Source organism: Balearica regulorum, chromosome 1 (assembly GCF_011004875.1).
Source record: "Balearica regulorum gibbericeps isolate bBalReg1 chromosome 1, bBalReg1.pri, whole genome shotgun sequence".
In the NCBI taxonomy this organism is placed as follows: domain Eukaryota; kingdom Metazoa; phylum Chordata; class Aves; order Gruiformes; family Gruidae; genus Balearica; species Balearica regulorum.
The window spans coordinates 24,765,441-24,891,701 of record NC_046184.1 but is presented as its reverse complement, the minus strand read 5'-3'; the positions used below and the strand labels follow the sequence as shown (position 1 = coordinate 24,891,701).

General features: G+C 40.6%; 3 protein-coding genes and 2 long non-coding RNA genes across 5 annotated transcripts in view; 4 read left to right on the top strand and 1 right to left on the bottom strand.

Moving 5' to 3' along the window:
* Nucleotides 1-1,659: 1,659 nt before the first annotated feature.
* On the top strand, nucleotides 1,660-7,738 carry LOC142600039 (uncharacterized). The gene is made up of 4 exons (XR_012833505.1): nucleotides 1,660-1,836; nucleotides 3,986-4,163; nucleotides 5,854-6,138; nucleotides 7,524-7,738. It is a non-coding gene; the product is annotated as an uncharacterized LOC142600039 (long non-coding RNA).
* A 1,537-nt stretch (nucleotides 7,739-9,275) lies between these two features.
* Nucleotides 9,276-15,789, top strand: LMOD2 (leiomodin 2). The gene is made up of 3 exons (XM_010301956.2): nucleotides 9,276-9,664; nucleotides 13,664-15,007; nucleotides 15,360-15,789. The coding sequence occupies exons 1-3, from the start codon at nucleotides 9,392-9,394 to the stop codon at nucleotides 15,384-15,386; spliced, it is 1,644 nt and encodes a 547-aa protein (XP_010300258.2). The 5' UTR covers nucleotides 9,276-9,391; the 3' UTR covers nucleotides 15,387-15,789.
* A 19,328-nt stretch (nucleotides 15,790-35,117) lies between these two features.
* On the bottom strand, nucleotides 35,118-88,754 carry WASL (WASP like actin nucleation promoting factor). The gene is made up of 11 exons (XM_075743071.1): nucleotides 88,108-88,754; nucleotides 61,657-61,791; nucleotides 60,390-60,476; nucleotides 59,755-59,851; nucleotides 54,770-54,793; nucleotides 48,004-48,172; nucleotides 44,698-44,740; nucleotides 44,140-44,293; nucleotides 40,406-40,926; nucleotides 39,198-39,306; nucleotides 35,118-37,813 (listed from the first exon to the last, which is right to left on the bottom strand). Exons 1-11 carry the CDS (start codon nucleotides 88,225-88,227, stop codon nucleotides 37,752-37,754), a joined length of 1,521 nt encoding a protein of 506 aa, XP_075599186.1. The 5' UTR covers nucleotides 88,228-88,754; the 3' UTR covers nucleotides 35,118-37,751.
* Nucleotides 88,755-92,851: 4,097 nt separating this feature from the next.
* On the top strand, nucleotides 92,852-100,859 carry LOC142600166 (uncharacterized). Its single transcript, XR_012833622.1, has 3 exons — nucleotides 92,852-93,615; nucleotides 93,852-94,051; nucleotides 99,933-100,859. It is a non-coding gene; the product is annotated as an uncharacterized LOC142600166 (long non-coding RNA).
* Nucleotides 100,860-123,560: 22,701 nt separating this feature from the next.
* Nucleotides 123,561-126,261, top strand: part of LOC104636540 (hyaluronidase-1) — a 9,586-nt gene continuing 6,885 nt past the window's right edge. Inside the window, exon 1 of the mRNA XM_010303724.2 lies at nucleotides 123,561-124,478. Coding sequence (XP_010302026.2) covers nucleotides 123,561-124,478 — 918 coding nt within the window. The remainder of the gene's footprint in view (nucleotides 124,479-126,261) is intronic.

Below are 126,261 nucleotides of genomic sequence, written 5' to 3'. Positions count from 1 at the left end.
AAATATCATTAGATAAGCTGAAAAGACATGATAGTATTGTGTTTATCTTTTAAACAATATCTCTGGGCCCTTTTTGTAGTTTGGTAGCCTGTTAGAGAAGGTGGCCCAATCCTGTTTTAAAGCTTTTCTGTCCTTCAACATTGGAGATGTTTATTGAAGACTTTTGTCTCCCCTGGTTGCTAAAGGAAGTACAACATTCTGAGAAAGCATCTTTAATGCTTTCAAGTCATCTGTGAACTGCATGGAGGTGGAAGGGGCAAGACTTTATTTTAAATGGAATATAAAGCAAAATAGATACAGAAAGGGAGCTGTTTACCCCATGTCATGCTTATGGTACAGCTAGGAATTGGGCACAAGTCTTTCGACTCTCATGTTTTGCAGCCAGACCACTGAGTACCACTTCTATGAAGTTGAGTACATGCTGGTGGGACCAAGAAACGTAACTGGTCCAGGACTGGTGATTGTGTGAAACGAGGTGAAGGCAGCAGCTCCAGCTGAAAGATGAAATTGGTAGGGAAAAACTACTCCTTTTTTTTTTTTTTTTTTTTTTTTCCCCCTGCTTGGACTATGATTGAACCCTTGCAATGCTGGGATTTAATTTTCTCTGCTATTTGGGTGTGACTTGTGTGGTGTTCCACCGCAACCCAATTCCATGGCATGCCCACCCCATGGAAGATGTTGGCTAGAAGTAATTAAATGCCCTGGCATTGATTCAGGCATGCTCTGGGGTAGAGACTCCTCTCAGTTTGAGGACAATGTTTGAAAGCAGAGGTATCATTTGGTCTCTGTTTCTCATAAAATCTGACACAAGCAGCTGCACCAGACTGGTGAGCTCTCTAAGGAGCCAGACATTCAACAGTGGTTACGTCAGCCTTTGCAGCACCAGCGAGATGGACTTTGTAGCTGTAAATGTTTTCATAGCTTGGTGAAACCATAGCCATGAGTTCTCTATATGACCAGCTATTTTCTGTAGGACTATAATGTCGTGTGCCTCCCATAAGACTTCCATGCACTGGCTGCCATTTGACTTGGGAGCTGGCGTGGCAGATCCTTGTTCTGAGTATGGAGGGAGAGCAATTTTACAGTGCAGTCGGTGTTTTGGCTCGAGCTCTTTGTGCCTGAGCTGCCCTTTCTCAGGCTATTGCTCATAGTACAGGAGTCATGCATGGAAAAAACACAGTCACAAAGCTCTTTTGTGTCTACCTTGGGATAGGGCAATGGGATTTTTTTCTGACCCTTACTTGAGGTAGAAAGAGGTTTCTAAAATACCCAACTGTTTATGGTTTGTGTGGAGAAAAGTGGCATAAATTCATGATCACTTATCTCTGTAGAACAGATCTTGTCTCTTTTGCTTTTCCATCGCTCCCTTTAATATGCACCTTATCAACAGTCTCTTGCCCTCACCTCTGTGTGTTCTGTGTAGCCAGCTTTGCCTCCCTGGTGTATGCTGCCTGCTGAATCAGTCCTTTTAAAGCCTCCCCCCTCCCTTTTTTTTTTCCTGTGAGTCTTAGGACAGATAGATCTCTGCTCAGGAAAATGGTATCAAGAAAAGTAATTCCAGCCAAAGTGATTTTTCGGCCTTAATGGCCCTATTCTGGCCTGTTCTCTCCCTGACCTTTCCACTGGAAAGTGTTTGTTTAGGCTGCAGTAATTTAATTAAAACTGGCACCTTGCCACCCAAGGTGTCTATCCTTCAGAGGCCTTTTCTATACCCTGCAGATAATGACCTTGATTCAAAAAATACACCGTCTCAAAATGCATGGAGTAGTCTTCAAAGAAATCCATCCCGATTCTTTACCAGCACAAATGCTGGATAAATCAGAAAGAAGTACATGGGTAAGTGTGCCAAATTACTGTGTAAATATTTAAAGGTATATATTGCAATGGGAAATTCAATGCTGAAATGCTCTCTTAAGTGTCAATCACACCAGCAAAGGAGGTACTTAAATCAGGAGAAATAGTCCCTGAGGAACTTGTGGTTCACGGTTGTTCTGAAAAGCTGTAAAAATATATTAGTAAATTTTTAGTAGTCATAAGGCTGATATAACAGTGTAGCTCTGGTGACATGTACAATATATTTACATTTCATTTCCAAAATTCACATTTTCATTAGAACTCTCTACATTTGATCGGGCAAAGTTGATCAAATGTCTTTTTTTTGCGTATTATGTACATGGTAGACATGGTGACCAGAAGTCCCATCATCATTAATATGGACTATTTAAAAACCAGGCATAAATAAAGACAATAAACTAGAGAATTTACTTAGTACTGCTGCTTGTATTTAATTCCCTGTGAATCACATCAGTTGTTTATATTGCTGGGATCTGCTTTTTAAAAAAATCTTCATAAACACACAATGTTTACAAAAAAAAGTGACAAAAAACAAGGAAATGCTAAATATAGAAGTAGGTGCCTATGGTGCGCTCCGTGTATAAAGAAATAGAGCAAATTTTTTATCTGAATGGCAAACTGTAGGTTTGGCAAAGCCACATGGGAGCATCTGGGACTAAGGCATTCAACGAAGGATTAAGTCCATGCACTTTTTATAATCACTTATAATTTAGTAACTACCTGACCTGGACATCCAAATATGGTATATTTGCAAATATCACCACAAATAATATAATGCTTACGTTGGCAGATGTTACCTATTTTATCATGCTTTTTTGGGAAAGAACAGGCTAACTACAGATGCCTAAAGAGCATCCCATTCAAACTGTGCATCCAAACCCCACATTTTTTGTGCACACAGCAGTTCCTCTGCTACTTTCTTTGCAATACAGTGGCCCCTACTTCCTGTCCAAACCTGTTGAGCAATATCACGATGTAATTCCAAACAGCTGCTGTGGTCACCCTATGTCTGTACATCAGTAGCGAGTGAAATGATTTCTATATATAGTTTGTAAATCTGTTGGCAATGTTTGTAAAGCACACTGAAATTCTTCCTGAGGGATAAGAGCAGCTATATGAAAGCAAGAGCATTAAGATCATTGTGTACAAAGCAGTTTATTTTTTTGGTGTAGCAAAAAATGACACCGAGGAAATGGCCAGTCTGCAGAGATGTGGAGAAGCACTTGCTTTGAGCAAAACCCTGGCAGGAATAGTTTGTGCTGTCAAAGATAAGCAGGTTCATCTCACGCTATTATTACAGAACATGACACTGTACTGACACAAGATGATTAAAAAGTATTGGATGTGGAGGAAGGAAAGAAAACTGGGAATGACATTTATTCAGTAAAATTTATTTGTTCCCCTCGCCTTGCCTATTTTAGTGTGATTCAGGTAGGCAAAAGGGGCAATAAACCCTGAGTCTGCTGCACCCTTGGCACCCAGCTACATGCCTCACTGTATAAACAGTAGACCTTCAGGATCCATGCACAAAGGACACTGGGTGCCTGTGCAATGTGGGAAGTGAGTTTCTTTTAATTAAAAGTTGAGGAATTTGGTAGTCCAGAAGTGTTCTTACTTGTACCCAGATGAATTTTTCCCCCCATGCTTCCCTGCAGCCAGGTCAACCTCTTGACTCCCAAGACACATGCTTATGCTCTTCCCAGCAGCAGCACTATCAGACCCTATTCACTTCTTCACTCTTCTTCATAAACAAGGCAACCCAAACACCCCCACCATCAAAATACATGAGATTAGTGGTTGCCCCACAGCTTGTGGGTATATAGTGTTGTATATAGACTTCTGGTTATGTCCCCAGCAGCTGTTGGGAATGCTGTTTTCAAAACAAATCTGAGCAATAAGGCAGCCCATGTGCACATGTTTTTGAGTGAAAGCTGATCACTGTTTGTGATGGGTCCGAGTTGTTAAGCTACAATCTGGACCTGGAATCTGCCCTCCTGGTAACCTGGGGTGTGCTGCAGGGGATCAGTGGGAAAAATTCATCTTTGAGTTAGGATGCTGAGTCTGATTCCCAAGCAAAGACTGTTTTTGGATCAGGGTCATCTTTAAACTTATCCACTTTTTGTTTCCCCAGCATGGATGAAGGGAAATAACATTTTCTCCTGTGTGACTCCCTATTTACGGCATCACCAGGAGAGATGGACAGGACAACAGAATCATCTGGCATAGCGAAAAGCAGCTGAAAAATTGTTCCTTCAAATGCCTCCAGTGCATGCTTTATCCCATTTGCTCTGCTGATACCACTGTTAAATGTAGGTGATGACATATCCTTTTCAGGAACAGTATGGTGTCCACAATTTTCACAAGTTACGCTAGTCTCCCGGGGGAAAGAGCTACAGCTTGTCCCATCAGTCTACCTCATGGTCCTGTTTAGATGCCAGATTGCTGATCCTTTGCCTCTTCAGGCCGATTTGGACCCTACATTCAACCTGGGCCTGTAGAAGCAGCATACTGAAATTGACACACGAATAGGTAGATAGATAGATAGAGAGATAGACAGACAGATATATAAATATATATATAGTAATTATAGATATAATAAGTATATGCACTATATATATTTATTACATTTATAATTATATATAGTAATTATATATGTATTTTGTGTGTATATATATAATTATAGAGGTGGGAGGGGGAAGGCAGGCAGTGAGGAGCATGGAGGCAGGAGAGGGGATGTGTGAGGAGGGCAGGGAAGGATAGGTCAGGGAACAGGCTGTGGAGGCAGGTGAGGACAGCGAGGGGCTGTGCAGGGCCAGGGATGGAGAAGGCAGCGCAGCAGCAAGGAGGCAGGAAAGGGGATGGGGGAGGGCTCAGGGGCTGGCACCTGGGGGTCTGCATGAGGGGGTGGCGAGAGGGAACGAGCTGGTTGAGGAGCAAGGGGTGCAAAAGCAGCGGCAGAAGAGCAGTGAGAGCGATGGGGAAAGCCCAGCCGTGCTGTGGTGCATTGTTTTTAATGTGCTCTATGGCAATTGGACCTGTTCCTGCAGCGTGGGACTGCAGCGCGGTACGAGCCAATGCATCTGTCTGACAGGCTGTCCTCAGGAGCTGTGACTGAAATAGCAGCTGTCCTGGGGCTGGCCGTGTCCCGCGCCTGAGGACAAGGTTGTGCAGCCCTCTCTTTGCTTGCCTGTAGTTTTCCCTGCACTCACCTGAGTGGCAGCAAAATTTAAACTGTGGGCTTTGCCCAGCTGGGGGGTGAGTACCACTCCTTGAGTGTTGCTCATGTCCTTTCAGCAATTGGGCCAGCGTGCCCAAAGTCTGGAAACATGTGAGAAGCAGAGCAAAGTTTCCTAGGCTGCTGCTTGAAATAGTTGATTGCTTGGAAATGAAAAAAGGACATATAAGCACTTAGAAGGGTTTCTTCCTTTAAAAGTGAGAAAATAGATCACCCGCGTTAGGACAGATTGAAAGTCTTGTCTGCAACCTAGCTGCCGCGGCCTGGGCTCCATTCAGCTTGAAGCCGGGAACCTGGGTGGCAGGTACCTACAACGGCAGAGTGGATCCTGCTCCTCTAAAGTGGCCGCTCCCAGCTCTTATTTTCTCTCAGCCCAGGTCCTGAAAGGAACAAACCTTTTAATAATTCTGTCAATCGAGTGATGAGTTTTTCATGGCCTATATGTGAGATGGTTTATTCCCTGCATACAGGATTTCAGCAGGGTGTTAGGAAAGTGAGTTTGGGTTTTCTGTTAGGAGGCGGAGAAGCCCTTTGGAGGATTCATCCCGAACAGTGGTCAGTGCAGCCAGTATAAGCCTGCCCTCACCTACGAGACCTACGGCTCACACTCTGCTCTCCTGCTTCCTGTGATGGAAAGCAGTTAACTGTGCCACCTCACCAGCACAAGGACTCTTCCTAAACAGTTTATAATGGTGTGATCAAGCACCTCACCTGGGATGTATAACAGGATGCTCAAACTGCAATTTTTTGGTTGTTTTTTGCAGAAATCCAAACATGTATAATGCCTGAGAAATGGCACTCCGGAATGAGAACAAAAGGTTTCAGGCAGGAATGCTAATAACAGGAAAACACAGTCACTTCCGTCTTTGCAGCAGAGTTCCTCTCGGAAGCTGGGACCTGTGATCTGAACTGTCGAAGCAGTGGGCAGCTTCAGCAGTGCCTGGTGCCCATAGGACCTGAGCCCTGACCAGCTGGGGTGCCACATAATGCCAAATGCCCTGAAAAAGGGAATCCTGAACTCCAAAATACTAGTTACTTTCAGTCTTAAGGTCTCTGTACTTCCATTCTTCCTCCTCACAAAGGCAGTAACACCTTCATGTCTTCTGAAAGGGCCGCTGGACAAATAGAGCTGTTGGTAGTCATGATATGCTGAAGAACAGGGGCGAAACAAAATGCTGAAAGGCTGTTTATTAAATGTGCGTAATCTCTCCTGTACACTCAACAAGAGTAAAGGTCCTGGGGACTCATGGGTCTAGGCTCAAAGTGTATGATTACAGAATTATGGAACTAAGAACTGTGTTTCAGTGCTCATCAGCAGGCAAGGACAAATATTATCCCCACGTTTTCTGACCTGTGAGTACTTAGCTTTACAGTTTTAACATCCTTTTTGTGTGAGTAATTTGCCATGTGCTACAGCCTTATTAGCTTCATTAAAATTGTTCTAGAAAGTGTTCATGGGTCTTCACCCTTGGCCATCTCCATATAAAGGATAGGTCCTAAATTACCATGAGTGACATGGACAGGATTAAGAAAGGCCCCAAACTTCTCATAACCTCACCTAACTGTGCCAAATTGCCCTGCTTCAGGGGAGACATTTACAATAAAATACCTTGTCCATCTTTAGTAACATTAAATTCTCTTATGTCATGGCTAGAATGGACATCACTGATATTTTATATATAGAAAAACATCACCACTGGCCTGGTGTTGTATCATGCCTCAGCAAGGAGTACCACAGAAGGTAATATTCATGTTGCTGCCAAGGACTGGACTAAATCTTCCTTTGGAATATTATTTTAAAAGTGTGTAATGTGTGTTGCTTTTTGAAGTTCCTTTGAGTTTGGAGAATCTGAATTATACATAGAAAACTTTAAATAGACAATTCAGGTATCTGTATGTTTGTACTTTGTATTATGGACTGTCAGCCCAGGAAAATTCAGACATCTACAAATTTTGTTGTATCTGAGGAAAAAAGGAAAAGCAGAAAGCTCAGAATTTTCTCAGAAACAGTATATTTGAATAGATTTCATTTTTAACAGCATCTTTTTGCTCTTAATATTGTACATATCAATGTTGTTCATGTCAACACTGTACTAATAAAATATAGCGCATTTCTAAAAGCACTTCAGTTTCAATGAGTATTTTCCAACAGAAACTCTGTCCACTGTGAATTTTCTAATGAACTCCATCTAAAAATATTTGCAAGAAAATGTAGTCTGCAAAAATGCACATGAGAAAGAGAATTTTATTGTGCTGCTTCTTTGGCTAACTCCAATGATAACAAAGTGAAACATTGTCCTAGACACACTGAAGAAAGAAAATTGCTTGGAGTTCTGTTATATACATTTAATTAATGCCAACGTCAGCATTCGCAATGCAAAGTTAAAAGAAAAAAGGTATTTATTATTTTTTCCTGTTGTTTCACATTTTACAGAATTTGGCCTAAGCATCATTTCTGCAAGTGCAGCTGAAATAGTGAACAAACTTTTATTGACCCACTGTCTTGTCTAGACACAGGTAACCCATCACAGTATCTTATACCGTGAAGGTAATGCTCTGAACTCCATAAGCCGAACTGGTTTGCATCTTCCTCCTTTTTATTTTATGCAAACATTTGGTCAATGTAAATGACTTGCAAATATTTATTTTATTTTATTTTAAGATGCACAATATTCTTTAGTCTGCTTTATTAATGTATTTCCTGTGGTAGGGAAGACTAAGCTTGTAAGCTTTCATCCCCCTTCTTGAGCAAGCTAAACTGCATGAAATTCATATAGAAAAATGATGAAAGGAAAAATGTAATTTCTTTATTAAATCTGTTTATTAAAATCATGCTCAATCTCCTCTCTCCATTGCCAATAAAGCAATATGCATAATAATAAAACTAAATGAGCAATTTGGCTAAACATCATATATCAGTTCAGGTGTCCAATCCATACTAATCAAAAAGAGATTACGTTGGATGAGAACAATACTTCAAATTATTTTCACTTACATTTCCATTAAATACTGACTTGACTACCTAAAATTAAACCCACCATGTGTTATCTTTAATAAGGTTTATATATGTTGTTACAGATGTGTTCCTACTTTCCTGTACCAAAACCAACCTTTTCTTTGTCTTTCTCTCTTCCTCTCCCCCTCTCTCTCTCACAACATAGGTCTGCAGATACTTCTGGCCTGCATGTTTCAGAAAACGTTGCTAGTTCACCATCATCGATAGCTAACAGAGAAAAGAAAAACCCAGTGTGAAGTTTAACCTTTCATTCTGTAGTTTCTTACATTGGAAGATACTTGTCTGAAAAATAATATCAGAATAAAATATTGTTTATTAGCGGACATGATAATGTAGATATACATTTAAAATTAAGAATTGAAGGGCACTCTTCAGCTGCACATCAGTCATTAATGACGATAGCCATTAGCTAAAATAGCCACTAGAGGCCTGCCTTCATTTGCTAGGGGCTGTCAGAAGTGATGAAGATGGAGTCCTGCTGCCTACCCAGGGCTGGTTCCCCCGAAAGCTCTGGGGGACTCTGCATGAAAAAAAATCTCCGTGTGAAAAAAAATCTCACAGGAGCTCCAAATGGACATGTCGAGCTCATTCTCCCTGCAATCATCCTTGGAAAAAAAAAGGGGAATTAATAAATAATCCAGTTGTGTGATTTGTTACAGGCAAGGCGTGACATTGCGGGAACAGTGCTCCCCGTGGGCCTCAGCATGCTGACCTCCTACCCTGGGGCTGCCTTCCCACTGATCGCAAGCTCCTGCAAACACCTTGGCATGAAAACAGCACGGTTCCACTAGAAAACCGTGAAAATGAGAGGAAGTCCGCTGAACAACGGTGAGGGTGTTTTATTTCCAGCCCCTGTGGCAGCTAAGGATTAAATGGGCTTTCATTGTTCTTTCCCTACTGCCGTTTGGACATGAGGTCGGTGTAAATGTGCCCAGGGTTTTATTTGCTGCTGCCCCCCCGCCTGCAAGGCTGGTATTCTCCCGCTGGCCGCCTGCTCTAAATATGGCCATGGCCAGTGTGTCAATAATCCCCCTCTTTAAGGGACCTGCAAACACTAGTGTTGGGACATTCTTGCTGTTCAGATGTCTAGCTGACGTCTGATGCTTAAAACGGAGCATGCTTTCATCCCTTCGTGCATTGTCGTAAGCCCCCGATGATTACTCTTAAAAGGGTGCCTCTGCTACGCAGGGAAGCAGTTGCTGACCAAACGAGACACAGCTTGCTTGCTTCAGCCTTCTTGAATGCCTAGTAACTTCAAGTTTATTCCAGCCTGACGAACCGGGACCATGTCTACCTTTGGCTACAGAAGAGAGCTCAGTAAATATGAAGACATTGATGAAGACGAGCTCCTCGCTTCTCTTACTGAAGAGGAGCTGAAAGAGCTGGAGCGGGAGCTGGAGGACATAGAGCCCGACCGTAACCTTCCAGTCGGACAACGACAGAAGAGCCTGACGGAGAAAACACCAACGGGGACTTTCAGCAGGGAAGCGCTGATGGCCTATTGGGAGAGGGAGACCAGGAAACTCTTAGAAAAAGAGAGATTGGGTGCATGTGACAAGGTAAGACACTGAGGCATTTGCTGTTTCCTAGAAATATTTGGGCTTCGTCTTCCCTGACATAATCTTGCTCAAGTTTTTCATTTTCTTTCAGTCTCTTGTAGCATTTTTAAGAACATTGTTAGCCATACTTCTGTGTCTGCTAAAGTGCTGCGTGTTCGCTCAGGGAAGTTTTGCTCTCTGGAGGTACCTTAAAAGTTTAGTTGAGAACAGAAGAAAATCCTGTAAAAACTATACTGTTAGTGATTAAAATAGGAATACATTTTAATAACATTGCATGTTAGAAATTATTGCCAGGTAGCGATATGGACTTTTGATTTTGTTTAAAAGCTAAAAAATTGACTTTTCCTTTCCTTTAAAAAAAAAAAAAATCAGTATTGATTGTTGAGAAGCACGTCAGGAAGATAATTTTGAATATATGTTTTGTCAGAAGTCGAGTAAGCAGACGCCAGGCTTCATGCTTGCTGGAAGGAAGCTGCATTGCAGTCAGCAGCTTATGTTGCTTTGTTCCTGCTGAGGATCCGTGGCACCACTCCGGAGTCTTCTGGGAACTGTTGTCAGAGGGTAGCTGTAAGTTATTTAGAAGTGGCCTGGGGCAGAGTGAGCAGCCAAACCATTTATCTGTATTCCCCGAAAAAGCAACCAATAGTGTTTGTTAGGCAATTCATCCCCTGGAATAAACAAAATTTAAGATAAAAGCTGGTCCCTGAACTGCAAATGAGCAGTACAGCTGGGCAGGACTGAAAGACTCAGTCCTAGCAGGCGATAAACTCTCTCAGTCTAAGCTAATGTCTGTGTTGGCATCCCCCAGGCCCTTGCTAAAACAATTTCTGAGACTGAGCTCCATTGAAAAGTAACTTCTATTTTTCATGCTGGTTCCATGTAATTTCAAAGCAAAGTGACGACTTAGGGATGTAAGTAGCTTTTTATTTTTAAACACTACTTCATATCAAGCTCCAACTCTCCCTAAAAGGACAAGTTTTCCCATGTTTAAGTAGCAAATAATACAGAAGAGGTAAAGACAGTGAAACTGGGCTCAGAACTTCTAACAGCCTTGATTCAGGAGCTCGGTTCATTTGCAAGGCAGTAACTGCAATTTGTACATTAGATAAAATAATGTCTTTAAGAAAAAAATTCCTGGATTAAATTAGCCTGCAATAATAATATCCAGGATTTCTTTACACTTAAGTGTTCTCTCCTCCTCATGAACGGTGGTGTGATGTCTTTGCAGGCAAGCACACAGACCACTAGCTGTCATCAGACCATTAGTATCAGCTTGCAGATGTTGACTTCACTCCCTGTTTGTCAAGTCCTAGGGAGGCAATGGCAAGATTAATGTTTATTTCCAGCTAAGCCTGGAACTTGAAACCTGGACAGTTCCAAAAAACCCTCCGAACAGGTCTAGTTTGGCATCTTATATAATGGCAGGATTTTATTTTTTTTTTCTTTTTCCATGTCTATACAGCATTAACAGTGGGTACTGGCTAAAAAAAGTGCTAGCAAAAGCCTCTATACTTTTTGATCTGAGAAGAAACTTCCGAAATGCATCCATAAATATGAAAATGTTGACACGCTGATGTAGAGGGCACAAAGGCTCTCTCCACTGAAGGCAGTAAGAAAGCTCCATGTGAGTTTCTTGAAAGCAATTTTCTTCGTTCCCTCCACTATCTGAAAGTTAGACAGCTTATCTAAGATGGTTATTTGTGCTCCTTCTGTAGTTCGTGGTGAGAGATCAGCCCCTCCAGAAGGCAAACATCCTGCAGATAGCCTTTTCGAATGAGTGACATGCCCTCCAAATATACTTATCTCTCTGCATTGACTATCTTAGTCCTAACTTTTCATCGAGGTACTACCACAAAGTGAGAGGACTCCCTGCAGGCCGCCTGCAGCAGTCCTGTACTGAAATGCTGCCACAATAACAAAGCATGACTCTATGGATCTACAAAGAGAAGAGCACTCGATTTCAAAATTATCGTGCAGATTGTTATGACACCAAACGATGTATGTGACAGGAAACTAAATTCCCCTTTTGACGGTTGGACTTGATGATCTTAGAGGTCTTTTCCAACCTTAATGATTCCATGATTCTATGATTCTATGATTTTGACCCCAGAAATGCCACTCACAAAAACATCAAGTTGTTGGGTTTTTTTTAATTAATCTGGTGTCATCAAGCATATTAGGGGCACCAACTTCTGCTCATCTGCAGCTGTGTTGTAGGCTGTAGCATATATTTCTAAACAGATAAAAGCATAGCCATGAAGATGAGTTCCTGGATATCTGGTGTTTGCAGCTTTTAAAAGTCTGCATATTATGTATAGAAGCTACAGATATAAATCTTAGTCGCATAACAAACCTGGCTTAAACACAGCCCTATTTCTACATGTAGCATGGCATCTCTCAGTGTGAGGGGCTTCCCGCACGTGATCCACAGGAGAAGCAATGGGGCTGGACCATGCAAGCCCTCCATGTGCAGGGCAACGGGGCCGGACCCTGCAAGTTCTCCAGGTGCTGAACACTCAGGAACAACTGGGTGGAACAGCTCGATGTCCTGTTTCATTAGAGTCACGTTTCTGCAAACATTAGTTACTGTCTGTTTTGCATGCGTCCCAACGCAGAAATCTGCTTAAGATTGTGAAACAGTACTGTGCAATCTGTCATTACTATTATTTTAACCTTTCCTTGCATTTCTAGAGCCAGATAATTAAGGAAACCTAAAGCTGCACAGGTTTTCTAAAATAGGCTGTCATGCTAGTAACACTTTCATTTTTCAGAAGCACAAAACAGAATCAGTGTGTCTCTGCAGAGCGCACTCACTTTATAAAAGACTAAAATATGAACATTGCTAAAGTAGTGCATACAGCACAATTACATTTCATCCAATATTTTATCAATATCTACAAATGTAAATAAAAAGATATACACTATGACTTGTCCAGTCAACAAAACAGGTCATGGGAGAACTTTTTAGGCAAGAGGTTTGAGGTTGGTTATGGCGTGTGGGTTCAGTCATGACCCATACAACACTGCCGTGCTTCTGGAGTCCTCCAGGCAAAGGGTGAGACCCCCCTGGGGTGCAGACCTTTTACTGCTCCTGCACAGAGAATTGTCCTCTGCCACCACAACTGCTGAGGGCACTAGGCGGAGCTGTGAGAAGTAGATCCAACTTTGCCATTTTGGTGCCCACCAAACACACTGAAATAACCTTGAGGTTTAGAAAAACAGTCAGTTTACTCTGTAGGCCCCCAGTTATAACGAGTTACAGTGTGGCAACTGACCTGTGACAGCTGTTGGTGAGCAGTCTTAGCTCTTGGCAAACATTTGGGGATTATTGACTTGTGATTACTTGTTACCGGTGGGAATGTGTCCCAATCTTTTCTTCACAAATACCTTCTAAGTGTGTATAGCCCGTACAATGCATCCAGAGTCTTTTCAACATGAATCCTATAATTCATGTCAATATGCATGTTTACATGTGCAAACACTATTTGTGTTCTAAATCCTGACAGTCTTTAGCCTTTTTAGATGTACTAACACATGCAAGGGAGTCTGAGCATTGACACAGGTGTCTAATCCTTATGAAATCAAGAAACTTGTTGCTCATAGGTATGTCCATTCTGAAACTGATGTCTTGTGTTTCTGCTGGCAAGGATCGAAATAACATCATCCCCTTGTGGACATGCCAACACATAGAAAGCATGAAATATGGCCATGTTGCAATATCTCATATCAAATTTTCTCCTGGCAAAAATCATTGACGTCAGTAAAACTGTTCCAATTTATGCTAAGTATTTATCTTCTAAAGAAAATGTAAGAAATACTGTTAAAAAGGTGTTAGGTGCTGAAACATTGTTGATTCTCCTAACTGTCTCTGTTTCTGGGGATTTATTTTTAGCTTTCAATATTATCTTACATAGTTATAATATAATTGGTTTTGTGCAAAAAGGCAGTAGCTACATTACTGAAATCATGTTTAACACCCACACCTACATTCCTATTCAGGACTCTGAGCAAGAAGAAGACAATTCAGAAGATATTCAGGAAGAATATTTCACAGAAAGCAATAGTGAAGTGTCTGAGGAGGCATATACTGAAGAAGATGAAGAGGAAGAAGAAGAGGAGGAGGAAGATGAAGACGACAGTGATGATGACGATGAGGATGAGGAAAAGCAAAATGCTGCAGCTGGTGAGCGACCTGAGGATGGCAGGAGTTCTGACCACATCAGACGCAAAAAGTGTAATGGCGCAAAGGACAATGAAAACTTACTCAATGGCCATGAGGGAAAAGACACTGATAATCTAAGCTTAAAAAGCAGTGCCATCCACCCTTGTGGAAATCCAACAGTTATTGAGGATGCTTTGGAAAAAGTTAGGAACAATGATCCTGACACCACAGAGGTCAATCTGAACAACATTGAAAACATCACTTCACAGATGCTTATACAATTTTCTCAAGCCCTGAGGGACAACACAGTGGTTAAGTCATTCAGCTTGGCTAATACGCATGCTGATGACAACGTTGCAATAGCTATTGCTGGTATGTTAAAGGTAAATCAGCATATAACTAGTCTGAATATTGAGTCAAATTTTATCACAGGCAAAGGAGTGCTGGCCATCATGAGAGCTTTGCAGAACAACAAGGTTCTAACAGAACTGCGGTTCCACAATCAAAGGCACATCATGGGCAGCCAGGTGGAAATGGACATAGTTAAACTGTTGAAGGAGAACACCACTCTGGTCAAGCTTGGATACCACTTTGACCTTGCTGGCCCAAGAATGAGCATGACAAGTATCCTGACAAGAAATATGGATAAACAAAGGCAAAAGCGTATGCAGGAGCAGCGGCAGCAAGAGTCTGGTTGTGATGGAGCCATCAATCCAAAGAACAAAGTCTTGCAGAAGGGGACACCTCGATCCTCCCCTTATGTGTCACCTAAGAGCTCACCTTGGTCCTCACCAAAGCTCCCTAAGAAAGCACCTCCAGTGAAAAGTCAGCCGCCAGCTCCTGCACCCCCACCTCCTCCTCCACCCCCACCACCTCCTCCTCCTCCTCCCCCAGTTATTCCAGAGAAGAAGGCACCAACCAGGAATATAGCTGAAGTCATCAAACAGCAAGAAAGCTCAAAAAAAGCATTACAGAATGGACAGAAAAAGAAAAAAGGCAAAAAAAGCAAAAAACATGAGAACAGCATCTTGAAAGAAATTAAAGATTCTCTAAAATCAGTCTCAGACAGAAAATCAGAGGAAGGTTCACGACCCTCCACCCGTCCCTCCACCCCACAAAGGTCTCTCCATGACAACCTTATGGAAGCAATTCGGGCAAGCAGCATAAAGCAATTAAGGCGGGTAAGTAAGAGATCATATTTCAGTAACTGATTGTGGCTCAGATATCGCATAAGCTCAATTAATTTTAGTGCATATATATTTTTAATAATAAAAAAATATTAGAAATATGAGCATAAGAAAACATTTGTGGGAAGGCTTTCCTCTGATTAGGCTTTTCTCAGCACACTGATTTCTACTCGACTGTGGTTTTGACAGAAAGTGGGGTACTTTCCCAGGTTCAGGCTTGTTACAGGAGATGCTGTGTAGCACAGGGATCTTGGGAATGTGTCTGCAGCTCCGGTAGGAATTTTGCCATCCAGTCTGTACAGCAAATGTAATGAACACCATCCCCACCCCTCCCCCCCTTTCGTAGGTGGAGGTACCAGAAGCCCTTCGGTGAAAGCCTGGACAACAGAAGAAGCAGAGAGCTGCAGTGGTCAAGAAAAGGCTACTCATCCATTCACTGGTGGTAAAATAGACTGTGTAGCAAGCTGCCTCCAAAGTACACTCTTAGATTCAAACCATTTCTCTTTTATTTCAAAGAAATAAACCCGCTAAATGCGACACAATGCTTTAAGGATACATTTGCCTTGTAATCTGTAAATATGGAAATAATTTTCTTTTTTATTTAATGAGATTTCTATTCAGAAATTGCTGCTTATTTAGATATTCTTTTCAATATCTGATTGCACATCACTGGACAAGTTCTTCACATTGAGATGTAATAGTTTACCAGCCTGTGGTTTCTTCTTTTTTTTTTTTTCCATGAATTTACAATAAATGTGGTTTGAAGCTTTCAAGCAGACACATAGTTCTGGGTTTCTGTGAGTGAAAACCTACCAGATCTTTGCGTCAAGTTCATGAGCATTAGGGAAGTCTCCTGGGAAAGAATCTGAGATCTTTCTCAGCTGCACCCATCAGGCCTGCTTGGAGGATAGTACCTGAGCCCATAAGTTAGTGCAGTTTCATACTGACATGGGAAAAAATCGTTGATAAGGCTATATACAAGGAAGATTAAGCTGTGGACTGTATCAGGTCACGGGTGTTGCGTACCAGGTCCTAAACCTTGATCTAACAAAATGAGAAGTGGGTGATGAATAGAGCTACAGTTCATGTTGACTTAAAGATTAAAAATTAATGTGGATATTTGAAGGATGCAGCAGAATTATTCAATGGAGATCCACTCAGTACAAGTGCACGTAGCTGTATCTAGGCAGAACTAACCCCAGTGCAGACATTCAGTCAGACACAGAAACTTGAAGAACGGTATAGCATTCAGGTGGAAAAAGACTTTCATATGATATCAGCTGAACAACAAGTGAGGTGTGAACTGTAAATATGATATGGCGGAAGCAGAGCCAGTATCATTTGGAGATGCACGGCTGGAGGTATCACATCACAGGCATGTAGTACTAGACATACCCCTCTGTCAGATTAATTATGGTTCTGGGTGTTTCAGCTAGTGTGAAGGTAGTGATAACATGAGGAAAATTGAGCAGTGACCAAAATGTTGAAAGGCAAGAGGAGATATGTGTTTAGAAGCACTACTAGATATTAATTAGTTTGCTCATTTCAACGATAAATAACAGAATTAGTATTTCTTTTACATAAAACCACATCAAAGAGAAGTAATTACTTAAGGTTACCCGACATTGCAGTAGTGCTGGAAAAAATACAGGTAAGCTTGTATCTAGAAATATTAATGAGACAGATTTCCCCAGAAAGAGGAACAAATTACTGGAGGGAAGTGAAGCATAGTGGAGAGGGGATCGATTAGTGAATTGTCAGGAATGTTATGGCAAGAAAACCTTGAAAATATCCTTTTGCTTTTGTATTTATTGACTAGAACCTACCAAAAGAAATTTATAACTGAAACACTTTCCAACATTTTTCCTCTTGCCTCAGGATCACAACTCATGAGTATTTCTAGACCCAGTATCAGAGGAAATATGGTACGTACAATTAAGTCTTTAGCTGCCTTTATAATTGCATAGGCTCCCATGGCTAAAAAATCAACCTATGGTCACTCTCCCAAATGGAAAATGGAGCTTGGGATCTTCTGAGGATGGAAGCAATGCTGGAATGCAGACCACAGGAGGAGACCTGCGACCCCAGACCTTGTCCTCAGCAGCTTTGTGAAGGATGAGAAACAGTGAAATGTTTAATCAAATGCCAGAAGCAGCTAAGCAGTTGCAAGGGAGAATGAAAGATAGGGAGGGAACTCAGGGAAAGCACCATGGAGAGGATTTGGAGGAAGATAAAAAAATGTTTAAAAAAAACAAACCCAAACCTTTAAGGAAAGAGGGAGAGTGAGGAAACTATCTGTATGGGAGGTGAAAACTGATACAGGAAAAAAAATGATACAGAAGAAAATGAATACTGAAAAGTGGGAGAAGAGAGGAGAGGAGAGGAGAGGAGAGGAGAGGAGAGGAGAGGAGAGGAGAGGAGAGGAGAGGAGAGGAGAGGAGAGGAGAGGAGAGGAGAGGAGAGGAGAGGAGAGGAGAGGAGAGGAGAGGAGAGGAGAGAGGAGAGAGAAGAGAAAAAAAGAGAGAAGAGAAGAGAAGAAAAGAATGCAGAAGAAGATGAAAACCTAGAAAAAGGAAAAAAGGAAGGTAAGATTAGTCTTTCAGGTTGGTAAGAGCTGCTGGAGTTACTCTTTTGGAGAAGGGGAGGACGATGTGCACAGCCTGGAGCTGCTGACTGCAGTTGCTGACAAGTGGCTTATCGGTCCTCTCTGGCGTTGCAGCCCGCTCTGATGATGGAGATTAGTATTTCAGCTAAAATGTGAAGTCACGGAAGCGGCGGCTGCGTGTGGTTATTTAAGGTTCTGCAGTACACTCCCTCATAAAGTGTCAGCCCTGCACCTTAGCCAAAGTCTAATCTTGGTAATTACCTTCTGCCTACATAAATTTTGCAGCAGTTTCCCTTGGAGGCGTTTCAAAGCCTATCTGTTATTTGCAGAGTTGCAAGGCAGAGCCCCTGAAAATACCTTGTTAACGTGCTGATGCCCTGCTGAAGGGAAAGGCAGCCCCCTTCCCTTCTCGGGTGGGTGTCAGCCCTGCTGCCCACAGTGCCAAGCTCCCTCCAGGATGCTTCCAGTGAGCAATCTGCTTTCCTTTCAAATAGGCAAGCGAGCACTGTATGACAAGCATATGAAACCGCTCTGGGAGGTAGTGTGCTGCCTTCCTGGACTTGAAGATGGTTTAGCACGAGCCAGGAGGTACCAAGCCACTCAACATGTCCTGGGAAAAAACACTCCCACAACTGGGCATTTCCCTTGAAAGGTCCTGCCTGTAAGCTTGGTTCACTTTCCATACCCTTCCCCTGAGCCACAGGGAGGCAAATCATCTCTGAAGGCCTGACTGCCTCTTGTTTCCCCTGCAAGGAAGGTGTCCTCTGGGTCCAGTCCTGTGCCTCCATCAGGGCTGGATGCGGTGCCTGCACAAGGGAGCCCCAGGATGTTCCTCGTCTGGACTCATAGGGCTCCCTGCAGCAGGTGGCCACCCACTTTCTGTCAAAGACCAGTCAGAGAAACAGACACACCGAAATCTGTCAAAATGAATTCCTCAGCAAGAGAACAGCTGCAAAGGATAACCAGGTGCTTGCTGTCATTAAAGAGGTAAAAGGACAGGAGGACAATGGGTTATAACGTCTTTAGGAACAACCTGTATGTCCTTAGAACATTATTTATTCCCTCATGAGTTGCAAAAATGACCAGCCCTTTGAAAAGCAGAAATACTGTAGCTTCCCAAGGAAGAAAAAAAGCAAAACCTGCCCCCCCTCTTTACACTGAACCAAATGTCTCCCATGAGTGTTCCCCCCAAATTTGGGCTGGAAGGCAGGGGAGGGCTGGTCCTACTGCGCAGACCACACAAGCATCACACTATGGTTGAGGCTGACATGGGTCCTCCTGTGTGCCGCTGTGGTGCTCCTGCCACGGTGATCTGCCACCCAGCTGTACCAGGCAATGGCTGCAGTCTTGTGCAGTGGTCAGAGGCCATGCCACCCTGCGAAGTCCCCTCCTCTGGAAAGTCCGACAAGGAGGTGCTGCCTCCACTGCAGCTTTGTGCTTTGGCCCTTCCCCATGACATGTAGCCGTGTGAGCATCCGTGCCGTGTAACATGGTGTGAAAGGGCTGACCTACCGAAGCACCAGAAGTATCAGAGCTTGACTATTACCTGTAATTCACGTATTTGGCCCTTTAGTTTGTACTTCATCACCCAGTGAAGTGTCTGAGCTTATAGAAAGAAAAGTAGCTTGTAAAAGTCCAAGAGATATTATTTCCATGTCTTCTGAAAGTTCCCTGCCCCCTGCCAAGTCCTCCATTGGAAGTTCTGGACAGAGACCCATGTTGCTCTGCAGCTGGGGAATTTGGCAGGGGTTAGAGGTGTTGGTCCAACACCCTGCTCCAGCCGTCTCCCCTGGCTCCACAGAGGTGCTCCTTCCCACCAAACAGGGCAAGTCGCCATTGCGGCTCCTTCCAGGCAAAGCTACATCCATTGCTGGCGGCCGACTCTGTGCTGCACACAGTGGGGAAGCCAGAGGAGCTGGTGCAGCACAGTTCCATCATGGTGTGGTGGGAGGATGGACATCCTGGGGCTGGTGAGGCTGCGAGGCAGAGGGGAGCAGGGGGTTATGGCCAGCACAACACAGGCACAACCCTCCCAGCACAGAAGAGAAGCTGTGAGTATTTGAGACTTCCATGCTGCCACTCATATGGTTTCCTCAGAAATTCATCAGATATATGAAAATAATGAAACAGAGCAGCTCCACAGCCAAAATAGAGAGGACTTGTCTGTAGACTGTTTAGAGAGTGACACCTTAAAGTGAGGGGAGTACCTGCAGTCCCCAGATGTAAGGGGAGAGGTAGCTCCAAGAACTATTCTGGGGTGCAGGCCCAAGTGAAACAGCATCTGTACAATCCTGGTAGCTAACAGCCAGGAAGAAATGTTTTTAATTGGAAGAGGGGCAGATAATTGGGGAACTGGAGAGCTGTCCTACGAGAGAGATGAGAACAGGTGGTAGGATCAGTCTAGCCAAACAAAGGCTCAAAAGGATTTCAGCTCACATCTATAAATACTGCAAAGGGGAAAGAGCTACAGAACACTGTTAGCAGTGGAAAAAAAAAGAGACGTAAACTGTGCATGACTGCATTTGAATCCAAAATTAGAAGACATTTCCTAACTCTTAGAACAAGAAAGTTCTTGGAACAGCATTCCCATTGAAAAGGAATGGGCAAATTCACCAAATTACTGTTAAAATAATTCAAGAAGATCATGAAAAGGATAGTATGGTATGATGCTTTCAGCAGCAGGAGCCTGAAACTGGTAACACAGAAGCTGCTGCCATTGTTATTTTAATCCTCTCAGATGTGATAACTCCACAGGATCTGCAAGCCAGAATAGTATTGAAAGTTGTAAAAATCTCCTACAATTTACAGTAAGATGCTTTATTTTCAAATCCATGCAAGTCAGATGTAACTTTAGAAACAGGCTATCACATGGAAGCCAAAGTCTTCTACTAGGTGCTGGATTAATACCATCTATGCTTGATACCGAGAGCAACCAAATACTTAAAAGAGGGAACAGAATTTGGTTCACATATTGATAAGCCCAGTATATACAATGTTTTGGTCTGACAGATGTCCATTTCCAAAACCCTGCACTTAAGACAGAATTAATTTTTAGATTCCTTTCTGAAAAGTTACATCTAAAGTTTGACTCGCCAGTTCAATGACTTCACTTTGAACATTAAGTTCTTAAATGGGATAGTGACAACGGTGCCTTACATGCTAGGAGAAAACCTGCAAATGAGAGACAAAGCCTTGCTCAGAAATTAAATTGTGTGCCTGTATCCCTGAGAAGATGCTCTTTAGAAGCAGTGAAGGAGTGGCTGCTTTTATAGAAGCAACGTGAGATATTTTTCTTTTCAGATGTGCAAAACATCAGCCCACTAACAGGGCTCCAAGTTAGGCACTTGTAAATGAAGTTTCTGAATGGGACTGTGATTTTTGAAGTATTTTGATCATTTTATTTTATCAGACAATTAATTCTCTTGATTTTGGAACTACAGAGGACTCAGTTTAATAGCTGCTACCCAGAAAAGAGCTTCGTCATCTGAGGGGAGGCATCTCAACATCCCACTTCTCAGCTGGGACTTGGGCTTCCCAGTCCTCAGCCTCACCCCGAGGTGCCAAGACCAAGCACCGCAAAGGAGGATTACGGACATGGGGTGCCTCACAGCTCGGGTAGGCAAAGTGAAGGTATGAATCTGGACAACGCAAGTGGGCTGCTGGGAAGGGTTAGCTGCGGCGGGGCAGCTCCCAGCATGGACCGACAGTTTCCCTGTGGTCCGAGCTGCTCCCCAGCTTGCCAGGGCTGTCCTGCGAGGGAAGCGTGGGCTGGACGTCCGTCACAGCTTTGGGTCTGCAGGGTGGACACAGCCTCGTGCTGAAATTGGGAGGTGAAAGAGCAAACTGCAGGTAGCATACAACAGTTGAGGGGCTTATTTTCTTTTTGTGAAGGTGCTGGAAAAATAGGGCAATCATCACCAACTGGCTGTGGGGTAGCTGGCATGTTATCAGACCCAGGTGTAACTGTTTCATGTGAAAAGGATGGATCAGTCAAGAGAAAAATGGAAATACGGAAAAAATCTGCCTTTGTTGAAAGCAGAACAGCAGCCTGCCTGACAGGTATATTTATTTCTATCATCTGTAACGTTTGACTTTTTTCAGCTTCAAGTGAATATGAATTTTAAAAAGCTTTTTTAAGGGCAAAAAGGAATTATTTTCTACAGACCTCTAACATGGGGAAAGGGGCTTCTCTTTAAAAAAATTGTCATAGAGAAAATTCTCTGTGAGTTTCTGGTAAAAGCGAGAACATGTATCCCAGAGTGAAGGCTGGGCGTTATGTCCTGGGCTGTGCTTCTGCTACTTCTGTACTCTTGGGCAAATGGCTTAATTTCTTGTGCCTCTGCTTTGCCTTTGAGCTGTCAGTACTGATTTGCCTCACAGTACTGCAAGCCTACATTCACATAGACTCAAATGTGCTCCGAGATCTTCAAATATCAAGAGCTATTAAATGCTTTATTTTTACTTTTATTTTTATTTTTTAAATTTATTTTTACTTTATTTAAGCTATCAGGAATGTTTTGACTGGGTGAAGAGCTGAGTGAATGTGCTGAGTGTCAGTGTGCTTCTAAGCAGTAAAAGAAGCACAGCCCATGACCCAGTGCAGGAAATTTTATAAATGCAGACAAAGCAAGCCACGAGGACAGGAATATTAAGGCTGACTTGGCTGTGCAACAATGCCATCAGAAGGAAGACATGCCAGGTCTGTCATTTAGTCACCTAAGAAACAAATATATAAGGAACTGAAAGGACAGTCAGACATTCTTATGCATTGCGAGGACGATAAATTGGGGCCATGTCCCAAGAGAGGCCTAGGAGATAATTCCACAAGACTAACCAAGTACAACCTCTATCCATCAGACTATTTTTCTTGTGCAGGACATACCAGAAGTTTCAATTTCATGGGTAAGATTCGTCCTTTCTGCACCCCGTTATGCCTCTCTGCTGAGAGCTTTAGGTCAATTCACCCGTAAAGGGCTAAATATTTCCTGGGCTTTTCTTTCCAGGGCTTTTTCTGAGAAACATTTGGAGCCATAGCTTTATTTTTTTTCATTAACACACTCATGAATGTTATTGCAGGCTGTCAATGAGCTACAGTTGAAGCAGTGAATTTCACAGCCCCCCAAGGAAGTGTTTATGTGTATGCAGAGTGGGGTCACTCCTTTTGCTCGGTCTCACTACTTTTTAAATCAGCGATATGAGTGCCTGTTGCTGCATTTCACAAACAAGTTGGAAGGCAACAGTGCTCATGCTTCGTGTGGTCTCACTTCCGACCGACTCCAGAGGTTCGTTTCCCTCTTCACCTTCCTTCTGCCCTGACCACGGCAGGTTAGTCTTGATGGTGTAGGGCAGGCAGGTACAGGCAAACACTGCCTGTATTGTGAGCTGGTGAGACAGGCACCAACACCAGCCCAGGTGGTGTGCGGCTGCACAGGCAGCACTCCGACTATGCAAATATTCCTGCTTTTCGTCCCGGTTTATTGCGCTGGTTTGGGTGTGTCACTAGCTCCTGCTACATGCCTTGATGTCTCATGCCAGTCATGAGCTAAACTTTTCAGTCTCTGCTATAGTTTAGAGTGACCAAAAATACTCTGAGATGCAATCACTCCAAACATTCTAATTGCTGGATTTTAGGTGCAACACCAGTCGGAGCGGCTCCAGGACAATTTTGCAGCTCTGGATGAGCCCTGCTGCCCCTTTTCACGCCTGCCTGTCTGTGCATTGCTGCCCTTTCTCTCTCACACCAAACCTGCAATCAGTCAGCTTGGGGAGGTAAACCAGCCTACAAAAAAAGAAAAGAAAAAGAAACCGAATTAAACAAAAAGGAAGACTTCTGCTGGCTTGGTTCCCCAGACCCTCACTGCAGTTTCAGTGCTGTGTTGCTGGTGCAGGGGAGGTGGTGGGAACCTCTGGCCAGGAACACAGGGAGGACAAGGCTGGGCAGTGTGGATTTTGCTTGGCTTAAACTGTTCCGGATCCATACCCTAAGCTCTTTGTGACAACAGAACCGTGGATGTTGACAGCCCGGCACAGCTGAGCAGCTGGCATCACCCCACCGAGCCACTGGCTGCCGCTGTCAAATTCCCACTGAGACGAATCCCACAGGTCACATGGAGAACTGGGCTCACAGCTGGGTGTCAGACAATCCTGAGCTCTAATCCCGCTCTGCCAGCTCCGTGCTATGAGACATGATGTGCTTCAAGGGCATCGAGCAAGTTGAGTCAGCTTCCTGTCTCTGTAGAGCATAAGAATTATTTAGAGAAACTGCTTCCAGAGTGACCTTTGCTCCAAGACAAGATCAAACATAATTAAACCGGTCTTTAAAAATACATAATAGATCGAGCTCCTAGCCTCCCTAAACAACCATCCACTGGAAAGTCTTCCTTAGTCCTTTGTCATCTTCTCAGGTGGAAAGTACACCCATTACTTTTTGTATCAACCACGCTGGACATGGAGGACCATTCACATTGGATAGCTGCTATTTGGCTACCTCACAGTGGTAATGTGTGGCCTGTTTAACATCTTTGTCGGCGACATGGACAGTGGGATCAAGTGCACCCTCAGCAAGTTTGCCAATGACACCAAGCTGTGTGATGTGGTCAACACGCTGGAGGGAAGGGATGCCATCCAGAGGGACCTTGACAGGCTGGAGAGGTGGGCCCGTGCGAACCGCATGAAGTTCAACAAGGCCAAGTGCAAGGTCCTGCACGTGGGTCGGCGCAATCCCAAGCACGACTATAGGCTGGGCGAGGAATGGATTGAGAGCAGCCCTGAGGAGAAGGACTTGGGGGTATTGATTGATGAGAAGCTCCACATGAGCCGGCAGTGTGCGCTTGCAGCCCAGAAAGCCAACCGTGTCCTGGGCTGCATCAAAAGAGGCGTGACCAGCAGGTCAAGGGAGGTGATCCTGCCCCTCTACTCCGCTCTTGTGAGACCCCACCTGGAGTACTGTGTCCAGCTCTGGGGGCCCCAGTACAGGAGAGACCTGGAGCTGTTGGAGCGAGTCCAGAGGAGGGCCACGAAGCTGATCAGAGGGCTGGAGCACCTCTCCTGTGAGGACAGGCTGAGAGGGTGGTGAGGCACTGGAACAGGTTGCCCAGAGAGGTTGTGGATGCCCCCTCCCTGGAAGTGTTCGAGGCCAGGTTGGATGAGGCTTTGGGCAATATGTGGTCTAGTGGAGGGTGTCCCTGCCCATGGCAGGGGGGTTGGAACTAGATGATCTTTAAGGTCCCTTCCAACCCAAACCATTCCATGATTCTATGATCTGTGAGTGACTGTATACCATGTTAATACTACAAAATACTGTATCTCATTCTACCCCTTGGTTAAATGCAGGGTGACCAGATCTATTAAATGCTAAGGGTACTGGGTCTTCTGATGGTCATCCATTTGAAAGCTAATAGCCCATAGCTCATTAAACAAGTTAGCTGGCTGTATCCCACCAAGAGTATGATTGATTCTGAAGCAGTCAACTCTTTCCCCTCCAGTCTGCTGCTGTGAACCTCCTCAGCTATATTTCCCACCAGAAGAGACATGGTGGTAAGTAACTGGGAATTTTGGGTCATTATCACATTTGGGGATCTGCATGACCCAAGATTGCTCTCCCATCACTTGCCTTGCCTGTCAGTTTTCTGATACTGTCCCGTCACAGCACTGACACTGGTAGTGCCACCTGGGGCAAAGTGCTAACAGGGTCATGGGTGCAGAGGTGGCTTTTTCATCAGGAAAGGGCCAATTCTTCACTTCCAGGGTGGAATTTCTGGTCAGAGTGAGAGAACCAGCCTGACCCTCCAGATCTCGAGTGCTGCTGCTGTGGTGGGACTCACATGCCGGAGACTGCTCCAAATGAAGATGTGAACTTCATTCTATCATATTTCAGTGAATGTTTAAACGCCTTATTTCCAAATCAGCCTCTTTCTGAGTTTATAAATATTTACGCCCCCCTCTCCAAGTGGAGCAGTGGCCTCAAGGGAATTTCAGTTTGACTGTAGCTTTGTTTATAGGTTATTTCCTTATTTGGAATTCAAGGTTAATGCGTCTCTTGGGCAGATTCAGGATGTCTCTCTCACTTTTCATGAAGAAGTCTGGAGGGTTCATTTCTTCCTGGAACAAATGGTGAAACTGTTTAGTTCTTCAACAAGCCAAGGGATGGAAAGCCTCCACAAGGCCATTCAGTCCTCTCATTGGAGCTGGGAGAGCTGCAATGATCTCCGTGCAAAGGAGAAAGAAGATTCAAATGTGTCCACCTTGTTCCAGTCTTTCTGCCGGCAAGAGATGCTGCCTGCTGCCCTCAGGCCTCCAGGGCCATTGCTGGCATTTAAAAGCAAGCAATGGACTTGGGTATGTTATTTCTGACACGGAACACCATACTTTAAAAGCAGCACATCTGATTTAATTGAAACTGGCTGGGAATGACCTGAAGGCAGATCAGGGGTTGCATAATTTATTACATTCAGCTTTTAAGTGAAATTAGGGATTTAGTCTGGAAATGCTGTTGAAGCTGTAGCTCTATTCTGATCTCCTGCCTCTTAAAACAGATATTCTATAATGCTTCATAATGCAAACACTGAGCTAACCAGTGGCAGAATTTCCTGCACAGTCTCAGCACAGCTGCTTGTGAACAGGACTCCAACTGCAGTACATGGGGGAAGGCTGCATAAAAAATACAAGAGGAACTAAGGATGCTATATCCTTTTATTTGCCTTTCCACCAAATGGCGTGTGAGGGATCGCCTTGCTGTGAGACAGAGGTGGGTGCTGTGCTGCCGGTGATCAGACTTCTCACTTGAAGGGCTGCCTCACCAGCTTGGTCTCCACGCTGCACGGCACCGAGAAAGGTTCAACTATGATCAGTTTTTCTTTTTTCTTCCCATGTCTTTTCTCATTCCTTGAATTACCACTTTCAAAATTATGGAGGAAGCAGGCCCCATCACTTCTATTTCCTCCTGCCACCCCCTCCCTTCATTTCAGCCTTTTGCATAGGAGAGACTTGATTTTTTCCATGCTTGCTTTGTGACATTTGTCTGTCTAATAACTCTCTCAGAGACATACTCTGTGTGATCCAGGTGTTATCAGCTTGGGCTCAGGGTGCTCTCACCAATGTCAATCCTTTCCTTATGCATCTCTGTGCCCGGCTCCACATTGTCATGTCAAAAGACACCCTGCAACTTTTTCTTTCCCCTTTAATCCTCATCTGCCATTGCTCAGGTCGTGGGAGATACAAGTACATGAGGTAAGGAAAAGCCAAGCCTAAACCATGAACACAGTCAGAATCAAACCTCCATCAGACTGCTTTTTCCTTCCCACTGGCTCTCAACCAGAACAAAGAGTAAGACAGACAGCTTTTCATCTTATGTCTCACTGCCAATGAAGAAAGTACTTCCTAGCAGACATCACACAGGCTTTTAAATCCCTGAATGTGTTTGTTTCAGGTAGAGGGTCTTGTCCTGGTAGTTGGAAGTCTGATAAACATAAATGAGAGGTTTCTCCAGTGGATAAAGAAAGATAAAACTGAAACTTCCACTATGAATCTAAATATATGTTGTTCAACATTATTTTTTCTAAACAAACAAAAAAAATCCACAAAGCATTCTTAATATAGATTTGCTGCTTCTCTGTATTCTAAAAATACCTTTTACAGATTTTATTGGCAAGCAGCTACATAATCACCTGAACCATGTATAAAATGTGTAATTACAACTTGAAGGTTTATTCTGGTATTAAAAACTCTCTAGCAGAATAATTTGATAAATATAATGCAGTATGCAGAATCAGACTGATTTCTCTTTCTTCTCCCCTACCAGAGGGGTATGTATGTCCTTTATGCAGCTCCAGCCTCTGGAGAGCCAAACCCCTGTGACAAAGGCCAAATGTTTTGTTTGCAGCTTGCAAGAATTGCCAAAACTGTAATAAGAACTTGTGAATCTCTTGATATATTTTCGTACAGCCTGATGCCTTTCTGTGTAATGGGGCACTGCCTCAGATGATAGCCTAACAAATCCCTTCTCAAGCCTGTAATTCCTGTCTTTGTTCCTGCTCCATGAGTTCTGCCAAACCCTCACGTGCCCTAGAGAGAAGTCTGGGGCCTTTGATTGTACATACTGTGCAGATTGCTTCAGATGCTCCCATCTCCAGCACAACCTTAGGTTTTGTACATCAGCTGCCTTCTTCTCCAAGATAGCATACGTGTAAGAGGAAATGGCGATGAAATGCAGAGATACCCATACCCTGTGTCCCCAGCAGGTAGCTGTGGTACAAGAGAGCTGCTCAATGAATGTAATAAAACCCAACCCTGTAGGGAGTCACTCTCTGCAAACTAGTATCTCTGTTCCTCACCACACCTGTGGCTGAAGTATCACACCAATTGGACACACATTCTTCTCTGAGACTGAGACTATTGCTCGCTAAGTACTGCCGTACCACTGCCTTTGCTGTTGCAGAGCTCCCATCCCGTCTATTTCTAGAATATCGCAACAGTTTGACTGATTGAGTCCATACTGCGACTTCACTCCAGTCTAGTAGTTCTAAATACGGCTTGGTGGAAAGATTTCATGACCGGATAAAATGTAATGCTGCTGGAAATGAGGAGCAATGAGTAGAGCATGTACCTTTATCAAAAACTTCTGCAAAAGCCTTGGTGAAATGAGCCTTCCCCATTTGCAACTTCAGGAGTAACATTTTATTGCCTGAACCCTTTAGGGAACCTCTTCTAGTCTGATCTGGTTAGCGTTAGGAAAATGCTTAGAGGTCCTGAACAAAACACTGGCACATGCATGAAGAGAATAACCAATATTTAAACTGAATGAAAAAACTTTGGGATTAGTATGTCTATGAGCTTCCATTTAGCAAGACCTTCAGAAGTTGCCTTGGGCAGAAACATTTTGCCAGTTGCAGTCAAATTAGCAACACGAAAGACAAAGTTTTTGTTTCTTTTTTCCTTCTTTAATGCTGCAAAAGAGATGCTGCTAAATTAGAACCCGAATGTCTTCATAGTAATAAACCAGGAGGTCAGATTTAAAGAGCTACATTTGCACTTGTGTTTCTTGGAAGACCTCTCTGTCTCTAAGTTGATATTGCAGCTGTTCGCTGAAAACTGTGTAGAAAGTTTAATAAAATCTTAGTTGGGATCTTAAACTATATGGCGAGTCTAACAGTTTTAAGTAAGCATGGATCACATTGTTCAGCTGAAATAGCTGACATATTTTTACCCTGTGGCTGTAGTATTTATTGAGTGCAAATAGTAAAAAAGAAATTTAATAGAGGAATGATTTCAGCTGTGTCCAGTCACAATTTCTCCTAATGTCCCGTGATGATCTGAGAGGCTGGGGGATACGGAGTGTGACTGTCATCCCGCAGCAAAAATATTATCACACACTCCAAAGCTATTGGCTGCCTTTCCTCAAATAAAGTCAGGACTTTAACGTGCACCCTGATGGAAACAGGATGGCCCTTTTCAAACCCAGATGATAGAGATAGACGAGGCAGTAAGATGAAACCAGCCCGAGCCAGCACGCACAGAGCTGCAGTAAATCCAAGCCATAAACAGAATGCCTCCTGTACTTCAAATCTTCCAGGGGCCCTGAGCTTTCTGAAAGCGTGGCAGCAGCACTGCTGCACCCTTTGGTATTGCAGACCCGCAGGGATTCAGAAGAGGCACCGATTCCCCTGATTTTCTAATGACTTACACCCACGAAACTCACGTTCTTTACATCTTTAGGGAGAAACGTGTGACCGTTCGTGGCCAATCAGCGAGGCAGTCTGATACATTAAATAGGCAGAGCTGGGTGGCCATACGATAGGGCCATACGTAGCTGCTGCCACTCATATAAACGCTGCCTCTGACAATCATGCACTCGGGCTCGGGTGGCTCGCCCTGGCGAGGACGCCTTGTTCAGGATCAGTTAAGCTTATGACATCATCAATCACAGCGAAGTGCTCCCGGTGGGAGCTGTTGTGAGAGGGTGAGCTGCAAACCTGGCTTGTAAACCAGGGGATTAGCAACTGCTCTGTAGCTTTAAGTCCCAAAACTCACGTCTTTCACATGGTTTATTAAAATTAAACCCATGGGGAACTGCATGCTGTGGCTGAGTTTCCAGTGTTCTGCTCACACAGGAGATATTAAATTCAAAAGCACAGTTTAAAGCAACACTAGAGTATGATACACAGATAATCAAACTGCTCAGATTAACCCTGGTTTACAGACACAATTCAGGTGGGTTTTGTTTTTCTTTTTGAGAGCGTAAAAATGTCTGCTGATTCTGAAAAACAGGCCTAGTAGAAATAAAGAAGTCTTACCTAATGTTTTTGTTCTGAGAATTGAGATAACTAAATTTTAACAAGTAAAATGGCATTTAAAAATATTTTAAATGTCACATGTCTGGACTGCAGTACCATGGTCTATATGTGTTTATATGTGTTACTTTTGATATGATACCACCTTTACACGCATGGGCAACAGAAACACAGGGCAGGCTGGGGTGAGATCTGGTTTCAGGGAAGACCCCTACATTCAAGGGTCTGAAGTATAGACGCCTACCTCCTCAGTGGACGTCTACACTCTCATTGCAGCCAGTGGAGATAAACAGTCTGAAGAGTGACTGAGTTGGACAAATGTAGGAGCCTACTTTGGGATGTATCCCACCCTGATTTCTCAGTAACACATCATCTGTTTCTGAGAGACAACGTGGCTAAATCTCTTGAATGCTGAGCCATGGGGCTTCTGTAGGCACTGCTGAGCTACCCCATGCAGACAGTCCTCCCTGATGGCCGCCACTCTTTGGAGTCACCTCCAAAAGAGCACCAAGAGATAACCTGCTTGAGGTTAGATAAAATGCTTCTGCCACACACAGCAGCAGCTTCATCCAGGGCACTGTCCTCCTGCTAACAACCTGAATGAGTTTATGGCAAAGGGTGGGTAAGATGGCAAATGTTCAGATAGTTTGACTTTCTACTGTCTTCTGGAAGGCACTAGTTCTATCTGTGCAGAGAGGGAACATCTGAAGAATGGCAGAAGGTAAGAGGCTTAGTGCTAAAAATGGCTTGGGGAAGGACATAAGGCAGCGTATGATCTAGTTTTATTGGAAAGTCAGGAACCACAAAGATCTGTAATGATCTTATACTGTATCACACTTCCGGAGGATTTCAGGACCAACAGAAAGGCTGTTCTGACAGTGAAAACACAAGGAACATGACTAACAACTTCAGCTACCGCAGCATTTGATTTCAGTCAGGGGGTTGCAGCTACAGCCTTTTAGGACAGAGAGATACGTTACGTCTGCGGGTTACACAGTGACAATTCATTTCTACTTGGTAGAATACAGTCTCACTAAATCCTCTGCACTGCAGCATAGCTGAAGGTAGCTCGGTTAGTCAGCTGGCATCCACAGCATGAGGTACAAGGATTGCTGCTCCAAACTCATTCCAAATCCAGGTATCATCTCTTGACTGGATGGGCAGCTTGACTGAGGAGGCAGATTCCTCACATAAAATAGCGGAATGATGATGATCATCCTGACAGGCTGCTGCCCGAGGTCCACATGGTTTCCTGAGGTCCATAGCCTAGAGAGTCAGCACACACGATGAACCAGGCAATGTGCCCAGCAGCAAAGAAAGATTCCAGTATTTTTTTGTTTTCTATGCCAGCAGTGATCTTTGTTGGGTTGGCTCCTTGAAGAATGCATCTTGGATTACAGCTATCCTTTGACCAACCACCCATCTCTCACGTTGCTCGTTACAGCAATCAGTGCAAAGCTTTCTCTATTGGTCATTTAATATCTCTGCATATTCTCCAGCTAGATATGTAGATAAGACCATTTTTTCCCCAAAGAGGAATCCACATCAGGACAACTTCTGCTCACTTTGAAATGGCTCATGTTACAGAATAGCTGCACGCGGCAGGCTGCTGAAGGTATAGGCAATTGTGCTAACTGTATTATTATGATGAGGTTTGGAGAGCTGTCCAGGAATAAGATGTTGGTAGTGAAGACCAGAATGGCCAAGAGTAGTGAGGGTCGAGATGCGATAATGTATCTGTGAGAAAGAGACCCTTCAGTTATCTGGGTAGGACATTAGTTCAGCAGAAGTCAGAAGAGTATCCCAGCTCCTTAAGGCCAGCATGGAGAATGTTAGAGCACAAAAGGGACCTTTAAACATTACAGAATGATTTCATACAGTTTTTCTTTTCTTCATCTTGCTTTACTGCACTCTATTGGTCCTTCTGCAGACTTGTAATCTGATTTATTTATTTTTTTAAGGTCTCTGAACACTCTTGGTATGTATTTACCTCTATTTTGGCCACAAAAACCCCTACTAGGGCCGTGCCTTCTTCCCAGGCATCTTGCTGGCTGAGGTCTTAAATTTTGTTGGTAACTTTCCTTTTTTCCTGAGAAGAATTCTGCTTTATGTGATAGCCTGCATTAGAATTAGGGTAATTCATAAGGAATATACAGTAGGTTTTTAAGAACTATTTTCTCCATAAGGAGTAACCCACATGTGATGGGTTGCCTGGCTGAGGAGCAGATTAGCAACGTAATGTGCCATATTCAAATACTTTTCTAAGAGCACAGAGTCTGCGGGGAGACCTGCCAAGAAAATCAGTACCTCCATCTCCAAACCACAGTATGCCATTCAGAGAGAAGTTTTGGAAAAGTCATCTAGAAATACTTCTAAGATGTATTATTTCTGTTTGGCAAATTGGAGACATGGTGAAGAAACGAAAAGCTCCAGGTACCATCCTGCTATGCCATCCAAGAATTATGTTGACTTGCATATGAAAAGGGCAGCACAGGACCCAGACAGGAGCCGGATGGGATGCTGAGAACTAATTGACAGCATCGCCATTTCAAAAACAAACCCAAAAGCAGCATCACAGTCTCTGTCTTCCCTGTCACCCGCTCTTGGCACCAACTTTGATAGGAAAAGCTTACTATTTGTTTTGTACTGGATAACCCAGTACTAGAATTGTAAAAAATGTAAAGCGCAGGCCTGAGCAATGTTTACCAGAACCGAGAGCAGGGGGGCTCGCTTGCTCTCCGGAACTAATGCTCCTCTTACCTGTCTTGGGGACAGCAGGTCAGTTTTAGTCATATATGCTCTAAGGATTACGTACTAAAGCTACTACTGGTGAAAACTTAATTCTTGATGTAGGGCCTTGAAAGAGAATACTACTAGCTAGCAGATTTCTGCTTTAGGCACTTGCCTGTCACGCTTACACACATTACCCTCAGACGACTAGCCACAGAAAATGTGTTTTATGTTAACTGGGTCTAGACCGCTTTTTCCCTTTCATTTTGAATTTAAAAATAAAGACAGATTCTCTGCTGACAGTTGAACGGGCATAACCCTGACAAAGGGCCATACGCTGAGGATCATTTCTTCCCTTGATGATGAAATGAGCACTGTTTTGGTCCAAAAGACTGTTCTAACCAGAAAAATTCTATAGTAGCATCTAGAAAAGAAAAAAAAAGGGGGGGGGAATGCAGGTTTCTCACCAGTCTGTCAGTCTGTGTACTTTGTATCGTGAGCATTTGGGAAAGCCCCATCTACAACAAAGGGCTCCAAAATCCAGCTCAACTGCTCCAGCAGTTGCCTGTCCTTTGGCATCAACATCCAGAAGAGCCAATTCCCAATTTCACGTGCCTACCGATGTAATTTAAGCAAACCCTTTGTGTCTGATATACGATACAAACATTATTATATTTCTTAAGCTTTAAACTCCAGATTGTATTGTGTCCCCCAGCTGGCACACACAAAAATATAATGCAAGTTATGGCTGTTTTCAAACTTGTTCTGTTTTTTAAAACTCCTCTGAAGTTTCTTCCTCAGAAAACCTTACACCCCCTCATCTAATCATCATGTAATAAGTTTAAAATTCATACTGCTTGAGTAACAAAGCTCAGAAAAGATGATTAAGCTTCAGGGAGGGGAAAAAACACACGCATGAAGTAACGGCTCAAGAATTTAACTCCAAAAAGACTCCAAAAACTCTTTAAAGCACTAGCAAAAACGCCTTTGTTTGCCAGTACTAATAGATAAAAACCACAATAAATATAAAATATCAAGCTTCACAATTTCAGGGGCGTCTTAAACTGTTTATAGATGGGGAAGTCCTGCAGGTATTACCCAAAACTACATTGAATATCCGATAAACTACTATTTTACCTCATTTTAGCAGGTTACTCCACAAATACCCTAAAACTCATCAGGAAATGAAATTTCAGAAAACAACTCATTATTTATATTTTAATATTGATGCAATGTTTCTACTTCTCAACATGTATCTGCATTAATTTCAAATCTGTGATTTAAAAAAACTAATGGTTTATTTTTTCAAGCACAAAATAGATGTGCCACAGCACTTCAGTGATTAAAAAGAAAGTCTCTTCTGTAACTGTCTAAACATCCTCCAACTTCCAAACACAACCTTAGAGAGAAGTGTCAGGCTTAAACACGGGGATTAAACCTCCACAGCTCACATTCTAGTCCGTACTAGTCTTCTCCTCCTCCTTCTTACTCACAAGAAAACTCCAGGCAGTAAATGAATACAAAGCCCCAGGAGCCCTCACTGCAGTGCTAGAGGGTAACACTGGTCCTTTGAGAGACAGTGGTTTAGTATCTTCTAAGCTTCCCTAAACCATTTTCACATTTCTATAAATAAAGCTGCTTATCACTGTACTTAAGCTTCAGGAACTTTAATTAGACCAGGAATTCCTCTAATGATTAGATAAAGGCTGTGGCAATGGATTGGTAACAGCCTTAAACAAAAACAAAAGGATCTCTCCTCCTCTTTCTTCTTTACATGCATCTTACTTGGGAAAGTAACCAGTGTCAAACAAAAAAATTGCCAGAAAAGCCTCCTTTCGAATGCTTTAAGCTTCTGTTAACTAAGTGGAGAGGAAATGATATACCTCAGCACACCCTGTAAGTAACAATTCCAACTTTGCCTTGCACTTGGGGCCTAAAAAAAATCATAGAAGTACTAAACTTCAAAAGAAAGTGTACACCAGATAAAAATTTGAAGTGCTAGACTCTTCAGCTGCTTTAGAGAGGAAAGCAGACTTCTGAAGCGTCCCGAGCTCAAACATTACAAGAAGACAAAGATTTACATCTGTAAAAGCCTTGTACATTACAGCATTCATCAACAAGAGTTAACTATTTAGTACTCCTTCCAGAGGGTTTATTGACGAAGCCGTATGTGTTTGACCTTGAACTGTTGCTGGATTATTGCACTCGCCTGCAGCAGTAGCTGTTTCCAGAGAAGCTGCTGAGCAGCGGTGAGATCTGCCAGGAGGACAGGGTGTCACATACTTGCTCATTGTGTTTACTCACTACCACAATCCAACTTTCCAGAGACAAGAAAACTACCGTGACTTGACAGTGGCTATTTACTGCTTTGTGAACTTGGCTAGGCGATCAAAGTTACTTTTAAAACGTGTAATCCATATGCAGATCTATTTTAAAAGCTGCACCACAATTAGCACTTAAGAACCACACAGTTTTACGCTAGTTGGGTCAAATTAATTTTATTATGCTCCATGATGAATTGCCACCAGTGCAACATCCTATTCACTGTACATTTCAAAAATTCACATACTAAAAATTTCAGTTTGATAAATGGAAAACTGAATGATTGAGAAGTTCTTACGGATTTCATACGTACAAGTGGCTAGCTGATATTGTCTATGCACATAGAGTGTTGAGATACAAAAGCCTCATGCTAGTTCGTTAATTGCTAAGGCTATCTGGACAGTCATTTAACCAGAATATATAAGAGAGGCCTTCATTACAATGTTTAGCAACAATGCACCAGTATCATGAAATGCTATCTTCTGCTCATAGTGCAAGTGGCAGAGTGCCGAAGCATGCAGTTATGACTAACTTAACTGCTGTTGCAGTCTTTATGCCTGAAATTTATCATGTACAAACACTACTTTAAAGTAAATATTAACCTGGACACCACAGAATGTGAGTGTACTTTCTGTATGAAGAAAAAGAAATAGAAAAACCCAAAGCTTTCTTCGGCCAGTATCTACAAATCAAGGTTTTATTCAATAAGGTAACTTCAGAGCTCCCAAAACCTGGAATAGAAGTATGATTAATGAACTGTGATGCTTAATTATTAACTATATTACAGAAATTCCAATTCTGGGAACATAACAGCTAAACATATCTAGTAAGTAGCATGTTAGGAAAACCTTTAGGCCTCATCTGCTTAATTTTAAAATGCCCTATATGCAGTAAAAAATAAGGGAGCAGTGCCAGAAGTTATATGAAAGCCATACAAATATTGTCCTTATACACAAGTTCTTAACTCCACTGCCATTAGCTACCCCAGGCTGCACTACACTTGATCCAATGCTCAAGCCGTTACAGCAGCAAAGCTAGGAGGAAGTGTTTCTAGCAGCAGAGGGCAATGAGAAAGTTATGTGCTTAAATTACTCTTGGAAGGAAGTTAGCATCCTCTGAATAATTTAACTACAACCTTACCTCTCCCACTACTTTTCAGCAACTTTCCTTTCTTCTCATATGACTAAATTAATTCGCTAAAGACTAGGTTATAACTGGGTTAGAAATCCAAGCCGTATCATGCAGGTCCAGCCTGTCAAGATCAGGTCAACACTGGGTTTCAGTCAATACAATTCCGATAACTTAAATTTAGTTTGATAGCTTGACTACAGTCAAAGACCCAGGACACTACGCATTAACTACGCTCCAAATATGACTGACTTAACTAAACATTCCGTGTCAGATAATGTGGTTTTTGAAAAGATTTTCTACCTGAAAGTTACAGTAAGTACAGTAATTAATGCTGCAGATAGTAAGTACCCACATAGCATAGATTAGTATTTTGTAATAGGCAGATATGCCAATGTTTACTGCACTACAAAGTACAACTTATATAAATGTGCAAGCTGTGAAATGAGAATCCCATTTTCCGTCCACTTATTCAAATATTATTCTTGTGAATCGGGCTCTTGATCTTCATCACGACCCTCGGTCTTAAAGCCAACATATGAAAGCAGAATATTGCCATAAAGTTCAGTAATTATTCAAAGTGTATATTCTGAGTTAATGGCTTTCCAACTTTATGGATGTAGGATTGGTGTTTCAGCATTTCTTGTGTACCATAACGCAAAGACTGCAAAGTAATACCACTTATGTTTACTTTATTAGTACACCAGTGTCCTACAAATTTTAAAAAGTACTTAAACATTATTGAAGCAAGCATTAAACGCAGCCCTTCAGCCTGAAAACACATAAAATTGATTTTAAAAATAAATCAAACTGTAGCAATTGCCAGCCTCCAGTATAGCCCCCAGTAATTTACACTTCTTCATTCCGAAAGTAAGAGCTGGGAAGGAGGGAGAAAAAAAAAAAACAAACCCCAAAAGAAAGAAGACTGAACTTGTCTGCATCAAAGATGCCTTTACCACTATTACAATGTAAAGCCATCCTGTTTAACTTCAGATAGAGAGTTCCCTAACCGAAGGATTTAATTACTATTGCTGTTCAATAGCAGTCAGTATTGCTACCGTTAGGGCAAGGTAATCTTCACAACTAGCTGTGCATTTCTGTAGTGATTTTGTTTTATGTAAAGCATACTGCTAAGATTTGAACTGCAATGTTGTGATGTATTTGAAACCATGCAATAGTATAAACCAGCCTCAACATTCATGTAGCGTTGCATTTGAAATGAAGGGGCTAAATAAACTAAGAGCTGCATCACTTAAAGAACATAGTGCTATACTAGGTTTTAATAAGAAAATTTAGATACAGAAAAAGTAGGGTATGAAAATAGTGTTTTCCTTCTTGCATTATAACTAAATTACATTAAGGTTTTTGTCAGTCTCACATATTACATTTAAACTCCCTTATTGATGGAATGGAAAGTATTCACATGTACATGATCATCCAGGTGTAAACTTGCACACATTAACAGGGAGTAGCTTTGTAGAGGATTATGACAAACCTTTACAGATTAAATGAGGTATTGCACAGATTAATAAAAAAGCAAAAGGCAACAAAAATATACAGCAAATTGGTAGAACATTTACATGATAATTTTACAGAATCCGTAGACAGAAAGTAGTGTTTAGTATATCATTCACCTTAAAAAATATATATATATAATAATATATGATCAATCATCCCATTCGTCATCATCCTCAAAGTCTTCTTCATCGTCTTCATCCTCGTCTTCATCTGTAAGACAAAAAAACCAAGTCACTTGCATGCACCAAATTAACATGACAAAAGTGTTATTGATTTCTCCCTCAACTTTCTGAAAACAGAACAATCAGTTCAAGGAGGTCATGACAATACATTTGGTAATACTCTATTTTAAGATTTCTAGACAGGACATTTGGTTTAGACAGATACTGGCTGAAAGTTAAATCTCATTTGTTTCCTTTCTCACTCCTTTCCCCCCGTAGGAAATATGTATCTTGTTTTCTGCTATGCGAAAAAGAATCACAAGCTCTCATTTAACACTTACTACTTATTACTCTTTCTTAGAGAATATGAGAGTGGCCAGCTTGTTCCAGATTGGGTTTTAAACTTCAAGGGCAGATTAATTTCTGAAATGTAAGAACTGCTTTCCCAGTTTTACTACATAATGCGATTTCTGTTTACTGTACAAGCAGATAAAAAAAATAAATTGTGATCTAAAGTCTGCTGTGGTTACTGGAATATTCTCAGCTGTGTAATGCACATTAACTTCAACATCAATGATTGTTGTTAACTTCATTCAGCCTTCCACTATTTTTATATGTATCATAATTGAAAAATTGTAGTCTGTTAAACTACTTATTTGTTAGGCAAGGGCATTTCCTTCCCTAAGGAAGCGCTGTATTTAGCATTCTTCTGGTATTTAAAGTACCAATATTGGAGATGACTACATAGGGCACCAAATCAAACTATATTATATATCAAACTTAGTCAAACGGTCTGCAGAATGCAAGTCTGGTTCTGGTATCAAGGCAAGGTCGGGAAGAAAAACATATCAGAGCCTAAACAAAAGAGATGTAACCAAACAGCTGCACTGCAGCTACTGAACTGCATTTATTATAAGCTGGTATTTGAGAAATGCAAATCCTCTTGCAGCCTTATTTTTTCCAAGCACTGAAGTGTGAGAAGTTGATTCAGTATTAGTATGGGACTAGTCAAGTAACACCAGTTATCTGACTATTACCCAGCAGGTGGCATCCAAAGCACACTGGATGAGTCTTTGCAAGAGCTCTGGCTTCTAGAAATAAAGTATTAAAAACCTTCTTTCCAAAATATTTTTGACAACTTCTTTCACTGGAAATCTAGTGGATAAAAATAAGTCAGTCATAAAAAAAAAAAAAGCAAAAAAAAAAAAGCTATTTATAAGAATATTAAGCTTGATTAGCAAATTTTAATTCAGTATTACTCCAAACTCCTATACACCAGAAATTCAAAGTAGCATGAAGTAACCATTCAACTCATCACGAGGGGTCTGCCTAGAGCATTCTGTATTGGACTATATGCTGAAATCCATGCTTTTTTCCAACAATAACTCTTGAAAACCTGACACCATCAGGTCAGAAAAATTTCATAGACTCACCTGAAGAATGAATGGCTTTGCTCCTTTTCTGCATAACTTCCATTAATGCACCCACAATTCCTGAGGTGGGTGCAGGTGTAGGTGGTGCACTCTCCTGACCATCAGATACCTTGGAAAAAGGATACAATGGAAAGATGCAATTAGCAAAATAGAACCTGTGTAATGCGAGACAAACTTCCTGTTTAATGAGTTTATTTTCAGCCAGAAGGAAGAGTGAAACTGCAGTTTGTTTCTTTACCTCAAGCTGAGTTTTTATAAATAAAAAGTCAACCTTCTCTCTTTTGCCATGTAATACAACTGCATTAGCCTATACTCAAGATTAAATATTTTAGCTCTGACATCATGAAGTGAGTGCTCAGCTAAAGGAAAGCTTCTTAGTATGTGTGGCTGCTGAATTATTATTTGTTTTATCCTTGGTGTATACTGTCAAATATCTTTTCTTGTTTGCCTTTAACCAAGTCTTCTTTGGGTTGATAATCTCTTCGGAAAGTAGTAGACTTTGATACTGCATATCTGTAATGGCAAATAAATATTGACATGCCCTCGCACTGTTTACATCGAAACCTCAAGTGCAGAGGAGAGGCAAAAAAAAAAAAAAAAAAAGTGCTACAATGAATTATTTTGAAGATATTCAGTAACATCAAGAAGAAATAATAATAGTGATAGCCTGAGCTGCAGCAGGAACAGCAGAGGCATCGCTCATGGGCAGCACTTTTCCAGACACAGGCAGCCACCTTCTTACAAGCCTCAATGTTTGCTGAGCACAGGTCCATTTTAAGATGGGGGGGGGGTGTGGAAATAAAAAAATCTAGTGTTGCCTTCCACTGCCATTACCACTGAACTCATCCCCTTCAGTTGTTTAGACTATTTCACTGAAGTATTCAGGAGAACAGCAATCTTTCATAGTTCTTGCAAAAGTGCTTTACAGCCACAATACTGTGGTATCATCATTGTAGTATTTATGCTTAAAGCTTTACTGAAAAGCGAGAAATGAGTTTGAAACAAGGATAATTTCATGTACCAATACTCATCTATAACAAATACGTGTTCTAAGCATTTTCTCAGTAGTACCGTTTAAAGCATCAGTTCAAAAACTCTAGACGTTATGATCCAGCCTGAAACAGAGCCACAAGTTACTGTTCACAGTGCAATACTGCAGCCATTTGCAAGTCCCAAGGGGACACAGGTGAGAAACAGCTTTTACTCACTGATTTCAGCTGTATACCCTGTCGTATCTGGTCTAACAGTGCATCTCTTCCTGAGCAGGACACTGGTCGACTGTTCTGTTCTACTTTCTTTAACTGAGCTCCTTCTCTGATTTGATCCAAGAGTGCTGCTTTGTTTCCTGCAGGAACTGGGAGCTGGTGATCAACCTCTGAAGGAAGGCCTGGTGGTGGAGGAGGACCAGGAGGGGGTGGTGGAGGAGGAGGTGGTGGAGGAACAGATGACCCACTTGCCGGCGGTGGCGGCGGTGGAGGAGGGCCGGATGGTGCAGATGATGAATGCACTGGTGGTGGTGGAGGATACATCCTGTTTGGAGGAGGTGGGGGCACTGTGGCACCAGGTCTAGATGGAGGTGGGGGCGGAGGTGCTGCTGTGGGAGCTCTTGAAGGAGGTGGAGGTGGTGCCCCTCGGCCCCTAGCAGGGGGAGGAGGAGGGCCCGAGCTATGGGGAGGTGGTGGTGGAGGTGGAGGGGGTCCTCCCCTGCACGGTGGTGGTGGAGGTGGAGCTGAAATGAAACAAAACAATTTCAGTTACATGCTACTCGGTACCCCTAAGTCTTTCAGAGACTACCAGAAAAAAGGCTTTGCCTTGCCTTTTGCAAGGATCTCTGTGCCTGTGCAAATTTTACCAAATCTAGATTAAGTTAAATATAGCTGAAGATAAGTTATGCTTATATGAATGCAAACCAAGCTGAATATAGCCCCTGTGTCTGTTGTGTATTTTGTAAAAGAATCAACACTGCAGGAAGCAAGTGCAATACATAAAAAGACTAAAGTCACAAAACAAGCTTGGCCATTAATTTTGGTTTGGTCCTGTGGCAGTAATTTTCTTCATAATCCAAGTGTATCTTAAGTTAGTGTTTCAATTTCTCACGACAAAATGCAGAAAAATTCTGAAAGAATCATCTGAAATTTTGTTGAGCTAGGACAGAAGGCAAGAGAAGGAGGTTTTAGAAAATACACTTAAAGTGAAATACAGAATTCCCACTTTATAATCTATCCATTATTTTATTAAGGAATTACAGAGACAAATATTTTTTGAAGCATCATCTTCTAGCAACAAAAAAGTACTAATGCATTACGATGCAACATAAACTGACTCTTAGTCTCTTTTACTGAAAATTAGTTCCAACAATATCTTTATGGAAGGGACGGTAGAAAGGAAACAACTTCAGGGCTACCTCAATGCACAGGATCAGTTCTATATGAAGTGACCTTGAAATGTGCTTGCTCTGTTAATGGCATTTTAAATAGCACAGTTTCATTTCCTCTGCCATTAAGCATCTAATGGCTTATGGTACTTTAAGTTGTGTGATTGTTGCACGTAACTACTTAATAATCCAGGTGCCATCATACAACTAGAGAAAATTCACATTTGATTTCATATGCTTTGATAATGAAAAGGGTATTACACTCAAGAAGATACTTCTTTACCTCTTCTATTATCTCCTTCCTGTTACTGAGAAAGTAGCTGGCTGTGCTGGAAAAGAGGGGACATCCCTAAAAAAACCCCGCGATTTTGAAGAAATCGCCTCCTTCCCTGCTCATGCTAGAGTAACATACCCCTGTGTTTTACATGTTATGTTCTTAAGTTCCACAAATTGCTCTGTTTTTTATTCCATCCCTTCAAGAGAACAACATGGGGACAATCTCCTCTCAAACTTCATATATTTTGCAAGAGACATACTGCCAATACTCTTGATTAAAAAAAAAAAAAAAAAAAAATCGCACCAATTTTTGGCTAATATGACTGTAGTTTCCTTTTCGGCCACTGGAGGCCAGTATTTTCAAATATAACTTACTCAGCAAGCACTACATTCAGTTTTTTTGTATTACTGAAAAGATATAGAACATGGTCATGCTCCAGAGCGTGTAGATTTTGAACACAAGGTCTAAGTTATCCTGTGGGGAAAGGTTTTGTCTGCATCGTATATAGAGAGATATACCACACCCAATCTTTGGAAATAGTTTAGGAGTTTTTATAAGGCTTGATTTCACTCTGCTGGAGTGAAATGAGGGAGGAGGAGCAAGCAGGGAGCTCCATTACCTCATCCTCTCTCCCTTCCCCCCCGCCCCCAAACAGATGGTACAAGCAAAGCAAGAAGATAATTTCATTTTTTATAAATGCACATTAATCTGAACATGGCTATTAACAAAAAAAATGTATGTCAAATCTTCTATTGATGGTATTCTCACTAAAAAACCCCAACCAACAGTACCAAAAATAAGGGAAGGGCAGGAAAAACAAGCAAGTAATTTCTATCTGAGCAGAGCAACATGTCTGCAATTCTCATCAGCATCCTAGCAGGGTAAATACATAAGCACAGAAATTCTTGCAACAAAACACAGAAAAATGTGTTTCGGTTGAGAAAGAGCACTTCAAACAGCAGTCAAGCCTACACAAATAACATAAGTTCAGATAAACCTACTGAAATACTGGAATATTTTATCTACCGCTATCAAACAGTGCAGAGGTAGATTATTATCATGCATGTTAAAGATGAGGCAGCTTTTCTTTCAATTGTATACATGCAAGTGGTCGCAACTTGAAGTTAACCCGTATGTAATAGAAAAATAGGCATTTTTAAAGTATTTTAAGCTAGTCATAAGACTAAGCCAAGTCTTCTCAATCCAATTTTATGGTCAGCAGTCTGGGATCAACAACTCTGTAAACATTTAAACAGAGTTAAGATTACGTAAAGAAACTGACAGATTTCTGAGGAAAAAAAATAACTGAAATTTTGCTTGCAATTTAACTATGGAGTTTGACTATAATTTTCAGTATTGCAGTCAAACAGATGTGGACTAAGGTTTCTCATCTAGGAAAGAAATCACACAGCAGCATGAATACTTTGAAGCATATGCTTAGATGCCAGCTCAAATACATACCGCTCCACCGTGGGGGACCTAAGGAATAAATGTAACAAGTCACTGTACCCTGAATCTCTATCTCTCCAGTCACTCGAACATTTTACTCGCTAGTTTCAAACTGCTGTAATTTCAATGGCATTTATATCCTATTTCTCTTGAGAAGTGTTCCAGGCAAATTTTGGAAGTTTGACATTGGTAGTCTAATTTTCAGACTGACTTGCTATGTTCCACTAGATAATGCATCAGTGAGATGGCATTTAAAGGTTAGGCAGGAAATGGCTTATTTGAGAATTTGTTCACAGCAGAACCTTGCTCAAAATTAGTACTTTTTAAATTAAAAAAACCCCTTTTTTTCTTTTTTGAATATTAATATAAAATTTGGAGGCCTCTAGCTGTTGCAAGGCTCATTACACAGTGATGCCAGGGTAAACAGGCACCACACATACACCTGTCAGACGTGCTACTACTACTACTATTGACAACAGCAATATTGCTTCTAAGTTTTTAACTTATTTACAAGATTTAGATTACAAAATAAATATGCAACATACACAGTCTGAAAAATCTATATGGAATATACTGCATAGCTTTACAGTCAGACTAAGCATTACTGGAAATTACTTAACTGACATTAGGTAAGATCCTTAATCATTAGGGAACTCTCACAGGTCAAGCATGAAATATTTTTACATAGCGTATGGTATACAGAAACTTTATGAAATCCAGTGCAACTGTGGTGACATGAAGTCCAGAGAATCAAAAATCACTCATCATCAACAGCTTCTACTCTAATCCTTAAGGCAAAAACTGCCCTGCTAATTTTTACATGGCAATAAAAGGAATCCTACCTTGTCTGCGTAGTTCATTTTTAACAGCTTCCACACCTCCTGTTTTTTCAATGAAATCATATATGACCTTTGAGGTTTCTTTGTCTTTTAGTTGAGCTTCTGAAATTCCACACATATCAAACAGGTTTTTCAGTTCTGGGTCTAAGTTGTTCACCTGCAAGTCAGATATGTTAGGTTTAAGTAGCTTGAAATAGAAGAATTTTTTAAAATTATCATTTGTATTGGGAAAAACCCCCACAAACTACATGGTTAAAAGGAACAGCAAAGCCAAAGACATGTCTCTGGGTTGACTTTTCAATCAGAAAGGACTATTTTAGGGGAGGTATGTACCCTGCACAAAACCTTAAGTTATGCATGTTTTCCCATCAATCCCAGATCTCTCCTACTCCCTTCTACTCCAGCATCTCTCTCTTTTTGAATCATATTATAAAAATCACAATTTGTAACTATTTTGATGTACAGTTAAGTTTATTTAATGCCAATCTTCACAACTTACATTAAAAAGCCTCTAAAGTTTTTAATTATTCAGTGTCTTGAATAACTTATTAAATTACTTACATCAAAACCTGTGTTTGGATCCCAACCAACATGTCCAATGTGTCTAAAAAAGCAGAAAAGTTAATTTAATCAGCATAAAAAGTACCTTGTTAACTAAAATAATAGGACACCAAGATAACTAGAGATTACTGTCAGGTATATAAGACCCTAAGCAATTCTAACTTCTCAGTGCCCCACTTGAGAACGGAATAGTAAAGCTTCCTTTACTCTCCCTTTTTGTCTTGTGTCAAAAGACCAAGCAGAGAAGTTATTTTCCTCCATTAGGTTACAATCTGTGGCAAAACGTGAAGGCTCCACACCTCCCTGTGGTGCATACGGATGGTGATGGAAGGACTGCACAGAGATCAAGAGAGGAGTTTGGCCTTTACATAGTAACTGGACTTCAAGCTACTGCCAAGGTCTTGACTATCATACAGCTGGAAAACCTCCACCTCCCCACCATCGCTGTTTGTTCTCTCATCACCTTTCTCCTATTCACTTCTTTCAAAGAAAAGTCAGGACTGTTTTCAGCTGCCATCTTCCTAGGCTTCTAGTAGCCCTCACACGTAGCTACTAAAGTATTATTTTTAGTTGATTATAGCATCACATAAAAGCCAGAAGAGTTCGTGCCCTTCAAGCTACTTCATGCAACTGCTGTTGACTATAGAAGACAGAATCATCACATTACCAGCACTCCACATTCTGGATTTCTTTTTGCCAATGGCCAGTTCTAGAAACACAACCAGTCTTCAGGAAATCCAATTCAGAATTTTAAAAATACCAGGTGAGCCATTAGTAACCAACATGATCTAGACTAAGCTTGTCAAATTACAAGGACTGTTTCGCTGTCATACAGTGCCTAGTGCAACAGACCTTGTATTCTTGCTTGGGTCTGTTAGTACCACCAACAGCATAAGTATTCTTAATGAGATTACTGAAGCTCAATGATCGATTTTGGTCTTGGTATAACTATGATTAGTTAACTGCTTAGTTTGAAGGGCAAGCAGCAAAAAATCTGGTCTAAAAATTACATTATGCCACAGAAAAGGAAAAAAGGGAAGCCCCCTGTTTTGCCTAAATACTTAAATGCCTTTTACTACCAAAAGATAGGATGATTTATTGGTTACAGAATTCTGGATGTTAAGCTACAGCTTGCTTCACATAAATTAGACACACATTTCCTAAAACATAGTCCCATAACCAATTGTAATGTATTAACTGGCATATGGAAGTTGACAGAAATTTACCAGCAAATACAATCTTACCCATATATCTCTGCATATCTGTGCAATTCATGGTGCCCTTTTAAGAGGTTGTGGGCATACAATTCAGAGCTTAGTGTACTTAATTGATATTATTAAAGTTTATAGGGAGTAGTGATAGGGTTATTTCTCATTTATTTTTCATCCTTCAGAGTAAAATAAGTTACTTGTACACATTGACTGTAACACATTGTTTTCAGAGGTCTTTTTCAATGAAAATGCAGACTTACCAGGTAACTGCAACTCTTATGTTACTTAAAAGAATGTATACAGCAAGAAGTTATATTAATGTCAAGTATAGTTTGATTTTTTTTTTCTCAGAACACTGAAAGACCACATCTTTCTAACAGGAGGCATTTAAAAATTCTGTCTACTGATTGCAACCTTGATCTGGCATAAACAGTGACAGTGCTGGTCTTCCCCAGTATCACTGCACAAGTTACACACAAGTTGCCCTACTGGCACATTTGCCTAACAATGCCAAACACCAGTTCCCATATGTTTGTACAAAACCAGCAATTAAAGTATCTTACACAGTAAGATGACACTTCACTGCACTCTACAGAAAAGCATACTGGACCTTAAGCTGAACAAAATAGACTTTCAATCTTCTTTTGCAAAGCTTCATCACTTACAATTTAACATTACATTTAAAGATATGGGAACATATCTTTAATGAACTTCATTAAATATTTTATCATCTTATTCTCAGCTTCACTAGGTCTCCTTTAGTATTTTATGAGCGCACATAGTGTTTTGCAACAGTCAGAACCTGACAGACATTATAAACAAAGTCTCAAATTCATTTTATATCTGCACAACCTCTTCTACAAATTCCAATTTGAGGTAACACTAATGCAAATCATTATTTGCAATTTTGTCCGCATATGTCGAAATCTGCATCAGGAGAGCTACAACAGTGACCAGCTACCAATCACTATTCAATTTTCTTTCTTTCAGTTTTCATTCTTTTCTGCATTTTTCAAGTGACACGAATAGATGCAGCACTTCACTGATACTCAGATCAGAAAGAACGTGGTTTACGTCTGAACTGTCTACGCACAGTCTGGTTAGGGAAGCATTTTAGCCCGTCTCCTTTTACTTTCTGACCACTATCCCATTCTACAGAGCACTCTCTCAAAATGCTGTGCAGTAACATTCTGTAACTGGTAATACCAGCATCACTTTTATCGAGTTTTATTCTGGGAAGGCAGTCAGTGGGAGTGATACAAAATAATGGTTCAAAAGAACAAGACGTTCACTTGGCATGTAAACCTCACACTGGTTTTCTAGTACTTCACAGAAACTTATCCTTCCAGTAACTAACTCAAGCTCTTTAAATTCCTGTTACTTTAGCAAACAAAGTAGACTTATTTTAAAAGGCAGAAGATTAAAATATCAAATTATAGTTCAGGAAAACAATAGTTAACTTAGTGAACTGACCAAATACAAGCTTCAGTAAAGTGAAGCTTAAAATGATACATCGTAACTATTCTATAAGGTTGAAGACACATAAGAAACAATATCAGAAAAAACCCAACCTATTCCTAAAAAGCGTGTACATGCACACTGTCCTTTTGTCATAAGATACAGGTACTAGCCCACATTCCAGAATAAGTAAGCTTGTAAACAGAAAGTCAGAGATAAAGCTATGGCTATGTCGTTTCTGCTGTTATGACAAGGCAGGACCACATGTATTTTGTATGATGAAGCACAGCTCAGCAGGCACAGCTGTAAGAACAGCACTGTTACAGAGTTGACCACTGAGGTTGAATCGGAGTCTGTGCTGAATTGACCACTTTAAAAAGACATTTTTATGCAGCTAAATTGTTTCTAAAGTATTTTAGGATAGCAAGTTGTTTCTTGTTTACAGTAAACTCCTCACCTGTGTATAAACTAACTTGCTTTTACACCCCACAGCATTACAACTAGCATTCACTGTAGTTCAGGTTAAACACAATAGCCACACATTTAAGTCTTGAGGATTTGCAAAAATTTGACACACAACACCCCCCCCACCCCCCCAAAAAAAAGCAGCCCAACCCAAACCCAAACAAATTCTTACTGGAAATTAGATGGTGTTCCAATATCTGCCTTTGTCAATCTTCTTTTTTTAGTTTTTCCTTTCTTCTTTTCTTTGGTATATGAAATATTGTTGACTTGTGGAGTATAAAATCTGTTAGTTGTAATTTCTGGGTTTTTGATATCAACAGTTGCCATTGGTAGATTTGGGCCTGTGAAGGTAAAGTATGGGATTTTTATTACTGTGTTTCAAAAAAGCCATATTTAACCTACAAACCTTTTCGAGTGTCAAAATACTTGTTCTGTAGCCCTAGTTTTCCATGCCACATGCATCCGGCTGGGTTCAGAAACAAACTAAGTTATTTGCTGAAGAAAAAAGCAAAACAAGACATATTGCTAGAGCAGAGCAATGGCAGAAAAAAATTTCTAAACTAGAATTTGATTTTTACAAATTTGGCCAAGAAAGTAATTCTAAACTCAAGAGCTTTCATGTGCACAGAACACATGGAAAGAGACACATTAAGGTACAGCACAGCTACAATCCTAGACAGGATTAAAGAAGTGAGTGCCATAAACAGTAACCCCAGCGCACCATTACCTTGTCAGCACAGTAAATTGATCTTAAAGGCAAGGGAATCTTCGCTTAATAAGCCCCAAGAGGGACCACTTTCTGCCATCACACACAGAACTAGAGTATCACAAGAACTTCAGATGGCTGCTCTGGACACACTATTGTCTTCAAATGTATGATTTTGCATTTCTTAATCTTTGACAGGTTTGTGAAACAAATTAAAGTCCCAGATAAGAAACAAAGCATGAAGAGCAGTGACAGTGAAAATAGCACCAGAAATAGAAATTAAACACTCAAATCATTAATGATGTTCTCAAACCTTGTTCTTCATTATAAACAATTCCAGATTACTACTCTCATTATTTAAAATGCATCTGAATTACACTCCTGCCAATTTCAGCATTTTAGTATTATATTACTTGGGCAATACTAGCAAATACACCTAGTACGTTTACCACTCAGGTTTTTTAGTTTTGACAGAAGATAACCCTTGACATAAGTGACAGTAGTATTTAAATATTAAGAGGCAGTTTATGCATTTTTCATACACACGCACGTAGATGTGTATTTTTAAAGAAACCCGTGAAAAGGGTAAGTAATCTCATTCTTCCAAAACTGAAACTAAGCAGTCAATTTAAGACCAGTTTGGCCAGAAATAGTTTGAAAAGCATCCTCCACTGAGTTACTACCCAATGGCTAGCAAATCAATTAAAACAAGACTCATGCATCCAGTCTTACTGGGCAGATGATAAATAAAAACGTCTAGTTAAACATTGATAAATCTGAACCTTATTTTGACATTATTTTTTCATAACTGCATTTTGTATGGGTAATTCAAAGATCTCCTAAGCATTCTGAAAGCACCAACAAGCCTTAGGTTTCACAGTCCAAAGTCTAAATCATAAAGGAGAAGGAGACAATACAATAGATAACACAGCTGACATTTGGAGTTCAACACCTCAGTGGGAAGCACCTAGTACTGGCCAGACAAGAAACAAGAACAGAAACACAACACTGGGCTAGACAAAACACATCTAAAAATCACATGACAACACCTATGTTCCTGTAGGAGTCTTAAAGGACAAGATTTAAAACTGCAGGAAGAAATTCTAAAATGTTTTCTGCTAAGCAGAAATGCTTTGATCTAGAAATGTTATGACCTAGACAGCTGTCCTTTGAGAATCCCAAAACCACAAACTGACCACATACAACCAAGCAAAACAATGTGTACTGTTAAAGTCACACTTGAAGTTAACATTAATTCACTAATTGCCAAATATTATCACCTCAAAACTGAGCAAGTGGAGTTAAGTAAATCTTCAGGATTAGTTGAAAGTTACAGTCTTAATTTCATTAGACTAAAAACAAAAAATACTGTAGGTGTTAATTTTCGCTTTAATCACCTACTATACTTTCTCACCATTACAGTGATATTTGTAGTTTCAAAAACTATACTGAGGTTCAAAAAGAAACACGTACCTTAGCACATCTAGGAAATTCTTGATAGTCTTCTCACAGTTCCTAACAGTCTTTGAAATTACACCTTTTTGCATGTAAAATCCTAAAGTAACCATATATGGTTTTAACCATGCAAAGCAGTAGCCATTTGCAAATTGCAGTTTTATTCAGATGAGCTGAAATGAATGACTAATAGCCTGATACTAATAATATTCATACTAGAGATCACAGCAGACTCTAAAGATGAAAATTTTTCTTACCGTCAGGTTTAGACCTTAGATGTCCACGAGGGATAAAAGAACCTTGGAAAGAACTGTACTCTTCTAGAACTGCCATATTTATATCCAGTAAAATTCTTCCCATCATAAGACATGCACCTTCCCCATCAGGTGTAGATAACTCAATAAATGAAGACGAGAGAGGCACATAGAGCTCATCATTAGGAAGTACCTGACAGTACAGTGGCCTTAAGCATCCACTGTTATCAGTATCTGTAACATCTTCAGAAGGAGCTCCAGAAAATGTAGTACAGAACATTTTGAAATGTTAATTCTATGAAATTCTTTGTATTTTATTTAGAACCTCTCCAGGCATCTGTCTCAGACTACAGACAGCCCTACAATACATGCAAACTGCTCTAGTTAACATCTGAAACAAAATTCTGCCACATGATTCTTAAAGATTCCCTCAAAACCTAATTCTCTGACAAATCCTTACTTCATCCAGAACTTCACTAAGAGGTCAGTTCAACCACAATAACTCGTCTTTATTTGCATAAAGAGACCTAGCTATTACAAATGAGTGGAACATAAATACCAGGAAATTACAGACTAATACATTTTACATAACTGTTAATGCCAATTTGATTTTAATCCTGCAATTCTACAAAAAAAAAAAAATCTTTAATCCGTGCCATTGAAAACGTCATACAAAAGAGACAGAGTGCTTTTTCCATGCAGCTTCAACGTATGCAGAAAATCCAGACAAACAAGCCCCACTAAAAATTCCCCACAGTATTTCAAGCATGGATCATGTGAGTACAGAAATGTGACTGCTCTTGTTTTTCAGTTTTAAAGGTAATTATGCACTGATACCCAATAGAAAAAAGCAGGTGTTCCTTCCCCCCGCCCCAGCAGAATTTCACTGCATATGGAAAGTAAAACAAGAACTAGCTAATCCTACAATAGGTTGTATATTATTAAAAAAAAAAAAAAAACAACAAAACAAACCCAAACATCTGCTCTAGCCTGAATTCCAAATACTGAAATGCCAAGTCTGTACAGCGCATAACCACCCCAGGCTATTACCTGTACCCTGACCATGTCTCACCTGTGACTACAGAGGGCATGACCCCACTTAACTCTTTGTCAGCAGAGAAGCCAGGCATTATATAATTTGACAGAATCAGAAAAGAAAAATGGACAGGTTGTGAAAGAGTACATGGATGTCCCAGAGAAATGGTTTATTAAAAAGCAGAGATGCTCAGAACTTTGACTAGCAATTATAAAACTTGAATCACTGGGCATAAACCTATGTCTTTCACAGAATATTCAGGATAAAGGCATAGGACCAATGAATGCAAGTTTAGTATGTGAGTGTTTTTCTCAAAAACGTGGTTGCCTGAGGTCTTACAGGATGGATTACGGAGACTATTTTAAGTACAAAAGTTTTTGCAAGCTTAGTTTTTGCAGGTTTAGTTTTCTTAAATCTTATCCCAATCACAGATAGCAAACTAGACAAACAAATTTTTTGTGTTACTGTTGGTAACATTTACAGTAGAGACGAAGGCTAAATTTTTTGTGGTAGGTGGCACTACACAATCACCATTGCTGTTTTTCTTCCCCTCTGCGCTGCAGATACTGCTATCAGGGATGCACTGTTTAGTGAACAAAACCAAATGTTGCTCAAGAGGCAGAACAGTTACAACCTCCTGAAAGCTCAGAAAAGCTGGTATGATTGTTTCAAAACTAAACAATCCAGTCCCAGCTGAAGGAATCGATACTAAAAATGCCTGGCCTAAACTGATGATTGTCTGAACTTCCTCAAAACTTAATGTTTATGAAAAAAAAAATAATTTTTCTGAGAAGTATTCCATATAGAGGGGGGTGGGGGGTTATTTGGATATATGACATCAGTAGTTCCCATAATTCAGGATTAGTTACGGATTACATATTTTGGTGACCTACTGAGATGCTTGGATGCCTCAGGTAGCACAAATTTAAGACTACCTCCTCAGGCCATGAGGGGACCTCAGTTGACTATACCATTGGCTCAAGCAGCAAACTAACATACAGTGATAGGACCTGTGATCTGGATCACCAACAGAAATACCACAGGAGAAATCACTTTGTAACTTCAGTGTGAATCTAGAGCTACAGAGACTCCAAACTTGATGTGCATTTTTCACTTGATTTTAGAATAGACGATACAAAAATTTTGGATCAAATTGATACATAGTTTTAACTCCTTCCATCAATTTAATGACAGGGGCTCCTGAGAAATCTGTATCTTCATGCTAGTCAGATGTATTCCTGAGAGGCAAATAGATTCAAATAATCCTTCATGCACCAAAAAAAAAAAAAGTAATATTGACAAACAAAGAATCACAGAATCATAGAATGGTTAGGGTTGGAAGGGACCTTAAAGATCATCTAGTTCCAACCCCCCTGCCATGGGCAGGGACACCCTCCACTAGACCACGTTGCCCAAAGCCTCATCCAACGTGGCCTCGAACACTTCCAGGGATGGGGCATCTACAGCTTCTCTGGGCAACCTGTTCCAGTGCCTCACCACCCTCACAGTAAAGAATTTCTTTCTAACATCTCATCTAAATCTCCCCTCCTTCAGCTTGAACCCATTACCCCTTGTCCTGTCACTACAATCCCTGATAAACAGTCCCTCACCATCTTTCCTGTAGGCCCCTTCAGGTACTGGTAGGCCGCAATTAGATCTCCCTGGAGCCTTCTTTTCTCCAGGCTGAACAACCCCAACTCTCTCAGCCTGTCCTCATAGGAGAGGTGCTCCAGCCCTCTGATCAGCTTCGTGGCCCTCCTCTGGACTCGCTCCAACAGCTCCAGGTCTCTCCTGTACTGGGGCCCCCAGAGCTGGACACAGTACTCCAGGTGGGGTCTCACCAGAGCGGAGTAGAGGGGCAGGATCACCTCCCTTGACCTGCTGGTCACACTTCTTTTGATGCAGCCCAGGACACGGTTGGCTTTCTGGGCTGCAAGCGCACACTGCTGGCTCATGTGGAGCTTCTCATCAATCAATACCCCCAAGTCCTTCTCCTCAGGGCTCCTCTCAATCCATTCTCCGCCCGGCCTATAGTCGTGCTTGGGATTGCGCCGACCCACGTGCAGGACCTTGCACTTGGCCTTGTTGAACTTCATGCGGTTCGCATGGGCCCACCTCTCCAGCCTGTCAAGGTCCCTCTGGATGGCATCCCTTCCCTCCAGTGTGTTGACCACATCACACAGCTTGGTGTCATTGGCAAACTTGCTGAGGGTGCACTCGATCCCACTGTCCACGTTGCCGACAAAGATGTTAAACATTGCTGGTCCCAGTACCGACCCCTGAGGAACACCACTCGTCACTGTTCTCCCTCCACTTGGACATTGAGCCATTGACCACAACTCTTTGAGTGCGACCATCCAGCCAATTCCTTATCCACCGCGTGGTCCATCCATCGAATCCATGTCTCTCTAATTTAGAAACAAGGATATTGTGCGGGACAGTGCCAAATGCCTTCCACAACATATGAGATATGATCAAAAGGCTATGCTACATAGTTAGCTGGAAACACTGAAATCTAAATTTTATGGATGCTTTATGAAATCTGTCATCATTATGCCTGCCTTTAGACAAATAGGCTAACTTTTAATTTCAGCATTCATTTCTGTATAGTGATCCTATATATACATATTCTGAAGACCAAGCAGTAAATGCAAGGTACAAAGTTTTCTTCCCAGTTTAAGCTGAAGGGCCTCTGTCGTATTTGCAACAAAACACTCCTCCAAAAACATTCTTTAGGAATGCCAGCTAAGCCACAAATCTTTCAAGCTACAACTAAACAAATACCAAAGAACAGAAACAAAACAAATATACTGGTCTCCAGCATAAGAGTTTACTGCTTTTGCCACCGCATGCATATCTGTTGTGGTTTAACCTGGCAGGCAGCTAAAACAACTGCACAGCCATTTGCTCATGCCACCCCCCGCAGTGGGATGGGGGAGAGAACCAAAAAGAAAGGGAGGGGGAAGTTAAAACTCATGGGTTGAGATAAAGACCGTTTAATAGGACAGAAAAGGATGATGATGATAAATATACAAAACAAGTGATGCACAGCACAATTGCTCACCACCTGAAACCAATGTTCAGCTAGTTCTCAAGCCAAAATGCCTCCTGGACAACTCCCCCAGTTGTATATGGAGCCTGATGTCATATGGTATAGAACATCCCTTTGGCCAGTTTGGGTCAGCTGTCCTGGCTGTGTCCCCTCCCAGCTTTTTGTGCACCCCCACCTTCTTGTTGGCAGGGCAGTGTGAGAAGCTGAAAAGTCCCTGACTGCTTGGCAACAACTAAAACGTCAGTGTGTTATCAACATTATTCTCATCCTAAATCCAAACCACAGCACTATAGCAGCTGCTAGGAGGAAAATTAACTCTATCCCTGCCAAAACCTGGACACTATCCTGAGCAAGTCCAAAACAAAGCTATGCATAAACAGTAAATGACAGTAGTAGGAAAAAATAAAATGCAGTGATTCATGCAAAAAAGCTTACCATTTGGTGGGTCTCGTCTTTTTTCTGTTGAAAAAGAAAAGGAGCTATTTATTCATAGGTATCACAGGAAAAATTCATTCTAAATTTTCAGTTCTACTGAAGCTTTCAGTGACCTTGAACATAAACTTAAGAATCTATCAATATCCTTAAAGCCTACTTGCAGTTGAAACAAAGCATTACAGAACAATAAAAACTAAATCTGAGACAATAAGCACTGATTTCGAGTGAGCAAATCAAGCAGGAGTAGGAAAGAGCTATTGAGTTGGTTTCAGACATTTTGACTCCAAAGTAAGGTGAAATATTCACAAAGCAGCTGTTTTGGTACAACCTATCAAATCAAGATTTTTGAAGCATTATAGTTTCTGATTTCCTCTGAATTATACTGTTCCTTCATTCTTATTTGAAATATAATTAGCACTTTCATACAGTATTGTTCTCCCTCAGAACCTAAAATATATTATAATTATTTTTGGTTTTATACAAAGAAAATAGGACACAGAGGGGCAAGACACTTGACCTATGTTATCCAACAGGTAAATGAATAATAAGGAACAGAACTAGAATCTCCTTAGTACTAATCTGATATTCTATTCACAACAGCAAACTGTTTCACAGAGCATGAAGAATTTGGCTTGATGATTTCAAATGTAGTTGTAAACATTTCACACCTCAGTGCTCTCAGGCTATAATAATAAATTTTCCTTTAAAAGGGATTTCCTTCACTTATTATTAATCCCTATCCACCACAAATAACATTTACCTACCCTGCAACCGTCCTTCAAAACCCCCAGTATACAGTTACACTATTTGTGTACCTACACACACTCTTAACAGTTTTGGATTTAGCAGTACCCATATGGGCAAGCAGTTTGTCAGCTCACCACACCAAAAAACACAGCTCTAAGGCAGGCTGTGCATTGCTCCCTTTCAGATCTGGAGTATATGAAATCTAACAGGGACTCCTCAAGAGTTTTGTATTAAGAATTTCTAACAGACATTTCATTTTTCAGAGAGTCCCAGAAAACCTGCTAACTTACTATATTTTTCCAGACACAAACATAAGGGGAAGGGAGAAGGCGCCTCCACAAAGGGTGCTGACCTTATCCTAGCAATATTTTTTAAAAATCTACAATTTTAAGTGTGCAAGGCAAGTCAGCCTCATATCAGTCAGCTGATCTTCAGGTAGGAATAAAGAACCTGTCAAGGTCAACACACCTTCAGAGGAAGGGGACCAAAACCCCTTGAGAATCAACTTTTGCTTCTAAAGACAGACAGTTGCCTATTAGCTCACAGCAGGTTACTTTTAGACAGAGGAGGAGAACCTCTGCAAGGGTGCCTCAGCAAAAGGTATCAGGGCTGACGGGAAAGAAAAAAAAAAAAAAAAAAAAAGCTTTTTGCTGAAATACTATGCTTTCTTTTCCTAGAATATTCAGTTTAAGAAACCACTGATGTACTGCCAAAAAAAAAAACAACCCCAAACAAACCAAAAAACAACCCCAAACTCAAACTCAACTTTTGGAACTTAATTAAGAGTTTTATTCAACAACTCAGAGACAGTAAAGGAGAGTGCAGGACTGAATGCAAGTCGTTTGGCACAGGACAGGAAGCTGGCAAAAGCAGGACGTATTGATAGGAAGTGTTAAGTGGCCTTGGGCCAAATCATGGGAATCCATTACAGTTTTCATTAGAAGAAAGAGTTCAAGAGAAAAGATAGTAGAAAACAAAGTAAGACATTTTAAACATTTCCTGTAATTTTTGCTGGGTATATAGAAGATTAATTTGTGGCCCAAAGATACCAGATCTGTTTTTCTGTGGTTCCCACTGCTGACTAGAAAATACGAACTCCTGTTCTGAAGTAGAGATGAGCTGACTGGAGAGTGGCAGATTTCTCCTTTTTTGACAATGGAGATGCCTACTGATCCAAACCAGACCAACTTCACCAGCTGCCTATGTCCAAAAAACACAGCTCCCTTCCATAAGTATTCCTGGAAACCAGAATGTTCTCTGCTGAGACTTGAATCCCATGCAAGCCAAGCACTTCAAGAGATGTCCTTATCTCCCAGACAGCAAAAGCAAAAGCTGTGACCACAGAAGAAAAAAAAAAAAAAAAAAAAAAAAAAAAAAAAAAAAAAAAGCTGTCTGTATTAAGTACCCAGCTTGAAGCTTATGAACTGTGTTAGGAAGAGCATCAGGAGCTAAAAGCTTGTGGAGGACAAAGGCAGCTTCACAGAGAGGGCTAACAGAGCTCCCACCCATGAGCCACGAGCGGTCCATAAAAATTAGTCAAGAAGCCTCCTAGTTCAGAAAGGCAGTTCAGAACACGGCTCTGTTCTACAAGTCTCTGGTGACCTTGTAAGGCTGAGTGCTCAGCATGTGGAGAAGACACGTGTGTGTACACACATTAACATTTCTGAGGCAAGATAATAAAAACAAAAACTAATGGTACCCACGTGCAAGAATACCCAAAGTGAGAATGCATTACACTGGCACACACTGAGGAGAGAAACACTGTGTTCACCCTGCTTACCAGGGGAACTATCTGGGATTGGTTTAAGGTGTAAATGGAGAGATTATTTAAGTAAATCTACCAGAGAAATTAACTAATTATTGTAATTTCTTCCTAACATAAGGTTAAGAATTTAATTGACTTTAAAAAAAAAAATAATCAGAATTTAGCTAGATGAAAACCAGTGTGATATAAAAAGATTATGAAGACATATCAATAGTTCTTTCTCTGCCTTTCTCCTTCATTCTGTTCTCTATTAGATATTTTGTACATTTGCAAGCTTTTGTACTTTCTCTATTTGGAACCAAAAACTTTCACCTCTCTGGAACTCCAGATGCACTTACTCAGGAGTTGTCTGTATGCTGGAGTACATTTCATGCTGAATGAGGAAGAGCAGAATACTGTTGCCTCTTCTTGCAGCCATTAGACAATATTTTGTGTACTAGTCTCGACACCAAGAACATAGTTTTGTGAGCCAGAACTGCTGTTCTTGCTACCTTCCAACAACATAAGCTTTCCATAAGACTCCTGGAAAAGACTCCTAGCAAGCCCTGAATGGTGTAACAGCTGCTAAGTGATCACATGGAGCACTCAATTCAGCTGAAAGCATGTCAGGTGGCATTGCTATGAAATGAAACATACTTTGGAAGGCATGGGAGTAAAAAATCCCATTAAAACAGAAAACCATCAAAACTACCAGACTATTACGTTTGTATTTGAGAAGTTAAGATGCGTTAGAATACACAGTTTATATATACATTGTAAATAATACACAACTTTGACATATGACATTAATTTATACATATAGATATATATGTTATATAAGCATTTTTATATATATAAAAATAAACACCAACGGCATATCAGCTTTGACTTGGGCAAGTGCAAAGCCTGTTACTTTAGAAGCACAATTAGATACAGTCACATCAATGACAAATACAGAACTCCATCTGGTGGCTTGACTAAGGAATCTCATTATTGTTTTCAATTCTTGTTTTGCAGGTCTTAACAACAAAAAAACTTGGGAGATTTTTGTTTTGTTTTAAATTAAAGTTATCTTCAAGTTGTGGTTGGGGTGGGGGAGTTGTTTGTTTGTTAAAAGACAATGTATGGAATAAGCTCATCCTACAACATAAGTTTGAGCACAAACCCCAAGATATTACTCAAAGAGTAACAAGAAAAAATTGTGTGGTCCTGTGGAAAAAAACCCAAAGATCTCTATGTGGAAGGACATCCTGTTCACAGGATGTTTGACTGAACCACTATTTTCAAAGTTTGCCATGGCCAATAATGCAAACATATTTCCTCCCAAGTCATGTCTGTGCATTGCAGCATGGTGATTTAGGCACATAGAGTGAAACTTCAGAAACAAGAGATGCAAGCTGATACAAGATTATTTTCACACAAGTATGAGAAACATTATTAATGGCACTTCTTCTCATGAAACCCTACGATCTTATTCTAATTCTGAGTAGAGGGAATCTTAAAGAAACCATTTAAGCTTCTGCAACAAATGTTCTGCATCTGAGTCACCATCCCTCAATGAAATCCAAGGAAATACATATAGAACATGCAGGTTCTTAAGAATACTTGAAAGGATGGCACTCCAAGATGAGTGCTTCCTCCCTTTACATTAGTCTACACTGCACTGCTAGTGCAATTCGATTTCAGAATGGACTACAAAAACCCATCCTGTAGCTTGAACACAAATCCACACTACGGCTTACAGGAACCCTGAGCACATCCATGCGTTCCCAGTCTATGTTTTATATCACCTTATTCTTCATGGACATATGGCTGTCAGATAGGCAAGTTGTTTATGGGCTCCCTGGAAAAGGACCAAGACAAGATCTGTAGGAAGCCTGAGCTCCCTTTAAAACACTGACCGTGTTCATAAAGCATCTTGCAGCTGTGCTTCAGACTGTCCTGTGCTAAGGACAGTATAGGCACATTATGTCTTCTGTTCTTGGCCTCCGTCAAGATCACTAGTTTTGAATAAAAGATATTTCTCTACTAAACGCGGGACCAATGCCAAAAATTCATTCACATGAACTACTGAACATACCAGATGGTAAAATCTTTGTTACAACCCACTTGGGCTGAATTTAAACAAATCAGTTATAAACAGCCTAGAGCTAAAAGAGGGTTTAGTCAAATGTGAAAACAGCTTACAGAAAGATTTCTAGTTTTCCCACTGACAGCTTACCATTTTTGCTTTGTCCTGATCTATATTTTCAAACGCCACAACCTTGGAGTCTTAGCTTACAAGGAAACTTACAGCAAGGAGCATCAAGTTAAGTTATTCCAGAAAAATATTTTTGCACAATAGAGAAAAGTAGTACACTTTAATAACACAATTACTCCTAAATATTAATATAGCAGTAGTACCTCGAGTAGCTTTCAGACATAGAAGTAGCTTCCTGCCTCCCCCCAAAACAACATAAACAAGCCTGAATTTAAGATTAATTTGAATATTTACCAGATTTTCTCTGCCGTCGTCCAAGTAAATCTGTTACTGTTTTGCGGAATAGTTTAGCTTCTTCTTCATTAGCAAAATTAAGACCAACTTGACATGTCTGAAAAACATTAATATTCCCCCACCCATGACTAAGAAAATGTTTCAATGGCTTTCTTAAATGTCTTCTTACACCTTCTGAAGGTATAATCAGAAAAAAATCATCACTGCTGATTTGGAACCAAGACTTAGTGAAACATTCTATCTTAGGAATGTCTGTCTACTAATCAAGTTTCTAGAGATCATGGCTAACAAATTTGAGAAAAATCTTGAAATCAAAGGGGAGAGAGGAAAATTTGTGTTTAAGAACATATGATACTTCACAAACATCATCTGTAAGTCAAAATGGAATTTCATTAAAGGGGGTTGAAAATTAACAACTGCATTTTAGGCTTCTGTCCTATGGATTAGGCTTTCTAGTTGAGATACAAAAAAAATCCTTTTATAAATAAGCTTAAAAAGCTTCAAGGTACACAGGAAATATTGTACTTTTATAAATAATTTACAGAATAAAAATAAAAACCTCAGTTATAGTAAAAGAAGCTACTGTTCAAATAAAAGACATTTTAAAATAGGTATTCAAAGATGTTGAGACTCACATCTCCAGCAAAGGTATGAAAATATCCTCTAGGACTATTATATACAAAGTTATTGTACAGCTCCTGCTCCCACAGTAATTTCCCATCCTGAAAAGAAAAAAAAAAAAAAAAACCTTAAATGAATTGCAGAGTTTAACATCTTTCACCATAGAACCCAGTAAGACTTGGAAGCTGCATGGTGTTAAGCATCTACTTTGCTTTTAAGCCAACGAATGAGCTCAATCAAAATCAAAATACACTGGAACTTGTGGAAGAGCTGTGGAAGACTATTCCATGAGGTCACTGTGTTCTGTTCAAATTCCTGGACATTTTCAAAAAACATCCTTCAAATTCTACAATCCTGCAATAGTGATACTGGGAGCGGTAATAGTGACCAGTGACAGGAAGACAGTGATAACAGCAATAGACACTTCCAGTCTTCTGTTATTATCTCAGGCTTGACTTGGAAACAGTTAAAGGGAACAAAAATCTCACCTTTTTAAGAAGCTTTATATAGTGAAATGACATTATATTTCAGCACCCAAGGAACAGGTTTCTAAGTCTAATAGTCAAGTGATCAAATCACAAATGCAAGTGCCAACTGGCAATCCTGAACAAATCTGAGAGACTTCAAGCACTGAATGCTGAAGATAATGAGCTGCTCCTGGCTGTAGAGATAATGGAAAGCTTTCCAAAGTCTCAAAGTCAGCAGGACTTACGCTTCTCAGTACAATTTTTGTTACGAAAACACATCCTGGACACTTCACCCCTTAGTTCCTACTAGCACAAAGATCTTCAGTATGACTGTATATATTGTGGAGGGAAAATAACCCAACTTATTTGTCCTGCAGTTGTCACATGCACTAACACACTAATCAAAAACATTGTTTCCACCTGTACAGAAGACAGCACCTATTAATATCATCCAAACACTAGTGACACCCACTAGAATTTTGACAGCTACCCACATCAGTGACACTATATTAACTTTCAGTAGTTTGACTCATCAGGTCTGTAGAGGACAGCTTCTGCGAGGTCTAAGAAAATGGTATCTGATATTTATTTGCTCCATAAAAGCTGACATCTGTGAAATAATTTAAATTTAGAATACCTGAGAAAGTTGCACTTGCTTATTAATAAGCACTGTAATTGCACCGCTTAAAGCACAATCATTTACTTGAGAATTTCTGTGAGTTTGTAGCTACGACAACCTATACTCATTCAATTCAAAATGGAGAACGAATACAATCAAGTTTAAAGAGTCTGAAAAAGAAAAAAAGATGCTTACCTTAATGTCAAATATTCTGATAAAATACGACCTCTGAGGATTGTCCTTTACAAGGCAAGCTACACCACAGCATTTCTTTGACCACATGGCATTGCGATCTGCTGCATATATTTGAACAACTGCTGAAGACATCGTCTAAAAAAAAAAAAGTTTATTATTTTTAAAGGTAAAAATCTCAAATTCTACATTTCATCTTTTATCAAAGCATCTTTTGATTTTGTTCCTTGTGCTAGGCAGCAACTTTGATGATTTCCCAGGTGATAACACAGTAAAGTTCAAATGACCCCAAATCACTTCCACGCTTCAGATTTTTCACTTCTATGCAAGATTTAGATAGCTCAAGAACCCAACTGAACTTTTTGTTCTTGCTCATAAAAATCAGCAGAGACTTTGCCTGTAAGAGACAGACCAGTAACTACGGAGGTCACACAGAGAAGCCCAACTGTGCAACTAAATTTCTTTCTGTTCCGTACTTCAAACTGGATAGAAATGCAATACTCAGGCTAGAACTGTAAATTACACTGTGCCTGGAAACAGTCCCGGGTACTGGAATGCAACTGTCTACATGGTCTCTGGCATGATTTTAGCCTATGCCAACTAGCGAACTCCTAAAATTCTTGGGCATGGCTTGAGAATTCGCATGAGCTAGGCTCGTTCCCAGTTGGCAACTTGAAATAGTCCTATTTTCAAATTGAGAGAATGTACTAACAGATGAAGATTATTCCACATCAGATTGCTTCAGTCACTGGGAACATTCCTCAGCATATTTTCTAGTATATATGTGTCCTAGCTTAAGAGTTCAATGAGGGAAGGAAAATTGGAGCCTTTGAAGAATATTTATTTAGCAGTGAAGTCGTAAGGACATAAAGCTTAAAGGCTCTGTAATGGGACAGACCAGAGGCTATCTAGCTCGGGATCTACTCTCCAACAGCACCAGATGCCCAGGTAAGAATGCAAGAATACACCGTTACACTATGGGAGTATATCCTCAACAACTGATAGGTTGGAGTTCAAAGCTCCCCTAAGCCAACATACCTGTTTTACAGCACAGGTTGGGTTTTTCCTTTGTGAGTTTATCTAATTACTTTTCAGATCCATGTGAACTTCTGGGCACCACAGCACTGGGCAGGATTGTATTTCACAGTTCACTTATGCACTCTGTGAATAGCTACTTTTATCTAAAAGTTTGCCACCTGCTAGTTTCAGTTGACTGTCCCTCCTTGTTCTTACACTAAGAGACAGTGTTACTGGTTTCATAGTTGCCTCTCTATGCTGCACATGCTTTTATAGGTATTTGTCACACCACTTTGCCCTGTAAGTTCTCTACTGTTTAGGAAATGATACTTTAAGTCATTCTTGTACCAAGAAAAAAAAAATTCTACACTTAACTAGCCTTGTCACTCTCATATGGCTCTTACCTTGTCCTACTACATCCTCCCTTAGGGATGAGACTAATGCTGTACGAATGCAGTTTGCTAGCCTTTTGAACATAGCATCACAATAATAGTGCTTTCTGGTTTCTTCTCTATTTCTTTCCCTGTAAGTCAAAGAGTTTTATTTCCTTTTTCACTATGGAACATTAAGCAGATATTTTCATGGATCTGTTATAGTTCCAAGACCCTTCTGGACGGATCGTACCTAGTCTGAGTAATGGGCTCCATATTAGGTTTTCCCTACCTGCTCTACAAGCATTACTTTGCCTTCATCAACACTGACTACTTGCTAAAACAGTTGACATCTAGAATGCAGGCATGCCTTGTTGCATTATAAGAATACCTACTAAACATCAATAACTCCCACGTCACATGTTTAAACTGGTTTAAAATAACCAAAAGAATAACCTAAGTTTCATGGGATTCTTTTTTAATTAAAAAAACCTTCCAATTTTGTTAAAATAGAGTCAAAGTAATATAGCCAGACTGCCAGCTAGTCCTTGGGGAAGCTTTATAACCTTTGCCCCAGAACTGTGACGTAACTTTCACAAGTCAAGATATAACTCTGTTCCTCTTTGCAACCACATCTTCAGAACTTGTCTGACTGACAGCTTTCTGGTAATCTACAGAAAAAGTTAAAGCATGACTGACTGATGGAAAGGAAGCTTTGCAGTTGCCTCTTCAAATGCTCTACAGCTAAGTTTAGAGTAAAACTTCTCTCCCTATAACCTATAGAGTAATAGGAATAATTTAATCATAACTGGACTTGTCAGATAAGTAAGAAGTGACCTGTGAATCAGCCATACTACCTCAACGAAACAGTTAGCTGACATTAAGTTACAAGTACAAGAGATGCCACTTCCCCTTTACGTTCCAGCAGGCGAAGACTTAATTTTTAGCATAACTGGCCAGATTTTATTCAAAACTTCTGCTAACAGCCTTTTGTCTCATTTCTCCAATATTACCTCCTTGTTAAACCGATAATCTTGTAGACACAAGACAACAAAAAGGAGCACAAGCGGACCGTTCTACAGTTGTAACAAAAGCATCACATTCAACCACAGCAACCCTCCCACTGTCCATGCAAGAAGCCTCCTCAACCCTCCAAAACAAGACTGGCTCCACTAATGTCTCCCCAATAGGACTACCCACAGAAATTGGTGGTCTTGGCAGGAATTATGCAACTTAAATTCAAGCCACAGAAGACAGCGATGTGCGTCAAGAAAGGGCTTCCTATGCATCGCTTCCTATTGTATCTAGCAGCAAAACCACCAACTGGATTATCTGAGTCAACCAGTAACTGTCATAACTCAAGGATGATTGCGTATAGAACCCTGAACCAGCACCTACCCCGTGTGTAGACAACAATATTACACAAAAGCAGCGTGTCCTCATTCTGCATAATCATAATATAATTAATGTACACTTGGATACCCTATGAGTAGAGCTTAATTTACAAGTTCGAGAACAATTTCACTGAATCTAAAGTAGGTGTGCTTTTGAGGCCTACCAAGCTTTGAGTTCCATTCCATTTTAACTAATTCATTAGCATTGTGCAAATTCCTAGTGTTGACAGCCTGCAATGAGGCTTTCACATGCCTTTCAAATTCCACCATTACACCACTATAATTCTTTTTTAATAGAAGGACCACACAGGAAAAAAATACAAGGTGTATTTTTGTGGGAAGGACAATGAAATCCAATTCCTTTTATTTCAGCCACTGTTCATTTTCGTCATGCAGAGCGGCGGTGCCATGCTTTATGCTACTCAGGCTCTGGAAGACAGGTGGCAAAAATATTTAATCATCCACAGCCTTTGGACATGTACAAACTTATCAGCAAAATTTAAAATGTGAGAAAATATATGAACCATAAACTTCATCTACTGCTATTCATTCTGAATCCTAGCCACATAAATTCAATTAAAAATAATTCAACTTTAATTGCAGCATCTGAGAACATTTACGCAAATATCATAATTTGAGTATTCTACTGCATTTTCTGAATGAGCATTCGCTTTGTCTATTCTGAAGCCAATTAGTATACCCAGCTCAGTTTCTCACAGCATTCTTGAAGAGAATGTTGCATTTAAAAACTATATGTAAATATTTCTTCACAAGAGGTCATGCCATCGATTTTTCAGATAGAATTAAACAGGACTGCCATTAAATACCCAACATCAATAGTGCATTTTTTCTGAGATATAGTAAGTTGATTTGCTACTTAATACCTAAAGTTATTACTGTATTTTCAGAAGGAGGATTTTGAAGTTAGCACTACTGCTTTGCTTAACAGTTTTGGTGAGGACCTTGTTCTTTTTATATATCTCTGTATTTGGAAAAGGTGCACAGGGGAAAGGAATAAGGTAACCCACCAAAAACTGATGAGCCATGGAGATGAGAATCAACCCCCCTCAGTTGCCTTTTTTTTTTTCCCCCAGAAAACCTCCGGCTGGAGGACAGAGGACATGCCATTGATTCCAGGGATGATGCTGCTGCTGAGCTATGAAGCAGTAAGTCTGGTGGTGTCAGCTGTACGCTGGCTGCCTCGCTGGCAGAGCTGGTCTCATCCTGGGACACACACATACTGCAGGATCTGTGGTATCAACAAAAGGCTCATGAAAACACCTTCTGCCTGCAAAAGGTAGCCACAACTAGTCATCGCACATTTGTAGAATGTGATCACAGCAGCCACTGGTAGTTTCCAATTGGGCAGCAGATAGCTGTGTATTTTGATCAGCTTCTGGTGTGAACATCTGCTGCAGTAGCCTGTCAAGTTAATAACTTGCTGTAACTCAGTGTTTCTAAAAAACAGTAAAGCAAGCCAACAGAGACTGTGGCACACCTCATTACAAGAAAGAGCCATCACACTAGATTGCTTATGGTTGACATGGATTGTGAAAAGCTAAGAAATACAGGAAACTACAGACATCAAAACATAGTGGATCAAAAGTCACAACAGAGCAGTAGCAAGATTAAGGCTGTAAGAGGATGTTCAGCCACCTCAGTATACACCAGAACAGAAAGCATTTCAAGACCCATTGGGATGGTTTTGTGTAGTGTTTACGTACAGCTGACAACTGCTTGTGGTGCAAAGATCAAAGACTCATAAAATTATTTGGGTTGGATGTGAACTCTGCAAGTCTTCCAGTCCAACCTCCTGCCCACAGCGAGGGTAATTAAAAGCCTGGAGTTCCAGTTGCTCAAGGTCCCATCCAGTTAAGTTTAAAGGCTGTGAATCACCTCTGGGGAACCTGTTCCAGTGCTTAATCACTCCCATTTCAGTGCTTGTAAAAATGCAACTAAGTTTAACGTATTCTTCTAATGGTTTAATATTGTTATGGGTTACATGTTGACAGTACTACTGAAGACACAGTAGCAGTGATTTTTCAATCTTTTTCCAATTTTAAGAGTCACATTTTTCCAATAAAGGTGCAGAACCCTGCATACATACATAATTTAATCACACATGACAGGTTGGCTTTTCTTAGTTATCCTTCCCAGCCTCTGGAAGTATCTTACAAATAAAACTGGGGAAAAAAAAAGACCTTGCCCTGTAATGTAAGAATACAAGTAGTAACAGTTGTTTCCAAGCAGAGTAACCTCTTGAAAGAAAACAGGCTGATACACTGCCTGCAGGTTCTTCAGGAAATCAGTCTTTTCCTTAAAGTAAGCATGGGGAAAAATTGTCCTGATCAATACTACAGCTGGTGAGAAGGTACCTGTGGCAGGTACTTTTTAAGACCTATGGTGAAAAACCCTATTATGGCTAAGCCAACATGCTGAAGCCTGACCAGGTGATGCCGGGTGCTCCTGGGTCACTCATTTCTTCTTTGATACAAGACCAGGAAGATAGCCCACAGTTTGCTTCTAAGTTGACTGTTCAAGAATAAAGGGCTGTTGCTATTCATTGACATTAAAACAGCGGTAAGTCTTCCTTAGACAGCAGGGTTCAGGAACAGAGGCATGCTAATGTCAAGTACCACTTCACTGTGAAGTTTCGTGAGGTGTAACGCTAATCTTGACCACAACAAGGACAGAAAGCTTCAGTACCAAGGCAATCTCGAATAGCCTAGCATTTATTCGAGTCATGGAAGAAGATACGGAAACTTATTAAGATTCATGAATGCAAAAGACAAGAAGCAAAACTGAGAATACAGGGTAGCTAACCCTGTAAGATATTAAGAATAATCCACAGAAAAATCAGACAATTATTCAGAACTCAGTGCCTGACATTTCTTTCTCTAGATCACAAGTATTCTGCACAAAAAAAATCCCAGATGTAGCACTGACCAATCAAGCAGAAATATTGCTTGAAATCTTAGTTTATCTCAAAAAAAAGCTTATGTTTATGCAATTATGCATTTAAGTGTTGATACTCTTATAAATTTGTGTTATTCAAAGCAAACAAAATTGGAGTTCGACAGGGATAGTAACCTTCCTATTGTTCCACTATTACCTTACCTTCAGTGTCATAAATACATGGAGCTTCCAAAAACATTTCTGCAATGCTCAACACAGCTATACATTTTCTCTCATCACTCTTAACACAGAAACATAAACAAAACCTGCTGCAGAGACCAGGCGCTGGAACCTTCTCCCCTTTTCAAGGGAAGGCCTTCAGTGGCCTACGCAACCGAGCTCTGCTGTCTCCTTCTGGCAGTTTGATTTCCCTTCTGCACAGTGGTCCCGTTTCAAGAGAAAATGTAGCTATTTTCTTGGCACTGAGGATGTCTCCTGCCATGTGGGAACAGTGTGTTCCCTTCCTGCAAGGAAGGGCTGATCGTTCACCCTGGAGGTGGGTTTTCTCATCACCACGCAATCCTACAGAAAGCACGCGCTGCAATCTCCTCCAACCGTGCTTTTAAATGAACTGAATAAGCCTGCCACTATTCAGATGATCCCTAACTAATGAGGCCACATAAACAACATGCAAGTAAGCTTTCCTAACAACATCCACATTATAAGTGGCAGAGGCATTCGCTAGAGTACACCAAAGTACTTCCTAGCACTTTCAGAGAAACTTAGCCAACTTGAGTTTAATTAGATTCAGAATCCTACAATATTTATTAGCATATAGAGTAGGCAATCCAACCCTCTTAACTGTGGGTGTCTAGTATGATGGTTTAGGCGCAATTCAGGCATAACAGCAAGAAATATGAACACAAATCAACACTTTGACTAAATTTTAAAGGTCTCTAAGTATTCACAACTGTCAACTTGTAATTAATTACTTTCGGAGTTTTAGACAGGAAGGGACGGAGATACCAAGAAACAGCACAAGGAGACAGAAAAGACTAGTGACGCTAAAGGCAGACTGCTTTTGCTTCCTGCTGACACCTTCATCTGAAGGACTACAAGGATTATAGCCCCAGACAACAGCAGAATAAGTACAATAGATGCATTTGACTGTCTTTTTAGCTTTTTTCCCCTTAAAAACAGTGGATGTGGCTATTTATGGTTACTGCACTTGTAAAAAAAAAAAGTGTGATGATACTGTCTTGATAGTACACACACACTTTTCTATAGATAAAAATACCTTTCAAGAGCTCCACAGTATTTTGCTACAAAATTAGATTTTAGTAAATTAGATTTTGCAACCCTCAGATTGGCTTATAAGTTACACCTTTGCACCAGGTTGCCTCCAGGATCTTCACAAATGAGTGCAACATGTGACAGTGTTTGTCCACTAACGATTTGGATAATTTATTTGCAATTTGGGTAAACTCTGATTAGTTCAATTTTTAAAGCTATTATAGCTGTTAAAAGGTACATTTGTCAAATTACTAAAAATCTTATCTTTAAAGACAACTGTCTATTGCAAAAAAGTTATCTTCAGATGCTACAGACAAGGTTTTAAACTAGTTTCCCATAGAAAGAAGAAATAAAGAACTTCAGAAGTTTGCTGGCAGATTTCAACAAGTTAAGCAGCTGGAAACAATCTTCTAATTTTAATGCCATTTAAAGGACATTATTTTCAGAAGACAGACCAATTGCTCCACAGACAGTTAACCTAAAGTAAAATTTCACATTATGTGAAAGAATTGACATAAGAGAGCCTTTTATAGATACCCAATCACATGAGAAAAGCTTTATTTGGTGCAAGTTGAAAAATTACTCAACTGAAGACACTGAGGCCTCACCTGTTCTCCTGTTTGTGAAATTATTTGCTACAATCATCAATGCTGTTCAATTTTAAGCTTAAAGCTTGCTTTTAATTCCTAATTTCCCATGATTGCACACTGATTTAAAAATGCACTACGCATAAATGCTAAGAAATTAATGAGTTTTTCCAACTATACATAAAGTTAGGCTATGCTAAAAATAAAGCCATGGCATAAGAGATGCTGCCTTTTTCTTATTTGAAGGGAGAAGGAAGAGAGGAAGTTCTTCTGAAATAGCAAAAAGCCACTTTGGGTATTTCCTATCATTTCTGGAACATAAATATCTCAACCTAAGTTAAAAGACAGTTCTACACAACACACAACTCAAAACATTTAAGGAATCAAGGGACCAAAACTAATTATAAAAAAAAAAAATTGTTAATACCCAAGAACAGATTCCCTGCCTTGTGTGCTGATCAGCACACAAGTCAGCTGCAATGTCCTCACTGAAGATCTTTTACTGATGTGGAGAAGGTACCAGTGAAGGAAGTGACATTACAGCAAAAAAAGGATGAAACAAGGGACTGCTGTTTAACAAATCTAAACTCTAAGAGTGCTCGTCCAGACTTAAGTCTGCAGTTGTCTAGCAAAGCGATCCTTCACTCCTAATCCTTTGTCAGCCAGTTACAGAGACCTCACATTTTTCCGTCTTTAGATACAAGTTAATTTACATTTCCAGTACCTCCCAGAACGCCCAGTTCAGCCAGAGCTGGCCAATTCCTTTTCAAACACTCATTGCTCAACTGTGGATCACAGAAGAACAACAATTAAGATGTGGGTAAACAGCATAGCATACAAAACCAAATCAAACAGCACATGATTAAGAGACATGCTTTTATCAGACACAGAATAAATATATTTTTAAATCCTGCAACCTCAGTTCAGACAACACATACGAGACTTCAGCCTTCCAGAGATATGGCATAACCATAACCACAAGCACGCTCCAGATTATGATATTCCAAGCTATCTCACCTTAACAGATCATTTACCAGATGACATACACAACCTGGGGGTTTCAATGATGAACCAGCTGAGCACCGTCACTTCCTGTTTACCTGCACAGCATCCTTAGTAGCTTACTCAGCTGCTTAACACTGCTGAAATCTTGGCTGGCCAGAAAGCAGCAGACACATGACAAAACACAATTATTTGTGTTCTGTTGTTAAAGTTATGCATTTAGTTATATTCAGAACAACAAAGTGCGCTACGCACAGGCCAGCCACAAATTTCTCACTGTCCTACTGCCAGGGAGCAAAAATTCTCACTACAGAAGACAGACATTTTGTTTTGCAGTTTCACTCCCACCCTTTGCCTCCCAAGACACTCAGAATTAAGGCATAGAATGCTGTTCTTTTTCAAGGTCAGGGAATTTTTAGATGAAATGTTTAAGTCTACCTTTTGATTCTGAACCATTTTAAATTAATCAAGACTCCCAAGACTAGGATGATCCTTATACAAATACAGCACTGTACACATATGTAGATTAACTGTTTCTCAAAACTATGTTTCATGGTCATCCACAGAAATTGCAGATCAGTGTTTCAAGCCATACAGCTTCAAGGCAAGAATCATAAGTTTCATGCAACCCATGGGATAAAATTGGAGCTCGAATCTGTTTTGTCCTGCTCCACTGCCTATTCACCTATAAGGGAAACCAGCTCCTTTGACTCAACATTCCCTTCTACCAGCAACCCATTACCTTCACGCACTAAGGTCCTCTTTCTTCAGCCTTCACCAACCATTCCACTTGCTATGCAATATCATTTTTCTAGACGCTACATACTAGATCCCTATTTAATGCAGGTTCTTATAAGCAGATCCTCACACCCACTTTGAACATGTGAGAGTGCTTTGAGAAAATATGTTAGAATTCAGACCCTTATCATCCATAAAAACCAGAACAGGCTTGTTGAGGTGGTTTTTTTGTTTGGTTGGGGTTTTTTTTAAAAGAGTTAGACCCACTGTAGTTCTTCAAAGACCCACTTAATGGTCTATATCATCACATTCACAAGTAAAAATCTTCAAAACAACATTTAAATTTATTAAAGAAAGGATGTGAAGCATAAGCCTCAGGAATTCCTGATTTATCCTGTCTCTGGAACACTCATTAAATGAGCACTTGAAAATGCTGTTTAGCATCTACTGGTACTCCCAGGTCTAGATGTAACAAAATAAAAATTAAAAAAATGAATAGATGCTTTGCAGAGCTGAGGTTTAGGTGAACTTTTATAATCTTTACACTTGAGGACAGAAAATAATAAGGAACTTTGACTTCAGATACTTGAAGAACACTGAAATAAAACAGCTTAAATTGTTTTAAAAGAAAAAACTCTTTTATAAGAACACATTACTTATGCCAACATAGAACAAAGAACCCCCTTCAAAATTAACAAATTTGAGAAAAGACTATTAAAAGTAAAACCTCTTTGAATAATAGCCAGCAACTGGTCTCGCAATCATGTATAAAACTTGTGTCCTGTTCCGTAAAGCAGACTCAATCCACTTACATAAAAGTACTTAGAGATGCAACCCCCCTCACACTTGCACTGTACCACAACTCAACATGTTTAATTCCTCCTTCAGCCGCTCATGTTTGAACAGAACACTTATGATAATTCAAGTCAGATATAAAGAAACTCATAACTGTACTTTTTTTTTTTTAATATACTACCAACTGAGTCTGCTATTAATAAAGTTATTCCCAGTTTTCAGTCTTAAAAAGTAGATATACTATGGGGAAAAAAATAGTATGAAGATGTAGTAGTTATATGATCCCTGGCCATATTCAAAGCTCATTCCAGGGATACAATGCTAAAAGCTCTTTCGGAATAGAGGACGTACCTAATAGTGAAAGCATCAGCTGAATGTTTGGAGGACTGCTATTTTTCATTTAGCTCTGGCAGTAGCCTGTTGCATGATGTTTGCATTTCTCCCCTGTACCTCAGTTTACTCATCTGTAATATGGAGATATGGACCTCTACCTCTGTAAAGTGCCTTGAGACCTACTGATGAAGAAAAAAAAGTATTATACTACCACAAACAGAAATCCATTATTTTTGGGGGGGTGTACAGGGTGTCTCTCCATTAACCTTTGCTATTAGCAGAGAAGATAAGACAGTTTAATTTCCTCATTACTAGTGTTAATTTTCTCCCCAATGCATGATCATTAATTAATACCCGATAACCTCGTCACTGTTGACTGTTTTAGATAAGGATATGGAGAAATTCTTTTACCTTGAGGGATGCCCCTTGAGTAAAGCGACTTCTTTTTAAGTCGAAAGCACTGCATTTACCAATGCACTGTGGAGGCCAAAACCCACTTAAATTCACCTGTGTGTAAACAAACTTTAGTACTGTAGAATCAGTGTCACAGAATGATGGTCTTATGTGGCCAATTCTATGCAAATCTCGGGCTTAAGGTAAGTCACCTATTTCCATTTCAGAGAAACCACAGCTGTAAATTCTTTGTAACAAACTTACTAATGCTTCTGTGAGAATACTTGTTACGCAGTATATTGAACACTTGATTCTTAAGATGGAAGAATAAACAGCACAAGGCACATGACTCAAAATTAATGGCGAAAGAAAAAATATTTTTATGAAACAAAAGTAATTTCCCACCTATCTGGCAATTCTCAGTGGTCTCTTCCATGATAACCCTAAGCAACAAAGTCCATTGAAGTCTTACTACATAAGGATTGAGAAAATCATGAAACCACACACCAAAAAACCAAAAAAAACCCCCAACCCAAACTAAAACAAACCCTGATGTCAGCAATACCAGAGGAACAAGATAATCACCTGACAAAAGCAGTTTTGAAAACTAGGCACACTATCCTAGTTCCAACACTGCCCTTCAATAAGGGCAATAATCATGCCACACATCTAGGTTTTGTTATGAAGGGTTAAGGCTACATAATAAAAAGTGCCAGAGAGATTTTAGTTTAGCTTTTGGCATTACTACTCATGACTTAGAAAATGCATTATGAGTTTGCCCTCAGTGACATCCTATAGCATGGGCTCTGCAGCTCAAGATTTGTGTTTAAATTCTCAGGCCAGCTATTACAAATCTTCAATTTCTACTATGCAAGAAAAGCTCCTCTGTACAATTTGTGTTTCTGTTACACTCTCCCCTTAAGGGTATCCAAATTAATAGTACAAAGGTAATATTTGAGTGTAGTTTATTCATGAAAAAAAATAATAAGGAAAGGAATTGCTGAGTTTGCAATACTCAATTTTCAAGGCAAAAAAATAAATGAATACAACTGACCTCTGCCAAGCTAAGTTCAGATGAAGAACAATTTTGAAACTCAGATATTAACAACGAAATTGTCAATTTCCTTTCTGAGCTTACTACCCACTACCCAAAAATAAATGCACAGAGGGCTGCTGAATGGGAAAGCTCCTTCCCTGAAGCCAAAATTCTTCCTCTGTAACTCCATGAGGTGTCAGAACGTCACTTAGCATGAGGTCGCCTGTCTGCTGGGCACAACCAGAATCACAAAACCTAAAAGATTCTACTCATTTACAGTTAATGATGAAGTGTTTATTTATACAACAAAAACATTGTAGAAAGAGGGCAGCAGGACATATTCTTCCTCTGAACTCAACACTTTGGTGTTCATGACCAGTCACCAGTTTAAATCACACAATACTTATTTTTTCCTTCAGTGCAGAGCTGGTAGTACAACTTCACATAGTGGTTCTAATGAGCAACCATAGGCAGAACTGAGGAATGGGGCAGTGATGTTGTTCTCCATTATTTATTCTTAAATATTCCTATGTTTGGACCGGTCAGAACAAAAGCCTCCCCACCAAAAAAAAAAAAGAAAAAAGAAAGAAAAAATATTATAATCAGCTTTCCAGTGCTGTTGTGTTCCTGTTCATAACTTGTGAACATTTTCAATAGCAATAATAAATACACTACATGAAAAGTTAAAAGTATGTACTAGCCTGAATTTAGAGACAATGTAAAAATTATTTCACTCTACTTACAAGAGTACTGAAGTAGCACTAGATCTTGTGTGAGAAACAAAGCTTACAATAAAGAAAATCAATATTTATTAGATCAATACAAGAGTTTAGAATCCATAAAGTCACAGCAATATAACTTTAACACGAACACAGTATCTTAAGATATTTTAAAAACTCTTAGGACAGAAAGTATTTGTTTCAAAGAACATTCAGAAGAAACATTAGGTCTGAAACTGACCTTTACTCTCTTTGGTGAATATTGTCTGAATTAATGAAATACCACAAGTTGAGCCAAAGTAATAACTGTAATGAAAAAGATATTAAGATAGCTTTGCTTTTGATCCCAGTGAAAATGAAATACTGAAAACAATCAATCTGTATTGCACTGGCAGTCCAATCAGCCAGTATCATTACCCTAGTCAAGCATCAGATTTGAAGCAATACATGCTTCAGTTTCTGAACTATTTTTCTGCAAGTCTCCGAATCTGTTCTGGAGCTGACAATGAGGCTAACATGGCTCAATGTCACTGGTTCTTGCTGCTTAGGAAAGCTGGCAACAGCCTTACTGTCAGGTCAAGTGTTTGTCACTTTTCTGAAAGCCTCCACTTAAGCAATGAGAAGTTACAGTGCTTTTATGACAGTATAAAGACAGCAGGTATATCGTTACACCACACTAACATAATAATAAATGTTCATTAATACTGGTTGTAACCATTAAACAGGAAAAAAATGTTATTATAGAACCATAATATAGTTTGGGTATGTCATTAATAATGACGTACTGATTATTTTTTTCAGATGTGTAACTTAAGCCCCAATGACTGAAAGAAGGTACCCCTTGTCAAAATAGATTCTGGGTTTCCAGTTTTTGTACGGATATTCCCTTCCTTTGTATCAACCAACTACACCAACTGCTCTGAGCACCTGAACAGCCTCAATCTGTAAGCACAGAAACAGAAAGCTCTTGATGTTGAGTATATGAAAGACAATATCAGTCCCAGGAGTATAGAGTTTAGAGAAAACAAGCTGATTACTCCATTAAGACAGAGTTCAAGAAAAATGACACTCTACTCAAAAGACTGAATATGAGTCTAGAAATTCCAGTCTCCTGGAAGAAATAATCACAGGAGTGGGACCTACATAATAGTAATGCATTAATAGGTTGCTAGAGGTTCAGCATGGTAAATGCTTTGAACATCAGGTTGAAGTCTGTATAACTGGGTCCTCAAAAGATCTAGGAATTGAATTGTTTGCCAGAAACTTCAACATTGTGATACAAACACTGATGATCTTCCTGCAGGAAGATAGATGGTGATGGGAGTGTGCCAGTAACACAGATAGACTTTGAGCAAGTCTGGGGGAAAAAAAAAAAAAAATATCTTGACTTCTTGGTAGTTCAGAATCCACTCCTGGGAACACGGACTATTTACAGAAGATGAAGCAGATTTACAGAATAAATTGAAAGGCTAGCCAACTTCACTGATGAAAGTGTTCCATAGAACATTTGTTATTCACAAGTGCATCCTTCAGAAGGCCTCTGCCATCCACCATGTGATGTGCAATAAGATACAGAACTTGCCCAGTTTTGTTAGCTGATGTGGAACTAAGATCTCTAAATCTGCCAAACCCCACATAAAAGCTTCAGTTCTGCAACAAACACTACAGTCCTCTGAAGAATCCCGGAGTCAAAGAAATGACATGTCAGTCACCTCACTTCAGGACCAGGTTACTCTGACAAACCAGGGCACCACATTGCACTTCAACAAAGCACCCAAAGCACCTGAAGTGAAAAACCAGCCTTGATGATGCCTGGCAGACATCCTTATTTATGGCTGGTTTGTTTATTTGGAATAAGCCAACTATGTAACACCTTTTACTAATTCAGACTTGCATCATAGTGATATTGTCTCTATGTGGTGACCTTGGAGAAGTTATTTCCAGTGATACGCATATTGGTACTGCATCATTTCATTGCTAGAGCAATTATCACTGCCAGAATTGACATGCAAGTCACCATCCTGAAATTAAGACTAAAAGCACTTCACTTCTAAATCCATGATGGATTGTCCTCTCCCTTCTATTCTGAAGCAAAGGCTACCTGCTGTGAGAGAACTGCTTGTACAGCACCAAGCATGTCCAGGGATCCAGCTCCTGCCAGTGCCAACTTACAGAAGCAGACATTGGGAAAAAATATGGCTTGAGGGGGAAGAGGAGACCACAGGACACTGGGCGGGGGGGAAGATAAAATAAAAACTTCAGGTAAGCATCTACAAAACTGAGGAATTTAAACACTAACAGATCTAGTGGATGCGGAAGACAGAACTGAAAAGGTTCCTGAGCTCACACCTTTACATCCTAGACAGAATCAATGATTAAGGTGAGACACCAGAACAGAGTGCATATGTGATGATTAAACTATCATGAATTACACTATTTCACGCCCTAGAATTGTGTCTGGAGCTTGAGTGGAAAACAAAGCGTTACATCTGAACTGTCAGAAAACTGCTTAAATGCTCCAAAATGCAGCTGCAGGGAAGATTCCAAGATACCTCAGCACATCCCTGGAGTTTCTGAAGATGCACAGAATTTTTCTTAAATCACTTACAAACTACTCATTAGAATCGAAAGCTCTAGACAGGAATTAATTTTCTTGGTAGGCCAGCACTCTGTAATCAAGAAGTATAGTAAGTGAAACGCAGCAGCCCTTAAGGTCACCCCTGCTGTACCTAATGCAGTCTGTAGAGCTATGGCTACAAGTTAGCCAGATCTCCTTACCAGAAGGCAAAATATTTTTTTTTCCCCTCCTGAAATCAGAGAAGAGGATCAGGAACCTTTTGATCCTGTGTTCACAATATGTCAGATGCACTCGATAATTTGTCCACTGCAGTAGGTTGTTACATGCACAGACACACTTTTGTCTGCTGGAAACTTCTAGTCACCTGCATTTTCTCAGGTTTCCAAAGGCAATTTCTAGGAGCAGAGAAGATTGAATTTTATTGCTGGCAGGAAAACCAAGTTTGACTCTGGCTTGATGTCAAAGAGGACAGTTATGAGAACAGCAGCAGAGCTGACCCTTATTCTGTGATGCACATGCTACTGACAACGCTAGAACAGATACCTCACTTCCATCTCTCCATCCCCAGCGCTACAGTTGCTTTTTGTCTCCTGGTAGCTTTCGCTGGTTGCACAAATATTAGTAACTAGGACCAGGGGCACTTTCTGGATCCGATGGCAAGTGGTACAGCAGAATGCACATCTGCACAGAGAAACTCTCCCTCTCCTCCCAGCACAACACAAATTGAGTAAGGCTGGCCCTACCCATACTGTGTATTAGGACCTGTGTTGACACCATTCTATTCCCAAAACCATGCTCACTAATTTGGGCAAGTACTAGCTAGCATTACCCAAACCTGTGCCAGGAAGTGTGCCAACAAATTAAACACTATAGACAGTCACAAAACAGCACCTGAGTTCATGCTACTGCCCTTCTTAGCATAAATATGTTAGCACAGCTGGCTGACAAACCAGAGGTGAGAGAAATGACAAGATGCATCCTTCTGCCACTAGGCTTCAATGTACCCTGGGTGGGTATCTCACATTTTGAGACTGTCGGTTCTGGTTATCAGGGACAGAAAGGTATGGTCCAGACAGGTATGGCCAGTGTGAGGGATGGACACCCTGGTTACACAGTGTGAAACCTGGAACAGCAGCAGGAACACTTTTTGTCATCTAAGCAACCCTCATCTAAACAGTATGAACAGAGGGCAGAAGAACAGACAGAATTCGTTGTTTACAAGCAGCAAAGGCCAGAGATGTTCAAAGAGACTGTTAAGAAAAAGTCTCAATGAAGAACTGAAGCACTGAGAGAAAGACCTCCTAAATGACTAAAAAGATGAAGTGAAGACCATGACATGAAATAAGATCTACATCTCCTGGAGAAACACTTAGCACCAAACCCATCTTCACTCATCCTATCAAACAAAACTGTAATGCAAGTAGGTGTGTTGCATGTTGTACACACTTGAACTAAGGCAAGGAAGGGCATGCTCTGTGCAGAGATACAGATGCAGTAACAGTCACTCAAGTATATAAATATTGATACCTAAGTATCATATGGCACATCTCTCAAAGACAAAACTAAAATAATTTTTTTTTAAATAGATAAGTGGTTTGTTGAATCACTACCGAATGCAAACAGCATTTTCTGTTGCAATAACACTTTAAAACCTTGAATAGTTTTAAAGTTCCAGCTACACAAACTGAGAACAGCGCTAACAGTGCTGTATAACACTTAGAGGCCAACGTTGTTAACAAAGGTCAAAATGACACCACCTATTGTATGGCTACAAAGTACTGGTTGATATAAAATTGCAAAATTAAGTCCCAAACCTGTATTTTTTGAAACTGTTGATTGTCAAGTTACTAAAAATATAAACACTAATAATTCTGTGTGCCCAATTATAAAATGAATTTCATAGCTGAGATACTCTTAGCTACAGACTAAAGGCAAATACAGAAAACACAGCTCTGCATTTTAATTATTAGAAACTACTGCTTCCTTCTTTGTAAACACAAGGGGAAGCTTTTGCTGTGATATTGCACAGAACACATACCACTACAGGATGTTCATAGTTTTCTTCCTCTTTTCAGTTAACCACAAAAATCAAGCACAGTTTTGCAGAGAGAAGCCTATTTGGATGCCTTTCTGTATATTTAGTGTCATAAGCCAAGTGATGTTTCTATTTGCTCTGGCTGACTGAGGGGGAGTAAAGGGAAAAAAAAAAGTCTACTTGCAAAGAATGACCACATCTTAGCTGTGCTCAGAGTGAGCTGTCACATGGCTAGAGGAGCAGGAAATAACTTGCCTTTCACTCAAAGCAGGACTAAGCAATTCTGTGGTTTCAAATCCGAGTCTGCAGAGTTGCTGAAGCTGTATCTTCCAGTATACAGTTTCTTAATATAGCAGCTTATGAACTGGAGAGTCTGGTCCTCCCTGGAGAAGCAGCAGTGGAGGGTAGAGCAGCGCAAGAAGCCTGAGGAATATCATACTCTGGTTTTTGCTTCCCCCTCTCCTACTAACCAAGAGTTCTCTTTTCTGTAGCAACATTAACAATGACTGTGGGCCAGTGAAGATGAAATAGGAGAGGAATGTCTAATGGCCATATCTCAGGCTGAAGTGCTCTCTATGTATGCAGCGGCAAACAGCTGGCTGACATAGACTGTCTTCTCTCCTCATCTCTTTCCTCATGCAATGCTCTGTTGAGTTAGAAGAATACAAGCCATGTCTATCCCAGCACTGGGTATGGGTACGACTACGTGTTTGATGAGACACAAAGTTTATCAGCAAGAACAAAGCACTTGTAGAACTGAGAAGTATGGGGATAAGGGAGCGAAGGAAAGAATGGTGAGGAGGAAAGACTTCTACCTGGAGATCTTTGTGCAGATTATGGATGCAGCGGCTGAAGGGAGAAAGGAAAATCCTGGAAGCACTTGAGGTAAAGGAGGAAGAGGAAATAAGGGGAGGAAACCCTTTTGCTGGCACAGAAGGACAGAAAATTTGTTTAAAAAAGAGCATGTGTGGTAAGAGAGTGCAAGGAGACCCTGGTGAAAGCTGAGACACCAGATTCAGAGGACACAGGTCACTGTGCAGGACTTTAAAGCAAATCAGCATTATGGGGCTTACAAAAGAAGTAGTGGTTAAATTGATTCCTAAAATGTCATTACCAACTTTACAGTAATCTGCTGTAAAAAAATCTTAAAGCTTTATTTTCTACATAGAAACTAAGATTCTTTTAAAGTCAACAAATTGCTACTTCTGTTATAAAATGTACTAAGAAGATTGCGAAACATGTTTTACTTTCTTTATCCCTAACATAGAAATATATTAATACAACAAATTAATACTCATTTATTTTCTTATCCACAAACCACATCCAGATAAATAAATCTCTTGGCTGTCACCTTGAGGGGGGAGAAAGCATTTACAATTTAGTGCCAAATTCCCATATTTGAATATTCTTGTTGTTCTTCAGCTTAGACAGTAAGACAAGTACTAGGCCTAGTTACTTAATACTCAGAGAATGTTATTTAGGAATCCATATTTTAACTTAATCTTTCTTGTAAATAATCTCACCAAGTGTGGTTAATTTTCAGGAAAACCATCATCAATAACACTTGAAGTAAATGCATTTTTTAAAAGTGTTTGCAATCGTAGAGGCAAGAGCTATCTTTCCATAATTAAAGAGTTCAAATAACGAAATACAGTTTTCTTAGCTTTTCAAAGAGGAGAAAGCCACATTTTCTTTCATTAGGTTGATGTTTCTCAAGTTGCAGGCACAGTACCCTCACAAACAAAATATGCCTGGTGAGCACAGATATGCTTCCATATAACTATACCACTCTGATGCTGTCTAGTGGTGAATTAACAACAGGACATGATAAAGGCAAAATAACACATTCACTTTGAAGGGAAACGAGAAGAATGCAGGGGAATTCTGAATTACACATAAAGTTCTGAAGGGGAAAATGATGCATGAAACCATCTTACAGAAATGGAAACACTTACAACCTTGATTAGCAAGCCTTAACGTGACCTTTCAGCTTTAAGCTAGACACACTGGAGAACTGGAAAACGCACTGTTTCTCAGAAAACTTAAAAAAGCTGCCTTAGAGTGAGGACTTTAAGGATAGCCAAATAAACAGTACAGGGAAAACAGTCTCACCAAGGTGGGGATGCATGTATGAAAGTAAGTGCCTAAGGTGAGCTGCAATCTGTAGATCTGACAGTATGTCATGGAGCTCCGCAGTAACAGTTTCCTTGCCAGCAATGACCTTCTCCACAGAACATTAAGTCCACAGGAACTGAGTAATTCATTTAATGAACTTCTTCCAGAATCATACTCCTAACACAGGCATTCCAATTTGAGATGCCTTAAGTGTCATTCACCACATAAACACAAAAAAGTGTCAGGAAAATCATCTACCTTTAACTCACAGGTAGTTGAAAATACACTGCTGAATTTGAAGAATTAAGCAAGTTACCAGCTTTCTAAGAAAGCGTCCCTGTGATCGTTTGCATTACATCTCTTTTCCACTTGGCCCTTCTAGTACACCGCTCCTGTCACATGAAGATTACAACACACTTCAGGATCTTCAAATTTAGCTGCAACTATCCCTGAAGATAACTGCACACCTACTGTGCCCGTTTTATTGGTGATCCAGGCATAAACAACATGTCTGGAAGCCACAGAAGTTAGCGTGGCAGCTTTGTTTCTCAAGGTATTTGCTTGGGTACACTATCTTGTACAGCATCTGAGTCATGGCCTGGTAGAGTGGTCTGTTTAAAACCACCCAGGAAGATACACTTCTAGTTCCACTAAATCCACTTTGTGTGATTTACTGTTACAAATAAAACAAACTGGCCAATAAAAAAATCCCTCTGTGCCCAAGTGACACATAATACCAACAGTTCTTGAACAAATTGTACCCTAATCTACCAATAAGCAACTCTGTCTAGTGCCTATGACACATTTTTGTTACTTCCTATGTTTTATTATCTCGGTATTAGGTCATGAAACCTTAAGCCTCCTGCACTATACCAAGTTTTATTTCTGTACTACAAAGATTCCTCAAGAGACGAGCCTATGAAACGTGCTTACTGGAAGAGAGGACACCATAAATCTTACCACACTGCTTTAAGTGAACAGCAAACTTTTTCTGATGAACTGAGTACTTAAAAGCTCACCAAATCCCATCTCCACTGCAGACAGCTCTGCCTATAAAAGGTCAATGAAAGAATCCAACCTTTTGTTGCATTGGTTAATGAACTACTGCAAAGTTCCTAGATAACACTCACTCATCATATATGAACCACTTCAATGCTTCCCTCCATTCATTCCAGCACTGAGCTAGGGGCTGCCAGTGGCAATTGCTGCCATCGCTGGCACCTGCAGCCACTACTTACCAATGTTAGTAGTAAACAAGTTCTTAATTCCAGCACTACTAGAGACACTAACAGTAGAGCAATAAAGCTCATAAGCAGCTCTACAGAAAAGACAGGAAAGGTGGGTTTTTTTCAGGCAGGAGCACCAGAACTCCACCAAGAGATTTGAGTTCTAAAGTTATTACATTCTCCATTATCATCTTTTTACCCTGAAATAGCATGGTATAAGATGGATCTTATACACTCTACTTGCTACAACCTGGGCTTATACTAAACCCTTGAGAACCCCAGAAGAAACATTCACAGAGGAAACATTCTAGTGATAAGAGATTCAAATCAATATTTATCATCAGATAATGCAGAGAAATCACATTAATTCTTCAGTGAAGGAAGAACGAAGTAGAGTCTTTCCATGTACATATTTGCATGAAACAGCAGACTATCTTCTAACAAGAAACTACCTCTTCCTTAGGTGTTCTCCTAAACAAGTGGTATCTGGACATCTTGGTGGAAATCTTGTAGTCAAAACATGATTGTTCATCTAAATCCTACATTAAACCTGTGCTCTTCTAAATTACTCCACCTCATTCTTAGCCATGAAGAACTGGTAAGCTACAACACAATAGACTGTGACTACAAATTGTTTTCATCCTGTTGCGTCTGTACACTGCAGATTCCAGAGCACATTATCAGGAGCATGAGCGGTATACTTGACCATCTGATTAACCACAGAGATGCTATGAGACTTCCGGCACTTTGCTACCTCCAAAACAGATCTACAAAGTAGCTCAGAAGAAAAGGCAAGAGCACTGAAGCCTTAATAGATTGAGGGACTTGTTCCAGGCCTGTATTACTAGATCACCTGCTCTTTAACAACACCGAGGACTTCATAACAGAGATATACAGTGACTGAAATTTGTAGTAGGATGCACTCTGCACGTCAAGACACATTTATATGTCTAGCACATGAGCTACAAGCATGGTCAGGAGAGATTTAACCACTACAGTTAGTGAAGCAAAGACAGAAATTCAGCTGATAATTGTTTGTTTCTATCTTAAGGTAAGCTGAATAGGAGATTTAGATAACAGCCAGTGATGTCTACTGACAATGATGGGATTTTAACGTCTAAATTTCTGTCTTTTACTCCTGAACCAAATCCCACACTTTGTGAATTGATGCTTTGTCTCAAATACATACAGCTATGAGATGCAATACCTTGTAGAGCGTTCACACATGGTCTCAAAACATTTCTCATCCATGGGTAAATAATCTGTTTACAGCATAGTTCACTACTTCAGCTTAACAGCAAGCTGTGAGGAAAACAAGCATGAGGAACACTTTATGATAAGAAACCCTACTCTAGATACAGGGAGGCAGTTTGAGGATGATGGCTCAGCCACTTGATCTGAAGAGTCTGATCTGACCTGTTCATGTGAACATCAGTTTTGTCAGCACCGGTTTGGTTCAGAGAAACTGTGAAAAAACAGTGTAATTCCCTCTAGAAGGGAAGATTATTGCGGACAAGTTCTTAAAGGAAGTGACTCCAGTGGATACTAGCGAGGCATCCAAAGATGTTACATGTCTTTTGATAGAACAGGACAGACCTCAAAAGAAATCCAGTCATAACCCTTAATATTCTTCTGTTCCACAAGACCGTATACTTTACACTTTGTCTTCACCCTCTGCATCTCATTTAAAGACACATGCAAAGATGAGATAGCCACCACTGAACTGACTCAGTTCTTGCTATCTGTTCAAGAGATAACTCCTTTACAAACTACAATCTCAACCTTTTTTCAACGTACAGCCTGCAGTATAAACTCAAACTGAAGTCCCAACACTTCTCAGCCACATTAAGTTGCCCATTACTCAGACCTGTAGTCCACCTTCAAGTCTTAGTTCATGCTGTTTTCATACGCACAAGTAATCTTACAAGTCCTTTCTTGATAAAGCCTTTAATTCTTATCAATTAAGAGTTATAACTGCCATTCACATTTTTATTTTGTTTTACCTTAACTATTACTGTAATTTGTCCTTTGGCTCTGAAATACAATCTTATTCTGGTCACATGCACTTTAAAAGCAGCCAAAACAGTTTTCTTAGTTTACTGCTGTGTCACTTCTCCTTTTGCATTCTTTCCCAGTTCCTGTTTACCATATCAACCATGGCAAGACCTTACAAATAACAATCTAGTCCTAGCCTTACTCATTACACCTTATGCAAGTGTTGAGTCCCATTTCTAAGCACAGTATAAAACATCCATACTCCATTGCCTACTTCTAATGTTATCAAGTACACTTGTCATTTTCTTTCCTAAGGCCTTTCACACATACACAATTATTTCTACAGAATAAACCAGTTTTTCATCAGTGACATTACTGACCAATATTAATCATGCAAATTATAAAAGTGCCTTCTTTATTAAAAATTATTAGTGGGACACCTAGCATTTGCTTTTCCTTACAGAACTCATTCTTATTCATTAGGACAAAATTAACATGACCGATTTATAACTAAGCAGACTTAGCAAAAGCTTCCAAGTTTGGCATACGGATGAAAATATTTCATTAATATGCACAAAAGTAATCTCATAGCTCACCTTAGCATGTTTAGATAGACTTCTATTTCTACATTATGATAAAAACGTTACTGAAAAATTTCTGCAGAGACTAAATTTTACACCTGACCTAGATAACAAGTGTCATATACCTGAATGAAAATTAGTTACATGTCTAAGCAACAATGAAAGTCCTAAAAGGCTACCTTATGCTGGATACATACTGCAAGCAGTTCTACATTTGGATTCATATTTCAACCAAATTAACTACAGCTGCAGCTTTGACTATTAGCCAGTGGCTTTGTTTTGAAAACCTCATCTGTAATGGGCAAAGGTATTTTAATTGCTTATAGATTCAGATAAGCATTTTACAGCTCAGCAAGTGGCGGGGGAGGAGGAGGAGGAAGGGAGTAAAAAAAAAAAAAAATCAGTAACCTTCTGTATGTACATTCGCCTACTGGTCAATGAGATTCCCAAAGTATCAGCCTCAGCAACACACACAGCATGATGCTTCTTCACCACTTCCCCCACTCCCAGGTAATTTTTGTGTTTACCAGTCATCATTACTTAAGATGCCATTGAAATGACATCAGTATTGGAGTTCATAGGTTGCAAGTACTCAATCAATATTAAGTTACTTGATAAATTCCTTTGCCTTTACATTAAACAAAAATCGAGTAGTTGAGTCCTCAATGTTATTTCAAAGTAGCTGCCTCGTTATCAGTCAAAAACAGAGTCAAAAGAAAGATTGTTGAAATAAATCAGGTCCAGAGCGCCTCATGCTTTCTTAACCAAGCCCCTCAGGACTGATACCAGCACTATGCCTTCCATAAGAGCACTAGAAATTATTACTACAAAAAGAGCATTTACGATCATAATGTCTCGACTGCTCCTCTAGCATTTATTTCACTAGTGATCTAAACACAAGGTGAAGTCAAACATAACGTAAAGTTATGTCGATATGGCAGATGCACATCACATCCAGTAGCACATCCACGCCGCACATTGACAGAAACACCACCTGTAGCAGCCAGGCAGCACAGACGATTCAGCTGATGGGAAAGCAAGCTTGTAGCATCCTATGAAACTGACAAGATTTTCCTTTCTTAAAAAGTAGCATTTACAGTCTCAAGTTTCACTAATGAATAATTCAAACCAGAATATTAAGAGATCAAGTATCACGTACATTACAGCAAAAAGGCATTTATCAGCATAGGATGCCAACGCTGAGTCAGGCTAGAAGGTCAAAAGCATCAGGAGTACTATCGGGCTCTGACAGACAGACATTGTGGATTCAAGTTAGTCAGCTGAAGCTGTTACCATCTCCGGGTGCCCATTCCACTTCTCTGATAGACGCTGCCCTCCAAGGGACAGAGATGTTCAATCTGTTCATGAATTAGTTTCTGAATTGTCACCATTTTTGGCCCATGCCACAGTAAGCCAAAAAAGCCTGGTTAAATATCTCTACAGCTTCAACATTCAAGTCCTCAAGATTGAGCAGAGACCCTCAATTATAATAAGATGAGCCTATGCTTAACCTAGAGAGCATATAGGGCTGGGGGAAAAGAATGGGCCACAATTAGAAGAACCTCAATTGGAAAATCATCTGAGATTTGGTAAAAACCACTAGAATGCGTAGTTTCAAGAAAAATACCAAACAAGTCATGTCTACGAAACTATCAACCTGTCACGAATCGCATGACTTCAGATACTGTGAAGATATTTGCCTCCAAAGTCTGTTTTCAACACATTATTCACGCAGAAAAGTTGAGAACTTGAGTAGGTGAGTGTTACATCTGAGCGTAACAAAAATCAAGTGTGTTCACTTGACAAGAAAATCCAAGTTGTAGGAAAACAAACTAGAAATCAACTTACACAAATTCATGCACTATTTTTTAACTTTAGAGAAAAGTTTGGGGATTTTTTTGCAAAAGAGATAAACATATGAAATGTGTGCCTGAAAGTAGTTCAATTAATTGAAAGTGTTTTCTAAAAATTTATTACTTTTCAAAAAACATGCTTTATGGTGTGGCTTTCTGATCTATTTAACTTAGTTACTGCGACAGCATCTTATTTAACCCATCCAATGTAAATATCACTTACTTCCTGTTACTACATCTTGTGCTTTCCTTGCAAGTCAGTTTCATCAACAACACCATTTCAAAGTCCAACAAGTTATGCGGAACCATTATGACTGCACAGATATCCTGCTTTAAATCATAATTTTAAGTTCATGAAATATTCCTCATAGCATTACAGCAAAATGCACAGCACCTAACATTAGTATGCTAGGTGCTGGACAAAAAGCATCAGAAGACAGCCAGGTAAGTTAATTTTCAATGGCTTCCAAATGGTAATTTTTTTTACAAAAAAGAAGCTTATTTTTTTCAAAAATACATTTTTTGTAAAAGCTGCTTCTTTTCTAAAGAAAGTGGTTAACTTTTGAAGCCTTCAAGTAGATCTTTAATACCGATAAATACAGTTTTATATTAACATGCAATAAGGTCTTCTGAAAGCAAACTTGCTGATATACCCAGTAACACATTTACTACAAGGCTTTTTCTTTTAACTATGATGTTGCCTTGTATATATATGCACGCATAAACAGAAAAATATGCACTATTTGAGTCACATTTGAGTATCCGAACCTGTTGTTTAGGCTAGAAAAAGTTCAGACCAAATCCAAGGCAGGCCTAGCACTGATACGAGCCTTCCTACAACTTCATCAACATTGCTTTGTTGTACTGCAGGTGCACTTGGGGCTCGTCCCAGCCTCGTCGAGCAATTGAAGTTTTTTCCCCTTGCTCCGCGGCTGCTCCCTCGCTGTCCAGTTCCCCCCGCTGAGCACGGGTCAGCTGCAGGGCAGGGGTGAGCCCCACCGGCCGTCCCCCGGGAGCTCAATGCCGATGGACCGGGGAGCGCGGAAGGACGGAGCCCGTACCGGCGCTCCAGGCGGTCTCGGAGCCGCCCCGGTGCGCACAGCTCCAGCCGGAGCCGGCACGGCGGAGGGGGCGAGGCCAGGCCCGGTGCTCAGGGTAGGCAGCCCCGCCACCCGCGGTGCGGGCCGCAGCTGTGGCCATTCATTGCCCCCACCACTCCCGCTCCGCTCCCACCGCCCGGGGTACTGAGGGCGAGGCGGGCAGGGAGAGAGGCCTGCGGAGGCCGTCCCTTCCCGGGCGTCGAGACGGGGCAGCGGAGCTGGCCGGGCCGGCTGAAACTTCCGCAGCCCTCAACTTCCCGGCACCCCAGCCGGCCCGTCCTCACACGCCTCTTGCCTGCCCCGGGCCCTCCGCGCCCGGGGTGGGGACGAGCTCGGGGTCCCCGGCCCGGGAGCGCCCGCGGGCCGCCCCCTCCGCGCCGCCGCGGGCTGAGACTCACCACGCATTTCTTGCCGAGGAAGCTGAAAAGGCTCTCGTTCTCCTGCGGGGTGAGCAGCAGGGAACCCACATTGGTGACCCGCCGCGGCTGCGGGGGCTGCTGCTGCGGGTTGCCGCTCATGGCCGGGGCCGGCCCGGCGCTCCCCTCGCCGCCCTGCGACCGTTGGCGCCCGCGGCCCCCTCCTCCTCCTCCGCTGCCGCCGCGGCCTCACAGCAGCCGCATCGCGGAGCCTCCCTCTCGGGGCCGGGGAAGGAGGGAGGTGGAGAGGGGCGGCGGGGCCTCGGCCAGCTACCGGCAGCCCGCGAAGGGGACGCCGGGCAAGGGAACAGCCACGCCGGTGCCGCTCCGCGCCGGCGGCCGATCGCGCCCGCCCCTCCGAGAGGCGCTAAACTTCCAACTCCAGCCCGGCTCTGGCGGCCGCACAATCCAACATGGCAGCGGGGACGGGCGAGACCACAGAGCACTGCAGGCGGAGGGGAGGCCGGCGAGCGCGCTGCCGCCGCGACCATGCGCCGTGCGGGGAAGGGGGGGGAGGGCACCGCCTTCCGCTCCCGCCCCGCCGGGCCGCGCCTCAGCAGCCCGATGGTGAGCGCCGCTGCCCGCGGTCTCCCCCGCGGTACCTGCCAGGCCGGCCTGGCGGCTGCTGGGTGGAGACAGAGAGCAGGGGAGGAGGAGGAGGAGCAGGAGGAAGAAGATGGAGCGGTCGCCGCCGTCCTCGTCCCCCGCCTGCCCCGGCTAAGGCCCGACAGGATGCCGCCGCACGGCGGCGACCGGCGCGGCGCTGCCCCGGAGGCCGTGGGAGCTGCCGGGGCAGGGCGTGAGGCGGATCGCGGCCGGGAGCGCCGCTGGGTGCTGCGGGCGAGGGGCCGTGAGCCGTGCCGGCCCGGGGCGCGGGGAGGCCGGGTCCCTGGGGGAAGTCACCCGGAGCGCCAAGAGGTCCCGAAATCCGTTAAACGGCAGCGTTGCCTGAATGCAGCCCGTCACCGAGGGAGCGCGCGGGGTGCCCAGGCCTCACGCAGGGCTCCGGGGACGAGGAAACCAGAGTGTGTTGGAAGCCCTTACATTTTTAGTGAAACCTGATTTAATTTGTAACTCAAAAATGTTTTCACCTTTTGTGACAGAAAAGAAAATGTTTCTTTTCTCATGGTTTGCTATAGAAATTACCAAGTCGGTTGTATTACTCCCCGCCGCATTGCGTGGGGTGGGAAGTTCGTGCAGTCCTGGCAGTGTGCAGGGAGGCAGGAGCGGGGGTGTCAGCCATCATGCTGCCTAACGTAGGCTGCTGCACTTTCAGGTGAAATACCTAGAAATAGTAGGAGGTACTTCAGGCTCTCCGGGGATCGGCTGCTGAGGAGAAATCATGTCTACAATCAGCAGCCTTTGTCAGCTAGATTTCTCTTCCCCCTGCTTCTCTCCATGTGACAGCAACTAGCTGGGTTGGAGGTTGAAGACCTTTCAAAGCCTGAAGATCCAGAGCACAGCTGCCTTATGCCCAGCCTGGCTTTCAGCTGCACGAAAGAAGTACTCGTGCTTCTTGTGCACAAAGGTGAAAACCAGATGTCAAAGTGAGCACTTTACTAGTTTTCTCAGTGTTTTCAGGTGAAGAATGTGTTTGCTTCACATCCTCTGTCCATCTGGAAGGTGCTAAAGCAATCCCTCCCATGGTGATTTACTTTGTATTGTAGGAAAGAACTGAAGAAGCATAGAAGGAAAGAAACTAGAGAAGCACAGGAGGAAAACCCCTAAGCACAAGTCTTTGTACAAAGCTGTACTGACTTCATACCTTCCAAAAGATCAGGCAGGAACAGATGGCAACCCCTTCTGCTCTGCATATAGGCCCTTTTCCTTGTACTTAGGAGCCTGTAACTGTGACCAAAAGTGTAAGGAAGGGAGAATATGGTGGAAAATCCCAAGCTTCCGGTGTAAAAAAAAAAAAAATAATAAATGCACATAAAGGACTCCTCAATCTGCAAATCTCACAGAAGTGACTTGGACCTTTGCTGTAAAGGAAAACCAGTAGGAACCAATGCTTCCAAAGTACTTTTCAGCAATCCTAGGCTCTTCAGTTTTCATTCGTTTCTTGTGTAAGTATGTACATATTTTAGTGGAAGGGGAAATATTTTAGCTAAAGAATATTGGCAGCATTTCACTCGTTGAAAATGTACATAAAAAGATAAAACACGTCGAAGCACTTTACAAGACACTTGGTACTTTGTTGTTTTGTTTGGGTTGTTTTATTTCATAAACAATCATTTTATAACCAAAGCTGTTTCAAGGAAATTTACGTACCTCTGTTGGCGATCAGTGTAAATAGCTAAAAATATAGTACACCTTCAATGGGTACATGCTGGTACTGTCCTTGCCTCTGACCACTTAGGTTCCTTGAATTTTTTTTTCTCATTTCTGTTAACTTTTACTGTTTGTTCCTGATTGTGTAGATCTTGCCATTCAAAGAGAGTTCTGGGCGTTACGGGTGATATGTTTTGCTTCATACTGTTCTCAGACCAGCTGGCTGGTAATTATTCGTAAGGGCCCTTTAACCTTCAGGCTCTATTGTTACGATTTAGTTTGATTTTTCAGTAGGGGTAGGCAGGAAAGGGAAGGAAAAAACGGACTATTTTCAGACCCTGTGTTCATTAATTATGCAAAAACTGTTTCTGTTTTTGTATCATGGCAAAGCAGCGAGTCCTGAAGGGAAATGGAAATATCAGTATCTGGTGATAAGTCCAAGGGACCCACTGAAAAATAGATTTTTGCCTTTGATATTTACATTTGCAGTAATATTAGCAGAGAGCTGCTATTCCTGCATAAAACATCCAATTCAAGCAAAGTTCTCTCAAGTGAAGCCACCAGCTAGAATTACCTGTATTTTGAAGAAATTGCAGTGCTCTGTCTGATCTTTCTGAGGGAAATTGCTGTCATTGTTTATCCAAGGCTTTCCTCTGAATTTCTCACTCTAGTCCTTGGGGTTCAAGCTATGTTACCCACTGCTGGTGCCTGTAAGCTTTTCCCATTTCAGGATACCAGCTCATAGCACCAAGGTACTGAAGTACATTGGAAGTGACATAACGTGTATCAGTATAGCGAGTGTAATGATTTTGCAGATTTATGTTATAAATACTCATTTAATAAACAGGTTTTATTATCGTCAGACTTATTTTTGATAGAAAATATGTATCTCTGAATTTTGTCTTTAAATGTGGATCTCTTCAGTAATTTTTCATACTTTCAGACTTAGATCCAGAGTTTAAATATTCACACAATTTCAGAACTAACATTCTGCAACTGAAAATGGAGTAAAAAGGTGAGGAAAACTTTCTACTTAGAGTTCACTTTTCTAGCGCCACGAATCATGATATATTTTAAAGGTTTTATCGAAGTCTGAATTATCTAAATGCAAGAAGTTAGTTCTCCAAGGATTTATTGTTTTTTTAGTAGTGCCACTGCATTTCCCATATCTCGATTTTGTCCCAGTGCTGAATTTAGGTCAGACAGTTTGATTTTCTTATTTTCCGTAAGATGAAGAGACAGTTGATTACACCAAAGAACAAGCAGGCTTAAAGGAGAACGCGGCTCTCCATAAAAAAGGAAAATCCTCCTGTCTCTCTCCCATCTCATGTTATTCTCAGTGACAAGTGGAACAGCCTGGGACAAGCACAAACCTCGCTGCAGCGACCACATAAGCGTGGCTGGGGGAGATGAGGAGTGAGAGCATATGATTACTGTCACCGCACAGGAGGGATGTGTCAGCCGGGCAGCCCAAGGACGGACAAGAGGGAGGGAGGGAGGGCTTGTTTCCCTCAACACCCTTCTTGGTTGGGCCTGTAGAAAACACCAGTCTACTTACTGCAAAACCACTTGTGGTTACCAAAAAAAAAAAGGAACTGTCTTTGTGGTTGGAAGTGGATTTTGAGCTGTGAAGACACAAGTTCTCTTTTTTAAGTAAACCACGTTTTTCTCAACAGAGACCCCGTTGAAGAGGACTGGCTTGGCATCGTTACTGAATCGATGGCAAATAACATATTGGTTATTTTAATGACGAGAGGTTCATTCACATCTGCTCTCCGTGCGCTGAACCTTTAAACGTTTAGGAATCCCAACCTGCTCTGGAGGTACCTGAATCTTCTATTAAGTTATGGCTTATTTCAGATTCAGTCACTGCATTTCCTTTCTTCCAGAGATTTTACATTATCTGTTTCAGGCAGGTCATAGTCTGGAAAAAAAGAGGATCTGGAGTCCATGGTGGGGTTTTTTTCTCTATATTCAATTTATATCCTGTAGATTTCAGTTACAGAAGGACATGAAGTAGCCACAGAAGTTGCAGAGTTGACAATTAAGTTGTATTTTAATTAGTCAGGAAAGCCTCTGCTAATTCCATATGGATGTGGAAGTGTAGTGTCAGTAGGAAGAATCCTCTCCTTTTGTGGGCTGGCAGCACAGCAGAGCGTCCTCACCGCGAGAGTGAGCAGGCTGGAGGCTGAGAACCAATGCTGAAGGACAATAAGTTCTTTCATATCTTGCACAAATGCTGTCTTGGGTGCCAGCTAGAACTTTTTCTCTTGCTGTATTGCTTCTTATGCATGTCTTTCTGTTTGCTGTATCTTTTCTAGCCCTCATTTTCAACCTCAAGATTGTTTACTTGAAGGAAAGTAATTTGTGCCCTTCCATTTTGCTCAGCAAAGGATAACATTGATTTTGCTTAGGATATAGAATCATACTTGGAATATACTGGGATAAGATATGGGCAATTCTGTTTTAACTTTGAAATGAGTTATGGGGGTATCTAGCTCTTTTCAACAGCTCCTCTACAATTCCTCTGTGGCCTGAAGCATCAGACTCTATCACTCTCCTTTTCAGGACTGTGGAGAAAATGGACCAAACAACATACTGGAATTTGAGGCATCTTCTTTCTCTCCTTTTAATATTTATTGATCATTGCCTGCAGTAACTGTGGAACAGTTCTGTAGCTGCTCTGCAAATCAGAGGAAAGTATTTTTCTCTCCCCAGCCCAGCTAGCATCTAGCCTTGCATCAAAGCTCGTCTTCAAAATTGCATAGTGCAGGGTTTGTTGAAACACTGTTTTTATTCTCTTTGCCTGGTTTATACCTCAGCAGAGGTGTGACTTCTGAGTTTTACACCCAGCAATAACCATGAGTGGAGTAAATAAATAAATTCTGATTTATCCACAGGTATTAAAAGGAATGTTTATTCCTTCCTCTAAGTTTCCTGACAGTTTTTAAATTCAATGTAATGAAATCTCCCTTCAACCATTAATCAGCCACCATAAAGCTCAAGACCTTCACCAGTTAAAAAAAAAAAGAAGAAGAAAAACATGTTCTTTCCTTACTGCAATCTGCTAATCTGTCCTTAGAGCACATTTCCTTAACAACAGAAATCTTGCTCTGGGTTTGAGACGTCAGTTCTTGTTTGCAGCGTGACTGACCTCCCACCCTGGTCTGTGTGGTTCTGACCAGGAAGCTTCATCCTTACTGAGCAGGGAGAGCACAGGCAAGTGCATTAAAAATCCACCCTTTTTACTGTAAGCGCCAAGTACGATGTACATACTCGCCCTCTAAGAGCTGGCTTGAGGTCAGTAGTTTACTCCCAATAGGTCAATGAACAGCTGGCAAATATGTAATGCAACTCAGCAACAATTGCAATTGTCTTGCAATTGATGACTTAATAACTTTCATGTAGTTTTTCTTTCTTTTCTTTTTTCCTTTTTCTTTTAAGTCTGTATCCAGCATATGACAACCCTAAGGAATAGGCATGAACTGCACCCTGGTTCTTGTTGGGGTTGTGCTGGGGCTCACACTACCAGATACTTACTGCAGCCCTGTGGTGTGTCAGGGCTGGCTGTGTCCTGCCAGTCCGGTTCTGCTGCTGCTGCCCTCCAGGAAGCCAGCGAGGGAGGGCCCATCAAAGGTCAGCCTTCATCTGGCAGGTGGGTCCAGACCTGGGGCTTCTCTGTTGCATCAGACTGTCTCTGGTGTGTTAGTACTTCTTCAGTCATCTTGCTTCTGTGTGATTTTGCTAGTTGATGCAAATATTTAGGGGGGGGGAAAGAAAAACAGCAGTCTCTATGGATCAGGGTTCTTGAAGGCGTGTGGCTCCACCTCATAAAGCAAGACTGAGAACATACGTATCTTGATCAGCCTGATTTTTGTGTTCAGGGAGTTTACTTACATCAGCTCCAGGCCAACTAGAGCCACTGGTGCGGTGAACTGTATTATTTTTATAGGAAAAAGAGAATATGCTTAACAAATCTAGAAGCTTAACAAATGTATGCTGTAGGAGCTTTCACAAATACATACAAAATGAACATGCTGCAAACTGGCTTGAGAAGATGGATGGAAACCATCTATTTTATTTTTTTTCAAAACTGTGTGCAGTCAATTGACTTGCTTATGCGTATGATGCATCAACAAGAGAATCTGCAGTCTGTCCTGTTGTTTTACCTCAGAGATAAGTCTAAAAGTAAATCTTTGTTTTCAATTGCATCCTAGTAAGTAAAGATAATCAAATTTCCTTAAGAATATCTAGAATTTAGCACAGACAGCCAAGGTATTTTAATTGGTATTTTCCTGGCTACCCTATTATTACTTTCAATTAAGGACTCTTCCCATGGCATGTTAAGATGACACATACAAACGATATCAGTGCTTTGCTTGGATATCTACTTTGCTCCTGCTCATCAACTCAACCTGAAGGAGAAGTTGTCTTGTGACAACTAATCTAGCTGATTTTTTTCTTTTTCTAACTAAAATACTGCTGTATGTGCAGCACAGCAGTGCCTGAAGCCCCGTACAGATCTGGTGCCTTGTAAACATGCATGAGAACCCAGCGGCTGATCAGGAGGGAGGCAATGTTAAACTTGGAGAACATCCGCAGGAGTCTGCCTCCTAAAACTAACAAGCCTTGAATAAATATTGATTCTGTGTGCTACAACCTGAAGTAGAGAAATTTAGTTAGGTTTCTTTAATCAGCTTTCTTCCTATACTTCTTTGTGACAAATACATTTTGGAAGATGTGTAACTTTTTTTTTTTATAGATGTCATGGTTCTTCAAGCTTACCATCACATGTGTTAAAATATATACATATATCTCAGCTTCAGACCTACCATTTTTCAGCTGATGATAGGATATTTTTGCAGATTTTAAGAGGGCTAGAACTCATTTTATTTGAACTCCAGACTTGGTTTTGCCGTCGGCAAACATGCATAACATGCAATGCTGACCTGCTTAGTCCAGTTAGGTTTCTTGGCCTTGAATTTTCTTGTATCTATTTAAAAGTTGAAACCAAATGTCTTCATTTAAAATACTCTCACAATAATTACAGTACGATGAGTTGCTGTTCAAAAACTAGAAACCTACAGCACAGTTAATAAGGCTTTCTGGGAAAATACTTGCTACTGCTATAGCAGCTCTTCTACAGAGGTCATGGCGAGGAGCCAGAGGAGGTTGGTAGACAGCTACACAACCAGGACAGAACAAGTTTGTCAGCATGTACAGCTGATTACCGTGAGAATAATTTTCCATAAGCATAGCCTGCAGAGTGTTTGCTTAAGGGGGGTGTGTGTGTTAATTTTTCACTAAACTTCCTAAAAGCTAAGCCATTTTTAACTGTGGTAGAAAGTAATTTGTTCAAATCAGATGGAATAAGGCTCAGCATGATTTTTATACTATTTTAATACTACCTACACATTCATTAGGATGAGGTATGATATTTCAGTATATATATGCAATATAGGATTATTTCCATAATGATACATTATGACAATTATTTTGGATAGGTGTTTTGATTTCTGCTGGCTACAGTGATCAATTCCGAACAAGAAAACATGAGAAATGTTCTTAGTGGCAGAAGAGACAGCCTTTAGTTATTATGCTCTCGGCTTGTGAATGCCATGTAGATTGCCAACATGTAACTATAAGAGATACATTCTCTTTCTTTTCTAGGTTGCTTGTGGTTATAACCGTAGCGTAACTCTGTGGGAATATGGGTGGTCTTAGAAGTTTTATGGTGCTACGTAACCCAAAATCTCTAACTAAGTCTAACCAAATCATAGTTCCAATCTCCAAAGCAGGTTTAGGTGTGTTCAACTGCTGCACCGTATCTATACTTCTTTCTCTGGCTATCTCTGTGTGCAAGGTCAAGGCTGACAGAGGCCTGTGTCGTATAGAGACTTCTTTTACGTTGAAATAATCTGGTGCTAGCTCGTTGCCTAAGGAATGGTATAAAGCAGATGGGCTGGAATAAATGCATGAACTCTAAACTTTCAAAATAGAAGACAAAAATCAATTCATATTTACACTGAAAAAAATGTTTTTGATGAAATAATAACCCACTCAATTTTTAATATCATTCTTGAATATAGAGAATGTTTGCCAAAGTGTCTATAGCCACGTGTGGTTTATTTCAAATATGATGCAATCCATAACCTGCAGCCTGCTTAATTTTGCAATATGAGTTGTCTTTATCCATTATTTATTGTCTTGGAATCTGAGGAGGATCAGAATATTAGACAGAAAAAGCACAGTGGCTTTGAGGATGAGTCACAGGCATGAGATGAAATTCAGTCGTAAAAAGCACTGTGCTTAAGTGTCTCAGTTGAGAACGATGATGGGGGAGGCCTGAGAATGGCTGGGAGCTGCCGCGGCAAAGTGGCCTTGGGAAGGTGAATGCAAGTCCCGGGGGCTCCGGGGGAGAGATTCCCGTTGAAGCCAGGGAGGTCTTAGTGCTATTCTGCAAGGCCCTAACGCACCTTATCGGAAATAATGAGTGTGATTCTCTCTACCCCTTTTCTAGAAGATGAATTTAGGTTGGAACAGGTTGAGAGGAAAGATGGCAAGTCTGGGAGAATAGGAAAGAAGAGATGAGGTATCAACGGCAAAACAAAATGACAGAGGACCTGAGAAAAGATATAACTTTAAATATAGTGTAATTACTGATGACTGGATTGATACAATTTCTGGTGAATAGATATAATTTCTGTGCATACATGTGATTTCTAAACAATCCACAATGCATCCTCGTTTATCAGGTGATGAGGGACTTTATGAGGAGCGCATCAGAGGAGAAATATCTTTTTTTTTAAAGGAAAGGGCAACACTGGTTCAAGAAAAATGTTTAGAAATTAATAACAGATACATTTAGACAGAAATGTACAGATTCCTACTTATGAGGGTGGTCCGTAACATGTCTCCAGCAGGATTAAGTGGGGGCAAAAAATTGAACTCCTTTTAAGCTGGAGCCCAAGACATTTATCAAAGTAATTCTGTAAAGCGTTGCTTTTAACACCAAAGGACAGGATTCAATAATTCAGAAAATCCCTTTAGTTTTTCTGTTCATATTTGTCTTTTAGGTATCTTACCATCTAAAAAGTAATAATAAAACCACTCACTGCTATGGAAGGAATTCAGAATCCTTCTGTCTTAAGTTGTGTAAAACTAATAAATGATTTGGGGTCTGTTGGAGAACAGTAGTTTCTAAACAAATCTGTCAAATCTTAATTTAAGTCTGTTTAGTCTGCAGCAGTGAAATTGCTCTGAACAGAAAATACATGATAAAATATGTCTAACGGATCTTGTCGAAAGCTTTTTCATTCTCTTTAGCACTTCCCAATAATAGACAATCTCTACTACATTGAATAAAAAGTAATAAAACTGCTGAAGCCAGAGCTGATTGCTGGTTAATTTAAAACAAAAAAAGTTTATATCCTTTCTTTATAGTGTACTGCTCGCTCTCTGTATCTGGAAGTCAGTGGTTAAATAAAATCTCTCTGGGAGGAAGTTTCCATTCTGAGTCATAAGCATCGGATTGACAACCTTTATAGAAATTTAAATGCAATCCTATTCAACAATACACTTCTATAAATGCTGAAGGATGGTTTTCTTTCACTGGGTGCGGGGGCACTAAGCTGCAGTGTCTCAGAGAACAGCTTGTAGAGAATTTGTGTAACTATGAAAAGCAATAAGGCTGGGAATGGTCGGGCTAGAACACCTCTAGCATCCTGTCAGGAGGTCAGGATATCTAATGGTACAGGACCCACCAGCCTGCAGCAATTATCTAAATGGTGTTTGCCCACAGGAATAAAGCAACAGCCACATAAATAAAAAATCGTTGAGTCTTCTTTCAATACCCTGTTAGAGCTGGATATTGCTCTTGCAAGCATCATTTGAAACAAGTATGTCAATAAAATGCAAATAACTATCACAATGCTTCCTGACATGTATTTTAAATGTGCACAATTTAGAAAAAATACTTCCTCTGAACTTTGTGGATTCATCAGCATTTGCTCTATCTCCCGTAACTATCAGTTTGGCTTCATTTTGAGTTTACTCTCATGCAACTGCAGAATTTGGCCACAGGTCTTACCCTTACAACCTCTGGCTAACCTATAAGTGAAAAATGTACATGTGCTAAAAATGATTAAAAAGTGCAAACACCACTCTTGTCACAGAAAAATCAAATATGCATGGGGAAATTAATTTTTCCAATATTAAAAATAATAATTTGCCGAATGTAAAGGCCAGTCAACCCACTCAGGATGCTGAGCATACACGCTCAGGAGAAAACTGGAGAGATCACAGATGATGTTGTAATGATGCAAAGGAAGAATGCTGAGGAGATGTGAAGATGTTGTACAGCTTTCCGGAACAGCAGAGAAGACAACGCCAGCAGGCTGGGAGCGTGTGAGATTCCTGTTCTGATTGAATCCCAGCACTTGTAAGTGCCAGCACACAATCACGCTTCTGTGAAGCGGCCCCTAGCCATGAGGCTGGGCTCACGGCGAAGTCTTTGGACACAGACACTCCTTAGTGGTGGGCAATTCTCAGTGCAGTTCTCAAAGCCTTCACTGATACAGGAGCATAAACCTCACTGTTCCCGACATAATCCCTGCTGCCAGTCAGGCACACGATGCTGTGCAAGTCATTTCTTGTTTCCACCCTTCCGCTATTGCAACCTCTAGATCACTGAAGATATGACACTGGTGTTGGTTTCCTGGGGAACAGCATCTCAAGGTGATGGAAGCTGTACGTGTGGACACAAACCCTTCCAGCTCGGTGCTGTGCTTTTCAGGAGAGAGGAGTGCCAGAAGAGGAACGCAGTGAGGCCCTGCCACCGTTACAGAGTATTACTATCAACACTGTCTGTCCTGTAGCAATAATTTGTTCACCATCTCCACTTCTGTGTGTTATTTCTTCCTTGGTAATTTAAAGCAAACAGTTGCTTACTGTTAGTGGTTGGCTGGTCTAACTTTCCCTTCTCCCTCAAACGCAGTTACTAATAAAAGTTCAAAGTTTGTGCTTTGCCGTACTTGTTTGTCTCTTAATGAAACTGAATAGCTAAAGTTATGCCAAAAGTTTTAACAAGCAAACAAACAAAACCCAGTAAACAGTCTCCACAAGTGAACTGTATTTCAATGCGTGCTTCTGAGCCAGCAGTCAGAGATCTAAAATAACTGGAAGCAAAATCGGCCATTCACCAATTTTCGTGGTTTAAACCTAGCAGTCCATAAAATTAATCAGCCGAAATATACCCTCTAAAGATCAGCAGTACTTTCACACCAGGGGTAAGCCCTCTCCTCCCAGCAAAAGCATACTTTACAAGTCTGCAGCGTATCAGTACTTCATGTCTCACGATAGCCCACAATCTGGAAAGCAGCACGCTCATCTACAGTTGGTTTCATTAAAATTGCCATGTACTGCATAGATGGGGGCATTTCTGCATGTATGATATGTATGTTTATACATACATATATGTGTGTGTTAGTGCATATATCATCACTGATTTTTCTTGTCCCGCACTCCTGTTCCAACAGGGATGCATCCTGGCCACTTGAGTAAAGGAAAACTCTCACCAGAGAAGAACCGTTTAACTTCAACAATCTTGAAGAGTATCGTTTGTCTTGGGCCTTTCAAATACATGTTATTCTGGAACTTTTGTACCAGCTAAGGCTATAACTGAACTTTTAACGTGGCTGTACTGTCTGGATGAGATTTCATAGCCCAGGGCCCTGAGGACAGGCAGGACTTCCAAGAAGGTAGAGCTTTTTCTTAGAAAGCTTTGAATAGCTCTGCTTCCTCACATAGATTTTTGAAGTCGCTACTGGTCATCCAAGATAATTTGAATACAAAACTATATGAAAAATCTCTCACTCTCAAAGTGTTTTGTAAGGAGTTAGCATGTAAATGTAAACCTCCTCCTATGGTAAACATTTACAATGAATCAGAGATCTGTAGTGGGTGCAAGTTGAGCTCAATAGATGTATGAGAATTTAAATGCACTGCCAACCTGACTGGTTCTCCAGCGTGTAGTCTTGTCGACAGTGAGGTAAATGAGATTTTTACTAATGAAAGATGTGGGAACAATCCTGGACCCCCAAACAGCCATAGCTCAGTCCTCGACACCTTGTGCATTCTCTTTTCAGCCACTGTTTGCTTTAAGACTTAAAATCTTAAAATGTTCTATATCAAAGCCCTTTTTGATATACTGCTGAAAAGACTTCTGCCTCTCTTGAGCTGAATGGCAGGCAGTGAAGATATAGAGACCAGATAATAAATATTAAGATTTTTTAAAATACATGATTGTTGAATGAAGACATTCCAAATTCTCCTGCTTTGATTGTTTCTTGTGTTATTATCTGAATGTTAAATAAATCTTTTTTGATTGATAAATCTTGATGATGATAAATCTGGATAAATCTTTTGATGTCTTCCATTTCATAACAATAAAGCTATTTCCAATGTTTCTAATGCTCCCTCATTTTTCCCTGTCACAAATGCTGGAAAAGAGAAACTATATTAAGGTGTTGCCCATTGTAATACAGGCATATCACGGAAGTGCAAAAAAGTCACAATTAACATGGCAATCAGTATGATGAATGATGGTGACCAAGCTTCCTGCAATTATAAAACTGGCTCTGGGTTCTCTCAGTCTCATTCAAAATTTTTTTTTCAAACTAATGAGGCAAAGTTTAAAGTTTAAAGAATTTTTCCATTGAAATAACATGCTTGTCTTTATTCTGCAACGATGGCCTGCAAATGGCAGGAGAAGAGATTTGGGGAAAGGTTCCAGCTGTACCACACTCACTGTCAGGCCCGGGGTGCTGCAGGAGCAGCTTCTACTCTCAGTGACATTTTCAACCCAAGAAACACAGGAGGAGATGAAAAGGTGGGTGGAGTGGCTAGCATTTAAATGAGCCAGACTGCTTCTAACATCAAAAGAGATTCAGTCCAAGAATTGGCCAAAGGGTCAAACAGATTCTCGCCTTGCCTGAGGCAGTATTTCCATCATGATTTTGGTCTGTGCAAATGCTTAGTACAAATGTGGAGCCAGGGAGCCCAGGCAAACTCCTACATTTGCCAAGGGCTTTGTGTTGGGCTATGAATTGTCCTCTTTAAACATTGGACATTTAACTTCTAGACGGTATATCTTATGCAAATTACATCTATACTGTGTTTCTGTAACTTTTCCATTTCTAATATATGTTCTCAGTTTATTGCACAAGGTTCTGGTGTCTTTCCTCATTGGGTGAATTATTGGGCTGGTTTGCTATATGCACTTTTAATAGCTCTTGCTTAATCTCTAGAAATTCACAGGTAGCTAACTACGGCCTGCTAAGTAAGATTTTGGGGAAGTGTTTTCTTATGATTTGTCTTTACAACTTTATATATACATATATATAGGTATATGTCTTTATATTTTTATGCTTCTTCATGATTAAATGCTGCCATTATTTTACAATATGCATCCATGTAGTGTCCTGGAACATCCCTTCTCAAGAGAAGAGAAGATCGTGGGAAGGAGATCTCAGAGAGGCTATATCCCATTTGGAATCTCTGTATGTATTTCCTGACTCAGCAGTTACGAAATGGAGACCTTCGTCTCCTTGAGGGTAAGGTGCAGCATAAAGCAGCTTAACCTTCAAGAACTGGAAACTCTGAGAGCCGTGTCCAGAAACATGTGGGTGCCAGGTGTGTCCAGCCGGGGGGTGAAGGTAGAAGCACTTGGACGTTGTCTGTTCTCCCACATGAGCTTTGGGCAGCAGAAGACTGAACTGCTGTCCTGTGTCACACCGGGAGGATGAGCAAGACCTGTTCCACCTCTTCATCTCACCAGAGAGGATCTCCACACCTTGCAGGTGTAGGGGAACTGTTGGGCAGCAAATCCGACCATCCTTCCCATTTTTCTCCCCGTGCTTTGGGGAGCAGCTAGTCCTGTGATGAGGCGAAAGGAAGGAGCTGTACCCAGGTGCTGTGAAGTTTGGCCTTCTGTTCAGCAACAGGGAGATAGGCTCTGAGCTTTGATCTCAAGGGGCAATGCCAATACAGGACCATATTCTTTGCATGAGTATCTGATTTTGGGAGGATACTCTTGTGCTAGGTTTTACTTTACAGCTCAGCTCATATTCTGGGACTTTGGTTTTGGAAAATAACTGCAATTAACAAGAAATGACTTAGGGTTAACTTCTATTTCAGTGATTAAAAAGAGCAGTCATTGTTAATTCACACATTAACTTTTGTGAATGCCACTTTATATGTACATTTACCAAAGGCTAAAAAGAATTGAAAACACCTCGAAATGTAAAGCTACCAGTGCTATAATATATAGTTCCTCTCATAGGTTCACCACAAAGGATCATGCCAACCTCTCGACGCAGCATGTACAGCCCTATATTAAGCTGTTTTAATGGCTCTTAATTTGGTTTTGATCTTTAGAGCTTGTTCTTGAAAACCATATTTAAGATAGTCTGTATTAAGTCACTTGGAGTGCTGAAATAAAAATCATCCACAGGGCTCAAAAAAATCTTGATAATGTTGTTTATGTGAGGCACAAGGGGTGGGATTCATTTGACTGCGTGCAGATTGCTCCAGGAGCTATCTATGTCTATGCTAATCACATCACTTTTCCTTTATAACCAAAGAAGAGAAATAAGCACTTTAAGGGTGTGAGTCAGCTGATCTATTTCAGATATTTGGTATATGATGAGATGAACTGCACCTTAAAAGCAACTATTACTCCCTAGTGACTTCAAAAGGAGCTTTGATGACCAGTTCAGGTATAGACATTTGTATTGGTGATATCTAAAGAGAGGTGAATCCCACTGAGATGACTGACAGTAATTATGGGCATGCTTTTAAATAAATGAGCTCAAGCACTACACATGGTACTCTTAGCCCTACAGCTGTTTGCATATTAAACAAGCCAGTAATACTCTATCATCAACAATATTCTTGGTCTTCTTTCTGTCTCCACAGCAGGTTGCTGACAAGTCTGACTAGTCCTTTAAAAGTAGAAGAAATCAAGGTATTTTAAAAAAAAACAACCAACAAACCAAACAACAAATGGATTGAGAACAATGAGTCTACATCTTGCTAATTCTCAGAGTGAAGGCACAGATCTCTGTTTTTAAACAAACTGAAATCCTCTACATGTGGATTTGAACAATTTTTACTCACTTCTGGGAGTAAGACATTGCCACTGCAAATGTAGCTATTATTTTCTGGAAAGATATATTTTAGCTTTTTTTTTTTTTTTTAATTTTCTAGGACTGACCTCAAAAGGGTTTTTCAAAAATCATTCATAGACATTATGTGATGTCTCAGAAATCTGTGTAGGATGGTAAGTTATCAAAATACTGTGCACTTTTTGCATAATAGAGCACAAGTCTACTCTAAAGTCTTCTGAAACAATTATTATTTTTTTTAGACTCAGAAGGCTACTCTGTACAATTAAGAGAACCACAAAGGGGCGGGGGGGGGGGGGGGGGGCAAGGGAAATGAAAGAAAAGTAAAAACCAACTAAATGTACTAAAGAAAAACCACTTTCACTTTCACCCACAAGATGGTGCCACTTCCTCAACTTAAAGTACAATTTTCCTTTGATAACGATATAAAAATGACACTCATCAAACTAATCTGCATGAAAAGAGTGGTGGAGCGTAGAAGTCCTTCTAGTGCCTTTAAAATAGTGTTTAAATGGGATTTAAATGGCATATGGTCCTTGTGCTGGCCCTCTGCACAAGAGTACGATACGTCCTGCATGAATCCAGGGACATATTTGCTAATGTGCATGGCAGAAATAGCATTTAGTGCCTATTGTCGCTGCTAGTTCTTTGGAGTCACAGCACTCCATCTGAGTGGGTTTCTGTTTCTTTCTGTGCACTGTAAAAACAATTCTTTAGCAAATTTCAAAGCGTGATATCTAAGGAAATGTATTGAAGATGGGTGATCTGCACAGATAAAACTGCAATTTAAAAAGAGTGGGGTTGCCAGTGTGTGACTGAGAACACATCTGAGAGCCTTCGTTGCTGGGAATGATTAATCGGGTGGGAAGCTACCGGCTACCAGTTTTCCTTTAGGTTGCTGATGGGTTTACAAAATTGGCAGTTAGAAAAAAGGAGAAAAAGCACTTCTAACTTTTAAACTAAATCCATAGAAAGAGTAAAAAAGCAGAACATTCACAGTATCATTTTTATAGTCACTTCAGAAGAAGACCTTTTTGGGATGTAACTGCTGTTTTGTTATTATTTTCACCTCATTATGGGTAAGACTACCTGAAAGAGTAAGAAATAAATTTATGGTTTTGTGTAACACTTCACCTGTAAAATTATCTTGAAGTCAGATACTGAAAGAGTAGGAGATGGCAAAAGAGGCAGCCCCTTGGCAGCTGTCTGTCCCCGTCCATGGCTCCCCTTTGCTCATCCCCTCCTGGTCCCTCTAGAAGCCCTGGGCTTCCCCCCAGACGTCTCCCACCCATAGAGCAGCATCTCCTACCTACTTCCCTGGTTGCTTCCCCTCTCTCTGCTTCTCCTCACGCTCATTTAGCAGCTGCTACTTCTGTGGGGCAACAAAAAAAGTGCAGGGGAACAAAACAGTGGGGAGGCTCTCCCTGCTTTTATTTGGGGTTCAAGTTTCCCCAAAATAGCATCTAATAATGCAAAAACATTGGGCAAACTTCACCATGCGCATCATTGCCAGTCCACACATGATGAGAATATGTTTTAATTTACTAAGAATAGGGACTTAATTTTGTGTTTTATCATGGAAATCTTAATCTGTATTTAAAGTGGAAAAATCAACCTTTTATTCAAATAAATTGTGTGCCTGATCCCTACTGAAAATCAAAACACATAGGCTCCTACATCTCCCAGGCAGTCTTGTTTTATTTGAAAGAATAATCCCAAACTGCTTCCATTCACATGGTTAAGGAACAGCAGTGTGAACCCAACAAACTCCTCTGAAATGTAGCAACCCTACTACGAGTAGCTGGGTGACGAAGCACGAATCCACCTCCCATCCGCAAAGCAAGTCATTGTCTCAGGGTAATTCCCCGCTTACACCCGGTTTCCGCCTGGCCCCGGTGAAATGGTATCACTTGTATGGTAACTCCTAATTCTGGAGGGAACAGGTTATTCCCCACCTGAGGCACGCTACCATCCCAATGGGTGTCAAAAGACATCCTTCGCTTCAAATTGCGTAAGTACGGGATTTTGCGTGACTCAGGGTGGTGTGATGGCTCCACACCTCATTTGTTTAGGTGAGCTGCAAGCCTAAGGATTTGTCCCAGCCTCACTCACACAGCATGTTTCTCTGATGCCTGAGTAATCTGGTTCCTTATGGGAGTTCCCCGTATGCATATGCAGCCTGTGCTTGAAAAACAAAAATTACTTTAAAGATGAAACACAAACTCATATGGAAAATAACTGTACTACTTCCATGATCTGCACAAAAATCTGGATTTGAAGTTATGTTGCAAGGCCCTTGGTTTTTACTAGTTATGTAAGAAGCAAAATTACATTTCATTTTTATTAAAATGCCAAAAAAGGCAGATGAATAAAAAGAAGAAAGAAAGGAAACAGAAAAGGTTCAAAATTGAGGTTAACATTTTCAAAGAAGTAGATACAATTTGGTTTAAATCTTATTAGAAATCTCATTACTCCATATTTATAAATAGTTCCACTTTATAAAATCACATTTTTTTATATTATACAATGTTTTTAGAGGAGAAACCCCTCTCATTTAGTAGTCTTGAAAGTCATAATTAATGCCTCCTCTGTGAAAAAACCCCACAAACCTGTTGATCTCAGACAGTGGCTTTTGTGTTTCACAGTTATAATTGAATCATATTTCCTTGTAGAGCACAACAAAGCCCTCTGATAGGAAGGGGAAGGAGGAAGGAATAGCAAAGACAGGAAAATAAAGCTTCTGTATCTGGGTAGCTCTTGGAGCACATGATCCAAACTGTGTTCTTCTGGCCAGGAAAAACATTTGCCTTTTTGCTCTTATTTTCCTCTCCACAATTCATGGAAAACTTTTTTTTTTTTTTTTTTTTTAGAACGAGATCTGATTGTTCAGGACTGGTTTTTAGTTTGCTGTGCTAAGCTAAACGTAGCAGGGTGAAGGTGATCTGCCTGGCTAAGATGGGTTCTCATCCAGACAGAAAGCAGAAAGCATTGAGAAAAAATAACGCGAAGGAAAAACAGGTGGAAAGGAGGTTCATACATTAGAAGGATGGTTATTAGAAAGGGCTTGTGTCAGAGGCATGAGATGGCTGTCACTGCCACGGATTGCTGGTTCCCGGCTGAGCTTTGCCACCCCTGCAGACACAGCTGCCTCGGGGTGCTACGAACATCGCCCGTTTGCTCTCTGCTCCTGCGTGGTGTAACGAAGGTGTGCAACGCCGGTGGATTCGGGGGGCCGGTTCACGGTTCTTCCATCTCTGTTTTGTCTTCAGCACTTTTTAGAGTCTTTCCTCTTTCACTTCTCCCACACAAAGAGCTTTTAAAAGGCTGCGGGGCATGACCAAAACTAACACTTCTGCAAATATCTTTATTTATAATTCTTCTACTAGCTGGCAAACAACTTTTGGACAAAATTTCATGAGCCTGAGTGATCAACAAGGAAAAGGGCTAAATGATTTCAGAAACACAAATCTCTTGGTTTTATGTTTTATGAAGCTTACTGTTACCTTCCCCACTTGCACAAATTCTGGATTACAGCACAGACTTGAGATAATGAGCGTAAAGTGTGAAGTGCATTTTGTAAGCAGTGGGTTTCTGATTGTGATTTCTGTATATGGCAAGATAGCTTTTAGATAAGCAAAGACTTATTTCCCACAAAAAACTATTTTCTCAAGTGTTGCCTAATTTTTTATTTTTTTTAGCATCCAAAAGATGAATATTTATTGTGGAAAGGAAAAATCTTCTTTTTCAATATGAAGGAATAACTTGAGTTTTCTGTGATGCTGCTTGTTTTCAATATCATGTTAGAAAACCTACAGAAATTGTGGAGATAGGATTTAGCCACAGGCCACAGCTTCTGCTTTCTGGCTAGACAATAGAAATAGAAGAAAGTTGCCTTGCAGAAGTATGTGGGAAGTCATGGTTGTTCTTCAGCTTCCTCTTTAATCAACATAAATTGACGTTTTTTTTCTCCTTATTCACTTATCTCCTGCTGTTGCTTGCAAGTACCATCAGCCATACAAGCCTGTGAGTCAGCCACCTCTCTGCATGAAACTGAACAATAAATTCCATTTCTTCCTCCTTGCACTTTAAATATAACTTCATTCCTCTGTTCAACCAGGAATGAGTTCTGTTACTTATTCTCTTCTTGTGTGATGAGATTAAAAACTCCCTTTGGTGTGACAACAAAAATTCATCTGCGTTCAGAAGAAAAATGAATGCACAACATTTTTCCTAAAGGCGTGCCAAAATAATGGCAATATCACAGAAAAAAAAAAATTTAGAAGAGGTCTTTGAGTAAAGTATCTCTGCAGACAGCAGCATCTCAGACCTGGTGACTCTCATCTTCAGGGAAATGCGTTCAGTGAGTCAGCCTGACTTTTCTCTATTCGATAGATGTACCAAGAGTTGGAGAGCCACAGATCTCATTTTGTGAGAGTTGTTACTAAAGCATTTACCTCTCCAAAATGATGTTCTGAGTGTGATAAACTTATAAATGTTCACAGGCTTTGAGCTTTGAACATATTTTCTCTTTTCATATTATATCTTCATGTTGTAAACATAACCGTCGCCAGAGCGAAATCTCCGTTATCTAAGTGCAAAAGTCTGGTTTGCTGAGCGCGTTCTCAGGAGCTCCTTGCAAGAATACCTGAAAACTAAGATTGACCAAGCCACTGGATACATCCAGAGAATGGTGGTAAAGTGCACTCTTTTTGCATTTACCCACAGAATTAAATATGTGCGGAAATGCAGAGGCATTTCTGTAAGAAGAGGTTGTGTCTCAAATGGATTTTTAAGTTCTTTAGAAAACATGAGGAAAGTGAAGGGCGTTTATCTTTAATTTCTTACATTTTACATTAGGCTAAAAGGGAACACGAGATGTTCCTTGGCCAGAACCTCTAACCTCATTGCAAAATTTCCTTGTAACACTGTTTAATCCCTGATCTTTCTCCTGACAAAACCAGACCGCTAGCCCAACCTTTGCACTGGCGTTGGCTGATTCGTAATTGCCTTGGTATTCACAGGTCTGGCCTTTATTTCACCCTAAAGCTGCGCACACCCACTGCCCTTTCCGGCGTGGCAGAAGTGCCGCTCACACGCCGGTTGTACGTCTGTTATTCAGAGACACTCTGGAAAGAGATACACTGGAAAGAGTTTTTAATGTATATATATGTGTTTGTGTGTATATATATATATATGTATATATATGGTGTGGCATCCACGGGTTGTGTTGGCAATTCAGCAGCAGGCAGTCTGATGTCTCCCAGCAAAATAAGTGGGGTAGGTTGGATTTGGTCCTGCATCTTGAAGGAGGTCGACATGAAACTGGGTGCTGGCAAGAGGGGCCAAGCACTTTTCTGGCAGAGGTGACCGCCCTTAACTTCAGCCATACTTCACTGAAACCCTGTCACAACGGGGTGCTCTTCCCCAAAAAGTTGTTGGTGATAAGTGTTGACAAAAAGGTAGCTAACAGTAGATACCAGCATCCCAAATTTACCCTTGTCCAAACAGAAAGCTGGGAAAGGCAGTTTATTCTGTCTCATGGTTACCTAGATGTTTTTAGGATGTATTTTAGTTTTACCTTATCTAGCCATAAAATCAAATGTCCAGTATTCATGATTAAATGTGTTCAGGAACGCAAGAGAGGGACCTAATCCTTTAACCCTCTCACCCTTGAAGGGATAGATTTATATAATTATATGAGGGCTTAAAGTGCAGGTAAGTATCAAATAATATTTTCAAAAGCAACAACCCTGATTCAGTGCTACCACTTTAATGCCGAAAGATAGCTAGGTGTCTGACTTCACTGAAATCACCAATAAACAGGACTTAAATATTTGAATAATTTTACAGGTATGAGCCCTTAGTCCTATGAAGCCCAAATAGTTCAGCTGCTTTTAACAACGTCAGTAAGTGCCTGTTTGCATCTTTAGGCAATGATGTGACTTGGAAATCTGTCCACAGGGGCACAAGCCCTCTTCCTACACATTAACTTTAAATAAAATAGACCTTAGGAGTGGAATTCAGTTCCAGGTATATGTATGGGCTTAAAATGAAGCGCATGGCTCATAGGTCTAATCAATTTGACAAAATTTATTTTAAAAATCAGTATTAGAACTCAGTCTAATACCGCATTATTCCCACACTCTTTCTCAACCTTTTTTTCCTAGCTATGGAGCATAAGGAGTTATTCTGTATGCAGCACTGAATTTAATTTTTTCTAAAACTCTTAAAGGTAATTTTGTTATTAAATGTATGTTGTTCATAGAATTGCTATGTTAGTCCAGTTGTTTAAGAAGCTGTGAGTTTTTTAGAAGCATTTATGGTTCAGATCGCATTTGTGACATGGTATAGAACCTGGATTTCAATATGTTTCAGGGGTCTGTATTTTTGTTATAGTCTTTAAACATAATATTAATACCTACTTGGTAATTAGTTAGGACACACACGTTCTAATTATTTTGTCATTTATCTGAAAAAACCCAACAAAACCCCAACCAGTTCTGTATTTGAGAACAGACTACATTTTATTCAAGTGCCAATCCATATTCATATTGTGATTTCCTGAGGCATTTCTCTCTTTATGCATAGGAAGCTGGATTGTATTTATCAGGGCTGAAACTTTAAATAAAAATATCATTATTTTTAGATGGGTAATAAGAGGCTGGGAAGAGCTGAGCTTCCTCCCCAGCTCTAAACAAATACCACTCTACTTAGGTACAGCTTTCTTCCTCAAATTCCTTCCATTAAAGATCTTGGTTTCATTTGCAATTCAAATAAAACCAAAGCATAAGTGTCTCTCTGAATTATTCCCCCAACAGCCTGTCCCTACAAGTTCCCCTTCTGCTGCTGCAGCCTGTAATTCCTTCTGTCCCACAGAACATTTTCTGCGTAGCTGGGGCTGAGGTCCGGCTGCTGAGAAGAAGGAGCAGAACTTGGGAAGGCTCCCAAGGTAGATGTCCACCACCTGAGTTCAGAGAGACACGGCAAGGCTGCTCTGGGCTTTTGGATTTAGCAGAAGCTTTGTACGGCACACGGGGAGGTTGGCAGGAACTAGACTGCAAATCCTGGTGTCATTCCCCTCCTGTCTGTCAGAATTATACATATACACGCACAGGCATCCTTTTGTCAGATGGCAGGAATCAATAGCTGCTGACTCATGGCAATGGTTGCACCTCCCTCGTGATCTCCATTTCTCAAATATCAAATTTAAGTGCAATATGAAATAAAAATAACAGCAGCGATGAAACACCCTGAGTTCTTAGTGCCCACACAAGTGGAGGTTGAAAGCAAGGTGAAACCCCAAAAGCTGTGGTGGGTTAGAGTATCACACTGACTTTTATTAGGTATTAGTATTGCCATCAATTAGTACTGAATACATGAAATTACTTGTTCTCAAAGCTGCTTCTTCCATTTTGGGTTGTTTAGGGCTGTTTTTTGCTCTCAGGTCTATTTTTTTACTATACCAAAGATTTTACCTGCATATGTATATAAACCAAGTACATGCGCATAGCAATGTATGTATTTGACTTTTACAGACTGGTATTTTAAATAACATTTAACTGGAAAGTTAGTCTTTGCACGGTATATTTGAACAGATAGAACAAAGAGAATCATGAAAGTTAATTCCTTCTGACTTATGCCTCAGTTTGCTCCATATTGTTTCACCTGAGTGAACGATAACAAAAAGGAAAACATTTCAGTGGAGTGAAAAGAGACCCAGAACAAGAACGAAAGTAGAGGGGGGTATCGCTGCAGGGCTGGCAAGGCTCAGCTGTGCAGAGCCAAGGCTCCAAGGGGATGCTAACCTTTACAAGCAGGGTAAGGGTGTAGTAAGGGGGTAGTAACGGGGAGGTGGGGAGCACCTGGGTTAGCAGCCGCTGTCCAAGGGAAAGAGGCAGCTAGGAAGACATTGAGAAAGAGGGATTTCACACATGTGTGAGGTTGGTGTCCACTCCCGAGCCTACAGGCTGAGATAATTGGGCTGAAGAGACCCTTACAATGGCTTAAAAAGGAAGATGGATGTAAGGCCAAACTCGAAAAGCTGTCTGTTTAATTTTACCCTTTGTCCTGTGTTCTATTTTAGGTGAATAAACTGCGCTTTGTTTCGAATAAGCTGTTGCTGAGTCCTGGCAGGTGCTGAGAAAGGCCGTGCCAGCCTTTCCGGGGTGAGCCCAGCTGCTGTGCCCCAGGATGGGAACCCCCAGGGCAGGGCTGCGGCACGGGGCGGCCGGGCGGTGGGGGGCACCTCGGCAGCGTGGCAGGGGTGCACTGCCTGCCCCGTGGCATGGCTGGGACAGCTGCTAAATACACCCTCCAGCATATCTACTGAAGGTCTTGGGCAACTGTCAGTAATGAGAAGTTGTTTCAGCCTTTCCTATTGTATAAGGGACGCTAAAGCCCTTGCAGAGTGTAGATATGGGCACAAGTCTGTCTGTCTGTTTAATTGCATCTCCTTTCCTGACAGCAAACATCAGCCAGATGCTCAGGAGGGGCTCAGGTCTCAGACCCCACCTCATCTCTACCCATTAATGAAGACAACTTGCCGAGTAAAAGGCAAGAAAAAAAGGGAGTCATGCTGCAAGCTGGAGAACCAGCACAGGACAGATCTTCTGTACATGCCTCAGCCTTGGGAAACCTTATTTTGGATCTCAGTCAAGGATGAGACACAGGCCATAGGAAACTTGCCTTTATTATTTCCAGGGCTCAGGAAGTTACTTGTTTCCTATTTAATTCAAATAGCTGTGCAGATTCGGAGACAAATGTGGCAACAAGAACAGCAAAAAGGTCTGTAGTTGTTCTAATAATTCTCTGTACTTGTTTCCTGTATTTATTTCAGATTTAATACTTAAATGGCAACAGTCATGCTTGATAAGATGAGGAAACCCAGAGTTTCCTTCTTTTACACTTCGCGGTTCCCACATGGGGATGTGGATCTTTCTGACCTCCTTTTCCATACTGTCACAATACAAAAATGCCCTTGACCATCATACTTCTGTATGTAGGGACTCCTTATATCCATCCCTATATATCTGATGGGGTTTTGACTGTTTGTTGAGGCAAGACGTAGCTGTTTAAGCTGTTGTCACGCTGAATAATTTTAAAAGCCTCTTAGAGGAGCAGACGAGGGTGCTGTGTTATTGCTAGTCCCACCTGCCCTGCTTTGGTCCCTTATGCCATCCCATGGTGCTCAGCTGCCAGGATCAGGTCCCTGGGGTCTGCTTGCAGATGTCATTCAGGGAATAGCAAAGACTGAGCTCTTTGGGTTAAGTTTTAGGGAGATTTATGCCCAAATCATAGAATCATAGAATCACTTAGTTTGGAAAAGATCTTTAAGATCATCAAGTCCAACCATTAACCGAGCACTGCTAAGTCCACCACTAAACCATGTCCCTAAGCCCACACCTACATGTTTTTTAAATACCTCCAGGGATGGTGACTCCACCACTTCCCTGGGCAGCCTGTCTCAATGCTTCACAACCCTTTTGGTGAAGAAATTTTTCTTAATACCCAATCTAAAGCTCCCCTGGCACAACTTGAGGCCATTTCCTCTTGTCCTGTCATTTGTTACTTAGGAGAAGAGACCAACACAGTTCACTCAGCTGCTCCTCATAAGACTTGTGCTCTAGACCCTTCACCAGCTTCATTGCCTTTCTATGGACATGCTCCAGCACCTCAGTGTCTTTCTGGTAGTGAGGGGCCCAAAACTGAACACAGCACTCGAGGTGCGGCCTCACCAGTGCCGAGTACAGGGGGACGATCACTTCCCTACTCCTGCTGGCCACACTATTTCTGATACAAGCCAGGATGCTGTTGGCCTTCTTGGCCACCTGGCCACACTGCTGGCTCATGTTCAGCTGGCTGTCAACCAGCACCCCCAGGTCCTTTTCCTCCAGGCAGCTTTCCAGCCACTCTGCCCCAAGCCTGCAGCATTGCCTGTGGTTGTTGTGACCCAAGTGCAGGACGTGGCACTGAGCCTTGTTGAACCTCGTACAGTTGGCTTTGGCCCATCGATCCAGCCTGTCCAGATCCCTCTGCAAAGCCTTCCTACCTTCAAGCAGATCGACACTCCCACCCAGCTTGTTGTCATCTGCAAACTGACTGAGGGTGCACTCGATCCCCTCGTCCAGATCATTGATAAAGACATGAAACAGAACTGGCCCCAGTCCTGAGCCCTGGGGAACACCACTTGTGATCGGCCGCCAACTGGATTTAACTCCATTCACCACAACTCTTTGGGACAGTTTTTTAAAATAGCTCTTCCCAAACTATTTTGTTTGCACAGTTTTGCAAGGGTCCCTGCTTCTCCCTGCACCGCAGTGACCGAGCTGTCCCTGCTGTTAACGCCTGTCACTGCTGAGTCCAGAGTTTGTAGCTCACAAAACACAACTTAATTCTTCTCAAACACCAGCCTGGTCATTCCTTTATCAGGCCATAAAAGTAGGCGATACAAACTTATTATAGCTACAGCCATGCTGCTTACAAATAATACAGCTAACTGTTTAATGAATTTATTTACTTATTTTGCAATGACATGATAAGCGTTTAGGTAAAATTCTTCCCTTATCTTCAGATGCCCTCAGTTTCTCATTAGTTAAAAGCCCATTCATTAGGAAGACCACATTCCTGAGACAAACACATCAGCTGTTGTAAATTGTTCCACCAAACAACTGCTGTTCACTGATTTTATAGAGGTAAGTGCCATGTTATTTACTCAATTAATAATCAGGAAAGAGAAAGTTTTCACTTCTGCTTATAATCTATCAGTTAGGACAGCTTTCTGTGTTATTTTCTTCACCATGTCAATTCTAGACTGTATTTTATTTCTTTTTTTTCCCGTCAAATAGGTATTTGGTACTTTACACTCCAATATGTGACAGAAATTTTAAATTAGAAAACTGATCTTGAAAAACTGTCTGTGAATAAAAATCGCGTTTGAAAAACAAGAGTAATGTTTTGACTTTAAAAGTATTTTGGAATTTGATTAATCAATTTAATACTTAAATGCACTGGGCTATGCATGCAACACTATACACCTAGAAAGCAGCTAATGATACGCTGGTCGTGTATCTAATCCCATACGAAAAATAATAACAAAAAATTACTTCTTTCATTAAAAGCAAAACATTCAGGGTAATTGTTTCAAGATGACTCACAGTGAGGCAGTCCATCACCTACAAACAGTGTATTTTAAAATAATCTCAAAACGAGTCCAAAAGAGGATGCAGCTAGTTGTTTGACAATGAGTTCTGTTTATTAATGACTTGTGTTAATATATTGTGCTGGGTATTTGTAGAGCTAGAGATATTTTTAATTCATTTATTTGAGACAATGTAGATGCCAGACAAGCTGTATATTGGCATGCAAATAAAGTCTGAAGTTAATTTCACCTCAAATGCTGTATGCACATTTTCCAAATTATCCTGAGTTTCTGTTTAGCAAAGTGTAATATTTCCTTTTGTATTATCCAAAGAATAGGAATTATTTACTGCAAGCAGAGATTTACAGTGGAAATACACAACTGTTTTAAGCATTTGCCAACATATTAGGTTTTTTTTGCCAACTAAAGGACACATTTTTCCTCTCACAAGATTATAAATGCTTAATAACTCCATTAATTCAATTGGAATATTTCCAGATTTACACCCCTCAATTAATTTCAATTGAATTTTCTTGAATTACACCATCTGAAAGCAGAATTTATCTTTGAGAGAGCTAAAGTTAATTTAGCTTACAGCATTTTCTCAGGAATAAGCCAAGGCCTGATTGTAGAAATTCTCTGTGTTATCAATTCAACTTAATTTTCCTTTGTAAGTGCCTCTAATAACAATAAACCTTTCAAAAAATGAATATGTGAATTAAGCAGTGATGGTGTGAAAGAAGCTAGACTATTTTAAATGCTTTGCAACAATGTAAACTCATGTATTATTTATTGTACAGTATTACCCATTCATATTCTTATAAACTATTAAAATTACATGCCAGAAGGTAGGATGTATTCTGTTAGTGCCAATTAATGTTCATGATCTTCAGTTAAATGTATTTAGTAATAAATTAAAAGGAAAATCTATAAAACAGTAAGAACTTCTTTGCACAATACTGTTGGTAGGCACTTTTATTTTCACCCATCAAGGGCCAGAGCCAGAAGAACAGTGTACTGAACACTGCTGAGGACATTAGTCTTAATTATTCAGGGAATTAAGCTTTAACAGCTCTGACAATCAATATAGCTCCTTGAGAAGGCAAAAGAATACAATTGATTTTTTTTCCCCTTTATTCTTGGCATATGGGGAAGAAATAAATATTGAAATTGCATATAAAAGGTTATACTTTTAACATAAACTTTACAACTTTAAATATTCAGAATATTTTTTAAAATGTGCTTGCCTCCAGTTTATAATGCAATAGAAGCAGATGAAATGGAATTGAAAATAACAATACATCAAGCTTTTTCATAAAAAGATTAGATTAGTGTTTCATACATTAGATACAATCTAAATTCATGTATTAGATACTTAAAATGGTATAATACTCTAGATTTTATATAGTTTCACCCACTCAAAAAGTACTTCTTTTACTGAATCCTTCAGCAATTGAAAAATTGTTTGTGGCACATATATATTTAATCTCCCTCTACTGCACAGACAGATTTAAACCTTATTACTTTATCTTTCCCTGGTATTCAAAGTGTCATCAATAATCTGCAGTGATTTAAAATGACAGGATAGTCTTTTAACTAAAACAATACTGGGAACCATGACCTGTATCCTAATTTTCCCTCTGTCACTGATGTGCTAGTAAATCACTAAAAAGTTTCAGTATCCCAATAGGGACCTTTTTGATACCAATTCTTTTCTCTTCCACTCCCATGCTTCCTTGCAGTCTTTTCTCTCAATTTAAGGCATGACACGAGCTGCACATAACAGAAACAATAAAGCTAAACAGGAAATGCCTAAGCAGATCTCTAGCCCAAATATGACTTACTGTAAAACTGTGATATGCACCCAAGAATGTTCTCTGGTGTTTTCCATTTGCTTTAAAATGAATAACCCACAGTTTACAAAAATGTCAGCGGTGATAGCATAGGCCTGAATCCCCATCTCCTTGCTCTTTGAATTTCTTTTCATATATTTTGCACAAAAATTAAGGGAAGCTACTTCGCACCTTGCAACCTGGTATCTCTGTTCACCTATTGGAAGTGAACTGTAAAATGAATTGCAAAGGAAAAAGTCAATCTTATATTTGTTTTTGTACTTTTGCTAATCCATAAGGAAGACTGCTAACATTTTAGTGTTATTCTTCTTCTATTCACTTTTTAACTTGGAATTTAGTCTGAGAAATATAGCTGGAGACTTAGGAAGACATGCAAGTCAAGAGACTGAAAACCGGTAGTTGTGAGGGTACGGTGAATACTTAATCTCTCTCTAATGCAGTTTTACACTTTTGGACCCATGAAGGATTCAGAGTAGTTAGGCAGTCTGTGTCCATCTTACCAACTTATCTAATCCAAGCCATTTTTCAACAAAACCAAGAAAAGCAAGACTTTTTACATAATTTTGAACCAGAAGAATAACAGCAGGGAGGGAGCAAGACAGAAACACGATGGACAGATTTGGCCTTTCCCTTATTTCCCAAGAAGTGAGACAAATATACATACATGTGTAGATAAACACATGGTATCTTTTAAGTGAATATTGTGTGCATAGAAATCCTACCTCATACAGAATAATGTATCGATGCACAAGATTTTTCAAGTTATTTGCAAGGTACTTTTAAATGTGATTGTATGGTGGAAAAAATGTTCAAACACAGTTGAAATGTCCATATTTCTTAGCCACAATAGTAATTTCTACCCCAAATGTGGTCAGCCAACATTCAAAAAAGGACATTTCTTTTAGCTGCCAATGTTGCGCATTCCCCAGTGGAATGCAAACAATCCAGTTACATTAATTTCCTTTTTAAGTGCCATCATATTTAATTTATTTTCCAAGTAAAATGCTTCCCTACAGATATGAGAAATGCTAGTTAAAAATAATGTGTGTCTACAATGACAGAAAGTACAGCGCTACACTCAGCAGTTGCAAGACAGGAGTCAATAGTGAGTATAACAGCCTGAAAGCAAGCTTGGTAAAGTGTTGTAAATCTATTTTAGGCCACAAAGCGTGACTCTTTTCTATTGGAAAAATCACCTTTCCTCTATGATTCAACTGTTCTTCTTTCGTATTCTGGATTTTAAATTATGTTAGTCAGATACTGGTTAATGAGGGACTGAAGTGACTGTTACTGTAGGAACTCCAGATTTTTTTTTTTGTTTCAAAGTGTGTGTCTGAATTCTGAAATAATTACGGAGTTCAGTGAAAGATGTGCAGCCTAACTCATGCTTCACAGGTAAAACTACATGTCTGTGAGATCTCCCTTTCCTACTGCACGTGACACTGCATACATTTCAACAGTCTTGAAACTGAGAGTAGAGTTTTCCCTTCCCTGTCTGAACTGAAGGAGTGAGATGAACCCAACTTAGTCATAGGACACGGGCTCCCAGGTGTTACAATTGCAGCGTGATTTAGTTTTTAATAACATCTTTATGATATTTCAGAGAAATTGAAATGTCAACTAAACCATCTTTTTTAATCCTACTTGAAATTAGGTCTAAATCTACATACTCTCTCTGCTTCACTGCAATTTCTGCTTAAAATCTCTTTCCCCTTATGTCATAGTTATATGCCATTATAGCTCTGGAGAAATGACACCGATTTCTTCAAAATGAGTACAAAAATGACACAGATATCCTATAAGTTTCTCACCTAAAAGGTAAAGAATGATAATGAAATGAAGTATCCAGAACATCAAGTGTAAAATATACAGTGAAAGATTTTTTAAGTTTTATGAAATGCTTGTTTGATTGAAGAACAATTTTTCTTATCTTGTTGCCCATTGACATTAAACTGCATAGGTAGTCAAAACACTTGAAATGTCCCACTCCTACAAGATAAATCTGAATAGCGAATATGTCCATACAAATGAGCTGTTCATCCAGAAGAGCTCATAAACCTTGAGCATCAAGAACAATTAAACTCAACAGAAGATCAAAACACAGATCGTATGGATTATTCTTCCTTGAAAAGTCAGTATACAGACGAGTATAAAATGAGAGTATGCATTTTCTGGCTATTACGAAGTTGTGTTGGTTGGCTATATGACCAACATATGAATCATAATCAAAAGTACTGGCTGTAACATCATGTGTTACAGTGCAAAGGATGCCGGGATAGTCAATAAAAAACAGCAGAGAAGCAGAACTGGCCATCTGAAGAACGCCGTTGGGCTGTATTGGAACACATCGTGTGCAAATAGGTTTCTTTAGGGTGAGAGTCTATATTTTTACTAATTTTAAGCTGATTATTTTGGAATCAAGGTGTGCAATTAAGACGTCAAGTTCAGTTGTTATCAGCTATTTGGAAATGGAAATATAGTGGGATTCTGACGTATAAACAAGTTGAAAAAAAGGTTGGACTAAGTTAACAGCATTTGCTTGGGAAAAGCAAATGTTTTCTTGTTTCAAAAATGATGAAAGGAATATGCAGAAATGAAATCACTTTTTCTGTTCAAGAAATAGCAAATTTCACCACACTTATTAAAGGATAAATTGAAATCCAGCCATAACCTGCTTCGTCCTAAACTGCATAACAGAAACTGATGCAAATAAAAAACCACATGGAATTTTGTGCAGTGAGAACATGATCCAAAGTTTCCTGAATACAATAAAAAATATCTCATCAGCTTCAATGGATTTGTGATCAGGCCCCACTTCTTTCACTTGTGAAGAATTCATGTTTGTTTTTAGAATATAGAGCAGAAACACTGAGAACAAATTCTGCTCTGAAAACACTGCAGTGCTTCAGAAAGGTATGCGCATCTTTGGGAAGTTAAATTAACCATGATAATATGTCACTGAATCAGAAAAATGAGAGAATTTGAATCAAGGTTGATAATGAGCTTCAAGGAGGAATCGTTAGTGTCTGTGCTCATTAAAAAGCAGGGATTAAAGCACTCCAATTAGTGCCCATCCATAAGACTAAAAAGTCCATAGTCCAAAGCTACAGCAGTGGAAATTGCAATAAAAGATGTTTTGTTCTTGTTTAGAGGCTCTTTCGTGCATTTGTGGAACAACAGATAATTTATTTTCCCCTCTTTCAGAACTATAGGCTTACCTGTTTCTTTGAAAACTTGTTTCACTTGGCTTCAGATGGCTTTTTAAAGAAAATATAAGCATCTGTAATCAAATTCCCATGTGCAAATAATATCAGAATTAATTGTAGATTAATGCAACTGGTTCGGAATTTTTTCAAAGGACAATTTTTTTTAATTGTCTCCCCTTTAAGGAATTGTGTATATGGGAAAGTCTCCGGTGTGTTGTAGAAAGTAACAGGAAAATGAGATGCTTTGCAATGAGATGCTTTAGCACGTTATCTAGGCACTTATCACCTCCTTTTCTAGGCTTACAGAGATAGCTGGGTGACTAATTCCATATAGCTTTAAATAAGGAATTTACAGTAGCTTTGGGATGTGTCCAGTGTTCACTGGAGGACCCTGAATGACTGTCTTTGACCAGACCCCAAACTTCTAAACAGCTTGAACAGGACTAGACAGATTCCTGCCCTTTTTTTTTTGTGGGATTCAGCTTGCAGATACAGACACCTGCATGTCTACAGTTGAGCAAGGTGTCCAGGCTTCTTCACAACTTCAATGAAGATTTGGTTAATCCAGTAAAAAGACCCTCAAGAATTCTTCAACATGTCCTGAGATAAACATTTTCATTTTGTCACTTGTGGTGTTTTGTACATGGTCGTGAGCAACGGGCTCTCGGTGATCCTGCTTGAGCAGGGGGTTGGACCAGATGACCTCCAGAGGTCCCTGACAACCTCAACCGCTCTGTGATTCTGTGATTTAAAGCCTTGTCAGGGACAGTGACAAGAATTGGCCAGGAACTAAAAATATAACTTAAAATTATCCTGCACTATTATTTCCTGGCCTATCTCTGTTATGATTTATTATCTGCAATGTTGTAATGCCTAGGGCTGTCACATCTAGACAAGAACTGTACTGTATTAGTCATTAATACCTGACAAAATGATCTAATTATATGTACATAATAACACAAGGCTGAAAAATATCAGCATTTGGATTGTGGGAATAGGCAGCTGGGATCTTTTCCCAAATCTTTTTTTTAAACACAGAAATTGACTGAAGGGCTTTTCTTTCTCTCCTGATGCTCTTCCCATTTCATCTGAGCTATCACTTTTTGAGAAAATCTTTGTTTATATTATAGGCTTGTTCTCATGTACTGCAAAACAATCCAGTCCAAATCATGAAAAAGCACTTACAAATGTACTAAGTCAGTTTGATGCATCAAAGAAGGAGCACAAAGTACTGTGATGCATTCATCAGTTTGTATAAAACAGGAAGGGAAAGGCATTTTTTGTGGTTTTTTGTTTATCTGTTTGTTTTTTTCTCAGCCTATGACATTACTTAGATGATTATGCAAGACTGCAGGAAAACAGAAAAAGATACTGGTTGCAAGCATAAGACTTCCTTCCATCAGATCAGTGGAGTGAAAATAACCTGGCATCCTTTTCCAACAGGCAGGCTGTACGTAGTACCAGCTTGATGGCCTGTAGCAATGGCCCATTTCACTCAAGGATGTTATCCTTAATAGGATCTAAAGGATTGTGAGCAGTTTTAAAACTTGGGGGCTAAATCTATATTTAGGCATGCAAAGCAAGCAGCCAGAGTGCGGGTGAGGAAACAACAGGAGCATAAATCTCTAGCTTGCTAATGAGGGCTTGGTCCTGGGGAGTCTTGTAGGAGCTTGTGGCTTCTTGCAGTCCTGCTCTTCACTCGCTGGCCCTAGCCATTGCTTAAAGCAAACTGCCTTCCTCCACCTCCTGGGAAGGTGCTCTTGTACCAGACCACTGGTCGGGGGGACTCAATGCTTTTCTGAGGATGGAAAACCAGAAGACTAGGGATAGAGGAGGGAAAGGCTGTTTGTAGGAGATAAGAAGACAAAGCAGAGACTTAAGGGAAAGGCAGAAGATCAGTGGCAGAGAGCAGTGGCAGATAGGAAAAGACACATCAAACCCAGAGAATGGAAGAATGGCAAGGAAGGACAAATGATGGGGAGAAATCCTGGATTATATCACTTAGAAGTGCCAACAAGTTTTCAAACAGTGGAAAAGTTTTTTCTCCTTTAATAAGTCTGCTGGCAGATTTCACTAGGGGTACCTGCAGCCTTCCTGTAGATTTGGCATCCCAGTACTGATTAAAAGGTAATATCCAAGCAGTATGACAAAATCTAGTATTTAGAGTGGTTTGTTGACTATACTGGTTTGGAAAGCAAGAAACCTGGGGATCTTGGCTGTGAGTTAATGGGTGGGTAGGTGTGAAGAGCTCTCCTTGTCTAGGAAAGGAGTCAAGTGATTAACTGATGTTAACTGAGTGAGAAAATACCAGGAACAAGTGAAGCTAGGCTAATTACAATGGAATAAATTGGGTCTGACTTTACAGACAAGGAAAGAAATCACTAAAAATGCATGTAAAAATAGGGAAATATCCAGTTTCAGACCATTTCAAATTCACATGGCTAGTGCATGAATTGAATCTGCAATGCAGACAGTGATTGCAGTGATTTAACACGATTAAAATGGAGAAACTTGACAGGTGAAGAAGTTAACAACTGAGAGGATAAACCATGTCACACTATAGATGCAGTAATGTTCATAAGAGCAAACAATTTTTATGATCTCTGGATTCAAGCTGATATATCAGCTGGACCCCACTGTGTAGTGTTTGCTCATCAGCACCAATAATAGGTACTGCATTCCCCAGCAAAAAGACCTGAATGACAAAGCCAGGACAGAGTTGAGCTGTGCTTCTTGGGGAAGAGATAGGAGCAGGGGCAGATTCTGGAGCAGCTGACTGCGGGCAGCGGGTGAATAGCTGCCCCATGGGGTGCAAAGTGGGGGTGTGGGTGCCTGGGGTGCCAGTAATAGTAGTCCCCAACCCAGTGTGACTCTCAGGGAAAACAGCAGACCCTGAAAGGAAAAATTAATACTATAAGCTCCCACTTCTACAAACTAGGTCCCTTTTTCAAAGAGAGAGAATGCTTTTTAGGCTAGTTCAGATCTGCTTAACATAATTTATTTTCTTTAACATATTGATATTTAATTTGCTTTCAGTATAATAAGTAGCTTAAACCATTAAGTCATTAATAGTATCACCCTTCTAGCCTGCAGATTGATTATCACTCTTCCATCTATTCATTTAGAAAATGAAAACTGAATGCAGGGGTAGATAACAATATGCTTTTTTTCAGATATGCTGAAAATTGCAGCGTTTCTGAGTTCTCTTGATTAATCTGTGTGAGGTAGAAGTGTCTGCCTTTTTTTAAATTACCTTTCCTATTGTGACCATTAGCATATACAGATTGTAAAGAAGGCCTTAGCCCCACTGTGATAATGATCTAGGCAACTCAGACTGATTGTAGCAGAACATGCTTGGAAGCTGAAATTTCACATGAGCAGCACATTTGTTTTTATACTTTTGTTTTAAGTTACTCTTTTATTAACTCATTTGTAGACATCGGGGACTAAATAAGTGTTAAGGAAAGGTCTGAATCAACTGTGGGACGTGTCTGGGTGAGAAGGAAAGCCAAAAAAAAGGTAAGCATCAGAACACACTTTGGACAGCGAAGTCTATAAAAAAGTTTTTTCAAAGCACTTAAAATTAAACTTCTTTTTTACAAGATCACGGTTTTGCACTTTTCTGTGTTTGTGCCGGGTATAATGTTAACAAAAGCAAGTCAAACCAAAACGCATCTTTTTGTCATCCTACCTACCTCCAGGGTGGCTACTGTCTTTCTAACATGTCTTCTCATTTTTGTTTTCAAGGACACATCATAACAGTTTCCCAGAAAAAAACCATACCATGGATGTTTGGGTCAAATGTTTAGCAGTGATGGCGCTGCTTACCGTGGTTGATGCTCAGCTGCCGAAGCCGGCACGGGCCCCTCTGGTTCTGCACAAGCCTTTCATGGTGGTTTGGAATGCGCCGACCGAGCAGTGCAGGCTGCGCTACAAGGTAGACCTGGATCTCAGCGTTTTTGACATTGCATCCAACACCAATGAGACTTTGAGTGGATCCAATGTGACAATCTTTTATCATACTCATTTGGGATACTATCCCTACTACTCAGATAGCGGAGATCCTGTCAATGGAGGCGTGCCCCAGAACGAAAGTCTTATCAAACACCTTAATAAAGCAAAGTCTGACATTGACTATTGCATACCCATGAAGAAATTCCAGGGACTTGCAGTCATTGACTGGGAAAACTGGAGGCCCCAGTGGGATAGGAACTGGGGCAATAAAAGCATTTATAGAAATAAATCTCTTGAGATGGTTAGGAGACGGCATCCTCAGTGGTCAGAGGACAAAATTAGGAAAGTGGCTAAAGAGGAATTTGAAAATGCTGGCAAGAGTTTTATGAACAACACTATCCTTCTGGCTGAGCACATGAGACCAAATGGGTTGTGGGGTTACTATCTTTACCCAGACTGCTACAATTACGATTACAAAGAACACCCCCAAGCCTACACGGGGAAATGCCCAGCCATTGAGTCTTCCCGCAATGACCTCCTGCTTTGGCTGTGGAAGGAAAGCACTGCTCTCTACCCTTCCATATACCTGGATTATATACTCAAGTCAAGTCCAAATGCACTAAAATTTGTTCACTATCGGGTTAAGGAGGCAATACGTGTTGCCTCAATTGCTAGAAAAGACTACGTTTTGCCTGTCTTTGTTTACTCCAGACCATTTTATGCCTATACTTTTCATGTTTTAACAGAGGTAAGCAGACAGACTTCTTTAGAAATTTAGAGATTAGAAACAGCCTCGTAGAAAAATTGCTTTCTAAGTGTTCCTTGTATAAAAGCATTTATGCATTTGTTTTTCCTATTTAAGGCAGCCCCTCTGAAAGGAAGTATTTTAGTCACAGTACAAAACTATACACCTTTCAAGAGTTAATATTGCAGTGCTTTGGTCTATTTCTGTAGGATAACATTGTATATTTTTAATGAGGGTAATTTAGAAAGAAAGTACAAAGAAATCATTTCCTCAAGGAAGTAATTCATTCTGATATTTTAATTCTTCAGGACAGCTTGTGAAATGAACTTGACAAATTTTCGTGAAGTTTAAAACTAATCAGTGTAATGGAAAGATAAACTCTCATGAGAAAGACTCCTCGGGGCTTTTTTGTTTCTTTATCTGAATGTAAATTCATTCAGTATAGAAATAAACCAATCAAATAAACTAGTCTGGCCTGGAGTTCCTAACTCCTGCACGATGAGCATTGGCCATCTCACTTTTCAGAGGTACAACATGTTCAAATATCTTTATGATCCAACAATTAGTGCTAACACTGTGGAGACCTTTTAATAAAGAAAGCAAGTTTTTGAGTCATGCGATGTTCTTTCAATCAACGATCAAGTGCAATAAATATATAGTGGCCACAACATTGATGGTAAGAATATATGCATACAAATCCCAGACTTTCTGGATCTGTAATGACGATTGTGGCTCTGACTTTGTTCATGCACATATTAGAGAGGCACAGATGCTTATTAATTTCTCTAGTAGTTGTCCCAAGTGCCGAAAGTTTGGCTTTGATCACTATCAGTTCCATGAAAGGGGAGAAAATCTGGAGCAGGGAGCTCATGGAAACAACCCCTTGATGGCTAAGGGCATCTGGGGTTATTCCCTCCCTGTGGTTTACAGAGAGCTGCATGAGAGCTTGCTTCTGCTGCTGCCAGAGACAAGCTCTTGACTCAAACCAGAACAGCAAAAGGGAGAGAAGGGACAAGGGAAAAGGCAATGGCCAGTCCGGCAAGCCACAGGCTGCGTGTGGCTTCAGCCTGGAGCTGGGGCTGGGGAGGCATGGTGGAGCCCTGACAGCCTGAGAAGTGTTTCAGGCTGCCCCAAGGAAGCAAATGGTATGTAGAAGCAATCATGAATTTGGTCTGCCATGTTTTTAGCAACGAGGGACTCTTTGGAGCTGTTTTCTGTTTGAGGTGGAAACTGCAGGTCCTAGCTGACTCAGAAATGGTGGGCAAATAGGCCAGGCTGGGTCCTGCTGAGGGCAAGGAGCCACTGGGGTCAGTACAGGCAGGATTTCACCCAGAACACCTTCACTGAAGAACTCAGGCTGTGAAATAAATGAACATTCTTCAAATGCAGGCTGTAATAATACATTTTTGTAATATAAATTAATCCCTTGATTGATATACAAATACTATGAATGTTACTGAAAGCTATGAAAACTAACATGCAGTTACCAGTTATGCACAAGTTCAAAATCTGTGTTGGTATAAAGTTACTGTTTTACGTTAAGCTATTTTCTGAACAGTCCAGTGGTAATTTGGAGTGACATTCCTCTTAAGTTACACTCTTTAACTCACTGGACTGTTTTTCAATTGCATGTAGCCATTTACTGTTGGATGCTTTGAAGATCACTTTGCAATTCTGCAGCCAGGGAAGATCCCTGCATAGCCAGAGAAACATCTTGGCTCCACTACATATTTTCTAATAAGGACAGTACCCAATGCTGCAGGCAGCCATGGGGACAGGGCTTGAC

What these genes read in the sequence shown, in the direction of transcription:
- LMOD2 (XM_010301956.2), top strand. Translation starts at nt 9,392, where the DNA reads ATGTCTACCTTTGGCTACAGAAGAGAGCTCAGTAAATATGAAGACATT. An exon ending in GATTGGGTGCATGTGACAAG is followed by an intron (nt 9,665 to 13,663) that starts GTAAGACACTGA and finishes ATTCCTATTCAG; the next exon opens with GACTCTGAGCAAGAAGAAGA. An exon ending in GCATAAAGCAATTAAGGCGG is followed by an intron (nt 15,008 to 15,359) that starts GTAAGTAAGAGA and finishes CCCCTTTCGTAG; the next exon opens with GTGGAGGTACCAGAAGCCCT.
- WASL (XM_075743071.1), bottom strand. Translation starts at nt 88,227, where the DNA reads ATGAGCGGCAACCCGCAGCAGCAGCCCCCGCAGCCGCGGCGGGTCACC. An exon ending in TCCTCGGCAAGAAATGCGTG is followed by an intron (nt 61,792 to 88,107) that starts GTGAGTCTCAGC and finishes TTTTTTTTTTAG; the next exon opens with ACGATGTCTTCAGCAGTTGT. An exon ending in AAATGAACTACGCAGACAAG is followed by an intron (nt 40,927 to 44,139) that starts GTAGGATTCCTT and finishes GTTTCATTTCAG; the next exon opens with CTCCACCTCCACCACCACCG.